The 144,179-nt window shown below is 36.6% G+C and overlaps 2 protein-coding genes across 4 annotated transcripts; one reads left to right on the top strand and one right to left on the bottom strand.

Annotated features, from left to right (window-relative positions):
- Nucleotides 1-12,350: 12,350 nt before the first annotated feature.
- Nucleotides 12,351-14,404, bottom strand: LOC115438989 (histone H2A.Z). Its single transcript, XM_030162884.1, has 5 exons — nt 14,284-14,404; nt 13,928-14,005; nt 13,664-13,777; nt 13,402-13,531; nt 12,351-13,038 (listed from the first exon to the last, which is right to left on the bottom strand). The coding sequence occupies exons 1-5, from the start codon at nt 14,284-14,286 to the stop codon at nt 12,977-12,979; spliced, it is 387 nt and encodes a 128-aa protein (XP_030018744.1). The 5' UTR covers nt 14,287-14,404; the 3' UTR covers nt 12,351-12,976.
- Nucleotides 14,405-43,236: 28,832 nt separating this feature from the next.
- On the top strand, nt 43,237-121,722 carry lrch4 (leucine-rich repeats and calponin homology (CH) domain containing 4). Of its 3 annotated transcripts, none has more exons than XM_030162158.1 (18): nt 43,237-43,648; nt 70,916-71,060; nt 73,491-73,620; nt 73,998-74,103; nt 78,857-79,103; nt 81,034-81,130; nt 83,322-83,433; nt 85,072-85,181; nt 85,276-85,328; nt 87,958-88,104; nt 88,910-88,978; nt 89,147-89,204; nt 89,286-89,346; nt 90,613-90,714; nt 90,800-90,897; nt 90,997-91,134; nt 92,674-92,751; nt 121,417-121,722. In XM_030162158.1, exons 1-18 carry the CDS (start codon nt 43,477-43,479, stop codon nt 121,564-121,566), a joined length of 2,073 nt encoding a protein of 690 aa, XP_030018018.1. In that variant the 5' UTR covers nt 43,237-43,476; the 3' UTR covers nt 121,567-121,722. The 3 variants fall into 3 exon arrangements, with proteins under 3 accessions (XP_030018018.1, XP_030018017.1, XP_030018016.1); XM_030162157.1 differs by lacking the exon at nt 121,417-121,722 and adding an exon at nt 95,870-97,185 and having other exon boundaries at nt 90,806-90,897; XM_030162156.1 differs by lacking the exon at nt 121,417-121,722 and adding an exon at nt 95,870-97,185.
- Nucleotides 121,723-144,179: the final 22,457 nt, after the last annotated feature.

The following is a 144,179-nucleotide window of genomic DNA, read 5'->3' as shown; positions in this document are numbered from 1 at the left end:
TTTCTCAATAACTGCCTTCACACGCTTCCTGAAACTTGCGCAAGTGTTCCTCAAATATTCGGGTGACAACTTCTCCCATTCTTCTTTAATAATATCTTTAAGAAAGTCGACATTGCTGTGTGATGTTCTATTGGTAGCATGTTCTAAAACGCCCCAAATAGCAGAATCCAGAGGGTTTAGATCTGGGCTAGAAGGCGGCCATAAACATGATTCCCAAAAAATTGCTAAAGTTGGATTTGTTGCTGTTGTCAACAAGTGTTTTGGTGTTCTTGTGTAAGATTTTAACTTCAAATCATATTTTACTGCATTTCTAACGGTCTTGTTGTCTACCTCAAGTTCAATTGCCATTTTTCTCATGGATTTGGTTGGATCCTTTAGGATTTTGGATTTGAGAGCTTTAATAAAAGCTTTGGTACGTTTTTTTTGTTGCTTCCCTCCACTTCCAGACTTTCTCGTAATAGTTTTGCTCATAGTCATTTTCTTCTTTACATTATAAACAGTCTTTATGGACACTCCAACTATTTTTGAAATCTCCTTTGGTGTGACGAGTGCATTCAGCAAATCACACACTCCTTGACGTTTGCTTTCCTGATTACTCATATGGGCAAAAGTTTCTGAAAAGGTATGGATAATAGTGTTAGGTATGATTATGACATCAATATATGTTTAGTTTCAAAACAATTGACGTAGTGCCTGCTGAGAAAAAACAACTAAATGTTCATTGTAAATTTTGCTTCCCCACCCTGTAATAATATATAAATAATGCCCACTCCAAACATTTCAATGTGTTTTATAGAGAAAAAAGTAAAATTACATTATGGAAACATTTACATTTATAAACTGTCCTTTTAAAAATGTGAATAACATGAACAACTATGAAAAAACTGAAATTTATTAAGAAAAATAAGTGCAATTTTAACTATATTTTGCCTCTGCTTATCATTTGTAAATGTGCATTACAACTTACAGATCACAATGGATCCGCAAATACCAAAATATTTTAGTAACTGCCAGAAATTAGTAAAATTGCACTTACTTCTCTTAACACATTTCTAGTTTTCATATTTTTTGTGAAAGGCTAGCTTGTAAATTTACACATTTTCATTTAATTTCAATTTTTTACACTAAAAAAGAGGAAAAAAAATTGGAATTGTAATTATTTGTAGGTTTTTATGGTAGTATTTTACTGATCTGACCCACTTGAGACTAAAGTAGGGCTTTTTATGGGCCCTAAAATAAAAGGATTGACTGTTAATATCGTGAGTGTAATTTTTGCATTTCACCAATTCATCCTACGGGCCAGATTGGACCCTTTGGCGGGCCGGATTTGGCCCCCGGGCCACATGTTCGACACCTGTGCAGTATGCAATCCACTATTCACTGTAAAAAAAAAAAAAAAAGGCTGTAATTTAACAGAATGTTCACAGTTTATTTTACAGATTTTTCCTGTATTTTTAAGAAACAGGAAAATATCAATGAAATGACCAAAATAGACTGTGATTTTACATGTTTGAATGAAACAGGCTTTTGTGTTGCTGTAATTTTTTTCTTATGCAGGATGGTTTGGTAACATTTTTTCATTCATTTCTTTGCATAAACAACAAATAATAAGCGCAGATGCAGAAGCACACAGTCAGATTTGACCCATAACATAAAGACTTTCTATCAGCATTTAAAAAGAAACATTATCCAAATGTGTTTTGTCTTTTGTTGTATTTGATAGGTCATTGTTGAAGATGTAAGATGTGATGGTTTTTTTTATTATTATTATTCAAATTTTTATTCAGAACAGTCTCACAACACAGAACATCATTGGAACAAAGTATACTGTTCTCATTATTATTATTATTATTATTATTATTATTATTATTATTATTATTATTATTACCTTTTTTTGTTTTGAAAAAGAAAAAAAAGGTGTCAACATTGCTCACTGGAAGGAAAAAAAAAGGAATTTGTGAATCTTGATACAGGAATAATGTCATATATTCGCAGTACAAAATATAACAGAAGAGTGATTTGTGAAGCTCAGTGGTCTTCATGGTCATCCCACCAGGCTCTCACATTCATCCATGTGCACAAATGACCGCAGACATGTCCATGAAACACACACATGCAAAAAAAAATGGTGTAAGATAAATAAAGTAAACAAGTAAGTAAATGGATAATAATAATGATAATAACAAGCTTGTACATATAGCTAACTATACACACACACACACACACACACACATATATGAAAACTATACACAAATACATATATATTGCAGCGAGCCACACTGTTTGCATTGTTGGACAGTTTGCGGACAGTCATGTGACTCACGTAGTTTGCAGTGTTGCTGAGTCATGTGATGGTGTGCCACTTTGCATGCTGAAATTATGCGTTAAAAGCTAGTTCCTGTTATGTGTTGTATGGTCATGTGACTCATGTTGTGCCTATGGGGGGAGAGCAGCTGAGTTGACTGGGTAGAGGGAACGTTTTAGTTTGACACCATGACTGAACAGTCTGTGCTGTTGCAATAGAATATGTGCTGTACCACACATGTTGTTATAAAAAATAGTAACAAAAATTTGCATTCTCATAGTGTCGTGGTGTATTGTGGCATGAGAAGTGCAACCCAAGTTCCCTCTCCTCTGACTTAATTCTGCTGAGAAGTCACAAAATGTATACACATATAGTAGTATTAATAATCATAATACAAGGAGAAAAACAGAGAGAAAGGGGGTTAAAGGAGTGTAACAGTTTACCTGCGCATTTAGTATTTGGATATGAAGATGTGTTTTGATCAGAATAAAATCTACATTAGTCCAATCTGACCAGAACACATTAGAAAAGTGGGAATAAAAAATAAAAAAAAGTAGTCAGGTTTGAGGCATTTCAATAAAGCTTTGTAGAAACTCTCTTTGACTTGATATAACAAACGCAAATAAAGTAAAACTAAACGGTTTTAGATGTTAAGTTTTAGCTCGTTGTGTTTTTGTATTTGTGTATTTTAGATGTGTTTTTTTTTCATATATTTTCAGAATTTGGCTCATGGTGCAAAGCTGTGCACAAATCCAATAATACTCAACACATTTCGCTTCTATGTCAACATTAAACTCTATACTCGACCTTCTGACCTGTCTCATGCACCACAAAGACCAATGCTTTTGAAAGAATATGGAAACCATTCCTTGACTATATTAATGTGAATATATCTGCTATAATGACAAGAGCATGTGTATAAAAATGATTTTCTTTTTTTTTTTCCTACCCAGCTTCCATTGTATTGAATACTGTACTCTACCTTTCATATGTATAGCCAAGAAGGTATGTATAAGTGCATATGTACATGTGCATTTATGTGTGTATATGCATATATATAATTTTATTTATGTATTTTCTGACCACTCCCAGCCTGTATTTGTTTTATTATTTTGTTTTATGTGTGAGTGTTTAAAAAGGAAAAAAAAACAATAAACACATTTATTAAAAAAAAAAAACAACAACTCTATACTCAACAGTCCTTCTTTGCAACAAAATGGAACATCCACCATCTGAATAACTGTTTCTCAGCAGCAGCTACACACAAAAGACTGGCGTCCTTGGTGTTCTCTACCTCCGTAATTGTCTCATACAGGCGCCCGTGTATGTATGTACTCACATCTCAATCAACTCAAGAATAGAAAGGATTCAGAAAAGTAGAATTACAGTGCAGTCATCTACACATTATACTACTGAAAACTCACACAAAGTACAAAAAAAAAAAAAAAAAAAAAGCAATACAATTACAGTGCTTTGGCAGAACAACAACCATATTATATTGTAAGACTCCACTTAAATATCACAGCGTGCATCTGTTCAGGTATGTTCTGCGTCCTCAATAGTGTATTTGCCCAATGATTAGAACAGCTTTCTGTCTATAAGAAGAAAAATGTGTAGTATTTTGCAATGCGTGTGTTACAGAATGGCAAACGAAGTACAAAGCATAAAATATGTTCTTAATTTGTGTCTTTTTTTTTTTTTTTTTTTTTTTTGCTGTGGTCATAAAAATTAAGGTTTTGCTCTTTTCATATGTGCATTTATTTTCAGTGCATAAAGTGAACTTGTTATGTGATGGATTCCTTGGCGGAGAACATGTTTTTCCCATGAGAGGAAATAAAAGTAACTCGCTTCACTTTAACCTTAACCTTATGCTGCTTTAAACTAATCACATCCTGGCTCTGGTTCTGCTAAAGCCGCTCTAAAGACCTTGTTCTGTACGGAGAAGTGGTAAAACACTGGTGAGATATGCCTGAGATATTTACTTTAAACCCGTTCATGCATGAATTATAAGAGCCTTAATCAAGATTTTTTTTTTCCTGAATGTTTTTATTCCTCTAGGCTTTAAAAAAAAAAAAAAAAAAAAAAAAGAATGCGATTGAAATTGTTTTTATGAACCCATTTTTCATGGAGTTGCAAAAATGTCCACTCAGCTGGTCACCATGCGTTAAATTTTTGAAGCAAAGAAACGTATTTACTGATAAACTGTGTGAAAACTATGAAATGAAAACATTTTTAATGTAGCTAATCTGATGTTTTCTCATATTTTAACATACACTAATACTAGCCATTACTCACTTCATGGAGATAATATTTGATTTGATTTAATTTATTTATTTATTTTGAACATGCAAGGAAAAAAATAAAACAAAACAAAATAAACAACATAAAACATTTAACCTGTTTAACCCTGACCATATTTTCAGGGGAAGAACGCCTAAACAGACATACCCAAAGTAAATGAAGAATGACTTCACAATAATAAGGTTCATATGGATGTTCTTGGTGTCTATGGACATTTACAGACCTCACAGAATCTATTCCCATTGTCTAAAATATTGTATCTATTACTATGTCTGAGTAAACTGTAACAAACTAAAAGAGAAATTAGAATTTTTTATCCTCGCCTGTGTTTTTTTCGGCTGGATTGACGATGATATGCATAAATTAATTGTTCGTGTCCAAGATTTTTAATAGTGTAATATTCACCCCACAAAGATTAAAAATCATGTTTGAACATTAAAGTTTGCACTAAAATACACTTTTGATGTACTTTTATCAACATTAGGGTCTAAACTTTGAGCAAAAGTTGAAAAAAACATCCATTGTCCTGATTTATTATATTTTTATAGTAGATGAATATTAATAAAATTTTTTAGGCCCGCGGGCAGACCGATAGGGCTAAAGGGGTTTATGGACAGAATCTATCTTCAGCACATACAAATCTGAATATTGCATTGTCAAAAAGGAGTAAGAAGAAGTATAAACTTATTTAATCCTACCCTTCAGTGCTTTTATACCTTTATCACTAATTTGATACAAGAATCAAACAATACTATTTTCCTAATTTTGGCATTGAACCACAACAAATACATAAAGCAGTAACTGCATTACACACAGCAATATGATCATAGCAGTACAGTCATACAAACAGACTCAACAATTCAACCATTTTCTTCAATAATTACAGCATATTTATCAGTACAACATCATCCATAAACAAACAGGCCTCATTGTCATTATTAAATATTGTATCTCTCAAGAATCATTTTTTATATCTTTTTTAAACTGAATTATGTTTGATATTTGTGTTATTTCACACATAATTTGTTCCATATTTACTCCACAGATGGTGATACAGAAACTTTTGAACGTAGTGCGTACTTTATGAATCTTTAAATTTAACTTTCCTCTTAAATCATAGTCTCCTTCTCTTTCACAAACATTTCTTGAATATTACCCGGCAGTAAGTTATTTTTTGCTTTCTACATTATTTGAATAGTTTTGAATTCCATGCAAAAAAAAAAAAAAAAAAAGATATTTACAGTTTAATAACAATACAACCAATTGATTTAGACTCAACATGTTAGTGCAGATCAGGTTTATGAAGAACAGTAAAGTTACAGTAATGGTATGAATTGTGGTGTATGGGATGGTGCATTCACTGCAAAAATCTAAATCTGACCTCATGTATTTTTCTCATTTTTATTCAAAATATCTCACCACACTTAAAATAAGACACAATCACCTGAAGAGTATTTTTTTTTTTTAATTCAAGCAGAAAAAATCTGCCAATGGAACAAATGAAAATTATCTTTTTGATTTTCCAGCTCTATTGTCTAAAAATCAGTTCTTATATCTCACTGAAAAGTTACTCGTTAGGTGATTATGTCTTCTTTTAAGTGTGATGAGATATTTGGACTATGAAAAAAGGTAAACACGCACATCTAAAATAAGAGGTGTGCAGGATCCCAAAAAATTAAACCATGAAAAATAAAGGAAGGTCCGCATAACCTATGAGCTCCCAAACCATTTATTCAGTGACGTTTGAGGCCGAGGCCCTTCATCAGACTGAGGACAGACAACTTACACAGGTGTTTTATATGTAGCATCTAATCACACACGTGACCTGCGATATACGTCATTTTGGAATAACAGAAAAAGTCTATTAAAACATTTCAAACATATGATCAATTATAAATGATCAAGAATCAAACATTCCAAGTATCCACAAATACAAAATACACAGGTGTTTTATATGCAGTGTCCGACCACAATAGCACGTGACATGCAATATATGTCATCTTAGAAGAGCAGAAAATAGCTTATTAAACCTTATCTACATACAATCAATCATAAATCGTCAAATGTTTCAAATATTGTGTCAAATTTATAATAAATGTGTCAAATTTGAAGCATTTGACGATTTTCTGCTCTTCTAAGATGACATATATTGCATGTCACGTGCTATTGTGGGTCGGACACTGCATATAAAACACCTGTGTATTTTGTATTTGTGACACTTGGAATGTTTGACTCTTGATCATTTAATAACTGATCATATGTTTGGAAATGTTTTAATAGACTTTTTCTGCTATTCCAAAATGACGTGTATCGCAGGTCACGTGTTGTGATTAGATGCTACATATAAAACACCTGTGTAAGTTTGTCTGTCCTCAGTCTGATGAAGGGCCTCGGCCTGAAACGTCCCTGAATAAATGGTTTGGGAGCTCACAGGTTGTGCGGACCTTCCTTTATTTTTTCATGAGATATTTGGACTAGAAATGAGAAAAATACACTTGGTAAGATTTAGATTTTTGCAGTGTGAGCGTCCACTGTGTTCGCTGATATGGAACTAAAACAATAAAATCCATGAATATACAGAGAACAGCTGTCTACTGTAGTGACCGCTATGCATGAAAGAGTTAATTTATTTGAAAAGCGAAGAAATAGAAGGATCTTTGTATGTTTGTAAGTTTCTGCTGGTGTGGATCACTGAGAGAGTGTGTGTTATGGTGCATGGGATGCAGTTTCCTCCTCATTTTTCCCCCTCATTATTTCCTCATAAATGGAGCAGAATGAAGAGTGAACCCAGGTAGTGTTTGGACTCATTTGTCCAGTTAAGGACCTCAGCTTCTCCTGCATGTTTGATTAGTTTGGACAAGCCAGCGCGACCAGCTCCGGTTTGTGCATGCAAGCCAAGTCTGTGTCACACTGAAAAGTTATTTAATTATTCGAAATGTCAAGTATGATTTCCATTGCACAAAGGGTGAAAAGAAAACAGTTTGATTTGAATTCTTAAGCCTCGTAGCACGACAGTCCTATTTAGTTTAATTAAAGGCTATGTAGTTTTACAGGCTTCCACATTTGAGGCCTGATAGTGTCTGCTTATGATGTAAATAGAGAGAAAGGGGATCAGGAAGTATTTATCGGGCAGAATGTTCAAAATGACACATTGAGAAAGAGGTGAGACTGAAATAAGAACAATTATGTCAATCGTATGTCTGGTTTAAAGTGTAGTCGGCATATAATTCTAGTTTAGCTTCAAGAAACATAAACAAAACCTGATGTGGCTTTGACTAACTCTATAAAAAACAAACAAATAATAAAGTCCCACTAATTAGAAGACTGCATCATGTTGGTGTTATACACCGATCTGCCATAACATTCTGACCACTGACAGAAGGAGAAGTAGGAGGAGGAGGAGGAAGCAGGAGTAGAAAGGAGTAGAAGGAGTAGTAGTAGTAGTAGTAATAGTAAGTAGTATTAGTAATAGAAGTATGAGTAGGGTAGGAGTAGGAGTAGGATAGGAGTAGGAGTAGAAGGAGTAGTAGTAGTAGTAGTAATAGAAGTAGGAGTAGGAGTAGGAGGAGGAGAAGGAGTAGTAGTAGTAGTAGTAGTAGTAGTAGTAGTAGTTAGTAGTATAGTGGTAATAGTAGTAGTAGTAATAGAAGTAGGAGTAGGAGTAGGAGTAGAAGGAGTAGGAGTAGTAGTAGTAGTAGTAGTAGTAGTAATAGAAGTAGGAGTAGGAGTAGGAGTAGGAGTAGGAGGAGTAGAAGGAGTAGTAGTAGTAGTAGTAATAGTAGTAGTAGTAGTAGTAGTAGTAGTAGTAGTAGTAGTAGTAGTGGTAATAGTAGTAGTAGTAATAGAAGTAGGAGTAGGAGTAGAAGGAGTAGTAGTAATAGTAGTAGTAGTAGTAGTAGGAGTAGTAGTAGAAGGAGTAGTAGTAGTAGGAGGAGGAGGAGGAGGAGTAATAGTAGGAGTAGTAGTAGTAGTAGTAGGAGTAGTAGGAGTAGCAGTAGTAGTAGTAGTAGTAGTAGTAGTAGTAGTAGTAGTAGTAGTAGTAGTAGGAGTAGTAGAAGTAGGAGGAGGAGGAGGAGTAATAGTAGTAGGAGTAAGAGTAAGAGTAGTAGTAGTAGTAGGAGTTGGAAGTAGTAGTAGGAGTAGGAGTAGGAGTAGTAGGAGCAGTAGGAGGAGGAGGAGTAGTTGTAGTAGTAGTAGGAGGAGGAGTAATAGTAGTAGTAGTAGTAGTAGTAGTAGTAGTAGTAGAAGTAGGAGGAAGAGGAGTAGTAGTAATAGTAGTAGTAGTGGTAGGAGGAGGAGGAGTAGAAGTAGGAGGAGTAATAGTAGTAATAGTAGTAGTAGTAGTAGAAGTAGTAGAAGTAGTAGTAGTAGTAATAGTAGTAGTAGTAGGAGGAGGAGGAGGAGGAGGAGGAGGAGTAGAAGTAGGAGGAGGAGGAGTAGTAGTAGTAGTAGTTGTAGTAGTAGTAGGAGTAGTAGAAGAAGGAGTAGTAGTAGAATTAGTAGGAGTAATAGTAGTAGTACTAGTAGAAGTAGGAGGAGGAGGAGTAATAGTAGTAGTAGTAGTAGGAGTAGGAGTAGCAGTAGTAGTAGTAGTAGTAGTAGTAGTAGTAGTAGTAGTAGAAGTAGGAGGAGGAGGAGGAGGAGGAGGAGTAGTAGAAGTAGGAGGAGTAATAGTAGTAGTAATAATAGTAGTAGTAGTAGTAGTAGTAGTAGTAGTAGTAGTATAGTAGTAGTAGTAGTAGTAGGAGTAGTAGTAGGAGTAGGAGCAGTATATTTGTTTTAATCGATAATGGAGAGGTCTGCACCTTAATGGAAATGAAAAAGTAAGGTTTGAAAGTAAGTGCTTGACTTAAAGCAGAGGTTATCAATTATATTTGTCAACATGATTATTATTATTATGATTTATTTAGTATTATTATTAGTATTAGTAGTAGTAGTAGGAGTAGTAAGTAGTAGCATAGTAGTAGTAGTGGTAGTAGTAGTAGTAGTAGTAGTAGTAGTAGTAGTGTAGTAGTAGTAGTAGTAGTTTTTTTCTGAGGAGGTGCTGTAGGAGCCAGACATTGAATTATACAGAGCTGTGTAAAAGTCTTAGGCCTCCTTTAGTGTCATTGTTTTTGCAAGGTTATAATAGCATATTTCTATTTTTCTAATCTCTTCATTAAGTAATAAAATGCACAAAACACACTCACTTTATTCAAAACCAACTCAAATCTCACCTCTTCAGATCATCATTCGAAAACTGACTGCCTGTTCCTCATCCACCCTCATCCACCTTCTCTTATGTGTTTTCTTTCTGTATGTGTCTCTCCCTTTTTGCTTCAGTATTTGTTCTTTGTTTGTCCTTTGTATCCACTCTGTATCTGTTTTTCCCCGTTTGTTGTGTGTTTGTCCATTGGCTGCTTATTGTAAAGTGTCTTTGAGTACTTAGAAAAGCACTATATAAAACCGATGTATTATTATTGTTATTGCTATTATTATTATTATTATTATTATTATTATTATTATTATTATACACAAGGAGCTTTAACCAAATGAAACATCTGGCATGTTAGATTAGTGCAGTAAAACACTTATGTCTGCACGTACCAGCTCAAAATATTTGACTTTGACAACTTTGTACGGATCTGCAGAAAAGCAGATTTTAAAATTTATTTTTGTACAATTTTTAATTCATATTTCATGTATATTCAAGCTGTATCTTAATAGAGAGTGAAAAACACATGTATATGACAAGTAGGCCAAGACGTATGCACAGGATTGTATGTGTGAAAAAAATAAATAATATTAAGTTTCTTTGGTCTCATTAGGCTTAACCCTTTCATGCATGAATTATGAGAACATTAATCAAGATCTTTTTTCCCCAAGTGGTTTTTTATTAATCTTCAGATATGAAAAACAAAAACAAAGAAAAAAAACAATGTGACCTATTTTTTTATGAAGTTACAAAACTGTCCATCAACTGGACACCATACATTTAATTTTAGAAAGCAAAGAAAACTGTAGTTACTGATATACTGTGTGAAAAATATGAATTATTCTCATATTTTAACGCCTCTAATACTATTGTTTTACTCACTTCATGGAGATAATATGCGAGAAAAAAAAAAAACTTTTTGTTTAAAACAAAACAAAACAAAATTGACAATTTATTTTACACTCAGACATGTTACTACAGATCAGGTTTATCTTGAACGGCAAAGTTACAGTAATGGTATGAATCGCAGTGTATGGGATGATGCATAAGCGTCCACTGTGTTGGCTGATATGTCCACTGTAGTGACCAGTATGCATGAAAGGGTTCATAGAATTTTCAGTATGAACTTCAATAGGGCAGATTAAAACAGTGCACCGTGGCCAAAGTATGTGCATATTAGATTAGATTTTAGTATTCAATAATTGAAATACTGCAGTAAAACTACTTGAAATTATCAGAGGTACTTGACTGTTGAGGGCATTGGTGTCAAATTTAATCAGGACTGTACCTTATATCCAATGTCAGTTCTGTCCCAGTAGAATGAATGTTCTTTATGGTGAGTTTAACTGACAGTATATCCCACTGGATCATCTGGCACATAGTGAGACTAAAAACTAATAGTTGTAGGTAACAACTAAAATATTTAGCCATGCATATTTACTGTGTTGATAACTATATAACATTTCCAGCTAAAATTCTCTTTTTAATCATATAGAATATCACTGACATGCAGTATTGTAATAGATAAACAGTAAAATATATGTCATATATCTAATTTTGGTGCAGTTCTCTCTATGTGCCATAAACCGCCCATAGTAAGTGAAAAATATGTAGTATTCGGTTCATATAATGTTAATTTACTGTAACTCCTATTGAGTTTGTTACAGTTCAAGTATTACACTATGTTAAACTGTAGTTTAATAAAATCCATTGAAGTAAACAAGTCTAATACTTTATGAAAACAGGTGATTTTATTTGTGTATCTATCAGAATGTCTAAGGCCATGGACGTATTGATGGTGTTATAGTGTCATCTAGTGGCAAGTAATAGTACTGTAAGGTCCTGAGCTAGGGTAAGCAGGGTGTTATTCTAGAAATTAGACAGAAACAAATTAGAAATAAATCAGAAAAATGAAACACAGATTAGTTTACAGTGGGGCTTTTCTGAAGGCTTGTGTCCTTGTTTCATTAAAATAGATGTGGACTTTCTACGGCTGTTTATATTTTAAATGAGAATCAACTCAGATGGGCAGCATTGGGTGGCTCACTGAAGAAACATTGTATTGTAACCATGAAAAGTCCTGAAAATCCTGGAGCCTTTTGTTCATCTTTTGTCAACTTGTTACAGCATATAGATCACTGTCAATGCCAATTCTTGGAGAGCTGACTGCTTTGTAAAGTAAAGACATTTGAGCTTTTTCTTTATGCAATGACAAATGTGTCGTTTCTGGGTTTCTTGTTTTGTGGATGTTGTACGCTGGTTTAGAGTGTAGACATCAGGCCTGTATTTACATTGTGTGTTCTAATTCACACTCTTTCCATGTCTTATTGCAGACATTTGCAAGATTCAGGTATAATAATCTGAACAGTATCAACCCATGTGGTTTGACTCAAATTTCAATAGGTTTAAGTACCAGGTAGGAACACTAATGTCAGGAATGTTTGCTCTGTTTATACCAAATATCATCCTCAATCCTAGTCTCATGGAAACTGGGAATCTGGTTAAATCATCTTTATGTAATGAAGCAAATAACAAGGTTGTCAAGACTACACCAGTCCAGTCTTTATTCAGCAATTCAAAGAAAAAAAAAAAAAAAAAAGAAAAAAAAGACCACAGGTTTCCCAGCTTCTGTTGTTCAGGTGGTTAAATAATGTAAACATGCTTTGCATTTCATGCAACAAGTCTACAGGAGGCTGTAACTGATTAATATCTGCAGAAGAAAAGAAACCGGTTTAAGCAAGTAATACCGCCACATGCAAACTGCCCTTTGCCTTCATGGTGGGTCTTAAAACTGAGTAAATAACTGAAGCCATTAATGCCAAAATACCTTCACACCATCCGGTCACACTTCAGTGCATCAAAATAATGCATAAAACAAGCATATTAAAAATGACTGGAAGAACAAACAAGCAAATGCCCAACAAGAGCTTTATTAAAACGACACTTGAACATGGGAATGCCACAAAAAGCAGGTCAACACAACTGCAGCACCAAAAACAAAAAAGGCAAAAAACACAAAAATGAGCTTCTTTGAAGCCACTTTTAAAAAATACCCCAGGTGAGTAAATGCAAGCTCAACCATACAAATAACCCTAACAGGTGTTCTACACTAAGACATTTAAATCACTTGATGCAGACTTCGTCCTGAGATGGCACAACTTCCAGGGCACTTCAGGTTATACGGTCTTCTGCTGGCCCTTCTTTCCGATCAGAGACTTGTGGATGTGGGGGATCACACCTGAGAAAAAGAGCAATGTGGATGAGTCCAAGTATTCTAGAAAGATTATACAGATGTCAGTAGTCTAAGATTTCATATGTAGGTTTGAGGGTACAGTGAAACACGGGTTTTTTGAACAGGTCATTAGTTAGAAAAGAGTTACAAAATAGTTGACATTTGGACTAAATGGAAAAGTTGCTTATTTGGTGGAAAATGCATCAATCAACATTGGTTTATCCTTTGAATATGCCAAGATAAAGGCTATATTTGCAATGCAATAAAAACCAACAGTAAATCCAGAAAACAAGAAAAAATTAAAATAAAAAATGTACAGTCATCAAGTTTAAAAAATAAAACAAAACATATTACAGAGCTATTTCTTACCTCCACCAGCAATAGTGGCTTTAATAAGTGAATCCAGCTCCTCGTCTCCTCTAATGGCCAGCTGCAAGTGGCGTGGAGTAATACGCTTCACCTTAAGATCCTTTGATGCATTTCCTGCCAACTCCAGAACCTGAAACACCAGAGTCACCGTGTCATTGTTGTCATAGGGGAAGTCATGCGGCAGTTAACCGCAGGCGTTTGTTCTACCGGGGGGGATTTTTTTTCTGCGATAAGACCAATATTACTATGTGATCGTGGTTACCTCGGCAGTGAGGTATTCGAGGATAGCCGCGCTGTATACGGCTGCAGTGGCTCCGACTCTGCCGTGGCTGGTGGTTCTTGATTTCAGATGTCTGTGGATACGGCCCACTGGAAACTGAGGCGATACGAAAGAAAGCGAGCGTGAATGCAAAGACAACAAAGGTTCAGTGGCCTCTCGGTTAAAGACGGCTGCCAGTCGAGTAACCTCTGGTTGTTAGCTTACATTAGCATAACTTAGGAAATGAATGAAACCCTGTAGACAAACCTGCAAGCCTGCTCTCTGCGAGCGCGAAATAGCCTTCGTCTTGGTCTTTCCGGAGTCCTTTCCTGCCTTTCCTCCAGCCTGGAAACATGAACACAGTCAGTTTTGGGCCACAGTTAAAGCCAAAATCCCCCAGATTCACATAACTATAATGTGGTCATTTTATTGCCCCCTTTAACATCCTGTGGCCACTATGACTTTCCCCGGTGTATTCCATAACGACAACTTAGCTAGCATGCTAACAGCTAGCGTTAGCGGCTAAAAGCTAGCCACTCACTCCCGCATATTTAACGCAATAAACTACTTTCCTACATCACATAGCGGCCCCAAAGCTCGATAGAACACGACAAGAACTTTACCATATTTAAAATCCTTTAGTGAGTTGTGACACCGGGGCAAAAATCGATGTTGTTAGTTTGCTGCCGTAGACCGACTGTCGGTTTGAACTACAACCCCCGCCTACACTCATAAATACCCAGCCTTTATCCGGGTATCTGCCGGAAATGCGCCAACCAATAGGACTTCGCCATGACGTTTTTGGGAACGCGTTTACCCAATGAGCAGTTCCTTGCGTCACTTTGCGGGAAAAGTGTTACATTTCCTCTCAAGGCGAACTGGGAAATGTAGTACTTTGGTTTCACATTCAATTCCATTGTGTATAAATTCCATAATAAATGCGTTTTGACAGCGATAACAGCTTCACAACACGGGGGCGTTCTTCACGATTTAGTGGCAGTGATCATTTGATAGTATTAGAAGAATTTAGATCAATTTCTTTGTGAAATTATGACCAACGCTTTTGTACTATTGTTAGTACATAACGTCGGGAAATGCAAAAATAAAACGTAATACAATAGAATATGAAAAGATTAGCCTGTATGACCCACTATTAGCACCACCACTCCTAACACTGGTGTTAATAATGTGCATGTGTGTGTGTATCATACAATATAACTACATGTTGACTGGGGGGCATTTAATGTCATTGTCTGGAAACCTGGTGTTTGACCACATGTCACTTCACTGATTTCCTGAGAAGCCTTTAACCCTTTCATGCATGTATTATGAGAACTTTGATCAAGATTTTTTTTTTTTTTTTTTTACTGTGTGTTTTTATTCCTCTTTAGGCATTAAAAAACGGTGTGCAGACAAATGCCCACAAGACAATTGCCCACAACCTTAATGAAAAAAGAGACAAATGCCCACAATTTGTAGTATTATTCCAATGGGGGAACACTGTTAGTAGGTAAATTAATCTACTTATTTGTAAATAAGCTATTTCAACTACTCAAAGCTGAGTCTTTGTAGAAAGAAAAACTGTAGTATGTATACGTTGTTACTTTAATTTTAATTAATCAATACTAATAAAACACTAAACAAGTTTTTCAAATGTGATGGGTGATTGATCTGAGTATGTACATAATTCTTAGAGGTTTCTTAAAAAAAAAGTCTGAAAAACAAAATCCTACAAACAATTTTCTCTTTGATTTATTATCTATTCATTCATTCATTCATTCATTCATTCATTCATTCATTCATTATCTGAACCCGCTTTATCCACACTAGGGTCATGGGGGTCGCTTGGAGCCTATCCCAGCTACTTATGGGCGCAGGCGGGGTACCCCCTGGACGTTTCACCAGTTCATCACAAGGCTTATTATCTAATAAAGGCTTAATTCAGATCCTGTATCAATAATGTTACAATGACATAACTATTTGGACTATTGTTGCTTAACAACTGAATACTGATTACATATGTAGATATCTGCAGTACATATGTACTTAAAATATCTGCAATATTTGCATGCTTCATATAGTTCCCCCATTGGAATAATGCCATACTACAAATTGTGGGCATTTGTCTCTTTTTTCATTAAGGTTGTGGGCAATTGTCTTGTGGGCATTTGTCATGGAATCAAAAACAAAAAAACAATACAATTGGGAAAAAAAAAATGCTGAACCTATTTTTTATGGAGTTGCAAAAATATCCACTCAGCTGGACACCATGTGTTTAATTTTTGAAGCAAAGAAACATGTATTTGTTGATATACTGTGTGAAAACATTTTTAATGCTGCTAATCTGATGTTTTGTCACATTTTAACATACTCTAATACTAGTTAGGTGTGAATGTGAGTGTGACTGTTTATCTCTATATGTCAGCCCTGCAATGAACTGGCGAAATGTCCAGGGTGTACCCCACCTTCACCCCTATGTAGCTGGGATAGGCTCCAAGTGACCCCCGTGACCCTAGTGAGGATAAAGTGGGTTCAGAAAATGAATGAATGAATAATACTAGTTATTACTCACTTCATGGAGATAATATTTAAAAAAAAAACCACATTTTTGTAAAAAAAAAAAAAAAATCAACTGTTAATTGCACTCTAATAACAATATCAAGGAATTTTTTACACTTAAACATGTCACTGCAGATTAGGTTTATCAAGAACAACACATTTACAATAACGGTATGAACTGCAGTGTATACGATGAGGCATAAGTCTCCACTGTGTTGGCTGATACGGAACTAAAACAACCAAATTAATGAATATACAATAGAACAGCTGCAGAATAGCTGTCCAGTGTGGTGAACACTATGCATGAAAGGGTTAAAGGCTGTAAAATTTCAGAATAATAAAGATGACTTTTAATTTCAGTATCAATTTATTTTATTACTTTCTGGAGAAAACATTCATAGATATTTAGTCTGTCAGTATTTTTGAAAAGATTTTAGTTCAAAGGTGCAAGAAAAAACCAGTATCTGAGCCATAAGACAAAACAAAGCATGTAAAGGTTAAGGTTACACTACACACTTATTTTCTTGAAACACACATGAATCGTTGTAAAGTTAATTGTATCATCAGGTTCTTCTGGTTCATGCTGTACAAAATGAACAATATGAACAAGGCTGATGGAGGAGCAAAGATAAACTGCTGTTCCACTGTCAGTTTGATGGTGTATATACAAAGAGTTCTCCTCACTAATAACATTTCATGCCTGTGTCTGTCCTTGTGTCTGTGTGTATTTGCTTTAAACAGGTATTCAGATTATATGAAATACCAATATGTTCTTCGGTGAGGGTTTTGTCTGTTGAACCTGAGACATCAGACTGAAGGGCGGAGGTGGTGGAGTATCTTTTCTCATATGTTTAGTCACTTTCCTTAAACCAACTGCTCACAATACAACAATGCACTGATGGTGGAGGTACATCATCCCTTGAATTTGTAAAAGAGACTTATGTGACACATTTGTTTAATTCTCATTTCTTACTTAAAAGACTTAAAAAGACCACTTTACTCAGCAGACGCAAAACATTTAACTTCTGATTGATCAAATCACTGTTATATCTATGTTTCTGGTCATATTATTAATAAATGAATGAACCTGGAAGTAGTGATGATGACTTCTTTGCTATAAGATAAGTGCACCTTTAGTTTATTCTTTACTTAACTTCAGATACTTAAATTTCAGATACTTAATTTAAGTGCAAAAAAAATTCTGACTCTTAATTTCAGTGCAAAAAAAAATCAAATACTTAATTTCAGTGCAAAAAAACAACAACAACAAACAAACAGATACTTAATTTCAGTATAAAACAAAATCAGATACTTAATTTCAGTGCAAAAAAAAAAATCCGATACTTAATTTCAGTGCAAAAAATCAGATACTTAATTTCAGTCCAAAAAAACAAACAAACAAAAAAAACAGATACTTAATTTCAGTACAAAACAAAATCAGATAATTTCAGTTAAAAAAAAAAAATCAGATACTTAATTACAGTTTTTAAAAAATCAGATACTTAATTACAGTTAAAAACAAACAAACAAACAAAAGAAACAGATACCTAATTTCAGTACAAAACAAAATCAGATACTTAATTTCAGTGCAAAAAAAACTCAAACAATCAGATACTTAATTTCAGTGCCAAAAAAATCTGTGCTAGAAATTCAATGGCTTTTATTATTCCAAATCTAATTAGACAGATTTACTTCCACAGAGATTACGCATGTCAAATATTTCTGAATCCATTTAAAACAGGGGTGCCCAATCCTGGTCCTCAAGAGCTACTGTCCTGCATGTTTCCCTCTTCCAGCACACCTGACGGTCATTATCAGGCTTCTGCAGAGCTTGATGATAGGCTTATCATGTGAATCCGGTGTGTCGTCAGAGGGATACATCTAAAACATGCAGGATAGTAGCTCTCGAGGACCAGGATTGGGCACCCCCGATTTAAAACATGTGGTAAGTCTGTAGTTTCTCACTTTGGCCACACGAGGGAAGTAAAACCTTTTATACACAGAGATGCAGTCAATTCTAAATGCACTCATGTCTGCTTCATACAAGAGTTTGGCACCAGGTTAAAGAAACAATGAATATGCCTAGCAGTTATTTGATGAATTTCAACTCCAGGTCTTTATTTAAGTCCAAATTTGATTTGCAAGTACATTTGAAAAGTTAAATCTATAGAAAGTGAAAGAAAAAAGTCGTTCACAAGCTAGCTATTTCATGTCGAGACCTATTTTTGGTTATGTAGGGAAAAAAAAATAAATCTTTTTTTTAGATTAGTGACAAAATAATCTTAAATTCAAGTGAAGCCATGCTTAAGCAAAGGGTTAAATGCTTTCTTTCAGAAATTTCCATTGGTTTAGCTCATTTGATCAATTAGTGATTTTTTTTTTAACCTTCTGTTTATTGGTTTTTGTTATTTTTCACATATAGAAAAAAGGGGACATAGTTCCAACATATGGTACAAAAGTACATCACACAGACAAACTACAAGCAGAACAAATCCCCCCCTCCCCTGGCACACATCCCCTCAAATCCCAGGAAAGATAAAAATAAACAAATAAATAAACAGTAAATAAAATGCAAAATAGAAGTACAAAATTTCCACTTTAAATGTTACGGGGAAAAAAACAACAACTGTATATCAAAATACTAAGTCAAGAGAAACATGACAGATTGCACTATTAACATAGATCAGAGAAGGAATTCTTAAAGAACTTTCTGAGGGACTGAATTTAGTTCATATAAAAAGTTCCGTAATTTTCTTGAAAATCCTTTGTTGGCAAAAATTTTAATGGATTTAGAAACTTAAGATGTTATTCTACTGAACTACAAAAAGTTTGAAATCATCATCTCTATTCCAATTTTTTGATTCAAAGTCAATACGTGCGTGACTTGACCCACTTGTTATTTACTTTTTACTTTTTGTTGCATCTTGATTGCTGTCGCCACTGGATCTCTAGGACTAATATTGTACTTTTCACTCTTTTGAATTTGTCACACAAATTTCAGTTACTTGTAGAAATCCTAAATGAATATAAAGATAGCTTTGCAGCACCTGGAGGGTTCAAATTCAAACTTTCTGAACTATTAGGGTCCAAATACACAAATAAATGAACCAAAGACTAATAAAAGTGGGTTTTAGTAAAATATGACCCCTTGAATGTGTTGGACAAAATCTGGATAAAAAGAAATGTAATGTCCACTATATAGACCAAAGTAATGGGACTTATTGAACTCAGTTGTTTCATTGATAACAGTGAGCTGTCAACCATGACAAATATAATTTTCTCTCAGTATTAACCCTTTCATGTATAGTGGTCACTCCAGTGGACAGTTATCCTACAGCTGTTCTCATGTATATTCACAGGTTTTGTTGTTTTAGTTGCATAATCAGCCGACAGTGGACACTATGCACCATCCAATCCACTGACATTCATACCGTTACTGTAACTTTGCTGTTCCTGATAAACCTGATCTGTAGTAATATGTTTGAGTGTAAGTCAATTGTTAATTGTTAGACTGTAATTAACAGTTTGTTTGTTTTTTTTTAAAGTTTTTTGTGTGCACATTATCTCCATGAACTAGGAAGATTATTACTGTTATTAAGTATTTAAGAAGGGGTGGGATTTTATAAGTTATGTGTCTTATATTTAAGTGTTTTGTTTATTTATTTTCTTCTGTTTTGACATTCATATTTGAAATGAATACATCAATCAATCAAATCAATCAATCAAATGAGTCATAACTAGTATTAGAGTATGTTAACCCTTTCATGCATAAATTATGAGAACCTTAATCATGATTCCCCCCCCCCCCCCCTGTTTTTATTCCTCTTTAGGCATGAAAAAAAATGCAATTGATGGCTTTTTATGAACCTGTTTTTCATGGAGCGGCAAAAATGTCCACTCAAATGGATACGATGCATTTAATTTTTGAAGCAAAGAAACATGTATTTACTGATATACAGTGAAAACTATGAAATATAAACACTTTTAATGCAGCTAATCTGATGTTTTCTCATATTTAAACATAGTCTAATACTAGTTCTTACTCACTTCATGCAGATAATATACAAAAAACCCATTTTGTTAAAGAAAAAATGATAATTACAGTCTAATAACAATTGATTTACACTCAAACATGTTACTACAGATCAGGTTTATCAAGAACAGCAAAGTAACATATGCATAAGTGTCCACTGTGTTGGCTCATATGGAACTAAAACAACAAAACCCATGAATATACAAGAGAACAACTGGAGAAGAACTGTCCACTGGAGTGACCACTATGCATGAAAGGGTTCAAATGTGAGAAAACATCAGATTAGCTGCGTTAAAAATGTTTTTGTTTCATTGTTTTCATATCACTTTCTAATATTAGGTTTTAAATACATGTTTCTGTGCTTCAAGGATAAAATGCATGGTGTAGCCATGTGGACATTTTTTGTAAATCCATGAAAAAAAAAAAAACTCAATTGCATTGTTTTTTCATGCCTAATGAGGAATAAAAACACTCAAGAAAAGATCTCAACAAAAGTTCGAATAATTCATGCATGAAAGGGTTAATATTATTGCAATAAATACTTTCATTTCATTTCAGCTTTAGGGTACTTTTGCTATCAACTACAAAGTTTACAAAATGCTCCAGAGTTTGTTTCATTTTTGCTAGATGTTACTCAGTGTCATTATTATTTCTGAAATAATTGTCGTGTTCTAACCAGAAATTGTCACTTTAACCCTTTCATGCATAAATTATGAGAACCTTAGTCGAGATTTTTTTTCCTGAGTGTTTTTATTCCTCTTTAGGCCTGAAAAAAACAGTGCGATTGAATTTTTTTATTGAACCTATTTTTTATGAAGGTAGATTTGTTTCTTTATTGCTCTAACCATAAAAAAAAAAAATTCAATTAAAAAAATTGCAATAAAGAAAACCCTTTTCAATCAAAGAAAAAAAATTGTTGAATGCAAATATATATATATATATATATATATATATATATATATATATATATATATATATATATATATATATATATAGATATATATGTATATATATAATTCCATTTGAACACTTTTTTTCTTTGATTGAAAAGGTGTTTGTTTGGGGTTTTTTTGAGTGAAGTGAATTTTTTTTTTTTTTTTTTTTTCATTGAAAATATTTATTTTTGGTTTGTACTTGTAGCTTGATTCATTCCACTACTAGAAAACAAAGTCAAATAAAGCAAGTTTGGGTGATTTAACTGTTAAAATATTCAATAAAATAATCAGAAATGTAATTAAAAGTAACAAAATAAGACAAATGCAAAAAATATTTATGATCCAAAAAATTGCATTCTAACACTTTTTTTCTTTGATTGAGTAAGGTTTTTTTTTCTTTCTTGAAGTGAAATTCTTTTTCAATTGAATTATTTTTTTTTTAATTGAAAAAAACAAAACAAACAAACAAAAAAACAACTACATATATATATATATGTATATATATATATATATATATATTTACATATATATATATATATATATATATATATATATATATATATATATATATATATATATATATATATATATATATATATATATATATTGGTTAAAGCATTAAAGAAACAAATCTACCTCCATAATTTTTTAATGGAGTTCCAAAAATGTCCATTCCGCTGGACACCATGTGTTTAATATTTGAAGCAAAGAACAGAAATATCAGAAAGTGATCTACTGTGTGAAAACGATCAAAATCAAAACATTTTAATGCAGCTAATCTGATGTTTTTATTATATTTCCAATTTTTATTAGCAATTGATTTACACTCAAACATGTTAGTGCAGATCAGGTTTATCAAGAACAGTAAAGTTACAGTAATGGTCTGAATGTCAGTGTATTATTATGGGATGGTACATAAGTGTCCACTGTGTTGGCTGATATGGAACTAAAACAACAAAACCCATGAATATACAAGAGAACAGCTGGAGAAGAACTGTCCACTGGAGTGACCACTATGCATGAAAGGGTTAAACAATAAGTAACTTTTGCTTCTTAAAATCAGTCTTTAAAAGTATGAAAAAAATGTTTGATTTCATATTTATTGTGATAATTATTGACAACCACTGACATGGGCATTTTTTTCGTGATAATATTTCACATTTAGAAGCTGTAGGTGTGAAGCCTCCCAATATTTTTCCTCCAGTGTATTTGTATAAAAACTGATGTTTCAGAAGATATTAGCGCAACTTTTTAGCGCCACAGTGTCTCAGCTACTACTACTACTACTACTATAATAATAAAGGGTTAAAGGTCGTATTTTGCGCTGATACAAGGCGGTGATTTGTGAAACTGATACTGTGGCTGAGATTTCACCCTCCTCTCTATTTTGCTTTGGTGCAGTGTTAATGTGTAACAGGCTCCAGTTCGTGTGTGTGTGTGTGTGTGTCAGGGCTTGGTAGGGGTCCTGTGTGTGTCTGAGACCACATGCACAGCTGGTGGTGGGCTGGTCACGTCTCTATCACATACCATTCATTCTCAGGCATCCTCCCCTTTCACCAGTCACTCACTCACTCACTGCCCTGACCTCCACTTCCATCTCTCATTCTCTTCTTCCTTTGGTCCTCAGTCGCTGCCAATCACCTGTCTGTGTGTCTTGCTGCTGTTGCTGTTAAAGGTCTATTTCTGAAAGTTTTCAAGGTCTTTTCTTGTTTTGCCCTCCATCTGCCACAGTTAACACCCAGTTAAATTTCAGCTTTAGAGGGGAAATGGACTCAGGAAGTGGTTACTGTGACCTAAACTTTATGCCACAACCTCTATATTTTCCTTTTGAGACAGAGAGCGAGACTTTCTTTCATAAAAATGTAATGATGGGGAATGTAACATAAGTAATCTGACTCAGTTCAAAGTGCCTGGTAAATCTGTGGGAGCTCTTCTAATATGTGGATTCTTTCTCTCTTTGTTTTATATTGTATTTTATCCATTGCCTGTCCCAATTCTAGATGCATATGTGCATAACTCGTCTGTTTAATCTGTCTAAAGTTAAAGCACTTGAAACCCATGAGTGTCTTTTAGTTTTAATTAGACACAAATTTCAATTTGTAGGAAATATTTTAGACACTTCACCCTCCTTGCCTCCAGTGCTGCTACTCACACTGGTGTATGAATGTGTATGAATGTTTGGTGGTGGTTGGAGGGGCCGTAGGCACAGATTGGCAGCCACACTTCCGTCAGTCTGCCCCAGGACAGCTGTGGATACAGATGTAGTTTATCCCCACCAGAGGGAGGATGTGAGAGTGAATGAATAATGGATCCACTGTGTGCGCTTTGAGTATGTTCATTGAAAAAGCGCAATATAAATCTAATCCATTATTATTATTATTATTATTATTATTATTATTATTATTATTATTATTATTATTATTTTGGTTGACCATTTAAAAGCATTTAAAAGTTGTTTTTCCAGAAATATTTCTTACAGTTTCTCAGTTTCAGTTTCTCAGTTTCTCATATATATATATATATAGATAGATAGATAGATAGATAGATAGATAGATAGATAGATAGATAGATAGATAGATAGATAGATAGATAGATAGATATAGATAGATAGATAGATAGATAGATAGATAGATAGATAGATAGATAGATAGATAGATAGATAGAGATATATATAGATATAGATATAGATATATAGATATATAGATATATATATATATAGATAGATAGATAGATAGATAGATAGATAGATAGATAGATAGATAGATAGATAGATAGATAGATAGATAGATAGATAGATAGATAGATAGATAGATAGATAGATAGATAGATAGATAGATAGATAGATAGATAGATAGATAGATAGATAGATAGATAGATAGATAGATAGATAGATATTTAAGTCAAGTTTTTATTCAGAACAGTCTCATAAGACATTATACAGGACATCAATAGTACAAAGTACACTGTTCTCATTTTTGTTGTAAAGAAAAAAGGGTATCAATAATGCTCACTTAAGGGAAGAAAAAGAAAGCAAAAAGAAAAAAAGTAGAATAAATAAAGTCAATAAGCAAAAAAATGGATAATAATAATAATGATATTATACAAGTTTGTACACATAGCCAATCACACTTTTAGGACATGAGACAAAGAAAATTATGCAGAAATACATATATATGTATACACACAAAGTAGTATTTATAATCATAGTACAAAGAAAAAAAAAGGGAGCCAAACAGTGCACATGTACATTTAGTATTTGGATGTTCAAGTATAAAAGGTAACTATGAACATAAGAGCAGCACCCAATATATTTTTTGATCATTATTCTGAGAAAAAAGTCAGAATTCTGACTTTTTTCTCAGAATAATAATCAAAAAAGTGAATTGGACCTTAATTTTTTTTTTTCCAGTGGCCCTAATTCTCTTCCCTAATTTGGGGTCATGGAAGGTGAGGATAAATTACCTACAGAAAAACAAAGCACTTTATCCTTTGCTGTCCTTCTGGCTCGACGAGGATTCCTGCTCAGGTGGAGAGATGCTTTCCCTCCCACTCGTACACAGTGGTTGGAAGACATTATGTCCTGCTTAAACCTGGAGAAAACTAGACACTCACTTCAGCAATCAAATGGGAAATTCCAGAAAGTGTGGGGTCCCTTCCTGAAAACATTCCAGACCCTGTAAATGCTTAATGTTTAGGTGCAGTTTAACAATGCTGCACACTTTGTACTTAATCCTCTGTCGTGATAGTGATCCTTTATTATGTCTAGTACACTGGCAATGACTGAGGAGGGATTATTTTATGTGTAGTCTGTTGTTTGTTCTGCTCTGTTCTTGTTTTTCTGTGGTGCTTGCTGCGATTCATATACACCTATGCTTACTTCAGACCTCTGTAGAGACCATTCAGTGCTGCACTTCTTATCCTGAGAAAACTTTAATAAAAAGACCTTGATAAAAAAAAAAAAGCAGTTTTTCCATAAAACATCTAGCAAATGTGAAGCACAACATTTGCAAAAACTAATGTGAATTAGTTTCATTTCCATGAACTGGGTATGAATTAACTAGACTGCAGTGTGGTCAGAGGGTGGCATGACTACAAGACTAGAAGGTCCACCACAGACCTTTATTTATCAGGAAGATGCAAATATTTGCTATATCAGAATTTATTCAATGACTTAGAACACAGGGGTCAAACATGCGGCCCAGGGGCCAAATCCAGCCCGCCAAAGGGTCCAGTCTGGCCCTTGGGATGAATTTGTGAAATGCAAAAATTACACTAAGATATTAACAATCCTTTTAGTTCAGGTTCCACATTCAGACCAATTCAATCTCAAGCGGGTCAGACCAGTAAAATACTATCATAATAACATATAAATAATGACAACTCCAAATTTTTCTCTTTGTAGATGTAAATATTTTCATTTATTTACACTAAAACAAAGTATAACTTCACAAAAAATGTGAATAACCTGAACAAATATGAAGATTTTGAATAATCTGAAGTGCAACTTTACCAATTTTCGGTCTGTTATTAAATGTTTTGTGTATTTGTAGATCCACTGTGATCTGTAAGTTATAATGTACATGTGGAAATGATAAACTGAGGCAGAATATTGTTAAAGTTACACTTATTTTTTCAGTTTGTTCATGTTATTCACATCTTTTGAAAGGATAGTTTGTAAACCTTTTCATAATGTAATTTGACTTTTTTCACTCTAAAACATAGAGAAAAGTTTGGAGTTGACATTATTTATATATTATTATGTTATCATTTTACTGGTTCGGCCCACTGCAGATCAAATGTGGCTGAATGTGGCCCCTGAACTAAAATGAGTTTGACACCCCTGACTTAGAGCAACTGCAAAGAGTTTTCAGCAAAACTGAAGTTTTTCTTCACTTTTTTTCTTCAAATGTTGGCATTTCCACAGATTTTCTAATGCCAAACATCAAAATGCATACAAACCTATAAAAAAAATAAGTTAATAGAAACACACTTGTTTTTCCGTCTGTGTATTTGTCTAAAACTCTGGTTTCCAGTCACTGAGCAGGTTTGGTTTCACTACAGATTTCTTTGTCAGTGTACCAAACATTACAACATCGTACTTTAACACTTACCTCAGCTGCAGTAAAGGTGTTTATCTTTGTAGTTTTGAAGTTAGGAAAGAAACCAACTTGTGGGTGTTCTTATACTTCTTGTTATACAAACATATGCTGACTACATCTTGATAGTTTCACAGAAGAAAGACATATTCCCAAAATGTGCATGCATTCCTTTTCTTAAATATAAAAATCTGAAATATTAAAAATAAAATGAAAATGAAATGACATGAGTACTTATATTACATCATTTATATACATCAAATATTTCCAACAATGTTGAAATTAAGGGAAATTAAGGAAACTCTGTAATTTTACTCAATGTTCCTTTTTTCATTTGTTCATCTGTCAATGTTGTGTCATCCCTTTTACTAACATTAAAATTTACTCTACCTACCTCTATTTAATGTCAGTATCTCATGTCATGAATATGATTCACTAAATTAAAACTGTAAAGTCATATCAATGAATATTTACACTATAGTTTATGAATTTTAGCACTGACCATAAAACACATCATGTTGTGTAAATCTGACATTTCATTGGTCAGTGATACACATATTCAGAAAGTACACCACTTATGTTGTTACTTCTGTTTTATGACATAAAAAGAGGGTTGCACAGTTGAACCAATAATCAGGTTTTTTGGGGAAGCTACTTTGAAATTCTAACTTTTCACAATAAGAGTTACTTCACACTGGAAGTAGATACAATACAGTAAAACTACCCATCTGTTTAAAGCTAATCTGGTTAACTAACACAACAAATAGAAAAAAGTTCAAACTGATATTGGTGAAAAAAACGATCACACTGATAATATACAGTAGTGTGCAAAAGTATAAGGCCACCTTTAGATTTGTTGTTTTCAGGGTTTGTCTGTATTTCTAAAAAGAAAAATGCAGGAAATATGTGTATAGTATTAAAACACACACAAACACTTGTTTCCACATTTGCTTTATATATCTGTTGTATATACAGGGGTTGGACAAAATAGTGGAAACACCTTAAAAAATCAACAAAATATAATTTAATATGGTGTAGGTCCGCCTTTTGCGGCAATTACAGCCTCAATTCTCCGAGGTATTGATTCATACAACTTGTGAATTGTTTCCAAAGGAATTTTAAGCCATTCTTCAGTTAGAATACCCTCCAACTCTTTTAGAGACGATGGCGGTGGAAATTGACGTCTTACTTGAATCTCTAAAACTGACCATAAATGCTCAATAATGTTGAGGTCTGGGGACTGTGCCGGCCATACGAGATGCTCAACTTCATTAGAATGTTCCTCATGCCATTCTTTAACAATTCTAGCTGTATGGATTGGGGCATTATCATCTTGAGGTGAAGGTGTTTCCATTATTTTGTCCAACCCCTGTATAAAGACACAGAAATGCATGTGTGGTCATGTTTTTCAGAAAAAAAGGAAAATATAACTATTGTAGAAAGTATATGTGTGTGTGTTTCAATACTGTGCACTTATCTCCTGCATATTTCTCATCAAAAATAAAGACACACGTTCATTTCAACCATGTAAAAACAACCAAGCTAAATACTGTCTAAGGCTTTTACATAGTACTGTTCATCAAGGTTCTAATAGTTTTGGATTTTTCATTATAGTTTAGTTTTATTTAGTTTTGACTTTTTTTTCTCTAATTCAGTTAGTTTTAATTAGTTTTTACAGCAGGTTTGCTAGTTTTTATTAGTTTTCATTTTTTTCTAAATGCTAAGTTTTAGTTTAGTTTTAGTATTCATTTGAGTTTTTTCATATCTTTTATCTTCTTTGTCGATGTATTCAAATAAATCCCAGACAACAGGACTCTGCTGCTTTCTCCCAACTTTAGTCTCCATGTTTCCAGGTAGAGTGGGGACTGGAAGACGACTAAACCACAAGTGACGACAAGTGACGGACCGTGAAGTGCCGTATGGGGCCGCTAGCTAAAATTGCTGGAGCAAAATAAATTGCTTTCGTATGAATCCGACATTGACAAAGACAAAAACAAAGAGAATTATATCCATAATTTTTATATGTTGTAGTTAGTTTTGTAAACACACAATACAGTTTGAGTTAGTTATCGTTTTTTCTTTGAATTATAGTTTTTATTTATTTCAGTTAACAAAAATGTTTTTTCAGTTCTAGTTTTCGTCATTGTGTTAGTTTTTGTTAACGATAATAACCTTGCTGTTCTTCTGATGAATTTATAACGGAATATAGATAAGGTACAAGCTGACACTAAAAATCTGAGTTTACTGCAGAAAATTCAGTTCATACATGCCAGCTTTGGTTTTGTATCTACGGCCCATCACAGCTCTAGTCCAGGGTACACTCATGCTTTAAACACTGATGTGAGTGCAGAGAGTTTTTAAGATTTCCACTCTGGAAGGTGGTTTCACTTTTTTGCGTTTTCAACCCCCAAAACTGTGTTGCTGTCTAAACAAAAGGCACATCGGATAAAATATTTTGTCGTTTTCACCCAAGAGCATTGTCGTGTAAACTGGGCTGCAAATAACATGTTCTTGAACTTCTCTGACCTTTGAACTTTTCTTTGCTAACACAAGCTGCTTTTCCATTGACCCTCAAATTGTACGAATGTAACTTGTGCACAAAAATTTACCTAATGGAAAAACAACAATTTCGCCAAAAGTTTCATTTTTTGAAAAAAAGTTTTTGCGCTTGCAAGAGGTGGTTTTTAAGGGCGTAGCGTAAATAGTATATCATGCAAAACTGCAATGGAAAGACTTTTTTTCGCAACTAGAGTCAGGTGAATTAAAAAAACGGATGTTGACGTACATTACAACAAGCGAAGAAGAAGAAGAAACATGTTGCGGTATGTGTGGACACACCAGGACACCCAATCATTTTTTAATTTAGTACGAGATAGAGGGGTAATATATAATAATAATGAATATATCTGTAAATCAACACCATATTTACGTTTGTCGCCATGTTTATGGAATGACTTCTCGTGTCATCATAAATAAACAAATCATCGCATTTTTTATTTAATGTAAAAACCGACATTATGCACTTCTGTTTGTTTGACATTTAGTAAATATCGGTACAGTTTTGTGCAGATGTCCAATGGAAATGCGACTACATATAGAAATAATCAATACTTATGACCAATTTGCACTCAATATATTCATATTTATTCTTAGTTTAAGTACATGAGTAACAGAAAATTAGTGATTTAACTGCTCAAGTCCATCCATCCATCCATCCATCCATCCATCATCTGAACCCACTTTTTCCTCACTAGGGTCGTTGGAACCTATCCCAGCTACCTATGGGCGAAGGTGGGGTACACCCTGGAAGAGTCACCAGTTCATCACAGGGCTGACATATAGAGACGAACAACCCATCGCTCACATTCACACCTATGGGCAATTTAACCCTTTCATGCATTGTGGTCACTACAGTGGACATCTATTCTACATCTGTTCTCTTGTATATTCATGGGTTTTGTTGTTTTAGTTCCATATCAGCCAACACAATGGACGCTCATGCACCATCCCATACACCGACATTCACACCATCACTGTAACTTTGCTGTTCTTGATAAACCTGATCTGCAGTGACATGTTTGAGTGTAAATCAATTGCTAATAAAAATTGGGATTATGATAAAATGTGAGAAAACATCAGATTAGCTGCATTAAAAATGTTTTTATCTTATAGTTTTCACACAGTATATCACTTTCTGAAATTGCATTCTTTGCTTCAAAAATCAAACACATGGTGTCCAGCGGAGTGGAGATTTTTGGAACTCCACAGAAAATTATGAAGGTAGATTTGTTTCTTTATTGCTTTAACCCCCCAAAAATATTTTCATTAAAAAAAAAAAATTCAATTAAAAAAAAAAAAAAATTCACTTCAATCAAAGAAGAAAAAGTGTTCAAATGCAATTTTTTGGATCGTAATTTTTTTTTTTTTTTGCATTCAAACACTTTTTTTTATTGAAATGTTTTGTTTTTTTTACTTAAAGCAATAAAGAAACAAATCTATCTTCATAAAAAACAGGTTTATTAAAAAATTAAATTGCATTGCTTTTTCATGCTTAAAGAGGAATAAAAACACTCAGGAAAAAACTAAGGTTCTCATAATTCACGCATGAAAGGGTTAAATTAACAGATTAACCTATCAGTGCATGTCTTTTGAATGGTAGGACGAAGCCGGAGTACCTGGAAGGAACCCACGTAAACACAGGGAGAACATGCAAACTCCACACAGAAACGGTCCCACCCATCGACTGGTGTTGGAATCGAACCTGCTGAAGTCACTATGAGAATATAAATGTGTTAGAAAACCAGTCAGCTACTGCAGAAGGTAGTTCAGTAGTCCCCGACACTATCCATAATCCATGGTGTCATTGGATGCCTCGGTGGTCCACATGGATGAAAAGGACTGCACCGTAGACAAGTCGATCCGGAAACCAGTAAAGTCTGTACGACCCACATGGGAAAAACCAGGAGGAAGAGAGGGAGCACGCAGAGGAAGAAGGAATGGCCAGGGAGCGTGGGAAACTGTGATGTCACTCTGCCAGCTGGGAATCGTAGGAGTGAGAAGATAAGGACAGATTTGGTGGGAAAAGGGTCTGGAGCTGCTCAAACAGACAGTCGGTTAATGGGTGATGGTTTACTGACATGGTTGGAAAAAAAGCAGGAACATCACTTCTTTGCTAGATCTAAAATAAATACAAAGTAAAGTATGTGTTAGTAATAAAACAATCCAATCTAATGATGTAGTGACCTCGTCCCAAAAGCATGTGGGTCAATGAAGGCCATGAATATTCACACTCATTAACACGAATGTCGCAGACTCTTTTGTTGCCATGACGAACACCTCTGAGCTGCTGAAAAAGGCCCAGCCGAGGCAACACGTCCTGAGGGTGCTGGTGTCCTTCTATCGGTGCTCCATCCTAACGTACTGTAAAAGTGTGTGGTACAGCAGCTGCACAGTAGCTCAGAGGAAGGCACACCACAGGCTCATTAAAACAACTCCGAAGATAGTTGCTACACTGTTCCCGCTGCCTCAAAAAAGCACAGAGCATTATAATAAAGGACAATTCACATCCTGGCAGTGATGAATAAAGTACTGGAAAGTTACACTTGAGTAGAAGTACAGGTACCCTACCAAAAAATGACTTTACACAGGAAAAAATCTAAATCTTACCAAGTGTATTTTTTTCATTTCTTGTCCAAATATCTCATCACACTTAAAATAAGACTAAAGAGTAACTTTTCAGTGAGATATAAGAACTTATTTTTAGACAATAGATCTTATTTCAAGGAATCTTACCAAGATAATTTTCACTTGTTCCATTGGCAGATTTTTTCTTGAATTAAGCAAAAAATTTTGAAATAACCCTCTGGTATACCGTCCAGCAAGGCCCTTACTGAGCACCAAGTGTGCCTTTTTGGCACACTTGTGGAATAATATCACAAATTTTTTCATACAGTTTGCTTTTAATTCTTTTACACTTTTTTCTATTTCATCAACTTGAGCCATAAATAAAAATACCAAATCCTCAATAATTGTCACATTTTTTAACCCTTTAAATGTTGTGTTTGTAATGTAAACAAACCATTTTTTTGGACGCAAAAAACACAACAAATTTATTTTTTTCAATATACTACATAAATAGTGGGTCACATATTATTTGATTTTTGCAGCCTGGCATATGTCAATGATTAACTCAAACATTGGTTAATTTGCATTATTATTTTTGGCGCTAGGTCAAATGTTCAAAAATACTAGCATCTGTCACCAAGTGTGCCAAAATGGCACACCCATAAATCAAACTATTAAATATTATGTATTGATTTATTTTTCTGCTCTAATTTGATTTTATTTTTGTAAATCAAGGTCAGCCCTAATCATGCATATCAAATAATCATTCATTTTAGATTTTTTTAACCTTTTAAACAATCTCTTTTCATCATGATGTCACTACATTTTTTGATGCAAAAAACACAAAATATGTTAATTTCTTTTTCAAAATTCTACATAAAAATTGGATTACATAATATTTGATTTTTGCAGCCTGGCATATGTCAATGATTAACAGCAACATTAACAACGTTAATCAATTAATTTAGACCCTCCCCTCTCAAATGAAGCCCAGATATCAGTAAAACAGGATTTATGCCTTAATGGCTTTCGGATCAAAAACAGAGGTTATAATGGAAGAAATAGTGCGTTTTAGGCACACTTAGGAGACAGATGCTAGTCTTGTAATTTTCTTTTGTTTACAATGTGCAAATTTTAGTTGGTGGCCAGAATTTCAAAGATCATGCACAAATGAACGACTTTTGAATTCTAACCTTATTTAAATTGTGAAAAGTAATATTAAGTTTTTTAACACGAAGTGCAAAATGTGCCTAAAAAGCGCACCCAGATACCGGAGGGTTAAGCAAAAAAATCTGTCAGTGGCTACTACCTCCTTAGGTGGGGTAGAAGATCTTAGAAAAATGGCTCGAGCTAGCTACATTTGAAAATACTCAATTCAAAAGTCCAAACCCCTTTCTTCAACATCTCGAAGGTTCAGGAGCGCTGCACAGCAACAATTTGCCTGACTTCGGCGGCTCCGGCTCCGGCTCCGGCCCCGGCCCCGGCCCCGGCCCCGGCCCCGGCCCCGGCCCCGGCCCCGGCCCCGGCCCCGGCCCCGGCCCCGGCCCCGGCCCCGGCCCCGGCCCCGGCCCCGGCCCCGGCCCCGGCCCCAATCCATACCTCATTCAGTCTCCTCCAACACCCCTGCTCTTACAGAACAGCCCCAGTTCATACCTATCTGACTAACGTTACATTTCCTAGTGATTTATGTTAGTGACAAAACAGTTTGCTGGTGAACTTTCCATCCTAATAGAACTAATATAGCCAAGCTCTGGCTCTGGCTTCGTCTCCTGTACAAGTGCTCCAAGCCTCTGAGAACGCACGATTCATGCATGAAGAGGGGTACGCGCAGAGGGGGGAGGGACAAATGGCAGTTGAGTTTGATAGACATATCACCGTTCAACTACTTTGAGTGGTCGCTCAAAATGATTGGATGGTGTTTTTTCAGTCCTGTCTGTTCCACAGGTGACAAATTTTTTTTATTTTTGTGTTACAGCATTTAATTAATTGGTTGTAATCAGGGTGTGAAAGGAATTTTAAGCAAAATAGTAAAAAATGCTCCAGGTAAATCCGTGAATCATTCATTCATTCGTTTTTCAATTTAAAACCAAAAATGAAAAAAACAAAAAAACGACTTGGTTTTTTATTTTCATTTTCAAAACAAGAATGAAAAACGGATAATGGTTCATTTTTCTATTTCCCAATTTTGTGCTCAAATGAAACATGGAAAAAACGGATAATGACCGTTTCATCCGATTTTGCTATTTTCAATATTGTTCAGTTGTCTGACCCGGAAGTTGTCGTTACTAGGGAAAAAGTAAACAAACGGAGTCATGGCTGGACTGGAGAAATATTTTGCTATAATTAAGCAGCTGTTTGATACGGAAGCATATATCATTCACACAAAAAAACAAATTTGGCTCTTTTTCTGAATGAATGAGATACTGTTTTCTGAAAAAAATTCAATTCGGCTCTGTTTTTCTGAATTAACAGGAAAATTATCTTGTTAATTGAGAAAAACAGAGCCGAATTTTTTTTTTTACGTATCAAACAGCTGCTTAATTATAGCCAAATATTCCTCCAGTCCGGCCATGATTCCATTTGTTTATTTTTTCCCTAGTAACGACTACTTCCAGGTCAGACAACTTAACTATATTGAAAATAGCAAAATCGAATGAAACGGTCGTTATCCGTTTTTTCCATTTTTCATTTGAGCACAAAATCGGGAAATGGAAAAACAAACAGTTATCAGTTTTTCGTTTTGGTTTTGAAAATGAATTTGATTTTTGGTTTTAAATTGAAAAACTAATGAATGAATGATACACGGATTCAGGTAAACATCTCGCACCCCACCTTTAATATGATGGCACAAACCTCAAAAAGTTGTTGCATGAGCTATGCAGTGCTAAGAAAAATCACACAGTGCATCTTACATTTGGATTTGTGAGCAATCGATGCTGTAAATCTGTTGTAACTTCTTTACAATACCTACAGTGGCCATTAACTGTGCTCACTAAATCATAACTATCTCAAACCTGCTGACGACACAGGAAAGATGGAATAGGCTGCGAAGAGCCAGGACATTTACTGTGAACTTATTTTCTTCAATATGTATCACAAAAGTGGATTTTCTGCCTGAGGGTAATAATTTGGCAAAATCAGCTTTTTAAAAAGTAATTTCTGGGGTAATTCTGTCCCTTACGCTGAAGGACAGATGATAGGAAACAAGAATAGGTCGGAGAAATAGAAAAAGTCTTCAGTGTAGGTCTCGAATACGGAGTCAGATTGTCAGTGTGTGTTTTGTGTTTTTACTTTATGTAGCTGTGGGATGAGTATGTATAGTACTTCCTCTAGTAAACACCAACACAGTAGCTCACAATGAGCTCAGTGAAATGCAACTAAGAGGACCTTGAGCTGACATTATTAACCCTTAAAAACCTAGATGTGTTGTCATGGTGACTTTCAAACAAGTTTTTTCCCTACTTTCAACTACTCCTTTATTGCCATTTATTATTATATTATCCTCTTTATTTTGCATTTTTCACTGAAAATCATGGATTTTCCTCTATTTAATTTGTTGATCTTGTACATGTTCATAGAAACTCAGAGTAAATTCAAAGTTTATTACATCAGAACAGAGAAAACTGAAGAAACAGTGACTTTTCAGCAAAATATATCATTAACTGAATGTAAAAAAAAAAGCGTCTACATCCGCTGTCATTTATCAAACTATATGGGTTTTTTTGGTGAATCAATAATTCAGAGATGATGGCGTTTCCATGTTCAATACGAAGCCTCTAAACGTCCAAATGGGTCATATCTGATGACCATGAAAAGATGACAAACTGTATTTTAACTGAAATATTGAAATGTATTGATAGGATTAGTGGTTCAACAGTTATTAAACATTTTATATCAGTAGATGCTATTAGGTTTGTCTGCTTTTTAAGTGAAATTATGCCCGTTTTCAATATTAATTTAATTCACTTCAACATTTGCCAGATCAGAACACATGGCATAAAGCAATTCAATTAATTCAGTGTTAAGACATAACATATTACACGTTAAGATCTGGCTGATGAATATTAAAAAAAAAAACAAAAAAAAACAAGGAGAAGGAGAAGGAGTGATGTTGCCATAGTTTAATATCTTTAAAAAACCGACATAAACCTTTCAAGACATAATAATTTGGAAATGCAAGCTATGAACATCTTGTGTGATAACAAGCTCAGTGTTTTGTCCAGCTGGCCTGTGATAATGGCCTTCCCCGAAGCTTGGACGTACTCCTCCATTTGTGCTGGAAATCAGCTCCTAAATGTTGCATGAAGCCATTGTGATACAAATTGAATCCGGTTTTCTCCCCCCTTTTTTTTTTTTTTTCCACATCCTTCTCTACTCTATTGTTCTTTATTGGTTTTCCGGTTGCAAAAGCAAAACAAAAGGAAATCTCGAAACAGCAGACCCAGCAATATCACAACAGCTTATTGCATGGGGGAGGTATTATACTCTCATCAACATCACATACAGTAGATTATAATCAGATAGAAAAACAGCGGGCAGAATGAGTTAACCAGTGAGAGTTAATGGATTTTACAAGTGCATACAGAGAAAGTTACCCCCCACCCCACCCCACCCCAGCACACACACACACAGTATCCCTGGTCACAGCTGGGCGTCTGGTCCGACAGGACTTTGACAGATGGTCCAATGGGACGCTGGAGACTGAGGGAGGGAGGAAACCAGGGCTAGAGGAATGGATGGATGGAAGATGAGGAGGGGACAATGCTAATGCACGGAGAAGAGTGTGCACATGTGTGTGTGTTTGTGTGTGGGTGGGGGGACGCAGGAGGGGAGTCATCTGCTCCTGACAGAATGGAAGAATAAGAATAAGGGCCATAAACCGAGAGGCGAGCGGGGCAATGAAGTCCTGCTGACGCTGCATTTGCACTTACATGGACTCCAAATGTGTGTATTCATACACACATATACTTATAGTGCTGCTGCTTGCACATTTCATCTTGTGTTTTTATTTTAATGGAGAGTAAAGATCCATAATAACTCAGTAAATCAAATCAACATGGCATTAGATTTCATTCATAAAAAATGGGATAATAATTGGATCACCTGGCTGCTGCCTTTTTATCCACAAAGCTCTGTGGATTAAATTCACAAAGGTGTGTCTATAGCGCTCATTCTAATTCATACAGCATTAGAATTACTATATAATACAACCCATAAACCATAAATGTGCAGCTGTGGACATAAGTATTAGATCACCTGCTCACTGAATGTTTTTTCTATATATTAGCTTCTTATTCCAATATCTATTCTATTTTTTTGTTGTTTAACCCTTTCATGCATGAATTATGAGAATCTTCGTCAATTTTTTTTTTCCTTGAGTGATTTCATTCCTCTTTAGGCATGAAAAAAAACACACAATTGAAATTTTTTAATAAACCTATTTTTCATGGAGTTACAAAAATTAATTTGGAAACCATGTGTTTAATTTCTGAAGCAAAGAAACATGTATTTAAAACCCATCACCAGAAAGTGATATGTGTGAAAACTATGAAATAAAAACATTTTTAATGCCGCTAATCTGATGTTTTCTCACATTTTAGCATACTCTAATGCTAGTTGTTGCTCCACTTCATGGAGAATATTTTCCAAAAAACTTTTTATTCAACCAAACTGTTAATTACAGTCTAATAACAACTAGCAATTGATTTACACTAAAACATATTATACAGCTTTTTTTAAGAACAGCGAAGTTACAGTACTGGTATGGATTGCAGTGTTTGTGATGATGCACAAGTGTCCACTGTGTTAAAATAACAAAACCCATGAATATACAACAGAACAGTTGTAGAATACCTGTCCACTGTAGTGACCACTATGCATGAAAGGGTTAAGATACATTTTGGGACAAATATTGTGGATTATGAGGCAAATAAGTAAGTAATGATGCTTTCCCTGTATTGAATAATAATTTACAAAATATTAAAAAAAGGAAATAACTATTAGACCAACTGTGATTTTTAGTAGAAACATAACATCATAACATAACATCCCCTCTGTGTAACCTTCTGATAGTCTGATCTTGGAATATGAATTGTTTCTAATTTGTTTTTCAATATCAGATGTTTCAAATGTTAATTGCCGCTGAGAAAATACACATTATTTCTTAACATTTTATGTACCCTTTGCTGGATTTTTGCTTTATATAAGCACATAAGAAACACTAATGACTTTGGACCTCACAATTTGCTCCTTTGTCTCAGTCATTTCTAAAGCTTTGTAAAAACAAAAAGAAATAAGGAAAATTATTTTACACTCAATAAAAATAAAGTGAGGAAGACAGTCACTAACAATGTTTAAGTACGATAATTGATCAGCTTTTTTTGTTTCTTATGTAAGGGAATTATATGTAATATTTATAGAATCTAATTAATGAAAAGTTGTGTTTCTATCTAATTATTTACTGTAACTTCTGCTTTTTTAGTCCTCTTCAATGGGCAGTCGGAGGCCCCGCCCCCACGGCTGTCAGTCAAACTCCTGCGGCTGTGGCCCCGCCCCGCGCTCCCTCCGCTGCATGGGCTGCACCCAAACCCCACGCGAACTGCACGTGGAGACACGAGCACTACTTCCGGCAGGGACAACCAAAATAAAATTCCGATTATGAGAAAAAAAAAAAAAAAACTTGGAGAATTTAACAAAAGAAAATAGTTTGGTTTTTACATGTTAATGCATTAATACCACTCTAATAGAATAATAAAAATAGTAATATGCAGATAATAGTATATAGATTGAAAATATTCCACTACAAGGTCTGCATTCAAAACTGTAATAATAATAATAATAATAATAATAATAATAATAATAATAATAATAATAATAATAATAATAATAATAATAATAATAACATAGCCATTGTGCAGTAAAATGGTCTCTGTCTATGTTTTAATTATTATGTCATATGTCTGGATTCATGTGCTGCTGGATGATAATGTAAACTTGCCATTTTACTTACGCAGATGATGAAGAATGAGCTTATTTTAATAATTTTAGACTCAGATTTATATTTTAGTTTTCATATGCAGGTTAACAAACAGTCAACAAAGCAATGAATGTTAAGAACAAGAGAAGCAAATCAATTTACTATTTACAATACTAAAAAAATAATAAATACAAAATATAACAAAAATTATTAAGAATATAAGAAAAAATATACACTTAAAAAGAAATTAGACTATATTATGTGCAGTGTCTGCAGCCAAAAAAAAATTAAAAAAATCAAACATTAGCAAGAATAGTTGTGCAGATGCTAATAATAATAATAATAATAATAATAATAATAATAATAATAATAATAATAATAATAATAATAATAAGTAGATGTGTATAGCCTTCGTGTCTAAAAGTACTGACCCACAGTATTTGATTACACACACTCAATCCTTTTAAGTGTTGGTCAAAGATCAGTCCTGTCCATATATGTGCTTTACTATCTATTATCTACACAAAAACTTCTTCATTAAGACTCATGACACTCAATGGAAGTGTAGGTTTAGAGGTTTCTGAAGCAGATTCATAAAAGAATTGAAGACTGGAATATGTTTCACTGGATATCCCCAGGTTGAGTATGATAGTGTCCAATAAAATAAAATAAAATAAAATGAAATAAAATAAAATAAAATAAAATAAAATAAAATAAAATAAAATAAAATAAAATAAAATTAAATTAAATTAAATTAAATTAAATTAAATTAAATTAAATAAATAGGCACCAACTGAGCAAAGTAGGGAAACACAGGACATAACAATGGTTTGATTGTGGTTTAATATTATTGCGGAATGAGAGGAAGCTTTGTCTTTGCTTTCCAAGGTTGTCTGTGGTTTCAACATGTTCTTCTAAAAGATGTTTTCATTTGTTATACTTAACCATGACCATGAAAACAGTACGGGATTCATTGTTTAATTCTATTTCATGTCTCCTTGGAACCCAACTGACAAAAATACATCATGAATTGCATGTCACAGAGCCTTCGATTGTCAAAATTTGTTAAATTAAATGCATGTTTTTGTTTTGTCTTTTAGCTTTTTCTTGTCTCATTTTGTCTTTTACATTTTTTGTCTGATTTATGTTGTTCATGGTTTGTGTTTGGTTGCGTTCATTAGGATGTTTTCACCTTGTTGTCCCTTTAAAGTTGTTTTTGCCTGTTTTGAACAAGACAAAAAGTGTTTTTTGTCTTTTACATCATTTTTGTCTTGTCTTCTTTTGTCTATATGTCTTGTTTCATTTTTTGCATCATCTCTATCTTTATTGTTTTTCAGGTTGTCTCATCGTTTATGCTTTATCTTGTACATGGTAGTGATTGATGACGTCCATTAGGATGTTTCCACCTCTCTTTTCCACCTGTCTTTTAGGTTGTTTTCATTTTAATTTGTCTTCTGTGCTATTTGCATATTTTTTGTCTGGTTGCATGGCTTGATCTTGTCTTGTTTCGTTTTATTTTGTCTGGCTTTGTCTTTTACATGTTTTGTTTTTGCTTGTGTCTATTTGGATGTTTTCCCTTGTTTTGTCATTTACATCATTTTTGTCTGATTACTTCTTGAAGGTGTGTTTTGTATATATATCAATTTCATCTTGTTTTTTCTTTTACATCATTTTTTCCCTTGTGTCTTTCATGCTGTTTGGCCTCACATGTTAATTGAGACCAACATTTATAAACTCTTCCAACACTCTTCTATTTTTGTTAGAAAACTGAATTCACATATCATATATCATATCATATTTTGTGTGTTTTACTAAATCAATTTTAATTCCTTACCCCTGTGGTTCCCAACCTTTTTGTGCTCGTGACCCCATTTTAACATCACAAATTTCTGGTGACCCCCAACATTCAAAATGGAGACTTTTTTTTTTTTTTTGCTAAAATGAATTTGTTTTTAATCATGTAATAGTTTGCTGTACTATGTTGCAAATAAATGTTAATTTTAGATGACATTTAGTCTATATAATGTATATTATTATGGACGGAGGCAGAAAATCCAGGTGTAGATTACTGCACAAAGTGAGAATTTTCTTTTCCTTGGTCAGGATATGTACAGTCAGTCCATCTTGGAATTACAAGGCTGACAATTAATACTGAACAAATAATAATTTAAACTATGAATTATGAAAGAACTGCAGCCTCTGAAACTGACCACAATGAACATTTGACAGATAAACAGAACCACAGTGCTTCAGTTTCAGCTTCAGAGCTTGTCATGTCTTTTATGTATTGTGATTGTCCCTCTCAACTCACCATATATTTTTTATTAGTACGTTTTTAATTTTGTTTTTATCAATTAATAGAAATTTCAGGCGACCCAACGTGAGGTCCTGGCCCCAAGGTTGAAAAACACTGCCTTAAAGACTTTGAAGCATATTTGTGGCAACTTCCAAATGAATATCTACATTTAACCAGTAATAATGTGAGTGTGACTTGTGACCATTAATTCTAAATTAACCCTTTCATGCACAGTGGTCACTCCAGTGGACAGTTATTCTACAGCTGGTCTCTTGTGAATTCATGGATTTTGTTGTTTTAGTTCCATAACAGTCAACACAGTGGATACTTATGCACCATCCCATAATACACTGACATTCATACCATTACTGTAACTTTGTAGTTCTTGGGAAACCTGATCTGTAGCTACATATTTTAGTGTAAATCAATTGCTAATTGTTAATTAGATTGTAATTAATAGTTTCTTGGTTTTTTTTTTTTAAGTTGTTGTGTTTTGTTTTTTGCATATTATTTGAGTGAGTAATAACTACTATTATAGTATGTTAAAATGTGAGAAAACATCAAATTAATGGCACTGAAACAATTTTTTTTTCATAGTTTTCACACAGTATGACAGTAAATGCATGTTTCTTTGCTTCAAAAATTAAACGCATGGTGTCCAGCTGAGTGGACAATTTTTGTAACGCCATGAAAAATAGGTTCATAAAAAATAATTTCAATCACATTGTTTTTTTTCATGCCTAAAGAGGAATAAAAACACTCAGAAAACAAATCTTGATTTACATGACTAGCCAAAGTACACACATAATATATGAAGTCTGATGATACCCAGCTCTATCTGTCATTCCCACCTGATGACTCCACAGTCTCAGTGCGGATCTCAGATTGTCTCTCTGACATATCTGCATGGATGAAAGCCCATCACCTTCAGCTGAACCTGTCCAAAACTGAACTGCTGGTCTTCCCAGCTAAGCCAACCATACAGCTGGACATCTCCATCACTATTGACTCCATACCTCTGGCTCCTACCAGTGTAGTACGTAACTTGGGAGTCATGATTGATAATCAGTTGACCTTCACGGATCACGTTGCCTCTGTCACCCGATCATGCCGTTTCACTCTGTTCAACCTAAGAAAGATCAGGCCATACCTAACCGAACAGGCTACCCAGCTCCTAGTGCAGACTATGGTTATCTCCCGTCTTGACTACTGCAATGCTCTTCTAACGGGCCTCCCAGCTTGTGTTGTCAAACCACTACAGATGGTCCAGAATGCAGCAGCGCGTCTGGTCTTCAATCAGCCTAAAAGGGCACATGTCACCCCCTTACTCATTGAGTTACACTGGCTACCCATAGCTGCCCGCATCAAATTCAAATCTTTAATCCTAGCCTACAAAATTCTCCGTGGGTCTGCTCCTGTCTACTTAGGTGCACTAATAAAAGCTTATGTCGCCCCACGACCACTCCGCTCGTCTGGGGAACGTAGTCTGGTGGTCCCCAGACCTTGTACAAGACAATCCAGGCTCTTTTCATGGGTCGTTCCACGTTGGTGGAACGCTCTACCAAGTGCTACAAGAACAGAGTCATCCCTGCCTATCTTCAAGAAGCTCCTGAAGACCCAGCTCTTCCGAGAGCACCTCCTGTCCTAGCACTTTCAAACATTCCATTTTAAATATTCTAATAAGGTTTTTCCCAGGACAACCACAGATTCTTTCACGATTATCTCTGGACCTGCTGCGGTGGTCTGGCCTCTTCCCTGCCCTCATCATCACCACTCACTTATCCTCAACCGCCTCCATGTGTCTCCCCCTACTCCCCCCTTCTCCCCCTCTCCCCCAGTCCCTATCTCTATCGCTCTCTCTTTTTCCCCTTCTCTACTCTCTCTCTTTAACCCCAACTGGTCAAGGCAGACGGCCATCCTCCAGGAGTCTGGGTCTGCTCCAGGTTTCTGCTGTTAAAGGGAAGTTTTTCCTCGCCACTGTCACCAGTCACAAGTGTTTGCTCCTGGAGGATTCTGTTGGGTTTCTGTAAATTGACTTAGAGTCTGGTTTTGACCAACTCTATATATAAAATGTCAAGAGATAACTTTCTTGTGATCTGGCGCTATATAAATAAAATTTGATTGATTGAGTGATTTAATTGGTTTTCCCCTGTAAGTCGCTTTGGAAAAAAGCGTCTGCCAAATGCGTAAACATAAACATAAACATAAGTCACCCAAAATATTATACAACATCAATTATTGTGCAAATATAAAACTGATCCCTAGCTAATGTTGACTAGTGTATTATGATTGTCCCTCTCAACTCACCAAATATTTTTTTTTTAATCAGTAATTTTTATTTTTATTTATTTATTTATTTTTTATCAATTACGAGAAATTTCAGGCGACCCCATTTGAATTTCAGGTGACTCCACATAGGTTCCGGACCCCAAGGTTGAAAAACACTGCCTTACCCTGAATTTGGGGAAGCCAGCTGTGTGGGACTTTTACATTGAAGGAAAGTCGTGCTTTTCCTGTTGCGTCGTTACGACACTTTCGAGCTTGATACGACTTCCTGAAAGATTGACAGCTCGCGCATTGGACTCGGTTATTAGTGGGAACGGTCGCTCCCGTTGTGTGAGGGACGCAATCACAACTCACGCTACAACTCAGCGCTTTTTTGTCGGATTTAATTGTGTACTTTTGCGGAAGTTGACCGGGGGGAGCCCTCAGCGTGGAGTTTAATCGGACCTGCGGGGTATGAAAGTGGAGGGGACGCTTCAAACAAAGTAAAAGAGGAGGTAGACCTGTCCGTTTGATGGCTGCTGGGGATGGAGCCCAGCTGCCGGCCACAGTAGCGGCCAGCCGGAGCGTGGAGAAGGCGCTCGAGGAGGCTGCCGCGAGCGGGGCTCTCAACTTATCCAACCGAAAACTGAAGGAGTTTCCCCGAAGCGCCAAGAACTACGACCTGTCCGACATTACACATGCAGGTCAGTTTGCTTTGTACTGTTTTCTTTTTCAACTGGCGAGCTAGCTGTTCCGAGAAGCGCCTTTTGTTTTATCGCCACCTGCTTCTTTCTTCTAACGGTGAAAGCACATCCTCCCTCCGCCCCGACACGTTTCACAACACACTCTGGAAAAAAAAAAAAAAAAAAAAAAATCCCCCAGTTTCAGTCTTCTCATGATGACAGCCACAACTTTAAACATCACACAACAACATTTATCACTTCTGCCACATCTTGTAGAGCTACTTCTCACTGCAGTTGTTTCCAAAGCGTTAAAAGTGGCTTAGCTAGTCCTCTTTCACAACATATGAGCTCCATGTTGTCTTAGCTTTACAACACTTACAAGGGGATTTTCTTTTTTATTTAAGAGTTTATTTTCTGTACTAACCCTATTAAAAAGTCCAAATCCTTTTTAATGGGTCATTTAGTTTTGCATTCAAGCACAACCATATGCAGCTCCAATCTTTGTAAAGTAAGTTTTTGCTCTAGTAAAGTAGACTTAAAAGAAGAAAAAGCTTAAAAAAACATCAGACTAGCATTGAGTTCCTCTTCCTCAACATATACTATTGAGAAAAAAAAAAAAAAAAAAAAACGAGTCAAGATCGCTAGTCTCCTCAAAAGCATAGTCTTGAATCCAAATTGAAGCCCTTTTACTTTGTCATGTGGTGAAGAGGATGTTTATGTTGTTTAATATAGTACTTTTGCTTTGTTTTGGTTGTTTTGAGTTCACAGAGAACAAACATGGCACCCTCCTAAAACCAATCTCCTTGACTGTGTCTGAACATGTGTCACTTCATCTCAATTAGTTCACTTGCACAGGATATAGTAGAAGGCTGTAGATAAAATCAACAGAGAGTTCAGCTGTACAGTGAAGCAGCCAGCGATGACAGTGGGGGATAAAAGGGAGGCTACCTTGGCCTTTCCTTGCTGAAAAGAGGATTACCCCATCCAGGTTGCAGAAATCAATCTGTCCACGCAGCGATTTAAAGCGACACCCCCACTTCTCTACTGCTGCTCTCTGTGCTCTGGTAATTATGACCATCTGCTCATAACAAGCTAGGTGTTGGCCCTATGGGATAAGAAGGCCTTGAACATATATAAGCACAATCACACAGACACCTGCCGTCAGAGTAACCCTACCCTAATGACCATGAATGTGAAGATGCATTTCATACCTGTGCTAATGCCACTTGATTAGGATGTGTTTACCCCAGTGCAGCTTCTTGGATAAATGGCTTATAGAGCTGGGCAAGTCAATTAAATCAGGAGGTGTGGTTTGTAAAGTAAGATTGAGGACATTCACTGAATTTTTATTTGCAGTGCTCCTTTGGAGGAGTATTAAAAATACCAGGGGTACGTGAGAGATTCAGTATTTTATTGGCACTTTTTATACTTAAGGTCCATTGTGTAAGATTTAGATAGATGTAATGACATGCACATAATTATGTTTACATTACTGCATAGTCTTCCAAAATAAGAATAATTGTGTTTTCATGGTATTATCGACATAGGGAGCAGTGCAGCTCTACAGAGTACACCATAGTTCTACAGCGGCACTGAACAGATACACTTTTAAGGTGCATTACCATTGCCATCAGTGATTAGTGTTAACTACAGATAATATCCCCTTAAGTAGAAAAACATAGTGGACAAAACAAGTACCAGCTTTTATGAGGTCCTTTTGCATTTCTTTGTGGCCACCATAAGTGATGGTGGTGGGTATTGAATTTATTGCAGTCTTCAAGTTTTAAATGTCACACACTAAGCCTTAAACTGAGAATACAACATATGATTTTATGTTGTCATGGATGACAGATGACCAGAAAAGTAATATGTTTTGTCTTGGCTCCAAAAATTTTCATAGTGGAGCAATATGCACTGTCCACCATCACCATCGATACTATATACAGTATATACACACACACACACTATTATTCCAACAGTGCAGTACTCAGCTTCAGTGTTTACTACGATGCAAGTAGCATAGAGTGATGACCCATGCTGATGTTTTGTCTACATCGACTTGTATCTTAACTTGCAATTCATAGTGTAGTTGTTTTTGTCATTCTTTTTAGACATGTCAGACTTATGTTGTACCGAATATAAGCTTCTTAGATGCATGTCACCCGGTATGGCTTGCAACATCTAAGTTTGCTGAAGTCTTGCATGCTGTAGATGTCTTTCACGAACTCACTTAAACCACTTACTCAAAGGACATAATTCTAACAGTACTTTAATCAAGTTTTAAAATAACCCATAAAATAATCATAAAAGCTTAAAAGTTGTGTTGAATAAACTCCTTTACGTATTAGAATTGGCAGAGACCTTGCACAATCCACTTAGTAAAGTGTTTTAAGCACTTCTGCCTTATTGCCCTGGTTTTTAAACCTTCCAGTGGCCTCTAGTGCTACTTTAAAAGTGCTAACAAGGCAGACAACTTCAGGATATGTGCTGTTCTGGAACCTGTGTGTTCTGGTCTTAATATTTATTAGCCTTTCATGAGAGGGAAGGAAATTAAAAAGGAAGGGTTGTTAGGTGGGTGAGAGGGGTCCAGGAAACCTGAAGGAAGTCTTTAATGGGTTCCATGAATCTTTGAGTTTCACATCTAGAGGTCTTATAACAGGTGAGCAGGTCTTAAAGAGATCTTCAGAAATACTGGTAATTGTTCATTGATCTAATCTCCATGCTATTACAGATCATTACTCCACAATATAGTCAGTAGAGATGAGTTATTAACCCAGATGTAACTAGTGACATTACTTATAGTCATTAATGTTATTAGTGTGAATTATTAACTTCCTGACTGTAATATGTCTGTGGCAACTACTAGTCTTTGTTGGTTTACCTGCAGGTTTTTTGGGAGTCTGTATTTTTCATCAGTGAAGAGAGCATCCAGATTTCTGTCTGAGAACTAAAGGTTGATTTAAGGTTGTGTGCAAAAGGGCTTGGTTATGTAGTTATGAAGCCAACATATGTAGACCACACGTGCCTCCTCCTGCCTTTGGCACTAACATAACTTTATTTCAGGGCCAAAGGCAGCTACACAGACAACACAAGGCCAACAGGAGCTGTGGTTGGGTAGAATGGGTTGCTTGTGTTTCAGCCATAAGTTTTGATGGTATTGGAGATAGTGGAGGATGACTATGTGCAAACATACTTTATACTTATGGAATATATTGTGCTGCTTTCCCACTGACAATATTAGCTTAACTCACCTTGACCAAGCACAACACTTTTTATGTTTGTGTTACATGACAGCAGATACCATCAGATACTCTTTCTAGTTCCACTTTTGCTGAGGTTCCAAGAAAGCCAAAGTAATCCTACAATCAATTAAAATCAAGCACATCACAGTTTGGTTGAAACAGAATCATTGCTGTGCTAATGTATGACACCAGGCTAGCAGTAAATCTCTCAAAGTGCCTGAGGAAAAATTTTTAAGTTGTCCACATTGTGATTACCCTACCACAGATGTTAGCTCTGATTATATTTGCTCTCACCTGACAAAACCAGGTTTTATATTTTGCATTGGAAATTCTAGTTTACAGTTCTAAGTTTCCTCCTTCATTGTTGCTTTGCATGTAGCTGCAGCTGTGCTGAAGATGGCGTCACAATAGTTCCTGGTAGGGAGTACTATACTTACAGTGGAAATGCAGCACGCTACCAGCTAAAGCCAAGCTGAGCAAAGTTGAGTTGATTCTGTCAGGGGAAAAGCACTAACTTTCAGTTAAGTGTCAAAGTGAAAGAGTAGAACTAAAGGTCGGCCAATGGCGGTTGATATATTGATGATCATTTGGAGCAGGAAGGCAATTAATCAACTAATATTAGCCCCTGAACATCTAAATCAATAAATCTAGAAATGATCATCAAACTAGTGTGGATGTGAGTGACTTTAATCTTTTGAGCTAGTATTTTCCTTCAAAGTCAGTAATTCCACTTGAGAAGGCTATATTCTGCAAAGACTGATAGTTTTTATAATATCCCACTGATTTAATCAGTTTAACACTAAAGAACTAGTTCCATAAGTGTGTAAGCAATCCACAGTAGAGTTACTTTGGAGATTACATTTAGCCTGATCATGCATTATACTATTTATTAAGATAATGGTGTGAACACTGAACTGAATTAAAACCTCCATGGGTATCTGAAACGGTCTAAAACTAGTACTTTTCACTAATTGTAACAAGATATTGAAGTGACCTCTGATAATCTTTGCAAATTAGCTCTGCCAGTATTTCATAAAAATACCTTTAACTGATTGGTCTTGTGTAATCCAAGAACCTGCTTCATGGTTCAAAACTTGTCTCTTATTTTGTTTTTTGCTCAGAGAAATAGTCTGCTATAAATCTCTGTTGTTTTTTTTGGATAACTTACAAAATCTTGGAATTTCAGTTTGTTCCAGTCAAGGTGATAAATCCCAGGGTATTCGCTATGATAAAATGCCCATTTGGGATGTCTGTTTCTGGCCTTGTGTTCACCTTCAGGAGCTGACGTCACCATCTTTCACTCTAGCTCACACTGACTCATTTGTTATTCACTCAACTCTAATTCTAGGGTCAGGCTGGTCTATAGGCTCAATTGTAGACATTTAGTGTTGAATACATGTTTTTCAGCAGTTAGGCTGTCATTGTGCTAATGTCTAGTATTCGAGTAATGAGCTGCTGTCAGTTTCTCTGGCATATCTGGTGGTTATAACTGCACAGACACTTTATTTCAGCCCTGAGATGCACCTTCTGTGTCTGTCTGTCTGTGGGTGGTTACTGTCTTCGCTGATTCACCTAATTGTCAGGATGGTCCTGTGGTATATTTTTACCAGGTTAAATATGGATATAATCCTCAAATTGAAATGGGTCAAACACTGGTTTCCTCTACATAATCAGCACATGCTGATCAAACACAAGTAAACACATTCGTTTTCATGTAGATGTAATGACCTCATACAAAGACTTTCCTCTGCTTACACAAAGGTTAACAGAGCGCTGGAGCAGGAAGGGAACAAAGAGCATTACATCATTCTCATACCTAATAAGCTTTAGCAAGCTGACCTGAAGTAACAAAGAGGATAAGGTTGCTAAAAATACAAAAAAAGAGATGTCTGTTGAAGCAGTGTGTGTTTGTTCTGTGGCAGCAGACAGACTCATATAAAAGAACAGCTGCATTCTGGCTTTAATGGAGAACTTCACTCAGAAAAAGTTATTTAATGGATGCTTTCAGATGATGTAGCGATAGTGTCAGATGGAATTGTTGGATTTTTTTTTGTTTTGCGGCAAATGTGCTGTCATTTATACTATGAGCAGATGTTTAGTCTCCGTTTGTGGCGATATGTGGACTCAACTTTTTGTGCTGTATTACCATGATAAGTATTTTAAGTATCTGAGAGATGACGTGCAAAACTAAATTTCACAGTACTTTCATAGCACTTTTACATTTCATTAGTTGTTTTGACTTTTAGGTACTGGAGCATGATTTAAGAGCTGCATCTAGTTGGTATAAAGATTATCTTTAAAGATTATTATTTAGTTGTCAAAAACTGAACTAGACTCCTCAGTGCCACTGTTTGGTGCTGAAACTCTCACAGCACAAGATTTGTTCTTTGGAAACATTGGTCTTTTTTATCTTTCATTTCTGATGTTGTTACAACAGCAAAAGCACTGTTTACATGTTTGCTCTATACTATTTGCAATAGATGCATTCTGTTTGGTCAGATTTGAACCATGGAAATTTGATGAACCTTGCTTTGTTAAAGGTAGATATGTAGGTCTCTTTTGCCATGAAGGTGTTGGTTGAGGGGAGATGATTTGTGGACAGTGTTTTGGTGGTGCTGGGTCTGGAAGTGGCCTTTCAGAGCTGGACACAAGTGTAATGGACATTCCAGCTTATTTCATGACAAAAATAATTCAGAATTTTTTCAATTATCGTAATAATGTGATTGAAATGGTACTGTGATGCACTTATTTTCCTTTTATTGTATTATTTATGGATGTCTTTTGTTGAATACTGTAACCCTCAACTTGTCTTGCTGTACTGTTTGTTGTATTTTATATCCATGAACATGTGAAAAAGAAATAAAAAATAAATTATGAAAAAGATTTTTTTCAATTAATTTTAAAATAAATTCTAAAATATGTTTTTTATGATTGTGAATTATGTGCATGTTTTAAGGTTGTTTGGGGAATTACAGGGCATTGTTTCCAAGGTATGCATGCATTTAGTAAAGTAAAATGTCAAGGTCAGAGCCAATAAGAGGCAGAGCAGTATGGGTCTTTGCACAGTGAGGCTGGGGACAAAGATTTTGCAACACATGCAGATATATACCTACTAAATATCAAGCGCACTGCTGTGACCAATAAAATGACAGATTTTAATTTGCTGGTATACTATGGATCTCTGTGTAGGTCAGGTGTTCTGCATACAGGGGTTACTTCCGTTACAGGGATTAGAATGAGCACTGAGGCACTCTTATCAACTATGTGTGGGCTAAAAACTGCTCATTGTGGGGGACAGCAGTGGTGGATTAATTTTCACAATGTTTCAAGTTGTTTGCACAACTACAGATGCAGCTCATCTTATCTAGAGTAAACTGCTGTGGGCCTCCTTCAGAAGAATACATTGGTTGAACTGGGATAAGACTGGGCTGTGCAGGCCCAGCAGTCTTTATGATAACATCAGCTCCCCCTTCCTTCCCACTGGAGCAGCTTCCCTAAGGAAGGTCAAAGGTTCACACACACACACACACACACACACACACACACACACACACACACACACACACACACACACACACACACACACACAAAGGAGACTTGGCTTGCCTCTTCCACAGTGTTTCCCGGTAGCTTGGAGCAGTTCAGGGAACAAAGCCTGGCCTTTGTATGTTGTGTGCACCTTTCGGACCCAGTAGTTTGTGTGTTTTGCTGCAGTGTGGCTTTTAATGAATACACATCCTTGGGCAAATGCTTTATAACAAGCAGGCTTTATCTTGTACAAGTTTTCAAGATGGGGTTTTGAAACAAAGCTGTCAAACCAGAAATGCTTTGTGACTGTATTTTGGACTGGATCTTTCTCATGCTAACATGTGCATAGTTTTGTCTGGTTTCCTGGATGTGCAGACAGGCTTACAGGAATGCATCACAATATCAGCACTAGAACTTACTGGGAGCTTTAATCAAATTCCGTGAGCTAATTCAGGATGTAATAATGTCTCCTCTCATCGTGAAGACTCATTAAGGATATAATTCAGTCAAGTGATGCTTGACATTTGTGTGTCAGCCTCTGCCAAGATCTCAATGTGATTGATGCGCTTAAAATGTCTTGTGACTTTACACCTCTTTCACTTCAACTTTGGTCAGTTTTTCATATGAACAACTGAGTGTAAAGTGATTACCATAAACTAGAAACTGCCTGGGTATAAACAGTTCTCTTGTAATGTTTTATTTGCTCTAATAGGTCAGCTGTAAAAATGCCCCCTTGCACTCCATTAAAACACTGAAGCCACAGAGCGCTAGAGCGGAGGTGATTGTAGAGCAGAGAGCAAAATAAAAAGAAAGCAGTTTATCATCCAAATGAAGATGGTATGAAATGAGGATCTCTGCTTGTATTTCTAAGGCTGCACATGCACCACACCATTTTTGCTGCTCTATAAAAGCTATAAATTGTGCTCAAAAGTAGGGAAACATTTGTTAACTCAACCCCTCCTAGGATGACTAGGAACACTGATTTTTGTTTCATAGATGGTGTTGTAGATAATGGTGTGCATAAACCTTCAAAACTCCCAACTTGTTCAAGTTGGAATGCAGAGTCACCAGTTGTATTGAGCCTGGCATTTACTTAAGCTAAAAATTAGGTCCATTAAATGTTATTGTTTATTTTAGTGAAATACTGTCTTTGGTTCTATTCTTATTACTCGCAATATCGTTCTTATCTAAAACATAATGCAGTGACCATATTTATTTTGTTTAACTTATTTATTTAGATGTTGCACCAACAGCGATTAGTTATGTTTTCAGAGTTTACCTCACCTGGACAGGTTGCCAGCTTGAAGTGAACACAGTTTATGTGTGTAGCCTATAATTGAGAAAAAAAAAACAAAACTAACTGAACATGTTCATGCTCTGCTTTCCTTTTGCAGCCAATCTTCCCTGTTCCCTCTCTCCACATGGGGTTGAAATTGCTTTCCTTATTTCATTGTAAGCTGACCTTACACTAAGTTTGAACTCTGCTTCTGTATTACATAGGAAATGACAAATAATAAAGATTTCCTTAATATTAAAATGATTTAATGTGATTGGAGACAGTCCCCATAGTAATAAGCCACATATTGAGTTCACACTTTATTGAAAAGGGCTGCCGGAGACACAAAGGCTGATCTAAGTAATAATTTAGTTCATGTAGTAGCAGAAGCAACCAAAATGTTGTTATGTAGTAAGTTATTAAAGCAGCCTCCATATGACCTCTGGGAATGTGAGAGACAAGAGCTTGCTGTTGAGAGCTGGAGGAGTGTTGGACAGCCTGAAAAACACACTCCACAGCACAACTGAGACGCCAGTCGCTGACTCAGAGAAATAATGAATGAGCAAAGGAGGTGTGTGTGCGAGCATGCGGTGGAGGAGAGATGTTTCCATACCATGTTTCTGTAAAGTGGTTTACAGTGAAGCCTTGTGTTGGCCTGACCCCCTTTGTTTTTCCACATTGTGGATTTAATTAATAAAGGTTTAATGATTTTCCACCAGCGTGCACAGCCAGTGGTCCATTCTCAGACATTTCTGCACATTTCACTGAAATGCTTCACTGGACAAAGTCATTTCTAGTCACTGTGGCCTTTTGTACTTTTTAAGGTCACAAGAGCATTTTATTGTTATTCACACTATTTAACTTCCTCTTCATCGTTCAAACACAAATGCCAGGCAATACACTCTGTTGTACTGTAGATAGCCTTTGTTTTAATATTTTGGTAATTAATCAATCCTTAGCCTTTATTCAAGGAAGAATTAGAGAATTATGCATGTCCAAGTAGTGTTGCTTTTGGCAGCCTGTTTTAATTTTAGTCTTGTCTTTGTGCCAAACTCTCATTTCAGTCTTTATTAGTTTTAGCCATGTTCATAGTTCTTTCGTCTTGTCAAGTTTTAGTGGACTACAACTCTGAGCATTTTAGTTGTATTTTAGTGAAAATAATATGACTATTTTCGTCTTGTTTTAGTCAATGAAAATTGTATTTTACTCTCTTTTTGGTCATGCAATTCTATTTAATGTGGTCAATATAGTCGAGACAAAACTAACATTTTCTTTTAGTTAAACCCATTTTAGTTCAAACAAGGTTATCTTACCATCCTTATGGACTCAGAAATATATGCTGTCAAGTTCGATATCTATATGAATATTCATGAGGGCAAGTCTAGTGAGTCTTTGGTCGGTCACTGTACTGCACAAATAGCCTACGTCTAGAGAAGCCTTATTGGGAGGGGATATCCGTGTGGTAAAGCCCTGCTCGGGCTGCATATTTCTGATCAAACCCTAACTGTGTCTGACACAGTTGCGTCTGAACCCAGCCCGACCCGTCAGGTCCCATCTGGCTCGGTTCGGGTTGTACTACTGTACCATGCGGACCCAGACTGGGAGCAGGTCTTTTTGGACCCTGAACGTTTGGAGCATGAGACGGAAGGTGCGAACTGGAGGAGGCGAACTGCCTGATAACCTGTGTACCTCACAATTTCACGGCACACCTGCAGTAATGCAACTAAAGATTATAACATCAATTCGTCTTGTCTCGTTAATGAAAATGAAGAGACATTTTATCACAGTTTTTGTTTTGTAAACTACAGGTAGTCTTGTTTTTATTAGTCAACAGTATTGCATTACACATTTAATTATAGTTATAATCACAGGACCACCATTTTCATTATGTCTCGTCTTGTTTTCGTCATGCGATAAAGGTTCATTGATGAAGATATTTCGTCATAATTTTCATTGACGAAAGCAACACTAGGTCCAAGCTTCCCAAAAGAGAGGTTTTGATGCTTTTCTTTGTCATATTAGAGTAATCTGATTATGTTTAGCATTTATTTTGTTTAGTCAAGAGACCATTTAAATGCATATCCAATGGAATTATAACAGGTGTCTTTATTGTTTGTTTTTCAGTGTTAATAGATGGGAATAATCTTTACTTGTGTTAGCTGCAGCTCTGAAAAATGAGTAGCTTTCTCTCATCTGCAGCAGCTGTGAGAAGGAATCTTTACAACCTTTTAAATCCAATGATGAATTTGAAATGTGCCAAGTCAGAGTACACATGCTAATATCAACAAAGTGAAATACATTTAAGCGCTCATGTCTGTGCAAGTTGGAGTTGTACATTGACCAAGGTGGAGATAATATTGAAATGTCTCAGGTCTGATGCAAAGAGCACTGGGTGTAAACAAATACATTACACATCATTCAGATGTTAAAGGAAAACAAGTGACGTGCATATGTTTGTTTCTCTCTGTCTTATCTTTATACTAATATATCGTTAGCCTCATAGCATAATTGCCATAGTTATATTTTTTCGGCTCATAACCAATTCTGCAAAATGAAGCTGCAGTGTTAGGAGAGTAAAGTTATTCAGATATCACAATTTGACCAAAAATATAACTTAGGCAGTTATTAGGGGTGTAATGATGCACTCGTTTATACCAACCCGTTTCGGTTCAAGGCCTATGATACAATACAGAGGTGTACCGAACGAATACTTTTAGCTAGGGCTGGGTGATATGGAAAAAAATCATATAACAGTAATTTTTTTCATATCCGACAATATCAATATGTATCATGATAAAAATCAAATCACTATTTTTGTCAAGCTTAAATTTTCTGTTACTCGTAAATTAGTTGTGACGACATCAGAAGATTATTTTTGATTTAAATGATTTATTTTATGTCAGAGGTTGAACATGACAGATGTGCTGAAGAACGTTATACAACTGTTTCAGATTAATAAAATGGGTATGTATATTTAAAACTAAAGTAAACATCTGGCCAGCAGGCAAAAGCTTTAAAAACAGACCATGTTCACAAAACAATACCGGGGGAGCGTCCCGTAACTGCCATAACTGGCGTAAACCAAAAATGAAACTTAACATGCTTTGAATGTCCGACTCCTGGCTTCTATGCAGCACCCTACTTTTCAGTAACCCGGTCGACTGAGTTCTCGGTCACATTTTCTCCCGAGGGAACTCTCGCTACCTCCCGTTGCTATCCAAACATTAGCGTGTGTGCTGCGGCTGCTCTTACGCCTGTGCTGTGTGTGTCAACCTAACTTGCTGTGGCTCTAGTGTGATTGGTTTGGTGTGGCGCTACTTAATTATGATTGGCTGTTCTTATGTCTATCAATACATGGGTGAATGAATTCTATCAAAATTGTTTTGAGCATGTCTCATATTTCTATCGAGGAAAAGTTAATATCGCGATATATATTGTTATCGTTTTATCACCCAGCCCTACATGTAGACTACGTGAAAAATGCAAACACTCAGGAAGCAGGGTGGCCGCAAGCAGAACCCATGTGCAGGGTTTCCCCTGTATACATTCTGCAGCGGCACCGCTGCAGAATTCTCAGTGCCGCTGCAAAAAAAACCCCAACTTTATTCTGAGGCTAGGGCGCCGAGTGGGGGGGTGGGGGTTTAAAATGACAACAGAGAGTATAACAGAGGCACAGAACCCATTGGTCTTCGGTAGTTAAGGAACCCCCCCCCCCTTTCTGGTCTCCTTCACTGTACCGAAAACACATAGAAAATGTGTTGAACCAAAGACCCCTGTACCGAAAACATACCAAACCGAAATTTTTCTGCACCGTGACACCCCTAGCAAGTTTGCTATGAGGCTAACGATATGCTAATATGTTTTTCATGACATTTTGGCAATACACGTAATTCCTCATAGTAATATTATTTTTACTGGAAGTTGGAAAATGCAGAGATAACACATTGCATAATACATTGGTTAAACATACTGAAATAAACTTACTTTACCAGCAGCATCAATGTTGTATAGACAATAATGGGAAAAAAATTATGGGATAAAGTTTTTACAGGCATTAAGTTATAAGGTTCTCACCTCCACTCCATTTAAAAATTTGTTGACTCTTAGAAAAAGAAGTCAACTATCCTTAGTATTTTGACTAATTGAATAATTGATTATTCATGCTCATCCCTAGTTTCCAGAATAGTCAGTGACAGAACATTGTACTTGTTGACAGGTGCATCAGATGTCATCAAAAACTTAGATGCTGCTTAATGACAGAAATGTTTGAGTATGTTGTAGTTGATATTTTGATTCAGTTTGTGTTGGATTGAATTGGTCTTTTTTCTGTATAAAACATAGTCCTTACTATCGGTGGACACCTCAGATAAGGATCTGGTTCTGCAGAAAACTGAAATTGGAACTAAAATAACTCTGCCTCTGCCTACATTCCTAGGAAGAGGCAGAGACCTAAATACTGCCATCCAGTCCCTTTAACAAATGGCTTGGCTGGAGTTGCTGTTGAAAATCTCTCTGCTAAGCTGCTAGAAACTACAATACTGCACTGTACAGAAGGGTTAATGGGGGCTAGTGCGATCCCTGATTTCACTTCAGTGTGTGTGTGTGTGTGTGTGTGTGCGTGCGCGCACAGTTTGAGCTCAACATATGGATGTAGCCTACCCTGTCAGCTGTTTACATCTGTTCTGTGTCATTAAATGTGACTGCCTGCTCGTGTGTCGGCGCAGTATCTTCCTGCATGTATGTGTCTGTGTGCGTTCACCCCCTCTCGTGTTTTATTTCCTCTGTTCTGCGGATGTGGGCTGCCTGTTCACTCAGTCTGCACTTCTGCTTTGTCTGTTGTCTTCTCGGAGTCCTCATTACTTTGTGATTGCCCCACACTGTGTCAGCTGACACGTTTCCATTCAACCGTCAACCCAATTTTTTTCACAAATGTCACTGAAAATAAAATCCTTCACGGATCTCTTCCTATATGCCAGATTGAACTGAACACAAATTCACTCAAAGAAGATATTCACTGGAAAAACTGAGTCTTTCATGAACTGATAAATACTTTACAAGTCATTGGTGTTGGCTTATGAATGCAATGCCTTGTCTGATTCTAGAAAGATGTTCCCTCTTGTAAAAGAGAAGCACATCTTCATGTACTCATGGTGATCGAGACATTTATTTGTTCCAAAGAGGCAAATTAATATACCCATCTCTTTATGTTGCAAGTATTTTTAGTTGCATGTCTAAATGTTTCTCTTTCCAAAGCATGCCACTGGGTTTTCTCTCTCAGAGCACAGCAGCTGGTGGGGAGGGGGGGAATCCCTCCACAGTCCCATGGGAAGTAACCAGAGAAAAGGCACAGACACATTGAGCAAAACTGCAGGACAACACTCCAGTCTGCCAACAAACATATATGCTGCCATACACAGTCAGGAGGCTGGCTGTGTGTGTTGGAGGTTCTCTTAGCTGCTGTTTCTTTGGAAATGTATCATGAGGTGAATATCATGTTGTTTAGCAACAAGATATTGAAGTTATCCTGAAGGTATCATGGGGATTAGAGAGTGTATTGTTGCCAGTCATGAGAAATGACGCAATATCAATTTCTGTGGTGGATTTATTTTGTTGAAAGGACATGTAAAGTACATAAACTCATATCACACAAAGTCAGACAGATGCCAGGTTAAGTTCCTCACATATGTAATTTGTTCAAAGAGGATCCTCATACCTGATGTGGTATTGTATTCTCAGTGCCAGATTGATTCGCAGGTGAAAGTGGAGTAGTATGTGTGTGGTCATAGTAAAGTCTCCATGTTCAATAGTGTTGCTTACCAGTGTATTTTTAATAGTTAATGGTAGAAGGAGATATCAGGCTTGACTACTCACAGGTCTTTTAATTCTAACAAATAAAGGAAGTCTTTCCATTCTATCTCCCTTTTTTGATTCCTCAGAGGAGATGCAGTTTATCACAACAAACACTTGCAAGAGATAATCCTCACCCAGTCACTGAACAGTGTTCAGAAGAAATAGAGCGGCAAAATGATGGGGAGGATGTAGGAGAGCTGACCTTCACCAAATGTTCCCAGGCTTATTGTGAAATCAGAACATCATCTTAGACCATGGATTTCACTGCCATTATTCCTAATGTTTCACCTGCAGAAGATGCTTTTATGCAGCTTCTAAACTTAACTAAATAAAAAAAAAAAAAAAAAAACTTTGCTGAGATTTGCTGGTGTGGATGAGTAGACAGAGGGTTTAGTTTATGAATCAGTGGCAATAGGGCAAATTTTGTGTAGTATTAGGCATCTAAACTGGAAATTCTTACTGTAAGGGACAGTAATCTCTAAGTGATAAACATACTTCCTAGATTTTTTGCGATTTAGTTGTAGGTTGATTGAATAATTCCTGGATAATCAGTAAATCATATTTAACTGTTTTGGTATTTATTATTTTCACTTTGTACCATTCAGTAGTTATTTGTAGGAACAGGGATGGTATTGTCCAATTAGTTGACCGTCAGCTTTTCCCTGCTCCAAAATATCATTATATCGATCTTTAAAAATCCACTATCAATCGACCTTTTAGTGGTTCAAAATTATGCAAAAACTGGTGAGGGCTAACCAATTTCCCCTGATGAGATTCCCCCTTCCCCCATGCCACCACAGCACCTAAAACCTCCAGAATACAGAAAACCCTGCAGTGGTCTCAGCTTTCTCTATATCCTTTTATCTGGGTTTGTTGTAGCACTTGTTTTGTCCTGGCACAGCAGGCAGCCATTAGTTAATAGGTCTCAGTCCCCTTCCTCCTGGCTCTGTGTTCGTCCCATACCACAATGTAACACTATAAGAGTCCGTGTAAATAATGTAATGGTGTGGAGTGGGTCTGCATAGTCAGTAATGAAAGCCGAGGCCCTGCTTGCCTTATGTAACCCAACAGATCCATTTAGTCCCATGTTGTTTGGTGTCCAGATGGCTGTTTCACTGAAGCAGTCAGGACATGTCATGGGGCCTTGTAGGGGTAGAAATGGCAAGGTTTGGGGGCGCCTCTAAAACAGTGTCTGCAGAGTTTTAAGTTTCATAAGTGTACCACGTAAAGGAAGCACTCTCTATTTTTAATGAACTGAAACATATCATCTTGAGTATAAACCTTTCATTTAATACTCATAAATTAAGACCTTGGAGGAACTATGATGGCCACGAATTGAACCATGACACTGCTCCATTAAAAAGGAATGAAAGTCATGTTAACTGTGTAAATTTAAGTATATGCTGCTGTATTAACTTCATGTAAATGTTGTTTAAGTGGTTTGTCTGTATACTCAGAAATTTTTTGTTCATTATCTTGGTCCATTTCTTTCAATAAGGAGTGAGGTGCCCCAAGGCTCTATCCGTGGTTTTTTACCTTTTTTTTTTTTTTTTTTTTTTTTTCTTAAGTCTTCTATTTCTAACTGTATGCAACTTGAGTCACATTCCTCTTAAAACTGCAGTTCATACCATTTTATGTAATTTATGAATTGCCTTAGTGGCATTTAGTGACTGAAGGACCAGACCTTCCTGCAGCTGAAAATGACTTAACAAAAATATTATTCATGATGTGTAATGCTATTTCATCAACATTCCTTGGGTTCCTTATAAAGTTATGTAATACTAGTTTGCAAGGCTGTTGGGTTCTGTTTTAATTTGTGTTCCTAGTTGTCACATAGTTGTTTCAGTTGCAGTTCCTTCAGCTCAGAAATACTCTGTTACTGTTTCCATATAATCTCCTTCCCAAAAACCCGCTGTACTTCGTTATACAGTTAAAATAATACTATTCTATTAATAAGCAGCACCATGTGCTCCTAGCATTTCTACTACTGAAGAAAAAGTAGACTGTGATGTGGTGCCTTTCTGTGTGTTCCAGGGTATGGGTCTAATTGAGGCCATAGATGCTTATTTGCGTGGTGATGGTTCAGGTAGTAAACAGGGATTGTGGTATTTCCCATTTTTTACTGGTACATGTGAACTATAATTAATGTAATTTTCTTTATGATCTTATTTTTTCTTTTGTGCTCTATTTAGGCCCAGCAAGCTCCCAATCCACTGATGATAAGAGTTGGGAAATGGTAAATGAGAGACTGATACAAATATCTAGAATATTATTGTCTTCGGTTTTATTACCATCAAACATACATTTTGTAGATGTGAAGAAATGTGCAAGTAAAAGATTGATTTGGGCATTAGTTCTTATTCATGTTGCTTTAAAACCGCAGGAAATTTTCTTTGGAATTGAACAAGTTGAATATTCTATTTTTGGTCTTTTGGATCATCATAATGGCTATCTTTACCCATGGTCTTTCATTTAGTAGCCTAGCTCCAAATTCACACTTTACTTTCTCTACAGGGTTTTGTGTACTTGTTTGGTTGTAGTACGCTGTATACCCCCTTTTGCATGAACTCACAAAGCTTTGCATACATGAGCTAAAGGAAACCTGCAGCCTGTAGGAGGGAATGAAGAGAGGAGGAGGAGGCGTAAAAAAACAAGGGTGAGACATGGAAAGGGAGAGAGGAGAAATCTGTGTAGGAGGATGGAGATGGACTGAAGAAAAAGCGAGAGAATCAGCTTTGACTTGATTAACAGTACATCAAAAAAGAGAGTTCCTCCCTATTATCTGTTGTAGACTGAGAATGAATATCTCAAGATGTCATCACCATCGTCTGTTCTCAGTCACCCTGAAAACACTATTTTCTCACACTGATCTCTCTCTCACACCAAGGCCTCCTCTTCATGTTCATAGCATGGTTAAAACATGGGGAAATACTCAAATGGGAGACTTTATCATAATAACTGTAATGACTGAACTTGATAACTTGGAAACCTCCATTTTTGGAAATAACCTTTGTGTTCTCAGTGCTTGCAGTGGGGAAACGCTGCTTATTTAGCTGTCTAAAAGACGAAAGCCACAACAATCTCATGTGCATGTTGTATCTTGTTATCTCGCTGAGTCACCTGGGGTTATCTAAGTCACATTAGTGCCTGCAGACCCAGCAGACAAGTTGTCTGAGATGCATCAACAGGGGTCAACTGGTATGTTTTCTTAAGGGCTGATTCGTTAGCTGATTAGTGCACCATTTGCAAAATTCTAGGACAGAAAAGATATTTAGAATGACAATTTGGCTGACAACTGATGCTGATACAAATGATTTCTATTTATTTTGTTACTGTTACTTTATACCCCACTTATGTGCCAAGAAAACACAGATATCATTGTTTCTTGTAGAAAAATAGGCTAAATGTTTAAGAGTGTTTTAGCCCCATTGCATTGTTATTGAGTTGCATTGTCAAGTTGAAAAGTAAAATATACGAAAAAAAAAAAACTTTGATATAACTCAACAGATAAATATCACTCACTGCCATCTGTGAAATCCCATCTTATATGCCAATACTAATACTGGCTGTGAAGAAGCTTTCAGCAAATATCAGCTGATGCCAGTGTTTGGTCGATATATTGGTACAGCCCTATTTGGAACCAACCTACATTTACAGTAAAAATAAAATGTCAGAAAGAGACTCTAAGTCATTATTTTATTGTAGAGCCTTTAAATGTAAATAAAAGAGCACATTTCAGTATTATAAATAGAAAGTGTGGATATCTCCCAATAGCATTTTTTTTATAAAGTTAGCTGAGTATAGTAAACGAAATTGCTCCCAGAGAAAAAATAGGAAGGATGCACTGATGTGTTAATCCTGGGTGGATGCTGATACCAATGTTTCAAGTACCAGTTTGTTCAGCAGCCTTTACCACTGTTTCTTTACTTTGTTTTCATGCTGTCTTGTTGCTAACGCTTAGCATGTTAACTTCTTGCAGTTTAACATTTTACATTAGTGAACTTGAATTAAGTGGAATCAGATCTGACTGGAGTGCGGCTGCATTCCCAGACTCCATGGCTGAGTGGTCACATCATCAGAGAGTGAAGTCACAGATACTGACGTCTGGCTGATAGATTAAAGCATCCCTAGGGTGAGGTAAAAAATAAGTAATACTAGTAAAACTTACATTTTACTAACATTTGAGTCTCAGTTTGTAGTCTCCAGTACAGATAAGAGTGCTGGATAAAAAAATAAATAAATAAAGAAATGCAGCACCAGTTCTGTATTTGATAATCTGTCAGTACTAATAATAGCAAATAATTGATAAACCTGTACTTCATACAGCTGTTACAACAGACGCTAAGTTTGTCACAACGTAAATGCCTAAGATAATTGTTTTCATTTTTGTTGTTGCCTGTGTTAAGTTATTTGTTTATAGTCTTTATGCAGCCAAAGTTCAGTAGCAGTGTACCGCCCTCATTTTCTGAACTCCAGAACATCTTGTAGTGCACTGTTTTGTAACACTCAGGCCCAGTCATGCATCGCCCTCACACACCCACTCTGACAGAGCGCTGGTGTTGGTTTCTCTCTACAGTGCTGCCTCTCAGCTTGCTGTAACTAACACGTAACAGAAATCAACAACGCCACATCCTGTCTCACAACAGCTCTTAGACACAAGTGGCGTTGTCATTGGTAACATTGTGAAATAAACCCCAAACAGCATTAGGGCGAATAACAGGCTCAAATGTATTACAAAATGCCACACATGTGAATAGATGTTAAAACCGAAGCGAATTTGTGTGGTCTAGGGTTTATGTATGAGGAAACTAATGATTAAGAATGAAATAACTAGTACACATTTGGATGAATAGACTCGTCTCGTATAAATGGATAAAAACTAAACTTGTGATTATTGCTAACGTGCTGAACAGATCAGCTTGTACTTTGATGCATAATCTTTTCCAAGTACATTTACTGACAGTATTTTATGGTTTTGTTGTCACCATGATAGGACCTGGTGGAAGATTCATAAAGTCTACAGTGTCTTAGAGGAGGGCCTGTGCTCTTTTGTTTTTGTTTGTTCTTTCATGTACATTGCTTTGCTTTGAAGCTTGAGGCCTCTTTGCAGGCTGCTCCTCTCCTCCTTTGTGCTGGTATTATCTGTCTGTAACTCATTCACTCTTCTTCTCCTGCTGCACCTTTTTCAATGAGTCTCTCCACCCGTCTTCTAAAGGTGATATGAGTAGAGCCATGAACTCGCCTCTGCAGGTACAAGGACCTTCTTTTATTCTATTCTCAGAGTCACACTGAGGGGAATGTGACATTTTTTGGCCCTGTGACATTGCCTAAATGTCAGAGCTTTCTGTTTACAGTTGGTGTTTTGTTTATTTCACAGGGGTGTAATTCTATAGTTCAGTTTCTATGTGGAAAATACTTAAATATTCCTAATTAGCCCTGCACTTTATCAATCTTAATTTTCTGTTCAGTGTACTTGGACTGTATTTGTTGGGAAATTTTATGTTGTGAAAGAACTATTTTTATGAGAAAATAATTGAACAAAAGTCTGATAGATTGGTGGTAGAAATGATGATTTCCAAGTTAACCTCAGCTAATTAATTAACAGCCTTTTTGTCATGTTTCTGTTTGTTGATGGACATCATCAGATGTTTGTTTGTGGATCAGTATGATTTCTTAACACACAGTTCAACTGTTGGCCTGTCATGACTCATTATGTGTCTGTGATACAACATGACTGGTTAGCTGCTGATGCCTCACACCACACCTGGTTGTCACCATAGTTACTAGTGTTTGACTGCTGTGGTTTTGTGTTGGCCAATAACACTGTGACATAAGGTGAGGTGGTATCTAGCTTCCTGTGATACTGTCAGCAGAACAGTAATAAGATTAGTGTGTTAGTGGACATTGACAAGACTGAGCAGTTCATGCTCAGCCCTACTGACCGACACTTCCTCAAAAAACGAAAAAATATGTATAAAAGTATTCAGTATGACATGTTTTTAAGGTGTGTCTGTCTAAGCATGTGTTCAGTATTTGTAGAAGTAGCCTATATTGTTCAGTTCCTTAGTCAGGCCCCTGGTTATGCAATACGATCTGTGGGTCTGTTGTCTGTATTTCCTTGTTTTTGTTTTTGTTTTTTTTCACAGTGACTTTCTTTTGATGTACTGATGTGGCCTCTCATGTGTTGTGAGACTTTCCAGGAGTCTTGTATTCCAGTGCATTGCAGAGGTCAGGGGTCAGTGATGTCAGTGTCTGAAGGAGCTCTACCTGACCTGTAATCAGACTCAGTGTTCTGCTCTGACATGTCAATCCTCCTTGTGATGCTGATCCTTTGAAATCCTCTGACTCTGTGTCAGGCTGCATGATCCAGCCTCAGGGTTCGCACATGCTCTTTTTCAATCATATGCACACTTCACCCACTGTAAATCTACCTGCCTTATTGTGTTTCATGCATTTCAAATGCTGTCACAGATTTAGTCTCATTTTTCATGTTTGCATTAGTTTTGAGTGCAGTTCTCTTATTATTTCCACTCACAACTGCTTAATGACACAATGTAAGCATTTTGGTTCAGTGTTTTTAGTGCTGTACTTGGAACTTTCTAAGCATTTTGCACTTTCTGCTGCACCCAGATCAGTGATTTCATAGCAGGTGTTCTGCATTAGTCTGACGAGCTTTATAAAAACTCTCCACCACAAACTCTTGCCTGCTTGCATCTATCTAACCTCATTTTGTATTTTTAGCTATTTCTCCAAGCTAATGATAGACAACCTTATTCTTAAGCTTGGTAGGAAAGCTGAATGGTTGCCATGGTAACTCTACAGGGGTCAACCTAGGTCAGCAGAGCCCTCAAAGTGGTTGTTGAGTTAATCTGTTCTAATGGGGTGACACATGGCTTATGATGTGTTTGTGCATTTTATTAATCTTAACCTGATAGTTTTACGGTCATGTTTGTATGTATGTCTCTCTGCACCTGTAACTCAAAAACTACAGCACCTTCAAACTTGACAAGGCCAGTCTGTTTCCCATCTTGATTCACTTAGAAGATGATACTGGAATTTCTTCAAAGGATTCTTCACCATTGGAATATTTTTGTGATTTTAAAGAACCTTTTATTGTTGGGCTTTGAAAAAGAAAAATCACACCCATGCTGCATGTTGATATCACGAAAATAATTCAGAGCTAAGAGTATGTTTTAAATTAATTTCTAAATCTGCCATATTTGATGAATGCTCTTGACCTTGGGTTTGAACATAATATTTGGTATCCTTCATTCTGTATTTTCATAGTCAGTTTGATACTAAACTGATAGGATTGACACTGAAATCACACTCCACCACAAAGCAGTGATGGTCAGTATGATGGAGGCAAAAGTCTGCAATCTGTGATTGTCAAAGTCTAAACATAGAATTATTAATTTATTACATGTTCCTACAAATATTCAATCAACGTCTTGGCCTGATTTGAAGCAGCCAGCCTTTGGAGCTTTTTATTTCCCAAATTGGGTGTCCTCTGGCACTTTCTAATGCCCCTCCTCCATCATATACACTGCTGTGAATTACTTTAATATTTAATATCATCATTATATTAATGAGTTTACCCACCTATTTGTAGACATGTAGTGAATTAGTGTGACAGAAAATTAAGCTTTGTGTGCATTGAGCCCAAACAGTCCAGAATTAACAAATAATGCTTAAAACAATTGTTGATTAATCTCAACTGTTGTGCGTTAGAGTTATTACATTTTTTAAAATTTTATTTGTATATGTATTGACACAGTAATGGCAGAATTTATGCCACAATGATAGTTAATATGTACTGTGGAAACACAAATGCATTTTCATTCAATGAAAATAGACAATGTTATTTTAAAGGGACACGTTTAATCCCATGTTTTTAACAAATAAAAACATGTCCTCCAGGAGTCTGGGTCTGCTCGAGGTTTCTGCCTGTTAAAGGGAAGTTTTTCCTCGCCACTGTCACCAGTCACAAGTGTTTGCTCCTGGAGGATTCTGTTGGGTTTCTGTAGAATTGACTTAGAGTCTGGTTTTGACCAACTCTATATATAAAATGTCAAGAGATAACTTTCTTGTGATCTGGCGCTATATAAATAAAATTTGATTGATTGAGTGATTTAATTGGTTTTCCCCTGTAAGTCGCTTTGGAAAAAAGCGTCTGCCAAATGCGTAAACATAAACATAAACATGTTTTATCTTGTCTATATGTTGGTATTCAGTATAATCACTTAGAATATGACAAGTTAGTCTGACAATATTTTTGCTCATTTTACTTTGTGAATGTGTTCTGAAGACGGATAGAGTGCAATTTATGTAAATGCCATTAACTAATCTGAGCCCAAATTGCTCTTAGGTCTGAATGTGAGAATGAACGATTTTGTGTCTGTACTGTATAACGGCCCTGTGATGGATTGGCCCCCTGTCCTGGTTGTAGCCGTTGTCACCCAGTGTCAGCTGGGAAATGCTCCAACTCACCCCACCCCCCATCCATCCTTACTAACACAACCATGCAAAGGATTAAGTGGTTACAGAAAATGAATAAATGAATAATTAATTAATTAATTCAATTATTAAGCCTGTAAATGTCTGTGTGACATATGTGGAAAACGCAGCCTTTCAGTTGACTTTCAAATTCTTACTGCTCAGTCATGATGTTGCTGCCACTAGTGTTTTCGAAGGTTGCCTAATGAGTTTAATGAGGATGTGTGGTTCTTAATGTGTTTCCTCATCAGCTATTTCTCTCTTGGCTTTGTTTGACAGGACAAAATCTGTCAGCTGAGCAGGCACACATATGTGGTGGAGAAACTGATGCAGACAGATTGGCATGTTTCTCTGTCCTCATTCCAACATTTATGTGAAGTGGAGGCAAGTGGTTGCAAAATGTAGTTGCATTATTAATACTATTTTATAACAATTAAAAGATATTAAAATCAATCCATCAAATATATTACAAATATAACTGACTGATTTTGATTTATTATTGTGTGATGTACATAATATGGTAAGCACATAAGAATCTTCGAAGACCTCATTAATCATTAAACGAAAGCAGAGCAAACATACCCAAGTACTAGGGATGTCCCGATCTGATCTACAGATTGGTATTGGCTGTGGATCTGGCTTTTCTTAGAAGATTGGATTGGATTTAGTCATGATATCGGGCCAATCCGGACCCAGTTCTGGGGGGTAAACACACATCCTGCTCCCTCAAATTAAAGTTTCTGAAGGTAGGGAAAAGGAAAATTAGCTGTACAACAGCTTAGTGAAACATCTATAGGTTTTACTTTCACTTTAAGGTCTGGTAGTAATGCCTGAGTCAGGTTTTTTTTCAGTCCGCTGGGCTTTTGTGGAATTATTTGACCCGACCCAACCCACCCTGCAAATAAACTGACATTCTTTTGACCTGCCCCAACCCAACCTGCGAGTAACCCGCTGATGCATCACTAATGTACGGTGCAGAACGCACCCCCATATAATACCTGAACTAGACGCATTACAGCAGTGGCCAAAACCGGCCTGCCAAAGGTTCTAATTTGTCCCACAGTAATAACTTGGAAAGTGTAAAATTATACTAAAGTTATTAAGAGTGAAAGGTGTCATACTTGTTTTAGTTCAGGTTCCACATTCAGCCCAATTGTGATCTCAAGTAACAGTATAATGACCTATAAATAAGGACTCCAAATTTAAAGCAAGATTTTATTGTAAAAAGTCAGTATCGGATTGGTATCAGATCTATATTGGCTAAACTAATCCTAAAGGAAAAAAATTGGATCAGATTAGAAGCAAAAAAAAATCCAGATCGGGACATCACTACCAAGTACCAACATATATTACAAGTACTAAATAAATTAACAATTCTTGTGTTTTTTCTAAGCTTTAGAAACATCAGTGCACCAAAACATCTCTGGCCATTGAACAGACATTTCATTGAATATGGATGTTTTAATACGTTAGGAGAATATTCTTCTGGTATTTGGCATCATTAACATAGCCCGTTATATTAATAAAGAAACTGGCTGGACTTGAATGAATAATCAGGTATTTGTTCCTGGAAAAAACTCTAGATATGAACATGTAACTCTTAATTATTGAAATCCCACATCGTAACAGAACGCCAAACCTTTCAACCACAGCTAATTTGCTTATGACAAATCAACTAGGATGTGTCTGTATCTGAGCAGTGCTAACAAAGGCTAATAAGCGTTATGACATTGGGTTTGGAGTAGCTCCAGTTTCTCACAGATGATCCGAAATGTGAGCCTCCTCCAGTCCCAGCCCGTCATTTAAGACAATTATTACTGACTTCAACACCAGCTGTGAATCACTCTGCCCCATCTGGATCCAGAACAATTACCTAAAGTCAATCTGAATGGCACCAGAGTGAGTCAGCTCTTTAACAGGAAGGATTGAGTTTTTGTCATGAGGGACCCTGTTCCTCCTCCTCCTTCTCCTCCTCCTCATGGGTCTTTGTTGAGCCATGCAGAGCTAACAGGAGTTGGCTCTGGATTGTGTCCGTTTAAAGCCAGCGCCCCGCTGTCTGAATCATGGCAGGCAGTTCAAGACTGGACATTTCACTGCCTTTCTCTGCTCCCATTCCACAGCAGATGCTTTTCCCATGATGCTCATGTTGAGTCAGGCTGGGTTTATCACAACAGCTTCCAGGACGTTTGGGCACCAGTGCCTTGTGGGGAAAAAATGGAGTAGGGCTAGGCTGCCTGAGCTGTTGGCGTATGCGTATTCAAGTATTTTTACACCTAGGATTACAATATAATGACAGAGGTGTTTTACAAGCAGGGTCCAAAATTAACTTTTTGGCTAATCTGCAAGTGACGGTTAAAATGAGAAATTTACCAGCCATAAAATTGCATCATGGATTATTTATAAGTAAAAATTACCTCAGGTCATTAGTATGCACACTCATCATTAGCATCACTTTAAGGAGACAATTAGAAAAAGATTAACATGTAGAAAGTGTCTGATTAGATTTTCTAATGTCATGGTACAGTAGACACCAAAGTCAAAATTTACCTGCATTTGACTCTTGGCAGGTTTTAATTTGTGTGTGTGTTGGTGTTTGTGTTTTTCAGCGTACCCTTTCATTTTTCCTGTTTTATTCCAAACCATCACTTTCTTTTCAGACAATCTGGATATCTGGTTTTCTTTTGCAGAAGCGAATGTAGAGACTAGACAACCTCTCCATCCCCCAGTGCCCACTCTCACTCTTACAGACACACACACACATGCGCTACTATTTCCACCCCCACCTATTGTTCAGACTGCTCCCCTCTAGCTATGGGACAGTGAAAATGGGGAGAGATGAGGCTTTCGAGCTGCTGTACTGGATCACATTTACTGTACTGTAATGTAGAGAAAGCACACACACTGCGAACCACACGGTTGTGTTTATTAAGGCCGTGTGAAATGGGCCTTTTAATGAAATGCTGCTTTTCTTTGTTCACTCTGCTTGGCAGTAAAGTCAGTAGGCTGTCTGCTTTATTAAACCCAGTTGGATATAATTCCTTCTTTCTAATTCTTTGCTTTTTATGGTTGTACAACTATTATTTTGTTTTTCTCAAGAAATGGAAGTAGACTGCAAGATTTTTTTTTATCCCCCACTCCAAGTCATTTATTTTTAGCTTTGTACACAAAACACTAAGTATCCTGCATAGACCTTGATGAAGAAACCTATAATAAAAAAGATTAATCGAAGAGAAAAAAACTTCCAAGATGCTACCAAGTGATGGGAAAAAGAACCAAAAATACAGCTATATAACAAACATGTAATCAATGAAGCTGCACAGTCTTAACCTGTCTTATGGATGACGCTCAGTAGTTTGTATCCCAGTGTCATTAAACCAATGGATTTTTTTAAACCACATTTTATTCCTTTAGGTCCTTTTGCAAAATAAAAGTCCCTAACAAAGAAAGGGCCGTGTCTCCTCCTCCAGCCCTTCTGCTTACAACAGCAATCAATAAACAGCCATTGGGCTGTCTGCCATTGACAGACTGTGTCTCATCCTGCTGCCAGTGAAAGCTTGGTGCTAATGGTGCTTTTTGGAATCATTGCAGTTTTATAGACTATCCATTGATGGTTTATTGTGCCTGCTACATGCTCACAGTGCTTATAGTCATGTGCTTTGGATGCAGGCTTTAAAGGAGTGACATTAGAGTGTAGAGGAGGAAATGTTGATGACAGGGTCAGTATCGAGCAGTTGTCAAGATGGGGGAGGTTTGGGAAAGATAGAAAATGCTTGGAAGGTAGAAATGGAGCAAAGTCCAGAGATACAGGGAGAAGATACAGAAGATACAGAAAACAGGGAAACAGAACGTCAGTGGTGGTTAAAAACAAAGAATTCTGTGGAAGTGTGAGTAAAAAGGAACAACTAGACTTATGGAAATTCCAGAGAGTAGCTGAGGAATTTTCCCTCCGCTCAATGGTGGGAGTGGGAAAGTTCATTTGAATTGTTAATGGGAATCATAATTGACTGTCCGTCAAGGTAGATGAGAATGGCCTACATACAGTTACAGTAACTGTGGAAACAGCAGGAAGCAGCTATTTCTAGACACACTCACCCAGTTTGGTCAGAAGTGGATGATGTTGGCCCTGCCAAGATCCTGTCACTGCAGCGTGGGTTCTGTGCTCCGAGTGGTCTGTTAATTTTAGGGTTTTGGTTTGGAAAGTAGTAGGGATGCTGCCCTGTGGCACAAGGATATAAAAAATAACAAATTGAAGAATGTATTTGATTGAAAGTGCACTGGAATCAGTGTAAGAAACTCAAGAGACTTCAATCATTTTTTTTCTGAAAGTTGCTACAGTCGATGACTGATTTATGCATGTTCTCTAAAGAGTCAGAAATCTAATCATCTGAATTCTAACCATTAAAATGTCTTTAAAAGAAGGTCCACAGTACAACATTGACACTTCTCACATCAGTTAAGTTAAAATAGTTTCAGTTTACTCACATCTGACATGGATTATTACGAGGTCAGCAAGGTCTGATCTGTTGAAAATAATTATGTGAAATCAGATGCAAAAAGTGTAAAAACTGGCCATCACTCTATTGTTCTGTATTCACATCTGGAGCTATAGTTTACTCAGTTCTGTGTAGTCATGCTCAGATGAATGTTCCTCGTCAATATGAAATTTATTTTGCAAGTACTTGTAGGACATCAGTTTTCCTTTCATATCCTTAATCCGTCTTTGTCAGTATGGATGTGTGAACTAGGCCTCAAATGACATTCACTTAAAAATACAAGCTGAAACCTACAGAATCCCTGTCCATGTCTGGTTTGTACAGTACAACTTTGCATTAATGTATACAGAGGATGTGTGTTAATGCTTTATGCATCAGTCTAATGGTTGTTTTGCGTTTTCAGATCTGTCAAAGAACCGTCTGTGTGAGCTGCCCGAGGAGCTCTGTCAGTTCATCTCTCTGGAGACACTGAGCCTGTACCACAATGGGATGCGTTCAATGTCCTCCAGCCTGGGCAACCTCCAGGCCCTCACCTACCTCAATCTCAGGTAATTCCGCACCAACCACATCAGCTCTAATATGAGCCAGTCAGTGTTTGGTTCACTCTGTGCTGCAGTGATCAGCAAGTGTTCTAGTTTAAGTCCTATAAAAACTAATTTGTCTTCTCAGATCTCAGCTTCTATTAAAGAATAATGTTAGGATGTTACAACTCTGGACTGTGTTTTAATTTTGGCTGTCATTACAGTCTGTTATGAGAACAACAAAGCACTCGCCAAATTAACTACTGAGATCTGGAGCTACTGTGAAGCCGCGCATGGTGTGAAACATGAGCTTCCATGTAAACAGACTATAGGAACAAGTTAACATTTTAGTCACATTATTTTTTTACAGGTCAAAACCTTATTTATATTGACCAGATTATTAGAGGTTGAAGGAGTGTATGTGGAAGATAAAAATGTGACAAATGGGCTTTTACTAAATGCAGTCCGATTGAGGTTGAACGTGACTGAATCCAAATGATGAGAGTTAGGTTTAAGAGTGAATCCACTAGTCATTCTATCAGTACTTAAAATATAATGCACAGACTGATGAAAAGAGGATACACGAGACAGAGCATGAAAATTAAACTCTTTAGAACCAGATTTTTTTACTGTTTTGTTCTGTTTCATTGTTGCTTCAATATTAAACCAATATTTCTCAGTAGTGTGTAGTTGTGTCATAACAGATTTCATGCTGTGCTGAAATGTTCTGCACTGTTCAACCACAGGACTTAATGCGGATAGTTATTTATTAGAGGAGGCACTTGCAAAGTTCACAATTACAGGCCACAAAAAAAATATAGTGCGAAAGTGTATGAAATTAGAAAGTTGCCGTTTTTATTGTTGGTTGAATCATAATGTGTTCTGTTTCCTAATCCATGCCTAGTTCTTGTCCCCAGCCTGAGGTTTGGGGATAGATAATCTAAACCAGGGGTCACCAACACTGGTCCTCGGGAGCTACTATCCTGCATGTTTTAGATGTTTTCCTCTTCCAGCACACCTGACGGCCATTATCAGGCTTCTGCAGAGCTTGACGATAGGCTTATCATTTCAATCAGGTGTGTTGGAAGAGGGATATATCAAAAACATGTAGCATAGTAGCTCTCAAGGACCAGGGTTGGTGACTCCTGATCTAAACCAAGTCATTTAAAGGTGAACCTGAAGTCAGTCTGTAAAAGCTCAAATAAATAGATGTGATAAAGAACTTAGATACATTGTCAACACAGCAGAGTTTGCCTCTAGGGGAGTTCATAGTGTGCAGATTGTAGTTTCATCACACACAAGGTGCAAACGGAGGTTCTGTGGGTCCTTAAAAATCTAATAATCAGAATTGTAACTCTACTGTAAAGAAATATTAAAATACCCTTATTGTCCCCACATGATCAAGTTAGACCTATAAATACGAGATGATGAGACTTCAAGATGTTTCACCTTCAGGCCTTCATCAGGAAGTTGAACCTTTTTTTTCTCCCAAATTTAAGCCATTAAATCTCTTAAAGAAAATCCTAAATTGATTGGATCATGATGTAAATGTTAATTTTGTTAAAGTTTTATCAGCTACCCAATATCACTCTGATTTAGATGTACTTAAATTTAAATTTTCTTTTTGCAAACATTTACATTGATTGTGGTGCAACCAAACGAGAGATAAAAAAAAAAATAAAATAAAATAAAAAATGCAACCTCTGATGTCAGTTTCTTAGTGTGTTGCCATGAGGTGCATGGGCTACCAAGTCTCCCAAAAAAATTGATTCTGTTAATGTTACTTTCCTCTGTTGTGGGGTGAAGATGGCACTCGCTGTACTCCCATTTGGAACTTTGTGTTTAAATGAATTAGTCACATGGAAAGTTGGAAAAACATGAAGCCATTGTAAAAATCCACCAGCAAATGTCTGCCATCACCCAGTATTGTTCTGTATTCTCATTACAGTATGATTCACTGGGAGTATCACTAAAATCACTCCCTTGCTTCACATCCTGTACTGTTTTGCCAGTGTAGACATGCACTAGGTCTTGAACTGCATTCATAATGGTCTTAAAAATCCTTCTTGTATAGATACTGAAGAAATCCCAGGAATGAAGAATGACTGTCCAGAGCCTGCCCAAAATCTTTCTCTAGCTAAAAGTACCACACGGGTGCTCCTTTATCCCCAACACTAGAATAGTTCTGTTGCTAGGAGATGAGAAAACTCTCCATCTGGTTGCGAACGCAAGCAGCAAAAGTGTAACCTCAGAGCAAATATACTGTAGAACACAAAATGAGGACTCAACTCGCTGTAAAGTAAGACAATGATTTATGTACTGCATCTACTGTTGTTTTTGTTTTGTTTTTTAACTGAGGTCACAATTGTACTGGAGCATCCTTGCACCAGGCCAAGGTGGATGTTCGTACTGAATAACTGTGTTTATGCGTCTTTTTGTGTGTTCTTGTCTCAACAGTCGTAACCTTCTGTCCAGTTTACCCCCGTCGGTGTTTCAGCTCCCCCTCCTGAGAGTGCTCATCGTCAGCAACAACAAGCTGTCCTCACTGCCCACCTCCATATACTCCCTCACACACCTCCGTCAACTGGTACGGTACACTCACCCACGCACTCGCTGTTTCTCATCAGCTGTATCTTTTTGGCCTCGAACTAAGTGTCTCTCAGCAACAGCAGGCAGTTGAAAGCTCAGTAAAGCAGTGCCAGTAGCAGTAGAGGGGAAATAAGTCAAATTCCAGCAGTGTCAGTCTTTGGGTACACTGTTTTTTTTCTTCCTCCCAGTGAGTCATAGTCAAATGCCCATAAGGGTAATTTAAGAGCCAGAGTGCAAAGCAAATATTTTAGTTCTGGTGTAATGAAAGGAGCTAAAATAATCTGACAATAATTAATCACTTGCTACAGTCATCCGTCTTCTTCTGTCTGTTTCTGCAGATTGTGTCACTGTATTCTTTGTGTCTTTTTCCCTCAGGATGTAAGCTGTAATGAGCTGCAGTGTTTGCCAGCAGAGCTCGGCCAGTTAGAGTGTCTGAGGGACTTAAACCTGAGGAGGAACCAACTTACCACTCTGCCCGAAGGTACGATCTGTCAGCGACGCCTAGCCCAGAATAAACCAGATGAGAACGCCTCAGCAGTTCATGATACGCTTTGATAAACACAGAAACCTCGAGTGACATTTTTGTCAGTCAACATGAATAATTCTGCCCAGTTCATCAGTTCTTGTCAATGAGTGTCAGTGCATCTATTTCTGCAGATATGCCTTTTTCAAACTTAGTGTTGACACCCAAAATGAGTCGCAGAGTAACACACATGGCAGTAGTATGTTATGTGAAATAGAATTCCCAGTCAAAATCTAGGAGTGAAAACATAAGACAGTAAAAGTTGTAACAAAATGAAAGCAGTGTAAAACATGTAAAAGTCAAAAACTATATGAAACACTTAACACGATGAAAATGACATGAATGACGCAGAATGCAACAAAATTCACTTGCCAAGAATGGAAAGAATCGTCTAATAGTAAAAACAAGATAAATACAACATAGAAGAGACTTTCACACACTGTTTTGACAACAGAAGTGAACAATACAATCGTATTTTACCATTTGATTGGTTTGTTTCTTGGGTTTCTTAGTCGAGTGTGGCATGTTGCTGCATAAATAATGTTACACTGGTCTACTAGCAAAATGCTTTTAGAATAAAAGCAGTGACCAAAGAAATATTTTAGTCTGAGCTGCAAGTTTTACCTCAAAACAATGTCTACATATTAGCAGGGATGGGAATCGACAAGAATTTAATGATTACCATTCCATTATAGATTTTGCTAATTGATCCAATTCCTTATCAATTCTCATTGGGTGGGGGATGCAAACGGTTGGGTTTCCATCAACTGTCTTTTATATTTCTATATCTGCACAGAAAATGTAACATATACAGTTTGCACAAATAATAATAACAGATGACGACAAATTCCTCTATGTCTCCTGCTGTTGTGCACCTCATTTTCTTTTTTGCTACCTTCGGAAACTTTTATTTGTGGGGGCAGGACAATTGTTGCCCCCCCCACCCCCAGAACCAGACCCAGATGACGCCCTGGTGTTTGCTCTGCCGCTAGATTCACAAGTGTTGCAAAGTAGCGTATCAAACACGTGACATTCCTGCAAATGTATTGCATTACTGTGTGGACAAATGTTTCAGCGTATTGGAGGTATTTCCCCCCTTTGAAGAAATGGAAGCTTTGACAGTGTTACCAGTGGCCCTGATGTCAGCGTTTCGCGTGAAATATAGTTGTACTTTGGAGTGTTTCTGCCTCGACGCCATGTTGGCTATGTTCTAAACTAAAACAATGCAGCATACGTGTGACATCATCACACATGTGCAATGAAGGCAGAATCGTTGAGCGTAATCGTTAAGCAGGCAGATGAACGATTCCAAGGAATTGAGCTACTGGGATCCGGTTCTAAAAAAAAAAAAACTGGTTCTTGATTCCCATTCCTGTACATTACAATATATTTGCTTTTCAGATTCCATCCAGTGTAAGAGCTATACATCGACCATATAAATGTACATAAACATATGTAATAACATTTAATCATCCATCTTGAAAACATTAGCCAACCAAGTATGTAGGATTTGGCACATTTTGTCTCTGAAGCAGTTAATTTCCTAAAAGCAGCACACTAATGTTACTTGTTTGTGTTAGAAGTCATAGTCAACAATGTCTTGTTATCCCCACTTCTGACATTAAGGTGAAGTGCATTAAATTCATCATTGTTTTGACTGTAGATGAGTCAGTAAATATCTAGACTTTATGGTAATTGATGATTAGCTTTGCTAAGTTGGGAGTTTTGGAGACATTTATTTGAACCACTGCTGTGGACGATACAGGGAACAGTTTGCGATCCATTTAGAAATTTCTCTTAAAGGTTAAAAACAGTACAAACAGATTATTAGATATAAAATGAGTTTCAGTGGAGAAAGAAAACATTATAGAACGATTATGTGCATAAATTTGACCTAAAACATGATCAGAAAGGGTAAACAAAGTTAACCCAGTTAAACAAGACAAAGACATTGAACATGTTTTTATTTTTTTTGTGGAAAATGAAATCTGGGTCTTTACTGTCAGTCTGATGTTGACAGCACACGTTTTCAGAAGTGTGTCATGGATTGAACAAAGAAGATATCTGAAGACCTTAAAAGAAGAGTTTATTTGTAGGATTTTATCTTGATGTATTAATGAAGAGGTTTAATGTTTTTACCTTTTTTAAGTATTTTGATTGTGTTTTAGGTCATATTTATGCAGATAATCGCTCTCAAATGTTTTCTTTCTCCACTAAAGCTCATTTTATATCTAATAATAATCTGCCTACTGTTTCTAGCCTCAAAAGGATAACAGCAGCACTCTAATCAAATGAATACAACTTGTATACCTCATATATTTGTGCTATTGATTAGTTATAAGTGTCAAGTATTGAGCTGATGCTATTTGTTTCCTCTTAATAGATCTAAAGCCATTAGTGCTTTATCCTGTGGCAGGTCACAACCAGAAAATGAGGAATAAATAAGTGCAAATATGACAAACTATTAACTGTCCCAGCTGCAGAAGCTTTTCTAAAGTTGGTGTAAGTTGTGATACGTCTGCTAAAACTTGTTTTATTATTGTTTGAACTGTACAATAAAAGGTGATAAGAATATAGTTTACACACAGTATATGATCTTAAAGCAGTCATTTAATAACAGTATCCAGATAATGTGGTAATATGATATACCAGCAGGAGACAGCATGAACTTCTTTTACCTCTTCTAGTTGAGCTTGCAGTAAAACTCTGTTGAGCTGTCTTTAAAAGCCTTGTCCAGAAGACTCTTACTGTGAAAATGCAAAATGTTAACAAAGCGCTGAAGTCTTTCAAAAGAATAAAAAAAAAAAAATTGTACAGTAAGAGTTCAAGTGGCAGTTATGGGGTTACAGAAAGGACATGTAGCTTTATTGTTAAACTTCTGAATGATGTGACAAATAATGAATGAAGCTGAGGTGTCAGATAAAAGATTCAGACACGGAATAGAGCTGAAATTATGTAAGTGTATTTAAGTACATAGCGTAACATTAGTGGAGGTAGTGAATAGCTCAAGTCATCTTTTCTTAATCCCTGGAGTTGACATTGAACAATTTGTCATTTAATTTTAAGATCTGATTAATTGAAACATTCAACAGATTAATAACAAGATGTTTCTTATGTATAAGAAATGGTCTACTGATATATAACAAACAATAATAATACATTTATTGTCTCATAAAGAGTAACACATTATTCAAGAATATAATCATTACCTATAGGGATCAGCAGTTTTAACACCAGAGGAATACAAATTTTGTCTGTTGTCTGGGTTGAAAGTGAAATGTATTTTTTTGTTTTACAATGCTGTTTATGAGGATGAATAGAGTCTATTTCTATAGTAATATATCTTCCATTTATGAAAAGAAGGAAATTTGTTTGTAGCTAATTTTATTTTCCAAGTTTGAGAAGATTAAATGTTTTATTCAAGAATAAGCTGCAAAGGAAACTTGTGATGAAATATGATCAAAGGGACTTTTTGCAGTTTCTGCACAGTCCCCAGTGTCAGTGTCTTTAGTATTAAATAAACCAGCAAGTTAAGACTTTAATGCCGATACAGATAAACTTTATTGATCTCCAGGGGGGTAATTTACTGTATTAATAATATTCACTAATATTCACTAGTTTTGGGGATAAATATAAAACATTTAACACATGAAAAATATTTTACGGAATGGATGTAGTTTTGTTTACTTCCTGTGGCTGCTGACCCTTAACCTTTGATCACATGAGCAGCCAAACCATGCTATCATGGCTAAAGGACAGTCATAAACACAACACAGCCCAAAGATGGATAAAGAGGATAGAGACAGACTTTTGGACGAAAATGTTCACTTTAAGAAGTTGCAATGGCTTGTTGGAGGAAACGAGGGTAACTTGCTGAATTTTTTTGAGCTAAATTTAGTTACCACAGATGTTTTGCTGCCTGTCATATCACCTGAGAGGAAAACACCTGCCTTTGTGTTGATCCTGGTGTCATAAGCATCTGTGTGGAACAGCAGAACCAGTGTTTATCTGCAGCAAAATTAATGAAATGAAGCTTTGAATCAGGAAAACTGTAACTGGATTTTTAAATTTTTTTAATTGATTCGAATTTATTGATGGTTTCAGCTCTACAAGCATCTTTCTGTGTTCTTTTACAGATTTACACTGACTCTTGTGCACCTTTTTGAAATTCAGCCAACACATGGAGATGGAACACATTTTGCTGTTAATAATGTTTATATTATTGTTACTTCCTTTGACAAATGATCACCCTTAAAGCCGATGTCTTCTTTTAATGGCCTGATGAGTTTGGCTTTCTACCTGCACTTTAAACTATATATGCCTGGGTTTGTTATTATTTCTGTCAGCAGATACAAGAAAGATACCGTTCAAGCTGAGTCACTGTTGATGACCATGATGGTTTTGTTGAACATTTGCGCTTCACAGGAGACAAACTGTGTTCAAGGAAAGAACTTAGAAAAAAGCTGTTGAAATAGTCTTGTAATTTGAATATACATTTTTGTGCTTATTCTGCATCAACTCAATTTTGCATGATTAAATATCCGTTACAAGCTTCAGTCTTAAGTAGAAAAATGTCATTAAACACAGTCAATCTAATGATAAATTAATTATCATTATTTACAGGGAATTGTGTGTTTAATTAGTTTTTTTTAAATTAATTGACAGCCCAAATTACAAATAGAAACTTCCTGTTTTTTTTTTCCCTGTTTAGAAATGTCCGAGCTCCCCCTTGTTCGGCTTGATGTGTCCTGCAACCGCATTTCCCACGTGCCCTTGTGCTTCCGCCACTTGCGACACCTGCAGAGCATCTCTTTGGACAACAACCCACTTCAGATGCCGCCAGCGCAGATCTGCTCCAAAGGCAAATACCACATCTTCAAGTACCTCAACATGGAGGCCTGCAAGAGGAGCCAGGAGGAGCTGGAGAGACATCTGAGGCCCACAGGCTTCAACAGCTGGTGAGGAAGAGGAGGGGGGAGAGGAAGGAGAGAGGCTGCAGGAGACTAGAGAGGAGGAATGAGACAAAACTCTTTAAGAAACTAGATTTAAGGACAGCACAAAACAAAACACTGTAAATTGTGATTGGAGTAATACTATTACAAATTAGAACATTGACATATTAATTAAAGAGAATATGTTCGGTTTTTGTTACCAAAGATCCTCAGGAACAAAGATAATGCAATAATGCATTGGTGTAGATCAGGGGACACCAACCCGGGTCCTCGTGATCTACTATCCTGCATGTTTTTGATGTATCCCTCTTCCAACACACCTGATTCAAATGATTAGTCTATAATCGAGCTCTGCAGAAGCCTGATAACGACTGTCAGGTGTGCTGGAAGAGGCAAACATCTAAAATATGCAGGATAGTGGCTCTCGAAGACCAGGGTTAGTGAGCCCTGGTGTAGAGGTTCAAGATGGTTAAAAAAAATGAGCATTGGATATAATGGGCTTTATGCACAGCCCCACTACTTCCTAAACTTAAGGAAGCTCCTTTATTTCCTGTCTTTCATTATTGGACACACTGATTAATCCAGGTGCGTCTGCTACTACTTGTTGGGACTGCTGTGGTCAGGTACACCTGGATTAATCAGTGTGTCCAATAATGAAAGATAGGAAATAAAGGAGCTGCCTACAGTTCAGGAAGTAGTGGAGCTGTGCGTAGAGCCCATTTGGGATGCGAGATGCATCATTTCTAATGCCTTTGCATTAGTAACAAAATGATTACAATACCCCTTCGGCCAGAAGTTGGCTGAGGGGTAAAAACTGATTAGAAGTGTGAAGGGCCACACCTAATTTTGTTTTGACGATCTTCTTTGACCTAAGAAAAAAGTTTGTGAAATGGCCAAAAGTCACAGAAACTACATAAGTGAGATACTGAGCTTCAGTGGCAGAGAAACCAATATGTGAGGTGAAATTGGAGCCTTTTAAGTTAATTTACTATTTGTTGTCATGTAAATAACAAGACAATTCTAATTATAGTGACTATTGTACTGTACACCACCATGTTCTGTCTGCATTGCATCAAATCACAGTGTTTTGAGTAATATCATGTCGACCGTTATCTGTACTAACTTTAACGTAGTGGATCATTAACCATGCATGAAGATGCAGTTTACATCAGCTTCGCTGATGCACTGCATCCTGCTCTAGTCTAATGGTATGAAACTGTTCACTTCCTTTCTCTTAAATGGGCGTGATCAGAAGGGTGGAGAACATAGTATGGATGAATGAAGGTCTAAATAAAATAAGAATAGAATAATATCATTTTATTGGTTATTATATTATTAATGGTTATGTCCTTTAGATGAAATTTGTGCCTCTCCGTGATACGAGCATATCTGTCACAAAGTCAGTTTTCTGTTGTGTATCTGGAGGATAGAATGTATTTGTATGTGTGCGGGGGGGGGGGGGGGGGGGATGGATGGTCATAATCATGTTTACTCTTCCCATCAGAATAAATAGGACAGGATCCAGGCCTTGTGTCCTAACTGGGTGTGACAGTAGATGAAACAGAAACAGGAAATCGGTCTCCAGTGCACCGTCTGGTTTCTGAAACATCTCTGTTACACACAGTATGTTGAGGTCAGGATGTCTCAGTTTGGGGAAGGAGGTGGGGGTACTGGCTCTAAAGCTACTCTAAAAAGCCCAAACTAACCCTTAAAGTGAAAGGAAAGCAGGGCCTTTAAAATATTTATTCTCTTTTAGTTCCCCTGTCCCAGTGAGTTTGTTCCATAACATAGACAAGACCAAGGTCAGAGATAAGAGCGTATTTGAGGGCAGTGGAGCAGAGGTCTGGAAGGAAAAACAGGAGTCGCTGCCCTGTGGAGCAAAGACCCAGTGTGTGTTTTATTTTTCTAATGTGTGTACTCCATGTTTCCTTTGCAGTCTGTCAGACCAGGAACTGTTTGCGGGTCAGTTTGGTGGGCTGGACTCTGGCTTCAACAGTGTGGACAGCGGCAGCAAAAGATGGTCCGGGAATGAGGTAAAACTACTGGACACACACTCTGTCATGCAGTGTATACAGATGAGTTAATGTGCATAAATGCATAGTGAATTAACAAAGACCTAAACTGAACTCGCACTGCATACAGAGAAAGAAATGTATTTATCCCTGAGGGGGGAATAAAGCAGCCATGTCAGATAAATCACAAAAACGCACTGAGGTATGAAAAAAAACCAAGAAAATACACATGGAAATTATCTACAAAAAGTATGTTAGGCAATGAAGAAAAAGAGGAAACATTTGTTGAAAAATTCTTTATTATATGAGTAATTGAGATGGATTTCCAAACTTTGACCTTTAGTTGTCTATGTGTAATCATTCTGTGCAGTTATAGATTGGAGGGCTTCTTTGGAAGGGTTCATATCTAGAAACGGCTGCATTGACTTCTTTAGAAACCTAACCTCTGGATTTGTCCTATTGAGCAGTTTGGAAGTGTATTCTGCTTTTTAAAATACTATTAATCAAATCTCACTAAAGGTAAAAATATTTATGGAGTTTTGGTTGAGCCACAGTTTGGAGATCTGAGCCGTTCCACAGAACTGAGAATGTCTGTGACTTACAGCTCTTTAAAACCCAGTGTAGTGCCAGAGGGGGAAACATGTGTTGACACTCACTGCAGCCTTACAGTCTAATGCTTCTAATGCTTCTAATGTGTCTGTGCCTGACAGTCTGATGTGTCTGTGATGTGACTGGACAGCTTGTCGTCGTTCTCAAAAGGTTTGACCTCCAACTGTGTCACAGTGCAGACGTATTGGCTTATTTTACTGCATCCATTGTTTTTGTGATGGGGATGATTCAGACCAACAGAACTTGTAGAACATGTAACACGGCCTGGGGCTGGTTAAGTCATGGAAAAGCTAAAACCCTACATCAGTGACACACAACGAATCATGTGATACACAAACACGTTTGGTTCTCTAAAATACTAAAGCCACATTCATGGATCAAATCGAACAGTGGCAGTAAATGTGTGGTTTCATCAGGTCAACTAGATCATGTGGATATAGATGTGGATTGGCCTGAAAACCAGCACACAAGAACTGTGAGCTGTTGTACTGCTAATGTTGAGTGAAAATCAAGACCATAAATGAGAGACGTGTAAGTCTTGCAAGTGACAAATAATTTTGGTCCCTGAAATTGTGCTATTGTTGCTAAAAAATATTACATTCATGGTTCAACTTGCCAAACACGTATGCACAAACATGAATAAAATATTGTTATACCTTGATTGAGGGCATTATGACTTTCCCAATTCCTAAGGACCCCAAGTTCTTTTTGCTGGGACTGCTACCTGGAGATGTATTTGAAAAGAAGACAAATACCTCTGTAAAATTCTTATAATTGTTTCCTACCAGGCCATTAAAAGGAACTGGCACAAAACTGATGCACCCCATTAGGATCAGTGGCTAGCTATTATAGAGGAAATTTACTCTGTGGAAAGATTGACGTATTACCTACGGCTCAAGGATCATATCTCTTCATGAAGTGCAGGAGAAAATGGCTGGAATATAAACAAAACAAAGCATAATTACTACTGTCTGTCATTTAAATATTTTGGGTTCAACCAGTGACCCCTAGTTTCTGTGTTGTATTGTCTGTTGATAAAACAAATAAAAATAAAGTATATAAAAAAATACATATTTATTGTTATACCTTAACTCCTATATTGAATACTTAGTTGTTTCTGTCATCTCTTCCATGGGAGGTGTCATTGCAAATGGTGTACAGTCCAATTATTACAGATTATAAGTACCGTCTTACCCCATACAAACTGAAAAGCATATTTTTTTCCTCCAAACATCAGTGATGCACAATCTAATCTCATGAAACTGGGAAAGTAGGTTGAAGACAAAGCAACACTTATCATCTTTAGATTCACTAAAAACCTTAATCAGAATAACAGTATATTTATTTTATTATTATTTCTTGATCTACAGTCTGTTTGCTGTGACTGAGTAGTAATAGGTGTGCCGTTCATGATATAGAAAAGAAAACTGTGTGGATTCAGTATCATTTTAAAGTTGCAGATCTTCAGCGATGACACGTTGTGTATTGTGTGTAATATTTCAGCCTTGCCCTGGAGCAGTAGGTGGAGGAAACCCCTGATGGCCACAGTCTACCCTCGGTGCTAACATTAGACATTGATCTGTACCCGTCCTTCTTTCTGTAGTCAGCAGATGACTTCTCGGAGCGGTCCCTTCGTCTGGCTGAGGTCAGCAAAGACCAGAGGAACCTGGAGGAGGAGGAAGAGGAGGACGCATCGCATCTGGAGCCGACCAAAGGTGAGGAAGGACACGCCACAGCTCCAGGCCAGGGTTTTTATGCAGACTCTGAATCTCAGCCTCATTTAAATGACAGGTTTTTCCAGATCTGAAACATTGTCAGGGTTCCCGCAGGGTCTTAAAAAGTCCTAAAAGTCATGAATTTACATAAAACTGCTGCAAGTATTTTCCATGCAAAAACCACTATTCTACATTGTTGCCCATAAAGCTGGATTTTTTTTTTTTTTTTTTTTTTTTTTTTGACACATTCCTCTTTTTATTCCTATTTATACACAACAGTCATCACCTCTAACCTGGTGCAATGTTTACATACTGAGTCCTAGTCACACTTTATTTATCAAGAATATCTGACATTGTCACAATCATTTCATGAAATCAGGTATAAATATTTTATTCCAACTTTATGGACAACAGTGTATTGAAAAATCAAACTTATGTAACTGTAGTGGTCTGTACTCGAGCATTGTATTGACTTGAACTGAATGTGCAGCAGAGATGTGAAATGTATGATATTCATTTCGATCACTTCACCTCCATTAATAAATATAGAATACTTAAAAAACGCCTTGAATTTAATACCTTTTAAAGGGGTCATATTTTGCTAAACCCACTTTCATTAGTCTTTGGTTCATTTATTTGTGTATTTGGACCCCAGTAGTTCATAAAGTTTGAATTTGAACCCTCCAGCTGCTGCAAAGCTATCTTTATATTCATTTTGGCAAAAAAATTTGTGGATTTCTACAACCTGTTTTAATTCCTTCTTAATTTGTTACATCTATAACTAGTTATGTCACGACATTTGCACATATAAGGTCAAGACTTTCGACGAACATTTCTCCAAATACCATAATTGTTTGTCAGCAGCAGCGGTTGTAGTTCATACTGAAAATATGTCCAAAGTTTGAGCCGATTACCTAAAATGTTCAGTTGCTGGTTGAATGGGACAGAGCAGCATAACCAACAGCCTGGAGGGGACGGGGCGTGAAGTGGCTCATGTGCATTTAAAGGGCCAGTGCTCAAAACCACCTTTCTGGTGTCATTACTCAGAAATAGGGTTTAAGATGGACCTGTGGAGTTGAATTAATGAAGAATTCAAACCCAAGCATAGCATTTACAGTTTATGTAGACCACAGGGAAATGTTTTAAAATGCATAATTCCATTTAAAAAAGCAAATATTACTCCTTTAAAGGTCTTAAAATTGTATTGAATTTGATACGGTAGGTGTTAAGTTACGTTGCCATAAACTTGTTTGCTGTCCTGTGTTTAAATGTGGCAGGTCATTATTGAACATGAGAATCAGTTGACAACTAACTTACCTGGTTCAATAAATAAATAAATGAATTAATGCATCTGTTAAACGTCCCAGCTGCAAAGAAAGTAACATTGGTCTACTCAGTTCCACCCCTTCCAACCCGACAATTTGTTTTTAAATTAGGAACCAATTATCACTAACTTTGTAGCCCCTGGTGAGAAATGGCTCGGAACGGTGGGAATCAAGGCATTGGAGTAAATAAATACATTTTCCACAATTCAAGGCCGTGAAATGGGCATTAAATTGTGTTCTAAGTAGTCTTAAAAAGTCTTAAATTTAACTTGTAGAAACTTATAGGAACCCTGCTTGTGCTTTGTATTTGCAGTGAACGGAGAGGCAGAGCAGGTCGACTTCATCGACAGCAGTGTGACAGAGGAAGAGGAGGAGGAGATCAGGATGGATGCACCCACTCCCCCTCTGACAGCGCCCACTCTGGTACAGTCAGCAGCTGTGTCATGTCCCCTGGTTGTTCCATGTGGTGGGCTGTTGTGTCTCTGAACAGTGGACTTATTGTTTTGTTGGTTTTTAGGAGCAGAGGGAGCGATCTATATCTTCTCAAAGCAGCGATACAACAACACGCAGGTAAAACATTGAATTAAAACACAAGAAGATATGTTTAAATAAAGGTAGGGAAGGATGAGGAGTGAAAGGGTTTGTGGGAAATGTCTCTGTTTTCTCCAGTCTAAGGGAGCAATGACCTCTGGTAAGTCCTCATTTGTTTACGGGACTTGTGCCCGGGTTTCCAAGCCAATATGAAAACCAGACACGGCTCCTTCACTTCACCTCAGCTTATTTATTGGACAGTTCCCTTTAAAATCCAGGACTTAGTTGGTTTCCCTGGTTAGTCGGTGTGCACACTGTCACTATGAGAGATCTAGATGGACTCGGTTTTATCACTTTTTCTCTCTCACGTCCCTCCCCGCTCTACAAGGTCACTTTCCAGTCTGTTTGAAGAGCTGGGAAAAGTCAACAGACTGCAGTTCTCATTACTTACAGTGTTAGTTGTGACTGACTCACCCAGTGTTTACAGTTACTTCCTGTACCGCATTCCACCTGCAGAAGCTCTTACTATTGCAGATTTCAGTGTCCATGGCTCCAAGTTTTCGGTCTTTATCTCTGGTATCTTTCAGCACACTTTGTGTCTTCATTTTGATAAATGTTTGCAGCTGGAGTCAAAGCAGGGCTGTTGTAGGTAATCATTGGTGCCTCAACCCCTTAGGCCAGATGTCCTGAAGATAATGTTGGAAAAATGTTACAAGAACTGCACAGATGGAGAAAGATGTATAAAACACAGACTGATTTTCTACGGCGATCCACTGAATGTTCTCCATCTGTTATCTCTGTTACTTGTGGCTTCCAGATGCTCCTTTCTCCTCCACCTGTTTACAAGATAATATTTGCAGCCATTAGACCTGAATGATGGTGTGATTTGTGATAAACAAACCTCACTGTCGTCCAAATTGATAATAGTGTAGATGACGACCACTTCATTTCCATTTCAGCTTCTGTTTAGCCTGAATGTTCATATCACAGCACCAGTAAAAAAGGATTCATTGGTCAGCAGTTGTAGCCACCAAAGCCATATTAAAGACCCCCTTGTTTGAGATTGTAATGGGACTGTTGAAAACATAAGTCGCCCACAAAAGGGCTGTTCAACAGACTAATGAAGCTGATGCTTAATTTGCTTCTGCTGATCAAATCTGTGTAAGATGAATGTTATTTCAGCTGCAAACTCGACAGCTGTCAGGAATCAAGAGCCCACTGTTACCAAACTGAATATGTGTTTGTAGTGGCTGCCAGTAAATAAGGGGCAGGGGCCGAGGGAACATAATTGAACATTATTTAGAGGAACTGGTCGTTGGGTGTCTGGGCAAAGACAGACCCTACTCTGAAAACAAACAAATGTGATGCAGATATGTCTTATTTGAATTTTTCGTTAGTTCATTTTAGTGTTAGTTGATATTTTTCAGTTAAAGAGCCCCTATTTCCAATACAACCTGTTTCTACAACATATTTGCATGTTATGTTTATACAAAGCTGTGGGTTGCCTTGTCTGAACTGCAGACGGCTTTTATCACACTGTTCTGTTGTTCCATAATAAGATAACTACATAGTTAAGCTGCTCCATCCCAGTAGCCCCATTGGCCACATTTGAATATGCGACGCAGGGTCATTGTTCTGGGTCTGTGGAGCAGCGAGCAGCGTTGTTCTGAATCACTGTTTTATTAGCTGAACTCGGGACAAATGAGTATCGCCTGGTGCTCAGAGCCTCATTAAGCCAAATATACTGTGAGCGACTCGGAGGAGGGAAGTGAGCTGGCAGCCGGTCCCTTCTGACTGAGGAAGAGTTATTTTTCACTGTCCTGCATCTGCTGCACAGACACAATCCTGCTGCCGCTCGTAGAAACGGATGTTCCACATCTTGGCCTCCGTTGCTTCCTTTGGGAGTTCCAAAAATAGATAAGACTCTTTAAATGGATGCTCAACCGTCATTTTCTAAACAGCAAAAGGCCGTCTTTATCAGATACAAACTATACAAATGAATGTGCACATTTGCGATTGACATGCTTCATAGAAGAAACTGTTTTTGTTGTCATACACGTTCTCACATCCAATCCAGCCCCAGCACTAAAACAGCACCCAAAATAGGATATTTCCATTTCCTTCTGTGTACATGAACTATTTTTTAAAAAAAAATACATCTCAAAATTAGGTATAGGAAGTGATAAGATTTTATTGATTTATTGATGTGTGCAAGAAAAGTATTAATATAGGTTTAACTGAACATAGCATAGAAATAGAGGAGGAGAGAGGATCACACGTGACTCAGCGATGCAAAACCTTTACTGTTTAATTTGGAATGTGTTGACAAGACATTGACATTGTTTTGCAATGTACAACTGTCAGAAAAATATGTGGGTGGTGATAAATGGAATTTATTAACTTGCATTCATATGATTTGTTTTTCTTTTTGTTAATTAAAAAGAAGAGTAGAATAGTAGTCATTACCACAGCAAACACAAAGTATTAGACTCCAACTCCCCCCCCACTAGGACCCAGAGAGGTCATCCCTCCCCCCTGAACCATGTGGTGACTGGTATTCTTTCCTCCCGCTCCACAATAGATTGACATTTCTTAATTAGATTTACGATTCTGGTGGATCAGACCGATTGGAAACGGTTGTCTCTCTGTTTTCTGTCTTTGGTCTCAGGTCCAGTCTCCACGTGGAGGTTGGGGCCCCATCTTCGACCCCCTCGTCCCCCTCCAGTCCGAGTCTGGAGGAGCGTAGGAGGCCGGGTACCCTGCTCATCTGGCAGGAGAGGGAACGGCAGCAGCAGCAGCAAAGAGAGAAGGCCAGGTAAACACTGTACACATAAGAACATCAAAGTGGACCGATTTATGCAACAGTCTTAACACCTTTTTATGTTAGTGTTGCACAGCTTGCATTAGTGCTTTCTGGATGTATGCTGGTTTTTTTACATCATCAATACAAGTTTGTCACCAAAATACATTTAAAGTAAAAGGCAGCTTTGTAAAATGAATGTTGATATGATAATGCAGCCAATTTTGGAATTTTCTCAATAAAATGCTAAAAGATGCAGGCACATAACCATTACATTTTAATTCACTTTATATGTAGTGACAATATTGACATTATTTAATTCTGAAGAAAATACCTTCTGGAACATTAAATGTTAAGGTTATTAAAGGCATTCAGACAACACTGACAGATGACTACATGGAATGGAACCTCTATTGCAGAAGATTGCTGCACAAATGTGTTTTCAGTACACATGCACTTAATCAATTTCCTATATTTTAAAGTGTTAATGTTCCATGTTACAGCTTTCAGACCTGACCAAGTCATATTTAAGTTCTAAAATTGAGATTAATGTATCTTAGACATTTTAATGACTCCAAAACCTTTGAAATCAAACTGAATATGAGCAAGTTGGCCATAAAAGAATAAAGGCCCAGTTTTCTGTCAAAGGGGTGGAAATGATTGAATGGATTAGACACAGATATCACATGACCACCTCCTGTCTGATCTCAGTGTGAGCTCTTCTACCCTGTCATGTGTCCGGCAGTGTGTGCTGTGCAGCGCCCTTCTGTCTGTCGCTCATCTAATTACACGCTTTCCATGTCAAAACTTTATTCTGCAGTTTGCTGAAATCATCCACCAAAACAGGAAGTCATGTGGCCTCTGCACCACAGACAGGAAGTATCTCCGGGTAAGTGAAGGCTCTACAACAGAAAATACACGGCAGTCTAAAAAAACCCACAAATGACATGAAACGACTCTCGCTGCCGTCTGTTATTTGCAAAAACTCAGCAGGGAGTTTGGAAGGGTGTGGAGTGTCGTTTCCTTCAGTCAATAAACAGTGTGTGTCTCCCCCTAGTGGCAGTTCACCAGAGAACAGCAGCAGCTCCCACTCAGGCCTGAGGCAGAGATGTGCAGTGAGTAACATCCTTCATCCACTCTGTCATGTACTTCAGCTGGGTCCAACACTGTCACTGAGCTCCTTTTCTTTTTACCAGAGCGCTGAACAGATGAGGAGTGTGTCTCCAGCTCTGCTTCAACGCTCCAGCAGCAGAACAGGTACACACACAAACACACAAGAGGCAGTCCATGACACATATGAGCGGTTTATGAAACTGGCCAATAGGAGTGTGCATTCTTTACAAAAGTGCATGTGAAAGTATTACATTTTAAGTTGTGTGTAGTTTACTGTATGTAATAGGATCCTAGTCTTACTCATATTAATGGACATGACATTTGTAAGTTAAACAGGTCTCATTTATTTACTTAAAATTGCAGTATTGAACTACAGACAACAGAAAAATATTGAGATCATCAGTGTAACAGACAAATATTAACAAGCAATTGCAAAGTGACTTACAGGTTTATCTAGTGACAGACCAGGAAAAACTTTTTTGAGTATCCGCATTTAGTCCAGGTCATGTTAACATCAGTCCTCAGGTAACAGTCCAGTCCAGGCAGGTGCCCCCCACCCCCCACACTCAGAACCTGGTCTTGTCACAGGTTCCTTCAGTTAAAAGGAGCTTTTCCGTCTCATTGTTGCTTGGTCCTCACTCGGCTTGTTTTATGTTTTATGTTATGCCTTGCCTTGTGATGATTTGGTGTTGTGAAGTGGATCTGAACTGAACTAGGATCTGTTTTGGTTAATGCACATATTTCACTTCTATTTCGACCTAGAGGTTTTCCTTACAGGGTTAACCTGTTAACCGACGGGCCATTTATTTCCAGTAGGAAACATTTTATCGTAACACAAAACAATGGATCAATTGACAGCAGAAGCTTAATTTAAAACTAAGTTATGAGCAGAAAACAGTAAACGTAAAGCACAATTTGTAATCATTGCTTGATAATGTGATCTTTATTTTTCCTTTTCTTCATCTCGGATGAGTTCTAGTGGTAGAGAAATAATACTTGTGCTGTTGGATTTGCTAAGTGTTTGCTTAACACGCCATAGTTTGTCACACTGGTCTTTTGTTAAATTATTCATGACATTAGCTGATCTCAGACTGTTGGTTTGTTTTAGATATTTGCTTATTTAAGTCCTTGTTCTTGAAAACTGGTTTTGTTGAGCTTTTATCTAACGCTTTTCTGGTTACGTGGATGTATTGCATCTGTATATTAACACAAGTGTCACCGAGTGTTACCATGGCAACCCAGATGGACCTATGGTAGGATAACAGTGTCGACATGATGACCTGAGTTTAACTGACTTCTTCTGTACACTTTATTTCTGTTTGCTGCTGTCAACTGTGTCATTTCCCCATGGTTGGATATGTCTAACACATTGTCTGATGTAAGAAAGTCTTTGCGTGTCTGTTCTTTCAGATGTGCCGTCCTCCCCGAAGACGTCCCCTCCGCCTGGTCAGGCTCAGAAACCCAACAGTTTCCTGTTCCGCACCTCGTCCCGCAGCAACGTCAAGCCTGCAGGTTCACAAACAAATCAGAACACACTTTACACACAGATATAATACTGACTGACTTTATACTAATGATAGTTTTTCTTTTGGCGTGGGGGCAGTTTTCACACTCGGTGAGTCTGGCAGAAGTGAGTCTCGTACGACGCTGCGTTCGTCTAAAGAGGAAAGACCAGATGTCACACAACTACGCAAGGTAACCCACCACAGGTTTCCTTTTCCTCCTGGACTCTGTGTAGTCTACATGCCTCATATGGTCAGACAGGAACTTACATGTATGTGTGTCCTTTGTCAGACCCTGGAGTCTCGGCTGAAGCTGACTCTTCCAGAGGATCTGGGTGAAGCCTTATCCAACGGCACCGTCCTCTGTCAGCTCGTCAACCAGATCAGACCACGCTCCGTGTCAATCATCCACATTCCCTCCCCAGCAGTGGTGAGTTCCCATTAACTCTGGAGGCTTAAAGACCATAAGACAAGGTCACATGACACATTAAATACAGGAGCAGTAAAACAGTCACACTCTGGTATGTTTCGCCTGAACTTTTTAAAGCAGCGTATGATGTTTGTCACCAATTTTTTATTAAATCTGTAAAACCTGAGTCATATCCTAAGTATCATGAATCTGTTAGTCTTTCCGTGATTACGCACCTGAATCACTTTGCTCATGGCGAACAACTTCCATGTGTTCTCCATCACAAGCTAGCTGTCTGTTTACATACCAAACAGAAACCAAACTGTCACTTGGGCCTTTTTCAGAATTCCATGCAGCAGCAAGAAGCAATGAAGCTGTTTCGGTGTTTGTTGCTCCTGCAGTCATACTGCGGCTGTGAGGAATTCCCATTCCCACAATGCACTTGGCAAAAAAATTTCTGAAAAGGCCCGCATGACATGGGTTTGGTATGTAACCAAACGGATTGCTTCTGATGGAGTACACTTGGAAGTTGTTCACTGTGAGGGAAGTGATTCAGGTGCGTAATCACGGAAAGACTTCTGGATTAGTGATACTTAGGCTATGACTCAGGTTTTACAGATTTGATGAAAAACTGGTGATGAACATATCATACACAGCTTTAAATTAGGGAACTGAAGGTGTTTTATTGCTCACTTCAAATCCACCAGATGACTTTGACAAAAATGGTACTTTCACCTCAAAGAACATGGGAGTTGTTGGTTCACTCAGCCTTTCTCAGTTTGGATCCATAGTAACCATCACCTTGAGCAGTAACAGCCACTCCTCTATTCTTATACGTCCTCTTTACATCTTTATTATTTTTGCACATTGACTGTTTCCTGTCTCCTACTTAATGTTCTACACATAGTTGTTTTTTTTTTTTTTTTACTTGACTGAGTGTGATCGCTGCTGCTGTAACCCCTGTAATCTCCTGCACAGGATCATTCATGTGTTTATTCTATTTAACATTTTATAGCACAAAAGTCACACAGTAACAAAAACAAGCAAATATTAAGACTGCAACAGAGAAAAACTCCCAGACTGGTAGAGTTAACATTATTATCAAAGATGTCTGGTGGTTTTGGTGATGACAGCTGCAGTTCAGTGAAATGGATGCATACTGAAATTCATCTACTGTAGGAAATACACATTCATCAGACGAACCCACTTTAAAAAAAAAACAAAACTGAACTACCTTTAAAATACCAATAATGAGACACTTACTGTTGGTGTTTCACATTAAAAGTCCATCAGTAGAAGTCCTCTGAGAGGCTTTTACCACAGTGGAAATAATGACATATGTTTGTACTGATGGAATTAAACAGTGGGGGGAAAAAAAACAGAAATAAAGGCATGTCTGTAAAATATGTGAATTAAAGCAGTTTTGTTCGTTGCAGTTAACAAAGGGGGGTGATTTAAAAAAAAAAGTACCATCTTTTAATCCTGATTAATGAAACAGTGGTTGAATCATTTCTGTCTCATGACGTTACCTAAGTGTGGCTTGTCTTGTTTCGTTTTCAGCCAAAACTGAGCTCGGCCAAGTGTCGACTCAATGTGGAAAACTTCATTGGTGCTTGTCGAAAGCTGGGCGTCCCCGAGGTACAGTCCCCGTCTCAGTCTGATTCAATTGTCCTTTCATTATGATTCTATATGCACAGGAAATAGAATGATTCAAATAGCCTGACAGTTGTCCCTTAGATGCAGACAGGAGGACAGACTGTACATACTATACACAGTCTCCACCGTGTCCTCTTTAATGGGACATATACAGAATTGTGCAAAAGGTTTAGCTTGTGATGCTCGTACACATGCATTTTTCGATTTCTTTGACAGTAAGTAGATCCAACAGTAAGAACCTTTGGATGAGCTGAGTCAGATTAGTTCTGTAACAAAACAGTTCAAACACTTGGATCCACAGGTCCCACTAAACACTGACTTTGGCCTTTAGAGTTGGTGAGTTTAATCATGTGTTTTTAAAACTGTGCACATTCTCCCCAACTCTTTTTATAAAGCAACTGAGGAATAATAATGTTCATCACAATCCTGTAAAAATAGCACAGCTGAAGCACTTTTGCACAGAACTGTATGTGAATGTCACAGGTTTGACATAGCCTTATAAAAATGAATGAAATAGTGGTCGGAGTATCTTATTTCTGTCAGAAATTTTGTGAAATGGCTCCAATGTTCAGACAACAGTTGTTAATGGGTCTAGATTGTACAAACAACAAGTGATCTGATCAATCAAGGCTAAATTTTCACATTTTGCACAAGAGTGAGAAATACTCATCCATTCATATGTTAATCATCTGGATTTGGGATTTACAGATACATATAAATAGCTGTACTGACTAACACAGCCCTTTAATCCTCCAATTGAAAATAAATAGCTTTGTATATAATAAACACATGCTGAACCATGATGTTCTGCATAAGTTTACATTTAAGAACTGAAACCTTCTTTTCCTCTCTACCACACTCATACTGATCAGACCCAGAACTAGCCTCTAAGATTTAAAGTTAGTTTTAGACTCTTATAATATAGCAGTTTTTATAGGCGTTATGGATAATTCAGGATTTTACAATTCAGCAGTAATAAAAGCAGCTCCTGCAGGGCTGTCAGTGTACATTTACTAAATAACATCTGAGGAAACATTTAGGGTGAGCAGATTACAGCAGTTTGAATGTTTAACCAAACAAATAATCTCTCTCTATATATATTTAGCATTTCACACTTGGATTAAACAAAAACTTATTTTGTTGATTTAATTCAGTACACAGCTGTTGAAATAATGAGATAATTTGTGATTTCAGTAGAAATTCAAACAGCTCTTCAGCTCTAACAGTTTGTTTGAAATTTACAATAGACATGATAAAACCTAATAGTAACAGTCATTCAATAAAGTCTAAAAGCTACATTAGTGACCAAACTGAAGACAACACAGCTTAGCTTAAGCTATGTACAGTGGTGCTCATTCAAACACCTGCCATTTTTTTGGGGGTAAATTCTTATTTTTGTAATGAAATGAATGAGCTCATAATTATACACGCCACTTTTAATTGGCATGTTATCTGTACACACAAGCTATTGGTGTGTTACGTTCACCCTGCGTCAAATACCACACACTGGCAGGTGGGGTTATGTGAACTGGACATCTTGGTCTAAATTGACGCCATCAAATGATGGTGACTAAAACGCGAAAGGTCAAAAAATCTCAGTTTTGTCAAGTTTGTGCCTTATGTGATAGAAGTGACACTTAAAGCACCGTATGACTTTTGTCACCAATTTTTTATCAAATCTGTAAAACCTGAGTCATAGCCTAAGTATCATGAATCTGGTAGTCTTTCTGTGATTATGCACCTGCATCACTTCCCTCACAATGAACAACTTTGAAGATGGCTCCATCACAGGCTGTCAGTTTGGTTACATACCAAACCGATATCGCACTCGGGCCTTTTCCGAAATTTTATTGCAAAGTGCATTGCAGGAATGAGAATTCCTCACAGCCACAGTATGGCCACAGCACCAACAAACACGAAAACAGCTTCATTGCTTCTTGCTGCTGCGTGGAATTCTGAAAAGGCCCGAGTGACTGTTGTTTCAGTTTGTGATGATGTCAGCTTTGAAGTTGTTCACCGTGAGGGAAGTGATTCAGGTGCATAATCACAGAAAGACTAACGGTTTCGTGATACTTAGGCTATCACTCAGGTTTCACAGATCTGATGAAAAATTGGTGACAAAAGTCATACACAGCTTTAATAAAATATTTTATTTCAGGGGTATTTTATTCATGGTTTTTCTAAAAACACTGTATTTAGTTCAATGTGTGTTCTTAATGATGGTTCCTGTAAGTGTCCACAGGTCTGCTGTGGGGGTTTAGACCCAGGTTGGAACAAGGTGTCTTGAAAATCCAGTAATAAAATACCCCTGAAAAAGTATTTGTTGAAGTTTCACTTGTTATTCTTTCACTTGTGTATCACACATAAGTTACAAACTTGACGAGTCATTCATTTCATCACAAATAAAACTTGACAAAAATGGCAGGGGTATGAATTAAGTACAACTGTACATAACATGAAGGTCCATGATGGATGAGTAAAACACATTCCAACACCACATGACAGTGGTCTAATAATGAGATCTAAACGGTCGTCTTTGTTTCAGTAGGAAAGGCTGATGTTAATTAAAGTTTAGACTTCAGGCTTGAAAATATGCTTGATGTGTGACATTATTAATGTAGTGATTCACTGTGAAATATTGTTACAAACTGAAGGTAAAACAGGGGATTGTTTTGAGTGGCATGAATCTGCCACACAGATGGAACCCTTACATGAGCACCGTTCTCATCTCAAGTTCTGGATCTACAGTCATGGACACGAGCTTTGGGAATGACGAGTTTTGTTTTCACAAAATTTGCACACCTAACCTTTTTTTGTTTTTTTTTTTGGACACATTTCTGAGGAACACTGAAGAACAATTAGAAGCATAAAGATACAAATAAGCAGAATGTCCGGTTGTCATTCCTAAACCTTCTGGCCATCACTGTATGAGTTTGTGCTTTGAGCTGAGTTTTGTTGCTCCATAGACTGTTTGTCTTTAGGGTGGGACTGATGAAGCTTTAACGTCAGTCCTGTCCTAACATGTCTGTGTCTGTCCTGCTGTGTTCGTCACCTTAACATCATGACTGTCTTCTTCTTCTCCTTCTTCTTCCTGGTCCAGATGGACATGTGTGTGTGCTCTGATGTGCTTCTGTGTAAGCTGCCCGCTGTGCTGCGCTGTGTGACGGCCCTGCTGGCCTTGCAGGTGGGGGAGCCGGCGGAGGACCGCTCCCCCCGGCCGTCCCCTCCTCCTCCGTCTTCATCGCCGTCCTCGCTGCTGTCCACAGATTTCCTGCTCTTCTACTGTGTGGCCATGGCGCTGCTCTACGTCCTCTACTGCTACCTGCTCACCTAGAGGACACACAACACACACTGCTCATGTATCCATGTCTGTCCAACCACTCTGAACACACACACACACACACACACACAGTGGTTGGCTGTGTGTGTGTTCAGTGTGTTTAGATAGAGGAGTGTGTGTTCCCACTCCACAGCTGCACTGCCGGGATGTTCCACATGTTGCAGCTGAGCACCTTTTGGAACAAACACACACTACAGGTCTTTGTTAGAGGAGTTTGAGCAGACGAACAGAGACGCCTTAGCCTGTAGCTTAGCCTTCAGCCTAGATCAGACATGTTTGGGGGAGGGGGGACTTTTTAGAGTGTATGAGAGGCAGAGCTGCTCCACAGGTAGAAATGATCTCAGTGGGTGAGACGTCTCTGGTGTTGATGCACAAAACCAAAACGTCCAAAGAGGTGAGGCTGACTTTTTACAGTGGGGTACAATGAATTTTATCCCCTGGAAAATAAAACACACTACTTCAGCTGTACAGTTCAGTTTGTATTTTTACTGCGCCACTAATTCAGGAGCTGCTGGTCTGATTCAGATCAGTCAGTCAGGTTTTTTTTTTTTTTGGTGACAAACTGAATGGAGTTTGATAATTATTTCAGTTCCGCCCCTCTACAGCTGAATGTCAGAGAATCCATTCTTAGATGTTCTGTTTGGTTGGTGCCCCTTGAACACATTGGTTTATTTCTTGGTACACTTACGTTAATCTATTGATTGAAGGTCAATATGTACTTTAGATAAAACACAGACTACGAATAAGTAAACCTTAAAAACAGGGAAGTAACTATTTAGAGACATGAGTGAATAAACAGTAAGATTTAAAGCTGCAGTAAGTCCTGTTTCACCACCAGGTGGCAGGTTATAAACTCCTTATCTCACCACATGAGGGGAACCTGTGACTCAACAGCTGACTGTTCCACATGTAGCAGAAACAGAATATCTGAAGAACCAGTGTCATTGCCTCTGGTTCAGCTGTTAAAGGCTCTTGCTGGTCTAACTGCTGTTTGGTACAGAGCGCTTATCCCTTTAAATTAAACTGATGAGTACACAAAGACTGAGGGGAAACAGTACACTTGGAGGCCAGTAAACTCAAACCCTGACAAACACACTATCAGTCTCCACAGAGTGGAGTGGGACTGCAGAGTTAACCCCTTTCCCTTCAGGGCTGGGTATCGTTTACATGTATGTTCACTACGTGTACCCAGACTTTAGCTTTCAACAAACACAACATAATGTAACAGAACAGAAATACGGTTTGGAATCTGTTCCTGAGTGCACCGGTCTACGATGTTGTAGAAATTCTCTCTCAAAGACCAAATGTACTAAATCTTACCAACTTCAATAAGATGAATTGGAAAACAAAAGGCAGAAGTTCTGTTAGGTGAAGCTCTCAGTGTAGATGATAAAGTGTCATCACACATATATATTGGTTTATGTACATTTATACAATATAGTTTGTAAATCTTCCACTAGAAAGAACCGGTAAAGTGAATGTATTTTAATGCACAAACTGTTTGAGTAGATCTGTCACACAAACAAACATTACTTTTGAATAAAACCCATTATTTCATTAACTCTCAAAATTTCACATTTTAACACAAGATTGTACTTTGGAAACTACATCCAACCAGAATTTTAACTTAATTTTCATTTACTAGTGACTCAAACTTGGTAAAGTTTCTCTACTTCTATTGTGCAGGTATTTTCCTAGTAGAGCAGTGGTATCATGCACTGACACTGGAAACTTTTACCCATAGATATTATGAGTAATTCAGTCAGTGTCGTAAAAGTAATGACGTTTGGTCCCCAGCCCTGGTCCTCCTAATTTAACTGAATTCTTTCATCATCGGTGCAGCTTTAACTTCATTACAGGCCTGGTTTCTGACTGTAGACAGTCGGTAGAACATACACACTAAACTAAAACTGGTCTAAACATTTGGACTTACTGTGAACATTGCTGATAACTGAGGATGAAGCAGCGTTTCATCGTAAACTAACCGTCCCCATTAGTCTGACTGATCTGAAAGACAAAACAAAGGTGAAAGGTCACATGAGTTTAACTAGCAGGCTGGTTAAAACGTCCACTCAGATACTGCTGCGTCTGGACTAGGGCTGAGTATTGGCAAGAATCTGGCGATACACTACAAATCACAATACTAGGATCACAATACGATATATCGCAATATATCATGATACTGTTAAAAAAGCAATTTTTGTCTTTTTTTTTTTTTAAATGATTATTTCCTTGAATTGAATCACGCCAGAAATATGCACAAATACTAAACACATTTTTATCTGATCACAACAGGATCTAATGCTAAAACTAAGCATTAAAACTAAAGTTGTATTTTACAGATTTAAGATTAAGTTTAAGCACTTTAAGATCCTGTTCAAATGTTCATATTCTATTAGTTCAGAACTAACATCAGAACATTATTTTAGTTCAATCTTAACAAAGGAACTAACATTATTGAATAAAACAGTGTTAAATAATAAGAAATAAAATATAAACAAAAAAGAAAAACAAAAAAATGAACCTCCACCATACCTGCATTTGAATAAATACCTAAAAATATCGATACAGTATTGTGAAATGAAATCTCGCGATATATTGCAGAACTGACATTTTCTTCCAGCCCTAGTCTGGACTGAACACATGACTCAGTGTAAAGGTCAGACCGTGGGGTGACTCTTTGTGGTTTCATTGTGCCTGGTTTGTGCTGGACTCACCAGGTCTTCACCTCTGAGATCCTCTGCCTCAGAAGCCGCTCCGTGTGTGTGAAAGGTTTCCACTCCAGCCTCAGTGGCTCAGACTGAACTGTGAATGTCATTTTTAACCTGGGCACACACGCAGGTTTGCTGAATAAGGATTGTTGAAGCTAAATGATGTTGTTTCTCACACCACGCTGCGGTGAGACAAATGATCCAGTGCCTGTCAGTGACCACTAACAGACTGCTTTCCTTTATATTAGCTAAGCAGCAGGGGGCGCTGCTGCTGCGTCAGTCGCCCTGAGGCTCCACTAACGGTACAAAACCCTCCAGGAGGTTGTGTGTGTTTTCCTTCTGTCCTGTCACTGGTCTGTTTGACCGGCTGGCATTATGTCACGTTTGTATAAATGTAAACAGGTTATTAAATTATTGTTTTTTTATTTATTTGTGTTGTATTTTCGGTTCTGTCAGGGCTTCGGGGAAACGGCAGAGGCCCTGGTTAAGCCTGTTGACCAAACAGGAGAAAGCCTCAAAGCTTTGAGAGATCAATGTGTGTGTTTTCCATCACACACAGGTAAATTAAAAGTAATCGATATTCAATTATTCGGAGTTAAAATAACATTGATCCTTTAAAGTTTTCCCCCTGTATTGGATTTATAAGTCATTGATTCCTTGGAGGCTCAGTTGAAGCGGCGGCCTCTGCTGTTTCCACCTCCTGCTGTGTCTGGCTTATTGATCAAAAGGTCAACGTCTGCGTAAACTCAACACTAATCACAGTCCTGATGCAACCGACACGTGTCTCAAAGCTAATGCCAATACACACACTATTGTGGAGTCAAGCCTGGAAAATATGAACTTGGAGTTGTTGGTTTTCTAGATTCTGCTTCTTAAAAAAAGCCTCAGAAATGATCGAGGAGCTCAACTTGAACTAAGCAGGGCACACGCTCGGCTTCAGTCCCACAAACGTTACATGGAGGCCTTCTTCTTCTTACTGACGGTGTACAGTACACTGGGTTTTGTAGTCCGTCCATTTTTCCGTCTCACGTCAAACACTCGCCGCCTGTTTCACCTTTTCTAACTCGCCTGCTGTTCAGATGAACTTTGTACTGTTGGACTCAGATGTATATTTTATAAATGAAACTGGACAAGCATCACACAGTTACTGATCGACTGGCTCAGACCAAGCTATATTCTTAAATATGTTAGTGGAACAGAAATACTGTTGTACTTTATATTTATATAATACCCTTGTATTATTAAGAATCTTTTTTGAGTTTATATAAATCTATATGGAAGTTGTTTTCTGCCGCTGTAAAGAAATTATTAAAAACTTTGACCATGTGCTGTTTGTCTGCTTTGCCTGCGTTTCCTGCTTTTGCTTTAGGAGTCGAACAAATGAACAGCGATCAGGGAACGGGTTATCCGCATTTACCTAAAAACATGGCTACTTTTCATCCAGATATCGTCTAAAAGACAAATAAATGTGATCAGAATATTGTTAAAAGTATTCTCAAACTTCTAAATGGGAAAAAAATGGAGTGATTTCTTAAAGCCAATGAAAAGACCCAAACCAACTGGATGTAATTAAGTGTTTTCACCTTTGACCACAAGAGGGCAGCAATGAGCCTGTTTCCCATCTCAAAACAATCAAACTGAAGATCAGAGAGGAAGTAGAAGTGTTTACAACTGTGGGATCAGCTGGAACTCAAATGGGATCACCTGAAATTTCTAGTCATTGATACAATTTTTTTTAAAAATTACTAATAAAAAATATATGATGAGTTGACAGACAATCCCAAGCCATAAAAGACATGACAAACTGAAGCTGAAACTGAAGCACTGTGGTTCTGTTTATCTGTCAAATGTTCATTGTGGTCAGTTTCAGATGCTGCAGCTCTTTCATAATTCATAGTTTGAGCTCTTGTTTGTTCAGTATTAATTGTCAGCCTTGTAAATCCAAGCTGGACTGACTGTACATATCCTGACCAAGGAAAAGAAAATTCTCACTTTGTGCAGTAATCTACACCTAGCTTTTCTGCCACCGTCCAGAATAATATACATTATATAGCGGCTAAAATTTCCTTAGGGGGTCAAATGAGTGGCCATTTTTGCCAAAAAAAAAAAAAAAAGCAATAAATGCATAGAACTGTGTTGAAATAATGCTAATACATTTGTGCACAGACTACTGATATTATTTGACAGTGGAAGCTCTATTTTCAGAAATATTGGATTTTCAATAGCACGTGTGTGTGAAAACTTTTGCTGGTGGACGGACGTGACATTACCCATGATGATCTGGTCAGTACCAGTACTTTATTAGTAATAAACTTATATACTTACTATTGCTAATTCTCCTCTTATTCATAAATGTTAGTATTGTGGATCTAAAACAATATCAGCTGACACAAAAACACAAAATGTGGCAGTGGACGGATGTGACATGGTTGTTACAGATCCCATCATACTGATGCTCGGCAGCCATGTCACCGTTTCCACAAATGATCCTTGTGCAAAAACTAGGATCATAATTATTTAGTGTATAGTTTATCATCATACTAAAGAGTAAATAACAATATAGAATTGTTATTTCTTTATAAAAATGCTTATTATTAAAAAACTGTTGATTTAAAAAGTGACGTGTGACATTCTTCATGTATGTATTGGTGTAACATAAGCAGGATGGATCAGCACCATACTCCATATTGAACCTGTAAAAATAAAATGGGATATGTAGTATATAATGTTGTAAGAAAAATTGGGGAATCTAAAAGAATAGAATATTTGTTTTTCAGGTAAATTCAGTTCAAATATAACTTGGCCATTTGTGACATGAAAATACAGCATTAATTGTGATGAAATTGGACATTTTTGACCTGAAAACATAGTTCATATGACCATAAACATGTTGCAACAGAATTGAAATCCTGTAAATTTGTATAACTTGCATTTACCAACACAAAGTTCCTTTGGGGATTCACTTATATTGATTTCTTTCGCACAAAGACAGAAATAAGACCTCTAAGCAAATTTTAGCTAATAGACTAAATGTCGTCTAAAATTAACGCTTATTTGCAACTTAGTATAGCAAACTATTACATGATCAAAAACAAATTAATTTTAGTAAAAAAAAAAAAAAAAAAGTCTCCATTTTGAATGTCTGGTGTCGCCAGAAATTTGTCATCAATGGGATCATGAGCCAAAAAAGGTTGGGAACCACTTAATTAAAATGTTTTCAAATGTGTCTGCAAGAGAAAAAGCATCAGAATTTCAGGAAAATAAAACTCCATCTTCTGAAGTTCTGAATCCTCAGTGTCTTTTTAACCTTTGTTAAGGGAAGTTTTTCCTCACCACTGTCACCAGTCATAAGTGTTTGCTCCTGGAGGATTCTGTTGGGTTTCTGTAAATTTGATTTGATTTGATAAAGCACTTTGTGACTGTCTGTGAAAAGTGCTCTATAAAGAAAATTTACTTACTTTGTATAACCACAAAATCCCATCTGAATTGTGGAATAAATGATAATGATAATAATGATAATGATAATGATAAATAATCTGGAGAAAAAGTTTCACCACAAAAAATGGGATGTTTGAGGATTCTGTCAATGTGTTCAGAATCAGACAAAGTCACGTCAAATGCCTGTGAGAGTTTCAGCGGCACGAAGTGGGACGAGGTAAAAGCTAGTTCACGCCATTTTGACTCATAGCAGAAAATGAACCTGATTATTACAGAGCAGCGTGAGAACAAGTGGGAAAAAAACCCAAAATACTGTGAAAAGCTTCGACACTTGATAGAAGGAGAACAAAACATGCTGCGGACTTTTAATCCCCCTGGACCAAATGTAGATTCTGTTGAAAGTTACTGCCCTAAAATTTAGATTAGATTGCAAAAATTCTTACATACAGGGTGGGGAAGCAAAATTTACAATGAACATTTAGTTGTTTTTCTCAGCAGGCATTACGTCAATTGTTTTGAAACCAAACATATACTGATGTCATAATCATACCTAACACTATTATCCATACCTTTTCAGAAACTTTCACCCATATGAGTAATTAGGAAAGCAAACATCAAAGAGTGTGTGATTTGCTGAATGCACTCATCACACCAAAGGAGATTTAAAAAATAGTTGGAGTGTCCATAAAGACTGTTTATAATGGAAAGAAGAGAATGACTATGAGCAAAACTATTACGAGAAAGTCTGGAAGTGGAGGAAGCAACAAAAAATGTACCAAAGCTTTTATTAAAGCTCTCAAATCCAAAATCCTAAAGGATCCAACCAAATCCATGAGAAAAATGGTAATTGAACTTGAGGTAGACAACAAGACCGTTAGAAATGCAGTAAAATATGATTGGAAGTTAAAATCTTACACAAGAACACCAAAACACTTGTTGACAACAGCAACAAATCCAACTTTTTGGGAATCATGTTTATGGCCGCCTTCTAGCCCAGATCTAAACCCTCTGGATTCTGCTATTTGGGGCGTTTTAGAACATGCTACCAATAGAACATCACACAGCAATGTCGACTTTCTTAAAGATACTATTAAAGAAGAATGGGAGAAGTTGTCACCCGAATATTTGAGGAACACTTGCGCAAGTTTCAGGAAGCGTGTGAAGGCAGTTATTGAGAAAGAAGGAGGACACATAGAATAAAAACATTTTCTATTATGTACATTTTCTTGTGGCAAATAAATTCTCATGACTTTCAATAAACTAATTGGTCATACACTGTCTTTCAATCCCTGCCTCAAAATATTGTAAATTTTGCTTCCCCACCCTGTATATATTTATATTTGAAAGTACTCAGATATTATAACTACACAAGGCCATTTGACCTTGAAAAAGTAGGTCAAGGTCACATATTTTCAATAGGCTTCTGCTCCATGTCCAGATGCATTCACAGTATAAATGTGGTGCAGATATCTAAACGCATTCTTCAGATAATGTGTTTATGTCGTTGAATGGACAGACAGACGGACAGACGACAAAATGATTACAATACCGCTTTGGCCAGAAGTTGGCCGAGGGGTAAAACACCCAGACGTGTGAACGCTTGAGATGAAAAAGTTGACGTGTTTGAGGTAAAACGTCAATGTAAAAAGCAATGGAAACATATTTAGTGAGTAATTATGGTGTGTAACGTTTACTGAATTAAAACAAACACAGATCTCATAACAGTGGGTTACAAAAAAATGTTTTTTGCAAGTTGTCTAGGTTTTTTCAACTGAATTCGGACCATTTTGCACCGCTAAATCCAAAAATGACATCTGTTTTTCCCAATCAGGTCAGGTTTTTTTGCCAATTTGATTTTGAAAAATTTGATCTTCTCACAAAATTGATTACATTTTTGTGACTTTATCAGTTGATTTTTTTATATAGTTCTCACCCAAAATAGGTTTTAAGAGAAAAAAAATCATTTTCTAACAGGATTCCTGTTAGGTACAATGGTGTATTCACCACAGATGTAGCAGAATACGTCAGGCTTATTTTTGCAAGATCTTCTAGTCGAAGCCATTTCATTCACCTGTAATATTAAAAAAAATTAATCATAAATTGGCAAAAGTAAAATCTTCAGAACTCGTTTATTGCAAGAAATATGAAAGAATTTTGTATCATATGATGTGAAAATGCCCATAAATGTAAGCAAAAATGTTAAAAAGCCAATATGTAGCATAGTTCAGAAAGTTGACCTGACTGAGCAAAATTAATGTGATTTTTGGATTCAGCACACCAAAATTATCCTAAATCAGCTAAAAAACTTAAAAAATAAATTTATTGTTGACCAGTGTAATCGACAGAGACAGCGATGAAATAACGCTGTTGACCAGGAGCTGCAGAAACTCATATTAGACCACGGCTTTGACAAACCCTTCAGACATCACATGATCCAGACCGGGGGTTTGGAGACTAACATTTACGCAGCTTTGAGTTTTTAACAAACAGGAATCCTCCTAAATCAGCAGCTTCGGCAGAGTTTCACTGAAACTAACAAATCAAATCCAATTTATTTCTATAGTGTCATCACATCCGAACAAACTGATGACTCATGACACTTTACGTTTAGAGCTGGTCTAAACCACACTCTAAAGCACAGGTGTCAAACATGCGGCCCGGGGGCCAAAGGGTCCAGTTCGGCCCTTGGGATGAATTTGTGAAATGCAAAAATTATACTAAGATATTAACAGTCCTTTTAGTTCAGGTTCCACATTCAGTCAATTCAATGTCAAGTGGGCAGGAGCAGTAAAATACTATCCATAATAACATAAAAATAATGACAACTCCAAATTTTTCTCTTTGTAAATATAAATATTTTCATGTATTTATACTAAAACAAAGATTAATTTTGCAAAAAAATGTAAATAACCTGAAAAAATATGAACAACCTGAAATGTCTTAAGAGAAGGAAGTACAATTTTAACAAGATTCTGCCTGTTTTTAAACGTTTTGTGTATCTGTAGATCCGCTGTGATCTGTAAGTTCTAATGTTCATGTGTAAATGATAAACTGAGGCAGAATAGAGTTAAAATTACACTTACTTTTTCAGTTTGTTCATGTTATTCACATCTTTTGAAAGGATAGTTTGTAGATGTAAACCTTTTAAATGTAAATTTGCTCTAAAACACAGAGAAAAGTTTAAAGTTGACATTATTTATATATCATTATGTTATTATTTTACTGGTCCGGCCCACTTCAGGTCAAATTCAGCTGAATGTGGCCCCTGAACTAAAATGAGTTTGACACCCCTGCTCTAAAGCCAATTTACAGAAACCAACAGATCCTCCAGGAGCAAACACTTGGTGACAGTGGAAGGAAAAACTTGAAAAGACAGAAACCTGGAGCAGACCCTGACTCTGGAGGACGGTCATCTGACAGGACCACAGCCTCAGTTCAGTCCAGGAACCGGCTGCTGTAGTATGATGCATGGTTCTAATAGTGTTGGATTTTTCATTATAGTTTAGTTTTTATTTAGTTTTGACTTTTTTTTTTCTCTAATTCGGTTAGTTTTAATTAGTTTTTAGAGCCGGTTTGATAGTTTTTATTAGTTTTCATTATTTCCTAAATGCTTAGTTTTAGTTTAGTTCTAGTTTTTTTTTATATCTTTTCTCTTCTTCACCGTCAGATTCACATAAATCCCAGACAGGACTCTGCTGCTTTCTCCCAACTTTAGTCTCCATGTTGTCAGGTTGAGTGGGGACCAGAAGACGACTAAATGACAAGTGACAAGAAGTGACAGACCGTTAAATATCATGTGGTGCCAGCAGCTAAAATTGCTTGAGGGAAATAAATCGATTTCGTATCAATCCGACATTGACAAAGACGAAAACAAAACGAATTTTAATCCAAAATTTTCATCTGTTTTAGTTAGTTTTGTAAACAGAATAGTTTCAGTTAGTTATAATTTTTTTTTTCTTTTAATTATAGTTTTTATTTATTTCAGTTAACGAAAATGTTTTTACAATTCTAGTTTTCATCAATTCGTTAGTTTTCGTTAACGATAATCACCTTGGTACGATGGACATGTGCACTCATTTTATTTTTTAAGAATCCACAGCGGAAAAAACATTTTCAGACACCCTAAAAATTTTCCACAACCTCAAATATTATGAAATACTTGCTGAAAAATCTTGTTGGCATTTTAAAAGGTGTGGTTGCATCAGACGCACAAATGCAAATGAATATTTAGTCCAGTGGTTCCCAACCTTTTTTGGCTCGTGACATCACAAATTTCTGGCGACTCCAGACCTTTTTCTCTTATAGGTGTCTTAGCGGGGTCGGGCGAGTGAAGAAATCTCTCCATTCTCAGTTTTGACTGTGTCCGGGTAGTAACACATGCGGTCACATGATCGGGTCAATCCAGATACGCCCTCGCTGATATTATGTCCTGCATTTTATCTGAACATGATTTTTAGTAGGAAAAATGTGCGGTGTTTTAATTATAATGAAATATATACTGAATCATTAAAGAATATTTTTATTAGTAATTTGTTTTTAAATTTTTTATCAATTACTAGAAATTTCAGGTGACCCCATATGAACTCCAGGTGACCCAACGTGGGGTCCTGACCCCAAGGTTGAAAAACACTGATTTAGTTTATTGTTAGCAAAAAAAAAAAATGCAATTAATGCAATGTATCACAAATGGATGATGTGTCCAAATAGTTTTTCCCATCACTGTATTTGGATGGAAGTGAAACAGACACACAAGTTAAGAGTTTCTGTTTTAGTTGAACCTTTAACCAGGGTGGGGGTTCATCAGGATTAGACCAGATGGGGTCAGGAGTTACAATAAATCAGCGGTTTCCAACCTTTTTTGGCTCGTGACCCCATTTTAACATCACAAATTATTGGTGACCCCAGACATTCAAAACAGACGTTTTTTTTTGCTAAAGTTAATTTGTTTTTGATCATGTAATAGTTTGCTATAATATGTTGCAAATAAATGTTAATTTTAGATGACTTTTAGGTTATATAATGTACATTTTTATTAGTGAGTTTTAATTTGTTTAATTTTTTATCAATTACTACAAACTTCAGGCGACACCACATGGGGTCCCGACCAAGGTTGTAATAGTTTTGGATTTTTCATTATAGTTTAGTTTTATTTAGTTTAGACTTTTTTTTCTCCTCTAATTCAGTTAGTTTTAATTTGTTTTTAGAGCAGGTTTGCTAGTTTTTGTTATTTTCTAAATGCTTAGTTTTAGTTTAGTTTTTTCATATCTTTTATCTTCTTTGCCGTCGTATTCAAACAAATCCCAGACAGGACTCTGCTGTTTTCTCCCAACTTTAGTCTCCATGTTTCCAGGTAGAGTGGGGACCAGAAGACGACTGGAAACCACAAGTGACGGACCCTGAAGTGTCGTATGGTGCCACTAGCTAAAATTGCTTGAGGGAAATAAATCGATTTCGTATCAATCCGACGTTGACAAAGACGAAAACGAAGGGAATTTTATCCATAATTTTTATATGATTTAGTTAGTTTTGTAAGCACACAGTACAGTTTCAGTTAGTTATCATTTTTTTCTTTTAATTATAGTTTTTATTTATTTCAGTTAACGAAAATGTTTTTTCAATTCTAGTTTTCGTCATTTCGTTAGTTTTCGTTAACGACAGTAACTTTGGTCCCGACCCCAAGGTTGAAAAACGCTGCAGTAAATACAGCATCGTTTAAGTGAAAATTATCAGTAAAATTTAATCAAGGAAAACACCTGCAGCCTTAAGTTTCACCCTATTTGGAGACAAACACATTGTCGGTTTGGGTCTTTTTCTTTGGTCATAAATAAGAAAAATATATATCCACCCTGGCCTTAACCTGTGAATAACCTGGATGATGATGATGATGATGATGAAGGGTAATGTTCAGTAACAGCCCGTGGGTTGAAAATCCCCTCCAGTTGTAAAAGGCTGACATATGCAGCTGTGTGTGGTTGTGCAGATCCCCTGGTCTGAACCCACTGTGCGGTGTGCTTCAGCCTGTTGGTGAAACTCCTGTGAGTTCCCAAACAGCAGGTTTTAACGCCGTCAACTGGAGCCAGTTCTTGTTGAAGCAGGTACATCTGTGTAGCCAAGGTCAGTGAAAAAGCAGAACGACGCCTTTAGCGACAAGGAGGTGACTCGACCAATCATCTGTGGCCTTTCAGAGCCTGCAGTCTGCCTCCAGACAGTGGTGTGTGTTGTTGAGCTCTGGATTATTAGTGTGTGTGTGTTATCAGAGCAGCAGCTGATCAGCTTATGGAGATGTAATCATGTATCAAACGTACCGGTGTGTGGCTGAGGTGGTGTGTCAGATCCTGAAGGGGCTCCAGGGGTCACTGAGGACGAGCTGAGGCAGAGGGTGGCGGTGGGAGGTGGTGGGGGGTCTGCCTGTCTGTAAAATGAAAAAGTGACAATATCAGTGACGCAGAACTGACTCCAAATCCACCCGGTTTCATTTCAGAGGCTTTGGTTCTGGATCCAAACACAATACCAGACGGTGATCGCCGACTGTGGACAAGCGCCGACAAACAACTCTAGCATTCGATTTATCTCACAAGAATGTAGATCTATGTGTATTTTCAGTAAAACTTTTCATTTGAGACTTGTTGACACTTCTGACCGTATCTGATCACATTTATGAGACAAAGGAAAGAGCCAAGGCCTGACAGTCTGTGTGTAAGACATGAACAGAACAGGCTGTGCACTTTTAATCCCTCTGGGTCAAATACAGTGGAAGACTGTTGAAAGTTACTGCGCTTTAATTTAGATGACATTGTCATTGTGTAAAACTTATTACATACCTATTTATATTTGACAGTACTCAGATATTATAACTGCACAAGGCTGTTTGACCTTGAAAAAGTAGGTCGAGGTCACATATTTTCAGTAGGCTTCTGCTCCATGTCAAGATGCATTCACAGTATAAATTTGGTCCAGATATCTTCATTGTATTCTTCAGATAATGCAGTTATATGGTTGAATAGACAGACGACAAAATAGACGCATTAAAATCTGCCTAATGGAAAATTTCACCAAATCTCTCACTTTTCAATTAAAAGTTTTTGTGCTGGCAAGAGGTGGTTTTTCGGGCGTTGCCAAATTGGTATATTACGCAAAACTGCAATGGAAAGACCTTTTTTCACAACAACAGTCACGTGAACAAAACAAAACAAAATAACAAGCATTCTCGACTCGAAACACCAGAGAAACGTGAGCATTTACCAAGACCTAGAGCAGGGATGTCAAACTCATTTTAGTTTAGGGACCACATTCAGCTAAATTTGATCTGCAGTGGGCTGGACAAGTGAAATTATAATATAATAATAAATAAATAATGTCAACTCCAAACTTTTCTCTATGTTTTAGAATGAAAAAAGTAAAATTAAATTATGAAAATGTTTACATCTACAAACTATCCTTTCAAACAATGTCAGTAATATGTACAAACTGAAAAAAAATGTGTAATTTTAACAATATTATGCTTCAGTTTATCGTATCCACAGGTAAATTATAACTTACAGATCACAGTAGATCTACAGATACACTAAATATTTCGTAACAGGTGGAATATTATTAAAATTGTACTTACTTCTCTTAAGACATTTCAGGTTGTTCATATTTGTTCAGGTTATTCAGATATTTTTTGCAATATTATACTTTGTTTTAGTGTAAATACATGAAAACATTTACATTTACAAAGAGAAAAATCTGGAGCTGTGTGTATTTCTAGGTTATCATGACCCACCTGAGATTGAATTGGTTTGAATGTGGAACCTGAACTAAAATGATTGTTAACATCTTAGTGTAATTTTTGCATTTCACAAATTCATCCCAGGGGCCGGACTGGACCGTTTGGCAGACCAGATTTGGCCCCGGGGCCACATGTTTGACACCAGTGACCTAGAGGGTGTTATGAGAGAAAAAGGTTACGTCTGGCAATTTAACCCTTTCATGCATAGTGGTCAGTACAGTGGACAGCTATTCTACAGCTGTTCTCTTGTATATTCATGGATTTTGTTGTTCTTTCATTGTTTTTTTTTTTTTTTTTTTTTTTTACACATAGCTTTATTAAAGTTTTAAGACACTGCATTTCTTTTCTGACATGAATTGGTAACATTATGTAGATCTCTCCTGAGGATAAACCCCCAGAATCACAAGCCCTCCCCACAGTTTTCACACAATTTATCAGTAAATACATGTTTGTGTGTCAAAAATTAAGCGTGTGGTGTCCAGCTGAGTGGATGTTTTTGCAACTTCATGAAAAATAGGTTCATTGTTCAATGTATTTTTAAATTTAAAAAAAAAACATATATACATACATATATATATATATATATATATATATATATATATATATATACACACACATATATACACACATATACATACATATATATATATATATATATATATATATATATATATATATATATATATATATATATACACATATAAAATTTATTTTTTTTATTTATTTTCAGAAGAAAATTTTCTATCACATTGTTTTTTTTCCATGCCTAAAGAGGAATAAAAACACTCAGGAAAAAAATTTTGATTAAGGTTCTCATAATTCGTGCGTGAAAGGGTTAATGACCTGCCTCATCAGTTGTGTGCATATAGCCTGGCACACACCATGCACACACCTGTGAACAGTGGTTGTGCTAACTCCAAAGCTCTCAGCCACTACCCTGTACTCGACACAGACAGCCGGTTTGTAAACAGCCATGGCAACGCGCTTATTGGCAGGAACAGTCTGCCTTGGACACTGCTCAGCAGCTGCTACAAGCAGTCCCTGTGCATCACACAACGCCTTAAAAGTTGCCCGGGTCATCCTGAAATTCTGAATCCATAGCGAGGTTATAAACATTAATGAAAACTAACGAAATGATGAAAACTAGAATTGTAAAAACATTTTTGTTAACTGAAATTAATAAAAACTATAATTAAAAGAAAAAATGATAACTAACTGAAACTGTATTGTGTGTTTACAAAACTAACTAACATGGATGAAAATTATGGATAAAACTCCCTTCGTTTTTGTCTTTGTCAATGTCGGATTGAAATGAAATCAATTTATTTCACTTGAGCAATTTTGACTAGCGGCACCATATGACACTTGACAGTCTGTCACTTGTGGTCACTTGTGGTTTCCAGTCGTCTTCTGGTCCCCACTCTACCTGGAAACATGGAGACTAAAGTTGGGAAAAAGCAGCAAAGTCCTGTCTGGGATTTATTTGAATACGACGGAGTAGAAGAGAAAAGATATGAAAAAACTAAAATTAATAATAAAACTAAACTAAAACTAAGCATTTAGAAGAAAACAAAAACTAATAAAAACTAGCAAACCTGCTCTAAAAACTAATTAAAACTAACTGAATTAGAGACAAAAAAAAAGTCAAAACTAACTAAAACTAAACTATACTGAAAAATCCAAAACTATTAGAACCTTGATCCACACTTCCTCTGTGAAATCTTCAACTATCACTTCCCAAAAACCTCATTCATAGCCGCTCCCAGGTGTAAGGGGCTTGACGCTCCACCGCCTCAGTAAGGCGCCTTGGAAGTCTAATTATGAACGCCAGAACCGTGGTAGAAATATGAATATATCTGTAAATCAACATATTTATGTTTGTCGCCATGTTTGTGGAATGACTTGTTACATCTCGCAATAATAAATGAACAAATGATCGTATTTGTGATTTAATGGAAAAAAACGACATTACGCACTTCTGTTTTTTCGACATTTAGTAAATATCGGTAAAGTTCTCGCATGAGTACAATGGAAAAGTGACTAATGATTACAATACCCGTCTGTCTGAGGGGTAAAAACTGTAGACTGACTCAATAAAACCACTGCATGTTTAGTGGATGTGTGGGACTGACAGGATGTGTGGTTCAATGGGAAACAGTCATGTGGTCTAATGAGTCCAGAGCAAGGTTCTAATAGTTTTGGATTTTTCATTATAGTTTAGTTTTATTTAGTTTTGACTTTTTTTTTTCTCTAATTAAGTTAGTTTTAATTAGTTTTTAGAGCAGGTTTGATAGTTTTTATTAGTTTTTGTTATTTTCTAAATGCTTAGTTTTAGGTTGTTTTTTTTAATATCTTTTTTCTTCTTCGCTGTCGAATTCAAATAAACCCTAGACAGGACTCTGCTGCTTTCTCCAAACATTAGTTTCCATGTTTCCAGGTAGAGTGGGGACGAAAAGACGACTCTAAACCACAAGTGACGAAAAGTGATGGACCATTTAATATCATTTGGTGCCAGCAGCTAAAATTGCTTGAGGGAAATAAATAGATTTCGTATCAATCCGACATAGACAAAGACGAAAACTAAGGGAATTTTATCCATAATTTTTATCCGTTTTAGTTAGTTTTGTAAACACACAATACAGTTTCAGTTTGTTAGCGTTTTTTTTCTTTTAATTATACAGTCTACTCTCGTTATACCGCCAACTTCCGTTCATGGCCAAATTGGCGGTATAGCGAAAATGGCGTTACAACGGGTTGCGTCCATAATGTGCATGTCTTTACTATATGATGTCTATGCTGCCTCCGTTAACCTGTTCTAATTGCGTTTCTAAATAAATCTTGATTCTGTTATGTTGTAAGGGATCATTTAAAGTGGGGAAACATTTTAAGGATTATTATACCGTGTGGGGAAATGACACCCCATCATCTTGAGGCTTTGGCTTAATCCCACGTCCTCTTCCCGACATCCTGACCTACTGAGTGTTCTGCGATAAATGAACGGTGGCCGTTCCGTAGACTTACTCGTAGCTTGTCGCGATCAGCGTCTGGCGCGTTTGTTTCAGTGCATTGTTAAAATTTATGTGTACTCGATGGCAATCACGCTGGCGGTATAACGGTCGGAAAATCAATGGTATAAGTGTTGTTTGTGCATGGAACTGGGCTGGCGGATGGCGATAGGCGGAAATGGCGGTAGCTAATGGAATAATGCATTGGGGATTTTTGTGCAATGGTTTTGGTCGGTGGTGAGCGAAAATGGCGGTATAACGGTGGGTGGTTTAACGAGAGTAGACTGTAGTTTTTATTTATTTCAGTTAACAAAATGTTTTTTCAATTCTAGTTTTCGTCACTTCGTTAGTTTTCGTTAACGATAATAACCTTGGTCCAGAGTGACCCTGTTCCAGACAGATCAGGCCTAGTGGATACAGTACAGGTCTGTGGGGGGGCAGTATTAGGATCTGGGGTTGGTTCAGGTGGTCATGTGTGTCAGCTGAACCTGAATAAACTCAGTGAGCAGGTCTGAACATCAGTGGAGTTTTTAGTTCATATTCGAAGACCAGGACCCTGTTGTTAGTGGGTCAGAATGAGACCTCATTTTCAGAGTCCAGACCTGAACCCCACTGAGAGTCTTCAGGATGTGAAGGTGCAGACTCTACACAGCCCTTCATCAAATACAAGATCTTGTCCAAAAATGTACATGTGACTTTTTTCTGTCCTGGTAGTGAACATAACCATTTGACACCTAAGGGTGACCTGAGGCAGCACCCATTATTACCTTAGTGAGTTTATCTTTATCAGTTTAGAAACACTTATGTCTACGTCAGAACATCTTGGAACATGGGGTGTAGATGAACCAATTCACTGCTGAAGTTCAAGGTTGAAAAAAACCTTACAAACATGATGATTTTTCCCACAGAGCAATTACTAATGGTACTGAATTCATCAAAAACAGCTTAGAAAGAAATGAAACGCTCCACACGGACCCTTTTCAAAGAACCATATTCAGCTCAACTACATCCCTATCAGAGGCCGTTGGCCATCAAAGCTTTAGAAAAACCTGAATCACCTGGAACACTTGAAACTCAGCATTTATATTTTATATCTATATTATTTTACAAGGATAAATATAGTACACACCAAGGCTTACTGCTCAATCACCTGAAAAAACCTTCTTGAGTTTCACTTGAGTTTCAAAACAAAACACTAGTAAACGACCTTGGAACCAAGCAAAACTGCAAACTTCGACAAAACCCTGAGGCAGATGGTGAACGGTCTGCAGAACCTCCACAAGGAGCATTTACTGATGCTTTAGCGTCCATCTGAAACAGTCTTTCTGGAACCTGGTTACTGCCAGAGGTAACTGAAACAATCTGAAGAATCCAGATCCTAAACCTGTGGGAAACCACTGGAAGAAGCCTCACACACTACTTCAATCTTTTCAGAAAGACCTTTATAACCACTTAAAGGGCTCATATTTTGCTAAACCCACTTTTATTAGTCTTTGGTTCATGTATTTGTGTATTTGGACCCTAATAGTTCACAAAGTTTGAATTTGAACCCTCCAGGTGCTGCAAAACTATCTTTATATTAATTTTGGCAAAAATCCAGTGGATTTCTACAACCTGTTTTAGATCCTTCTTAATTTTTTACGTTTATAATTAGTTACGTCACGACATTTGCACATATAAGGTCGAGACTTCAGACAAACATTTCTCGGAGTACGACATAATTGTTTGTCAGCAGCGGTGGTTGTAGTAAAAACTGAAAATATGTCCCAACCAAGGTTCTAATAGTTTTGGATTTTTCATTATAGTTTAGTTTTATTTAGTTTTGACTTTTTTTTCTATAATTCAGTTAGTTTTAATTAGTTTTTTGAGCAGGTTTGATAGTTTTTATTAGTTTTTGGGGTTTTTTTCTAAATGCTTAGTTTTGGTTTAGTTGTTGTTTTTTAATATCTTTTATCTTCTTCGTCATTGTATTCAAATAAATCCCAGACAGGACTCTGCTGTTTTCTTCCAACTTTAGTCTCCATGTTTCCAGGTAGAGTGGGGACCAGAAGATGACTCTAAACCACAAGTGACGAGAAATGACGGACCATGAAGTACCGTATGGTGCCACTAGCTAAAATTGCTCAATTTCGTATCGATCTGACATTGACAAAAATGAAAATGAAGGGAATTTTAACCATCACTTTTATACATTTTAGTTAGTTTTGTAAGCACACAATACAGTTTCAGTTAGTTATCGTTTTTTCTTTTATAGTTTTTATTTATTTCAGTTAACAAAAATGTTTTTTCTATTCTAATTTTCATAATTTCGTTAGTTTTCGTTAACGATAATAACCTTGGTCCCAATTTCGAGCCGATTACCTAAACTGTTCAGTTGTTGGTTATATTAACGAACACAAGTGACTGAAGGGGACAGAGCAGCACAGCCAATAACCTGGAGGGGGCGGGATGTTAAGTGGCTCATTTGCATTTAAAGGGCCAACGCTCAAAACAACCTTTCTGGTGTCATTGGCCTTTTCTCAGCATGTGTTCTTGTCAGTTCTTCCGTTCTCGTGTTCTTTTGACACATCATCAGTCACGGCCAAAGTACTGTTCCAATTGCAAGTTCGCATAAACCAAGAACACATGGAATACCCGGATGTTGTTCTTGTCAGCTAGCTTAAACCAAGGATGAACCAGTTGGTGACTTGTGTAGACTTGGCTGGGAAATAATTCCCAAGATGCAGTTCGTGCCAGCTCGAGCGGGATCCAGGCGGCTGTGAGCCCGCCGGCTTGACCCGGACCCAAGTGGCTGAGCCTGGCTGAACCGACGACATGTATCACAGTTTTGAAAAATATACAAAATGTATAAATGACATGTAAATACTAGAACAAATGTATTGAAACCAAATCGAGTGACATTGTGGTGATTTGATGGAAATACATTCTGGAGAACATGGTGGAAATACAACAGAGACAGGGAGGAAAGTTCACAAGTATGCAGCCCTTCCAATTACAGAGAGACTTGCGTTCTTGGGAAGTACGTTCTCTGGGACCGTTCTTACCAAGACCGTACTCTGCATTCCTGGTTTTGAGAAACTCAGAAATAGGGTTGAATGGGTCTATGGAATTGTATTAATGAAGAATTCAGACCCAAACATAGCATTTACAGTTTATGTAGACCACAGGGAAATGATTTAAAATGCATAATTCCATTTAAAAAAGCAAAATATCACTCCTTTAAAACAGGGCCGTCAAATGTATCCTGGGATGACATGAAACAATTACACTAAAGACATTAACAGCCAAGGGTTAAAATCATTTTAGTTCAGGTTCCACATTCAGACCAATTCAATGTCAAGAAGATCAAACTAGTAAAATACCTTCATAATAACCTAGAAATAATGACAACTCCAAAACTATCTGTTTGTTTTAGTGTTAAAAAAAAAAAAAAAAGGAAAATTACATGGAAATGTTTACATTTACAAACTATCCTTTCACAAAAAATGTGAATAATCTGAACAAATATGAACATGAAATGTCTTCAGAAAAATAGGTGGATTTTTTTTAAAATTTGTTTTAACTTATTTTTTATTAAAGTTTTCTTGAACTGTTACAGTGGAAAGGTGAAACACATACACTGTTGAGTATTCAACCTTGCGATGAATCATCATGTCCTTGATGTCTGGTAGTAGAAGAAATGGTAGTGGCGTCCTCTTCCTGCCTTCTATAATTTGTCCATTTTTCCCACTTGTTCTCAAATTGTGACTCTTGCAGTCTCAGTTTGTGTGTCAGTCTCTCCATAACATAGACCTCCTCCACAGTGCACGCCCACTGGTCCATGGTCGGGGGTGTTAGTTTGTACCACAATCTTGTGATGGACTTTTTACTTGCAGATAATATTTTAATTAGGTACTGATCCTCTTTTTGTACTACCTCACCCATCAAAAGTCCCAAGTACCTTACAAGATTTGGGTATTTCATATCCTATTTTTTTTTTTAAGGTCTGCCACATTTTGTCACAGTACGGTTTTATCTTTTGGCAAGTCCAAAATATATGCGTATGGTCTACATAAGTAGGTGGAATTTTAACAATATTCTGCCTGGAAGTAAATGTTTTGTGTCTTTGTAGATCCACTGTGATCTGTAAGATGCAATGCTCATGTGTAAATAATAAACGTAGGCACAGTATTTTAAAAATTGCACTTATTTTTCATAAGAATTTAATTGTAATTTTACTTTTTTTTTTTTTACTCTAAAACAGAGAAAACTAAAATGAGCCTGACGCCTCTGCAGGGTTCCTACAGGTTTCTACAAGTTAAATTCAAGACTTTTTAAGACCTTTCTAAGACTACTGAGAACAGAAGTTAAGGCCTATTTCACAGCTATGGTGGCAACATTTCGTGACTCCTAGAATTTAGGAAAACATATTTATTAACTCCAACGCCTTAATTCCCACTGTATCGAGTCATTTGTCACCAGGGGCTGCAAAGTTAACGATAACTGGTTCCTAATTTCACTATAAGTTATCGGGTTGGAACGGGTAGAACTGAGTCGACTAACGTTACTTTCTTTGCAGTTTGGACGTTTAACAGGCGCATTTAAAGACAATACAGTGAACAAGTTTATGACAACAGAACTTAAGACCTCCCATATCAAATTTAATACCTTTTGAAGATTCTTTTAGGGTATTAAAGGTGGGGTAGGAGACCTTGGAAAAACGGTTCGAGCAAACTACATTTTGAAAATACACAATTCAAAAGTCCAAACCCCTTTTTTCAGACATCCCCCTGAGTACTGGCATGTGCAATGCTTGTTCTTGAGGGTTCACGAGCGCTGAACAGCAACAGTTCGCTCCGGCCCCGATCCATGCATACCTCATTCAGTCTCCTCCAACACCCCTGCTGTCAAAGAACAGCCCCAGTTCATACCTATCTGACTAACGTTACATTTCCTACTGATTTATGTTAGTGACTAAACAGTTTGTCGGTGAACTTTCCATCCTAATATAGCTAATATAGCCAAGCTCTGGCTTCGTCTCCTGTACAAGTGCTCCAAGCCTCTGAGAACGCATGATTCATGTATGAAGAGGGGTACGCACAGAGGGGGGAGGGACAAATGACAGTTGAGTTTGATAGACATATCACCGTTCAATCATTTCAACAGGCCGGTTAAAATGATTGGATGGTGTTTTTTCAGTCCTGTCCATTCCACAGGTGACTATATTTTTTTAATCTTTGTGTTAGAGCATTTAATCAATTGGCTGTAATCGGGGAGTGAAGGGGATTTTAAGCAATATAGTAAAAAATGCTCCAGGAAAACATCTCCTACCCCACCTTTAAAAGCAGATTTGTAAATTCTGGACTTGAAGACCACGCAGGAACCCTGGGTTAGAAGAACTCGATGAATGCAGCTCTTAAACAGATAAATATAAGGAGGCATGGTCCACACCAGGGTTATAATAGTTTTGGATTTTTCATTCTAGTTTAGTATTATTTAGTTTTGACTTTTTTTCTCTAATTCAGTTAGTTTTAATTCATTTTTAGAGCAGGTTTGCTAGTTTTTGTTAGTTTTCATTTTTTTCTAAATGCTTAGTTTTACTTTTTTTCATATCTTTTATCTTCCTCGCTGTCATATTCAAATAAATCCCATACAGGACTCTGCTGCTTTGTCCCAACTTTAGTCTCCATGTTTCCAGGTAGAGTGGGGACCAGAAGACGACTCTAAACGACAAGTGATGAGAAGTGTCGGACCGTGAAGTGACGTATGGTGCCGTTAACTAAAATTGCTCAAGCGAAATAAATCGATTTCATATCAATCCGACATTGACAAAGACAAAAACAAAGGGAATTTTATCCATAATTTTTATGTTTCTGTTAATTTTGTACGCACGCGGTACAGTTTCAGTTAGTCATCATTTTGTCTTTAATTGTTGTTTTTAATTTATTTCAGTTAAAGAAAATGCTTTTTTCATTCAAATTTTTGTCATTTTGTTAGTTTTCCTTAACGATAATAGCCTTGGTCCACACATGATAGAACTAACTGTGACCTTTATAAAAAGTATCGTTTCTAGCTGTTGATGATTGGTTTTTACGTTAAAGGTGAATAAACCCCTCAGTTGTTCCACCAACTCTAGTTTAATATGTCATTGCACATGGGTTCACATACTTCTGCCACTCGCAATTTCAAGACCGGATCATTTTCCACCATATACAAATGAGTAATCTTTCATGTTTTTGCCCGCTGTGATTTGGATCTGCTGCTTGCTTGTTGCAAAGCAAAGTGGCGGTAAGTCTCATTTAATAGGTTTTCATCTCAGGCTTGGAGGCAATAAACACTTCACCATATGAGACGCTGTGTGGATGTTTGTGATATCCACTGTATATGAGACTCAAACGAAAAGCTTTGCCACAGAATGAGCCGCTCTTACAAATGTGTTAACCATTTCACCACCTCTGTAACCTTGTTATTCAGATATTCAGCTCACATTAACCCTTTCATGCATGAATTATGGGAACCTTAGTCAAAAGTGTTTTTATTCCTCTTTAGGCAGGAAAAAAAAACAATGAAACTGAAATTTTTTTTATGAACCTATTTTTCCTGGAAGTACAAAAATGTCCACTCAGCTGGACACCATGCGTTTAATTTTGAAGCAAAGAAACATGTATTTAAAACCCATCATCAGAAAGTGATATACTGTGTGAAAACTATGAAATAAAATTTTTCATGCAGCTAATCTGACGTTTTCTCTCATTTTATCATACTCTAATACTAGTTATTACTAACTTCATGGAGATATATGCAAAAAAAAAAAAAATTTGACTAAGAAAACTGTTAATTACCATCTAATAACAATTAGCAATTGATTTAAAACATATTAGTGCAGATCAGGTTCATCAATAACAGCAAAGTTACAGTAATGGTATGAATGGCAGTGTATGGGATGGTGCATTAGCGTCCACTGTGTTGACTGATATGCAACTAAAACAACAAAACTCATGAATATACAAGAGAACAGCTGTAGAATAACTGTTCACTGTAGTGACTAGTATGCATGAAAGGGTTCAAAACACAAAAACGCTATAGAAAACTATTCATATACGCTCAGACCAGAGAAGGTTCAAGAAAACCACTGACTGTAGCATCACCTTACCCTGGGCTAGTGATGTACTGGACTAAAATCTGCTCAAATGTGCACAGATGAGCCACAACACTCTGACACCGACAGGAAAAGTGGTATTAACATATGTCCTCTCATTCCAATGGGACCTGTCTGTGGGTTGGATATATTAGGCAGCATATGAACATTTAACCCTCGATGCTGACGTGTTAAAAAACAGCAAAATGGTCCGGAGTTGGGATCTGGGTACATTTGACAAGGGAGACGTTGTGATGGTCAAATCACTGAGTTAGAACATCTCTAGATCTTGTTCATTCCTAGTGTAAAGTGTTTAGTATTGACCAAAAGTATCTATACTGAACAACTTCTCCTTTGTCTTTTGCTGAGATAATCCATCCACTTCACAGGTGTGGCAGATCCAGATGCTGATTAGACAGCAGGATTACTGCACAGGTGTGACTTAGGCTGGCCACAGTAAAAGACCACTCTAAAATGTGCACTTTTACTGCATTGGGTGGTCCAGGGGGGGTCAGAATACCAGTCAGTATTTGGTGTGACCACCATTTTCCTCGCACAGTCTTCTTCATGAATTCTCTGAAACACCTTTGGAGATGGTTTATGGTAGAGAAATGAACATTCAGTTCACAGGCAAAAGCTCTGGTGGAGATTCCTGAAGTCAGCATGCCAATTGCATATTCCCTCAAAACTTGTGACATCTGTGGCATTGTGCTGTGTGATAAAACTACACATTTTAGAGTGGCCTTTTATTGTGGCCAGCCTAAGTCACACCTGTGCAATAATCATGCTGTCTAATCAGCATCTTGATATGCCACACCTGTGAGGTGGATGGATTATCTCAGCAAAGGAGAAGTGTTCACTAACACAAATTTAGACAGATTTATGAACAATATTTGAGAGAAATAAACCTTGTGTGTACACAGAAAAAGTTTTAGATGTTTGAGTTCAGCTCATGAAAAATGGAAGAAAAAATAAAAGTGCTGCGTTTATATTTTTGTTCAGTGTAAGTATCTATCTTGGATGTTACAGTTGTTCTATTCAAGTATAATAATAAGAAGCAGGAAAGAAATTATAAATAAAGCAGAAAAAGAAATTATATAAATATATAAGGTCCAATCAGATCTGTTCTGTTCAGGAGGTTTGGTTCCAACACTGTAGCCCATTCAATTAGTCCTAAATGGGTGCAGATCCTGGAGCTGTGAATAGCTCCATTCTGAGTATTATCAGAGTGCTCATTTTCTCACCTGATCTCCCTGCCTTCCCAGGACTCCTTGTGTTCCCCTCAACTCATCACGGAGGACGAGGGTCTGGCTCGGCTGGCCCAGACCGTCCAGGTGCTGCTGGACCACGCAGACGGCTCTCACCGGGGCCTCAAACCAGACACATCTGAGGCTGCAGGCTCCACCCAGTGTTAGCGTCACATATCTGCGATGGTGCAAAAGAATGATCTCAGGGCCGGTTTTCACTTCTGTCAGACTACATATCATTCCATTCAGATTTACAGATGCACTGATTTTAATCCTCCAAACATCAACAGTATCATATTAATAAAGCCATGTCTGTAAATGACCTGCTGTGTCTGTTTTTTTTATGGATCATTTACAGAAACATGTACATTTCTGGGAAAAAACCTGACATCAGTGCACAAAGACAGAAAGTGACAGTTTTAATGGAGTATGAATCATCCAGATATGCTCTAGAAACAATGTAAATGTAACTTTTTTTTAACAAGTTATTAAACTTTTGAGCATTAGTATCTTTTAGAACATGACTAACAGTCTTTAAGGTTAACTCTCTAAAGCAGGGATGTCAAACTCAATTTCTTTCAGGGGCCTCATTCAGCCCAATTTGAACTCAAGTGAGCTGAACCACTAAAATAATAAAATAATAGCCTATAAATAATGATAACTCTAAATTTGTCTTTGACTTAGTGTAAAAAAATTATGAACGTATTAACATTTACAAGCTATCCAAACCAAAAACATGTGAATAACTTGAAAAAATGTAAATTTACTAAGAAAAATAAGTGCAATTTTGACAATATTATGCCTCAACTTATCATTTATACATCGGCTAAAATTTGTTTAGAGGTCTTATTTCTGTCTTTGTGCATAAGAAATCAATATAAGTGAATCCCCAAAGGAACTTTGTGTTGGTAAATGCAAGTTATCCAAATTTACAGGATTTCAGTTCTGTTGCAACATGTTGATGGTCATATGAACTATGTTTTCAGGTCAGAAATGTCCAATTTCATCACAATTAATACTAGATTTTCATGTCACAAATGACCAAGTTATATTTGAACTGAATTTACCTGAAAAACAAATATTCTATTCTTTTACACTCCCCAATTTTTCTTACAAGATTCTATACTACATTTCACAAGTTTTATTTTTACAGGTTGCAGTATGGAGTATGGTGCTGATCCATCCTGCTTATGTTACGCCAATACATACATTAAGAATGTCACACGTCACTTCTTAAATCAACAGTTTTCTAATAATAATCATTTTTATGAAGAAATAACAGTTCTATATTGTTATTTACTCTTTAGTATGATGATAAACTATACAATAAATAATTCTGATCCTAGTTTTTGCACAGGGATCATTTGTGGAAACGGTGACATGGCTGCCGAGCATCAGTATGATGGGATCTGTAACAACCATGTCACATCCGTCCACTGCCATATTTTGTGTTTTTGTGTCAGCTGTTATTGTTTTAGATCCACAATACTAACATTTATGAATAAGAGGAGAATTAGCAATAGTAAGTATATAAGTTTATTACTAATAAAGTACTGGTACTGACCAGATCATCATGGGTAATGTCACGTCCGTCCACCAGCAAAAGTTTTCACATACACGTGCTATTCAAAATCCAATATTTCTGAAAATAGAGCTTCCACTGTCAAATAATATCAGTAGTCTGTGCACAAATGTATTAGCATTATTTCAACACAGTTCTATGCATTTATTACAACTTTTTTTTTTTTTTTTGGCAAAAATGGCCACTCATTTGACCCCCTAAGTAAATTTTAGCTGACATGTGCATTACAGATCAGGTCTACAAAGGTACAAAACATTTAGTAACGGGCAGAATATTGCTAAAATTGAACTTAAAACAGAGAAACATTTAAAGTTGTCATTATTTATAGACATAGTGTATGTAATATGACTTTTTTCCACATTAAACCAAGAAGAAAATCAATCATGACCTGGCCTGGCATTGGATTTCTATTTTAAAGATGACCTATTCTACTTTTCCCACTTTCCCTTTTCCATTAGTGTGTTCCACAGCTTTTCGTGCATGTGTAAGGTCAGTGAAGTTTCATAGATGATGCCAGAGGGAGTAATCCTTCCCCACAGGAGGCGATGCTGTGAAAACACCATGTTGGTAACAGGTCTACGTTGTAGGGACTGGGAATTCCACCTAGAAAATCCTTTAAGTGAAATAAAGCTTCTAGGTGGAACCCACTGTGAGAGCAAGACTTGGAACATTTTGGGTGGAAAAGGGTTTAACCAAAGGGTAAAGGAACCCCCCAGCGAGGGCTCAGACAGCCTTTCATATTGTGGAATTTCAAGGCTGCGCTTCAATATCTTAAATCTATAATAATCCGAGTCCAAAATACTGTAAGCTCCTCGGAAACTAAAGAACCACATTAAACAAAGTACATTTTGTTACTGTTTCTCACATGGCCATTACAGTATAAAATCATACATTCTCAGCAATGCTGGAGAGGATGTGGTCACATGAATGCCTACCACTCACATATCTTTTGGACGTGTAAAACTGCAAATGTTGTGGAATCATGTTGCTCAGACAATGGAGAACATTTTAAATTATAAAATTCCAATGGACCCCCAGACTATCTACCTTGGTCTAATACCTGATGATGTAATTAAAAGAGAAGACATATTTAAAATTTTAATTCTTGCCTGCAAAAAGGTAGTCACAAGGAACTGGTTAAAAAGTGACCCTCTTCGACCACAACAATGGCTAGAGATTACAGAGGAAATATATACCATGGAAAAATTAACATTTCAACTGAGGATTAAGATGGGAACTTTTATGCGAAGATGGGAGAAATGGATCATATATTTAAGGACACTAATTCTTGATATCAGATCAAGTACGGAAAAGCAGTCGAATGTATAAGAAACAGCATCCCCCCTTAATGTATTGTGTTTTTTTTGTTTTGTTTTGTGACTGCACTATAAAAGCGATTTAAAACATTAAAATAAAAAGTAAAAAAAAAATTTAAAAAATCATACATTCTGTTTTATCAGGATTTTAATCTCCAGAACTGACCTTAAGGCACTGTGTTCTACTGTGTGTTATATTCATTCATTTTCTGAAGCACTTAGTCCTGGTGAGGGTCATGGTTTTGGGGTCCACCCTGCATGTAGCACCAGTTCATCACATATAGATAAATTCATCATTCACTAGTGCAGTATTTTTCAACCTTGGGGTCGGGACTCCACGTGGGGTCGCCTGGAATTCAAATGGAGCCGCCTGAAATTTCTAGTAATTGATAAAAAAAAAAAAAAACAAAACAACTTGCTAATAAAAAATATATGGTGAGTTGACAGAGACAATCATAATACATAAAAGACTGGACTGAAGCACTGTGGTACTGTTTATGTCAAATGTTCATTGTGGTCAGTTTCAGATGCTGCAGCTCTTTCATAATTCATAGTTTGAGTTCTTGTTTGTTCAGTATTAATTGTCAGCCTTGTAAATCCAAGCTGGACTGACTGTACATATCCTGACCAAGGAAAATAAAATTCTCACTTTGTGCAGTAATCTACACCTGGCTTTTCTGCTTCCGTCCATAATAATATACATTATATAGACTAAATATCATCTAAAATTAACCTTTATTTGCAACGTAGTATAGCAAACTAGCACATGATCAAAAACAAATTAATTTTAGCAAAAAAAAAAAAAAAAAAAGTCTCAGTTTTGAAGGTCTGGGGTCACCAGAAATGGGGTCATGAGCCAATAAAGGTTGGGAACCACTGTTCTAGTGTCTTCATGCTGGAGGGGTTGCGGGGACAGAGACAAACCACCCACATTTTTAGTCCTGGTGAAAATTACAACTTTTTGGAAAGAAGTTGGAATAAAAATAGAGCAGATTTAGGGTTTTAAATTACACCAACCCACTTTGTCACGACTGTTAGGAGATGTTCCTGATAAATTGACAATAAATGATAAATACCTGCTAAAAATCTTTGTGCTGCAGCAAAAAAAAAACAACCCAAAAATAATCACTCGTAAATGGATTCAACTTGATCCACTGGTCCTGGAGGACTGGTTGAAAACTGTTGATGAAATTCACAAAATGGAGACATTAACATTTATGATGAAATTACAAGATGAATTTTACATAATAAGATGGGGAAGATGGATTAGTTTCTTTAAAAATAATTAAAAAAATTAATGTGTGGTTTGTCTCATAGTCCTGTGAAATGTTATATAAACTGCTGCTCAAAAACTTGACTGCCATTTCATAACTGTCACCTAAATTATCATTACTATTGGACTGTGACTATTATCTGTTGCTGATTGTTGTTTGTTATGTTCTGTATAACAAAATGATAAATAACAAATAAAAACTGTGTCAATAAATAAATGAATAAAATTAACCACTCACTCTGACAGTAACACTTATGGGTGATGTAGACTGACCAGTTAACCCAGGGGTGTCAAACTCATTTTAGTTCAGGGCCCACATTAAACCAAATTAGATCTGAAGTGGGCCGGACCAGTGAAATAATAACAAAATAATATATAAATAATGTCAACTCCAAACTTTCCTCTATGTTTTAGAGCGAAAAAAGTAAAATTATGTGATGAAAATATTTACATCTACCAACTATCCTTTAAAACAATGTGAATAACATGAACAAACTGAAACTTCTTGAGAAAACTATGCAATTTTAACAATATTACGTCTAAGTTTATTATTACCTCCGCCAAGGAGGTTATGTTTTTGCCAGGGTTTGTTTGTTTGTTTGTCTGTCTGTCCGTTAAGTGTGCAACATAACTCAAAAAGTTATGGACAGATTTGGATGAAATTTTCAGGGTTTGTTGGAAATGGGATGAGGAAGAAATGATTAAATTTTGGTGGTGATCAGGGGTGGGGGGGCCACTGATCAGCCTTGGCGGAGGTCTGCGCTCTCCGAGTGCTTCTAGTTTACGCATGTAAATTACAACTTCCAGATCACAGTAGCTCTACAAATACACAGCACATTTAATAACAGGGAGAATACTGGTAAACTTGCACTTCAGACATTTCAAAATGTTCATATTTGTTCAGGTTATTCGGATTTTTGTGAAATGATAGTTTGTTTTAGGGTAAATACAGTAAAATGAACTGAACATGTTTACAATTACAAGGAGAAAAATTTGGAGTTGTAAGTATTTATAAGTCATTATGATAGGATTCCACTGATCCGACCCACTTGAGGTTAAATTGGTCCGTATGTGGAACCTGAACTAAAATGATTAATATCTTCAGTGTAATTTTTGCATTTCACAAATTCATCCCAAAGGCCAGACTGGACCGTTTGGTGGGACGGATCTTGCCCCCGGTCTGCATGTTTGAAACCTCCAAGTTAAGGTGCAGGTCTTTGGAGAAAGAACTGGAATCAAACCCAGGACCTTCTTGCTGTGAAACAACACTGTAGACCAGGGGTGTCAAACTCATTTTAGTTCAGGGGTCATATTCAGCTAAATTTAATCTGAAGTGGGCCGGACCAGAAAAATAATAACATAATAACCTATAAATAATGACAACTCCAAATTTTTGTCTTAGTTTTAGTGTAAAAAAAACATTAAATTATAAAAATACTTACTTTTATAAACTAGCCAAAAAAAACCTGAAAAAACTGAAATTTAAATAAAAAAAAAAAGTAAGAAAATTTAGTGCAATTTTAAAAAATATTATTCCTCAACTTATCATTTCTCCATGTGCATTATGGATCAGATCTACAAAGACACTAAACGCTGAGGAACAGGCAGAAAAACTGTTAAAATTGTGCTTCATTTTCTTTTAGACATTTCAGGTTGTTCATATTTGTTCAGGTTATTCACATTTTATTGTTACAGGATAGTTTGTAAACGTAAAAATTTTCATAATTTAATGTTATTTTTTGCACTAAAACAAAGAAAAAAATTAGATTGTTAATTCTAGATTTTTTTTGGCTTAATTCAAGATTTTTTTTACTTAATTGAAGATTTTTTTTGCTTAATTGAAGATTTTTTTTTACTTAATTGAAGATATTTTTTGGCTTAATTCAAGATTTTTTTTTACTTAATTGAAGATTTTTTTGGGCTTAATTGAAGATTTTTTGGTTTAATTAAAGATTTGTTGCTAAATTTGAGATTTTTTTTGGCTTAATTCAAGAATTTTTTTACTTAATTGAAGATTTTTTTGGCTTAATTCAAGATTTTTTGCTAAATTTGAGATTTTTTTTGGCTTAACTGAATTTTTTTTTTTACTTAATTGAAGATTTTTTTTTGCTTAATTCAACATTTTTTCCTTAATTCAAGCTACTTTTTTTTTTTTTTTGCTTAGTTCAATTCAAGACTCTGGAATTTTTGCACTTTGCAAAAACATCCCAGGGGCCGAACTGGACCCTTTGGCAGGCTGTATTTGGCCCCTGGGCCGCATGTTTGACACCCCTGCTGTAGACCACCATAAAACTCAGATTAGATACTTTTCAAATGCATAAATGTTGTTTCATACTCGATTCGTTTTAGGATTTTACTGCACTTTCAGAGTAAAAGACGAAGCTTGAGTAAAGGGACCTCAGTGCTGGGGTAGACGAGGAGGATGTGAATGAGAGAGACTGATAAGAGGACATTCAAGACACTGAAATGAAAATAGAAACACCAAAACAGGTCTGGAGTAAAAACCGTATGTGCAGACATTTTCTGAACAGTGTGTCGAATTGCAGGTTCAGCAGCAGCAGGTGAAAAGGCAAATGAAACACAGGTGTTGTGTTGTGGACGGAGTGAAGAGCCAAACACAGGCTTATTTTGGAAACGGTGACAGAAACCGGCTTTCATGCCTTTCACCTGTGTACGACTCCCAACAGAAACCAGGGTCAGGTTTGTCACCGCCACTGAACCGGAGCGAAACGCCTCAAAAGAAAAGGCGGCGGATTGAACATCCTGCGTGCAAAGTGCTGCTTCCTTTCGTTACTACACCAGTGCACGGATGTGGATGAGTGAGTCTTCAGCGCTGACAGAGGGTTTAATTAAAGGTGGGGAACGCTCCGATCTGAGGGGCGTCGATGTGTGCGTTGGTTTACGGCTTTCACTTTACACTCAGCAGTAAACAGCACGGTTAGAAAGGATGAAACACCCCGTCGTACTCATATGCTAAAATAAATAAAACGACTGACATAACACGCCAAGAATCTGCCACGTAAAGGCTCCATTTACCCCAAATATGTTTTCTAACGTCGCTTTAATGACAAGAAAACACATATTTTCTCTCATATTTACCACAGTTTTGATATCTGTATGAAAAAAAAGTTCCCTAAAAGGTCTGGATTTGAGAAAGTAATCAGAGTTCTACTCGTCAAAGGCATCTGAAGGTTATTTATGAGGCTGCACGGTGTTAATCAGCTGCATGGATGGGGATTCACTTCACTGATGGTTTAGAAAACACTCAGGACTCTGAAAACAAGAATTAGATTGAAAAAACAGACGGCGCCCTAATATTCTGATGGTGGTATTGTCATGATTAACTCTAAAAGACCCTCATTTACTGATTGCACTCAACATCTATTTGCGTCGTCTGATGTAGCAAAGTCAAGCTGGAAGTAAGATACAGATGTTTCTTAATGACAGTGGCCTTTTTATAGATGAGATATGCTGTAGAACAGGGGTGTCAAACTCATTTTAGTCAGGGGCCACATTCAGCCCAATATGATCTCAAGAGGGCCGGACTAGTAAAATACAAACAGTGAAAACACTAAAATGAAATTATGATAATGTTTACATCTACAAAAATCTGAATATTATGAACAACTGGAAACATCTTAAGAAAAACAAGTGCAATTTTAACAATATTATGCCTCAGATTATTTGTTTATCCTTTACACATGTGCCTTACAACTTACATTACAATTAAAAATGCACAAAACATTTCATAACAGGCAGAATATTGGTAAAATTGCATTTACTTATCTTAAGACATTTCAGATTATTCACATTTTTTGTAAAAGAATAGTTTAATATAAACATTCTCATGTAAATGTACTTTTTTACACTAAAACAAAGAGAAAATTGGCTGTTTTCATTATTTGTAGGTTTAATATGATAGTGTTTTACTGGTCTGACCCACTTGAGATCTAATTGGACTGTATGTAGAATCTGAATTAAAATCATTTAGACATCCTTGATTGTTAATTTCTTCAGTGTAATTTTTGCATTTCACAAATTCATCCAACGGGCCGGATCGGACCCTTTGGCGGGCTGGATTTGGCCCCCGGGCCGCATGTTTGACACCTGTGCTTTAGAAGATATTATGCCAGGGGCGTAGAACTGGGTAGGGACACGTCCTTACCAATATCCAACCACTAGTGTGTAGTCACTATTAATACAATAAAAGACACTATTTAATGCCAAACAGATACACTTATTAAAAGTTATTTTTACTTATTATTTTCATGTATTTCTAAGGAAGAGAACAACTGTTTAAAAAACACAAATAAAGAAAATTTAAAGGGAAAATACAATAAAACCTCAGATTCTAAATGTGATTCTAGACGTGATTTTATCCATATTTTTGGGGAATAAATTACATGTAATAATTGAAAGTAAAAGCCTTTTTTGCTTAGGCAATAACTGTACCATCAGATTTTATGATCATTGTATTTATAATCTGTTCATATGTTATGCATCAACATATTTATGTCAGGTGACAGACAGTAGAGAGGAAGGAAGAGGCAGAGGAGGAGGCAGAGGAGGAGGCAGAGGAGGAGAAGCTGGAGGGTAGGTTGTAAATTCCCAGGTGAGGTTAAATAATGATGGATGTGTTAGTCATGACAATAAAATTGCAGAATGCATTAAATTCTTGTATTGTCTTTAGATATTCAGATATGCATTATAAACATGTCAGATGCTGAATTGTTTTTTCTTACTATGATTGTTTGCTCGTTTGATCAGCTCTACATGATGTGAAATTATGATTGCAAATGTAAACAAGAAAAGCAGTCAGAGAGCACAGAGAGACCTCCGCCAAGACAGATCTGCCCCCCCCCATTTTTGTTTGGTTTTTTTTGTAAGATAACTCAAAAAGTTATGGACGGATTTTCAGGAAATTTTCAGGAAATGTTGATACTGGCACAAGGAAGAAATGATTAAATTTTGGTGGCGATCGGGGGTGGGGGGGCCCCACTGATCGGCCTTGGTGGAGGTCTGCGCTGTCTTTTCTAGAAAAGCACTCTGAGAGCACAGACCTCCGCCAAGGCCGATCAGTGGGGCCCCCCCACCCCCGATCGCCACCAAAATTTAATCATTTCTTCCTTGTGCCAGTATCAACATTTCCTGAAAATTTCATGAAAATCCATCTGTAACTTTTTGAGTTATCTTGCTAACAAACAAACACACACGCACGCAAACACACAAAGCAAAGCGATCACAATACCTCCTGGCGGAGGTAAAAAAACCCATCAACTTTCAGGAGTGCTGCCTTGGAGCACTTTTGTGTCCCCACCAATGTCAAATTCAAACCTACTCCCTTGTATTATGCATCGAAGTGTTGAATGAAGAACAAAAAAGATAAACGGATAATCAATGTCAATGAAAGTAAGGATGAAAAAGTATAAAAGCGCATAAAGATCAAACAATATTAAGACATAGTTAAGTTATTTTTAAACAAATATTACATTTTGATAAGATTTCAAAAAGCTGTAGCTTGGAAGTGGTTTAAGATAAAGTCATACTGTAAATGACAAAAATATTAGGTATGACCCGAAGTTTATGACGGGAGTAAATGTACTCATCTAATTTGCATACTGTGACATCACAGGGCGGCAGCTATATTGGATTGGCACTTTTAGTAAAACTGAACTTTGAATATATTTACATGGAAGGTTTTTTTTGTTTTTTTCTCATCTTATCCTTAAAATAAATGAAGCCAAGCAGAGCAGCCAAATCTGTCCCTATCTATCAAATCTAAAACTAAATAAACTTTACTTAAAGGAGTGATATTTTACTTTTTTTAAAATGGAATTATGCATTTTAAAACATTTCCCTGTGGTCTACATAAACTGTAAATGCTATGCTTGGGTCTGAATTCTTCATTGATTCAACTCCACAGGTCCATCTTCAACCCTATTTCTGAGTAATGACACCAGAAAGGTCAATTTGAGTACTGGCCCTTTAAATGCAAATGAGCCACTTCATGCCCCACCCCCTCCAGGTTGTTGACCGTGCTGCTCTGTCCAGTTCAACCAACAACTGAACATTTTAGGTGATTGGCTCAAAGTTTGGACATATTTTCAGTTTTTACTACAACCGCTGCTGCTGACAAACAATTATGTTGTACTCTGAGAAATGTTTGTTGGAAGTCTTGACCTTATATGTGCAAATGTTGGGACTAGTTGTAGACGCAACAAATCAAGCAGGAATTAAAACAGGTTGGAGAAATCCAAGATAGCTTTGCAGCACCTGAAGGGTTCAAATTCTAACTTTTTGAACTATTAGGGTCCAAATACACAAATAAACGAACCAAAGACTAATTAAAGTGGGTTTAGCAAAATATGACCCCTTTAAATACATAAACTTTATTTACTTACTAAACCAGTTCTGGACCACGCCTTTCAAACTGGATTTTATTCTTCACTTTGAATAGAAACATGCTCTGAAATGGTGTTAGGATTGAAGTTGCACAGGTCCACCATTTATTGGTGAGAGGTGGTAACAATATCTGGTAACTATCTGGAGCTATGGTCTGTTTCATTTAGTTACGCTGCTTGTTTCAATACTGTGACTTTGGTGCTTAAAGGGTTAAAATGAAGTAGGGTATGATCAAGTATCGCTTTATTGGACCTGAAACTGAAAATTTGACAACGATCAAAAAGCATTTCAGTGTATACAGGTCAAATTTATCCAGAAACCATCTCAAACTACAAGGATTTTGATTTAATTTTTGAATTCAGGCTACATCTGTCCCATTGAGGGTGTTTAAATTATGTCAAATCATGTCGAACGTATTAAAAAAATTAACTAGAAAAGCACTCGGAGAGCGCAGACCTCTGCCAAGGCAGATAAGTGCCCCCCCCCCCCCGATCACCACCAAATTTTCATCATTTGTTCTTTGTGCCAGTATCAACATTCCCTGAAATTTTCATCCAAATCAGTCCATAACTTTTTGAGTTATCTTGCACACAGACAGACAGACAGACAGACAGACAGACAGACCGACCAATGCCGGCAAAAACATAACCTCCTTGGCGGAGGTAAAAAAAAAAAAAAAAAAAAAAAAAAAAGCAGTTGTCTGTCAGTACGGAGCGGCAGCACTAGGCCTGGTAATGGTGCACTGCTGGACTCAGGGTATAATTACTGGCTTTCATTGAACTCTGTAGGTGAGCAGCACAAGTGCAGCATCAGTACATCTCCAATCATAAACTTTGGCCTCCACAAGTGGTACATCTGAGTAAGTAATCAATAATTTAGAACAAGTCAACAGTATTCAGACCTTTAGATGCTGTATGTTGTATACATTAGCCACCCTGCACTGAGGGACTTCACCTTTAATTAGATCTGACTCTCAATTTGGACTTTTGAACCTCGGAATAGAAAAAATGGAAACAGACAAATGGAAAACGGCAGTTTCATTGCTGCACTCCACTATGTTTTAGTGCTGACGCATCCAGCTGCTGAACACACAGACCCAGCTCCTCTTTGTTTCTCTCCATCACACCTCCTCTGTAAAAAGACTGAGAACAGCACTGCCTGGACTGTATTAACTCGCTCTGCTTTAATCACAAGTCAATTAGCACCGTGGCCTAATTGACTATCCTCTTAATTGCTCCATCACGCCCCGCCTTAGCGGACCGTCTGCTGCCGACTTATCGTCTCACTTCGAGATTCCTAATGAAAGCTCACGCTTATGCATGGAAATGCCGCTGGTCCGACTCCAGTCACGTCTGGACGGATGCCCCCATGAGGCCTACAGCTAACACAGGCAGGGGCTGAAGAGGCAGCCTGACATTTATGGGATGTAATTGAAGATGGGTATGAACCCCCATGCTCAGACTTAGATGGATATCCGCCAGCAGAGGATCCGCGGTCCTGCTTCATCAGCCTGCAGCAATACGAGACTGGGGAGAGGTGAAGGGGGAGACTGCTGTTGGGGAAGCTGCTGATAAAACGGCAGCTCAAACGCCGGCCTCTCAATCTGTTTTCAGGCTGTGATCCTGTCAGTCTAAATGTCAGGCAGCTCTGACTCACTGCGGGCCTGGCCACTGGTTCCATCGGTCACATCCAGACCACAACGGTTAACTACTTCAAATGACCCTATGAAAACGACCGCTGAAAATACAAGCAACAGTGAACTGAAATAAACCACACAATTATTTGAAGTGCAACATTGTTTGCATACTCCAGTGGTTCCCAACCTTTTTTTGGCTCATGACCCCATTTTAATGTCACAAATTTCTGGCAAACACTGGACATTCAAAACTGAGACATTTTTACCTTCGCTAAGGAGGTTATGTTTTTGCCGGCATTGGTTTGTTTGTTTGTTTGTCTGTCTGTCTGTCCGTGTGCAAGATAACTGAAAAAGTTATGGACGGATTTGGATGAAAATTTCAGGAAATGTTGATACTGGCACAAGGAACAAATGATTAAATTTTAGTGGTGACCGGGGGGGGACTGATCTGCCTTGGCAGAGGTCTGTGCTCTCTGAGAGCTTTTCTAGTTTTTACTAAAATTAATTTGTTTTTGATCATGTAATACTTTACTATACTATGCTGCAAATTAATGTTAATTTTAGTCAACATTTAGTCAATATAATGTATATTATTATGGACGGAAGCAGAAAAGCCAGCCTTTCCAAAAAGTTGTAATTTTCACCGGGACTAAAAAATGTGGGCGGTTTGCCTCTGTCTCCCCGCAACCCCTCCAGCATGTAGATGCTAGAACAGTGGTTCTCAACCTTTTTTGGCTCATGACCCCATTTTAACATCACAAATTTCTGGTGACCCCAGACCTTCAAAACAGAGACTTTTTTTTGTTTGTTTTGCTGAAATTAATTTGTTTTTGATCTTGTAATAGTTTGCTATACTATGCTGCAAATAAATGTTAATTTTAGACGACATTTAGTCTATATAATGTCTATTATTATGGATGGAAGCAGAAAATCCAGGTGTAGACTACTGCACAAAGTGAGAATTTTATTTCCTTGGTCAGGATATGTACAGTCAGTTCAGCTTGTATTTACAAGGCTGACAATTAATACTGAACAAACAAGAACTCAAACTATGAATTATGAAAGAGCTGCAGCATCTGAAACTGACCACAATGAACATTTGAAAGATAAACAGTACCACAGTGCTTCAGTTTCAGCCTCAGTTTTTCATGTCTTTTATGTTTTGGGATTGTCTCTGTCAACCCACCATATATTTTTTATTAGCAAGTTTTTATTTTGATCAATTACTAGAAATTCCAGGCGACCCCATTTGAATTCCAGGAGACCCCACATGGGGTCCTGACCCCAAGGTTGGAAAAACACTGGCATACACCCTGATGTTACTGTAATATTACACTTTTTTTATACATTACATATGGCGCCTTATTGACCAACTTTATTGTTTTAATGTTCATATCTTGAATTATTGTCTTTATTATTATTATTGTTCTTCAGGTTTTTATGCCTGAATTTCATTATATCATTGTCTGACCATTAATATAATGACAGTAAAGCTACTACTACTGAATAAATATCAAACGGAAAGCATTCATGAACACAAAAACTGAACAAAAACACAAAGGGCAATGTAACACAAATTTAAATTAAACACAACTGCAGATAAAATCAATCATTTTTCCAAGTGCAACTGCCCTCCCTCACTTTGACTGCAAACAACTGAACACTGTTCCTATCCTGCCTTAAGCATAAGTTACTTGCTATAGATATTGTTTTGTCTGTTTTGGGCTTTTTATTTACAAGGATAATGACTCTGATGACAGTAATGCACCTTAACATTTGAATTATGAAAAGGAGAAGACGAGAAGATGTTTGTTCAGAGCTACTGTAGAAATATGGACATAGAACACGGCAGACATTATTATTATTATTATTATTATTATTATTATTATTATTATTATTATTATTATTATTATTATTATTATTATAGGTGTAAATGACTCATTCTAAGATAGTGAAAATACAACAGGTGATTATAAACTAAACAAAACAATTAAGAAAATCATATTCAATTTCAGCAGTCATCCTAAATTCTTTTGAATTTAACACAACAGACCTATAAATACACTTTCCTATCTTTCCTATCTGTTCTTCCTTTTTCTACCTGCATTTTAACATAATTACCTGTACTTTCTACTAGTTACATTTTTACATTTGCGTTGAATTACTGATTATTATTGTTGTGCATCTTTATACACCTTCCAATATTACGACCAACTTCAAGTGGGACAATAACACACTGTAAAGACAATAAATCCATCAGTATATCGAATATCTGACAAATGTGACAATGTAAAGATACAACAGAAAAAACAGGAAATGGAGTTTATACTGCAGAGAAAACTGATATATACTGGTTATAGTAGTTTATGGTTTTCATACATTAATGTTCAGTTACCTTTGCACAGAAACTGAGGTTAGAAATGTTCTTCAAAGGCCCATTTTAATTATTATTATTATTATTTTTTTACTTTGAGTACATGGTAGAGTCTGTATGTTTTCACTTTTATCCACTAAAGACATTGAAACAATACATTTGTCATGTTTTACCCACATATTTGTATTTTTACTTAGGTAAAAAATGTACAGCCTGTTATTATTTCTATTCATGGTGTATAGAAAAACAACAACCTGTACAGCATATTTGATGTGATGTATTCTTTCACTCGATGTTTTTGAGTTTAAAAAACAAGACTTTCCACAAAGTATTTGGAAAAACTGAAAATAAGTAAAAACGAAACAATTCACTCCAACTGAAAAAAAATCTTAATTCATGAAACAAAAAGACTAGCCGTATTCTTGTGTCAGATAAATATCAACTAGGATGAAAGGCAGAGAGACAGCTATATAAAAAATATGAGCTGCATACAACCCAGTAAATGTGAAAAACACTGAAGACCACCTGCTGAGCCCCTAACAACATCTCATTTATGGAAAACTACAGCCTACATTCATAAATCACCCTGTGTGATGAAGGAAAACCGATAATTTACCTTGAAAACGAGGAGTGGGGCTGAATTATTCCATTTTACTCTGCAAACAAGCTGGAAAAGACAAAAACAACCCAGAGAAGTTGTTCAATCCATTTGTTTCCTGAATTACAAACATAGCATGTTAAACTAACTGTATGTTGAATCTGTATCAAATACAGTGATCCCTTGCCAATTCGCACTTTAAGTTCCACGGTTTTAGTTATTCGCGGATTTTTTGTAAGTGTTATTTTATATAAAAATGTTAAAAGAGAGAGAGAGAGAGAGAGAGAGAAAATGTAGAAATGTCAGTTCATGCATGCCCATGTACGTGTGTTTGTGTGTGTTGATGCTCGAGACCAAAGAGAGAGAGAGAGAGAGAGAGAGAGAGAGAGAGAGAGAGAGAACTGATTCGTTTCTTGTGCGTATGAGAGGAAAAGAGAGCTGAGAGTAGATTTGCGTGTGTTCGTGTGTACGTATACGATGGATAAGCGTCACGAACGAAGAGAGGAGAGTACATATCAGCTGTTAGTACGTATGCATGTGTGTGTGTTTTGTTTACTTATTCATAAAATATATTTATATGTAATTTCTTTTAAGTAATTTATACATGCAGTACGTATTATCATTTGTATACATGTACATTAAATTTATGCATATATTTTTGTGCATGTACATGTATATGTCCGACTGACATTTTCTTGTGTTATTAATCCTTCTTTTCTTTCAGATGTTTTACAGTACGTACATGTATCTGATCTATATATATGCATGTATACATGTACTAATCATTGTTTTCTTTTATATATATCTCATTTATTTCATAATTATTACATTTGCAGTACTTATATACTATTTATAGATACATACATACATGTACCTAGGTCTAGGATAGGCTCGGGGGGCTCCGGCTCCAGTTCGCGGATTTTCGATTCTCGCGGGGGGCACCGGTCCACATTAACCGCGAAAAATAAGGGATCACTGTACTTCAAAAAAATAAAATAATAAAAAAAATGATAAAAATCAATCCAACCAAAGACTACCTATGATTTGACATGAGCTCTTCTGAAAATGATTTGTGAAGTTGTGGAGGTCTTCACACTATCAACATGATATATATTCTATTGTTCTGCATCTTCAACATCTTCATGTTTAAAATTTGACAGATGTATAAATTACGCATGATTTGAATATTTCAGAAATGGCAATGAAAGCAAAGAAAACACATTCAAAAGCTAGTCTTTGTTTTCATGTTCAGAACCTGCAGATACATTAATTTAAAAAAAAAAAGCTCAAGTCTCCTTCTAGGCTTTGTAAATCATTAAATATTATTTACTGAACATACTTTCTATTACCAATGTCGTGAACTTTGATCTTTACTGAAATAAAAAGCTGCTCCCTCTCTCTCTGTAGTTCTAAAAGACAAAAAGCAGCTGCTACTTTTCATCGGTTTTATTATTGTTCACATTCTTAATAAAAATAGTGATGCATAAAAGTTCAGTCAAGTGTTTTATAAATGTTGAATCTGTCCTCTGACCACGAACAAGCAATATAGATATTTACAGCAGGCATTAACCACTTGAACATCTAAATTAGAAATATGTAGTATTTCTACTGTCAAATACTGAAAAATTATTATTAGTGTTTAGAATAAAAACCTCTGAAGACCTGTCAAAACTGCCAATGTATTGGAATGTAGAAATATGACCACTAGAGGGAGCAGTGAGTCACTGTCAGTAACCTGTGGTGACAAAAACTAAAACCATGGGGCCCTGACCAGATGACACGAGAACCATTAAGAAACAACTTTTAGAGTCAAAGAAAGTGAGAAAGTGACCAAAGCTAGATGCACCGGTGTCATTTTCACCACTGACACAGCTGTAAATGAAAAGAATGGAGTTTGATGATGAAATCCTAGCATTTCTACTACACAGGTTTGATTATGAGGCTTATGAAGGTCTAAAGTTGTGACCTTGATTGGATGATCCCAAAGAATTCTGTAGTGCAGCTTTGGACAACACAGGCTGTACACAAAAATGCAGATTTGTCGTTTTACTGTGGCTGTTTTCTGTCTAAAAACTAAGCTAACAGAGCTATAATGTAAACTATCAGCTGATGTGATGTACTGTATTTGTGTAACTTGTCTGATGAAAGTGTAGTACTCTGTGTAAAAAAATAAAAAAAAAGAAAAAAGAAAAAAAGAAAAAACGGTTGTATTCCGGCAGCTTGGGTGCCAAAATAATACGATAAAATAATGGAAAATAATCATCTCATAAAAATACGGTAATTTTCCATGATTAAAATACAGTTTTTTGCCCTAACTTTACATGAGATTTTGCATATATTTTTGACTTTTTAATGTTTAATAAAGAATATTTTCATGTATTAAAACAATCAAATTACCTATATATATATATATATATATATATATATATAAATAATTTTCAGTGAGACTAACTTGTACAATCCACTGATAAAAAACTTATTTTGACAGTTTATCAGTGCTTATACATGTTATACATTCACAAAAATACATTTATTCAACATTTTTGTTGTGAAACCTCCCATAATTACACAAGATATTTGTCAATTAACACACAAGTCTTGTTAAACTTGCAGAACAAATACTTATTTTACGGTTAATTGTCAGTAATTTTATCTTGTTTTATTTTTTTTTTTACAGCATTAAACTTTAAATGAACAGTTTAATCTCATAAACAGAAAAGAAATATTTGTGAAATTATGATACATTTGCAAATGTATTTTAACTGTATTTTTCTGTGAAAAAAGAAAAACATTTCTTTTAAAAAATTTAAATTTTTTGGTTATTCATAGTTACAGTTTTTTCATGTTATTTTACATTTGACATGTAAAATCACAGTCTGTTTTTGTCATTTCATTGACATTTTCCTGTATCTTGAAAATACAGGAAAAATCTGTAAAATAAACAGAGAAAATTCTGTTAAATTACAGATTTTTTTTTTTTTTACAGTGTAGGAAATTACATATACTTGGTGAATATACTTTTAGTTGCTTGCAAAAAAGCTATTACAAGGAACTGGGGAAAGACAGAACCGCCAACAAAGGACCAATGGACTGCAATTATTGATGGAATATATACAATGGAAAAAATAACTCACAACCTGAGACTAAGAAGCACAAATGGAAATAAAAATAGAATAAATAGACTGATTATAGAAACTGGAATGGCAGAAGGAATGTATAATGTGAATGCAGTGTTGCTACTAGGGATGTAAACAATTAACTGACTATCAATCTCCGCTGAAATCTCACTCCATCATGTCAGTGATGCAAAGTCAGAAATGCTCATTTCTTCTAAACTGCCTCTCTTCATATCCATTTATTTCATTCTCTGCAGAATTCATTTAGTTCTACTCCATAAATGTCATTGTCTGTACTGTATACAACGGTACAATAAATCAGTCATTAAGGAATATGACATGCTTTTTTCATGAAGCATATAAACAATATTTAGCTTTTGTTCTTATAGACCCTATCAAAAGAAAAATTCAGGTTCTCAGGAAAATCGCCGCTTATCAATTAATCGTTAATCGATGGATAAGGTCAGCCAACTAATGATTAATGGATTAATCAATAATTTGCATCCCTAGTTGCTACCCAAGCAAGGTTTGTTTGTTTTTTGTTTTGTTTTTTTGTGACTATGTTTATGAAATTTCAATAAAAACTTAAATGAAAAAAAAATCCAATCAGCTGATGAAGCAGGTAAAAATTATAAGACAGTGATATTTATTTTGATAGTTGTTACAATAAGTGTCTGAGAAAACTTGATACCATAATTAAGATATTTGCATGCAATGAGCTTTATGCTTTGTCACGTACTAGAACACACTTGCAGTTACTAAAACCACCAACAAATCATCACTATGTATCCACAGACTGAATACCTTGTAATATGAACACTACATATAACCCCTATAAAAAAAAAAAACCAGAAGAAACGTACAGTTCTGAGTTAGAAAAACAAAGTCGGTACCTACCAGTGAGTACAACAATGTATGCACATGTTCTTCAAACTCAGAGCGGGTTCACGTTGCACCAACTGAGAATAAGCGAAGTCAAGGGCTGAAATCTTTTACACTCGTCAGAAGTCTTCTAAAGCGCCTGTCGGGTGAAAAGCCTGTTGACCACCTGCATGTCAGTGAACTTTCCAGGTCAAGCTCCGTCTATCCGACAGTTGCACAGTGTGAAGGCAGTGCACCTGCGGGTGGCCGACTGCCCGAGGCTGCAGATCAAGGCTTCGAATGAGGAGAGCAGAGGATTAGATTTGGAAGACCTGAGCCCCTCTGTACAAACCATCAGATAAAAAGATGTGGGGGATGGAGTGGAGGAAAGAGAAGCTTTACACAAATATTTTGACTGCAATGTAAAACTCAGAGAAGGAAGGGCAGAAACATGTTCAATATCACCAACAAAGTCATCATCTAAAATCTGGAATACAAACAGTGACCAGTGGGAATAATACATGAGACTTTGGTTCAAACCAGTACTAATCTGCCATCAACATCTAGAAACACACTGTTACTTACAATTCACCTTAAGTCCTTCCCTTTATCTGCCCTATTTCTTTAGCATGTTTCCTGGAACCTGGTGGTGACTCATCCTTGGATTTTTCTTTTTTTTTTTTAAATAAATCATTCTCTTATTAACAAACCCGGGCTCTGTGTCTCCTTCTATAATGAGTTTCTGTGTGTGCAGCTCACCATCCATACGTAGGGCGTCACCTACAGAGGAGCACGGGGGTACGGGTGAGTCCTGATGTTCTGCCTCCTCCTCACATAGTGTTCACCTGGACTAGCACCAAAATCTGGATGAGACCGATAACACAGCTCCAGTTAACTTTGGTTATTTGATTATTTACACTAACCTTCGTAGAGCGGGCTAGAGGTCAGACATATAATCCAGATGAGGCTGTGCGTGGTTCATCTTTAAGATTTTACCATTAACTTCATTTATTATGATGCTAATATTACACTAATAAACCTAATTAGAATTAAAATGCTGTGTATGACCATCTAAATTAAAAAGACTGAGATAAAGAATTCTTAAAGATAGAATAGAATAGAATAGAATAGAATAGAATAGAATAGAATAGAATAGAATAGAATAGACTTTATCACTGTGCTACTCCAGTCAGTGCAACAAGCCACATATTGCTTATGTAAAAAAATATTTCTGTATTGGGTAAAGCAAAATATGTACTGGATTATAAAGCAATGAGAATTTTATACTGTTCACTTATTATGGCATATTTGAGTATATATATATGTACGAGTAACACAAAGCCATTGTTTTTATCACAGAAAAGAGCAAAAGAATAATGTACAATGTTAATATCAGGGAACACACAAATGAATTGTTTATTAAATCAGGATTGTTTCTGTTTAAAGAGTTAGCTGAATTAAGGACATTGTTGGTTGTGTTTAGAGCGAGAAACAGACTTTTACCTGCAAATTTGCAGAGATTATTTGTTTTAGTTTCACGGGATGAAAAACAGAAGGTGGTTTAATTTTGTAAAGCAAATGCGTATTTCTGTTGTGGGTGTCAGGATGTGGAATTCTTTGGCAATGGAAGAGAAGAGCTGTAGAAATATATTTCAGTTTAAGAGGTTATATAAGTAGAGACTAGAGAAGCTTTATAAAAGCATGTAATGAAATAGTTTCACTTATGGATTTTGGATGTGTTTAATTTTCATTAACTATCATGTAAACTGTTTACTGTAATAGCTGTAACGGCAACTTATCTGATGCAAGCAGATGTTTCAAGAAAGGGGCAGGTATTATAAGTTTTCTTCATCCTGCTCTTTTCCAATCATTTAGATTGGAATAAATAAATAAATGAAATGAAACAATATTAACAAATACCAGTGCTAGAGAAATAAGACTAGAGTGAATATAAAATTACAAAAAATAAGATAAGAAAATAGAATAAAAATTTACAATCAACAAAGTAACATAAGAATAGAGCTTAGTAGAATAAAAAAATAAAACTGGATAAAACAGTAGCAGTATGTACAGTATATCTATGAACAATATTAACAGATAATGGGGGGAAAGAAGATTATTATTATTTATCAGTTACGTAAGTTTAGAAAAGTCTATAAAACCAGTGGAAGGTGTTGGAATGAAATCAGTGTTTCCAAAGCCAAAGATAAAGTCCACAAATGTCTACAATCCAATGATATTCAGTTAATTATCATAAAGAAACCAGAGAATATTCACATTCAACAAGCTGGAATAAAAAAAAAAATAGATTTGATATAGTCGCAGAAAAAATTATTAGACCATCAGAAGTCATCAAAAACAGTGGTTATGCAATCAAGTACTAACTCCTGTGTGTATCATGTGACTAAAACAGACAGAAAAGAAAACATTAAATGCCTAAAAGCACTGTTTTTATCAGTACAATGCCATTGATATTGATGTAAGAACTGAAGTGATTTTGGTTATTATCAAGAAAACATGGAAAATGGATAGATATCAGCTCTGAAATTAAACTCTTATGAGCTATTTTTGTTATCATTATATTTGTCCAAACAAGTGTAGCTTTAGTTGAACCAGGCATTAAAATGAACAAGAAATTGAAGAAAACAAGGGTGGTCTAATACTTTTTTCCACAACTATGATAGACTGCCTGAAGAAAAATGAACAACATAAAATAAAACAATCCAAATTATTGATGATTAATTTAATGGTTGACAAATAACCACTGCAGCGCCACAAAATATTAGCACCTAATTAACATAATCCAATACTTTATCTCAGGTTGGAATAAAACTTTGCAGACATCCTATTGGTCAGCGTGGAGATGTACAGTATTTAATGATAATAATAGCTTTATTTATATAGCACCTTTAAAAACAAAGTTTACATAGCGCTTTGGCAGACAAAGCAGAAGGGCACAACAGCAGGATACAAGATGCAAGTAAAGACACTTAAACAGAGACAACACAATAAAAGAGATATGTACAGCAAACGCAAAAACATGACACTTGGAATAAATGAAGTGAATCGGAGTAAAGAGGGTAAAGATAACATAACATGATGCTGTCAAATCAAAGCAAAAATGAAGGAGTGAGCTAAAACAACCTCATGTATGAGAATATAAATTAATAACCAAACAAGATAAAATTAAAATAAAAAAATAAATAAAAAGGGACAGACATCACATAAAGGCAAGTCTATAAAAATGTGTTTAAAGAAGTGATTTAAAAGATTTCACCGATTCCACAAGCCTTATCTCCTCGGGCATTTGTCATTTCCTTTTTTAAAATATTTTACTTAAATATAGGTGTTTATATATTTCCTGATGGCCCTTACGGAGGTCACTTTCCTACACACACTGATCTACATTTCCAGTGAAATGAAGTTCTTCTATTCAACAAATGGTGCTGGAGTTCAGCACCTGCAGTTTCTTCTTCTCTTTCTCTGTGCACCTTGGAAGTCGGTGAAGTTAAGTTAAAGCCCTACATTTAGATTTACTTCAGATTTGATCCCTCACCATGGGTTGCATCTATTTCCACAGGTTAAAAAAAGGTATACTCTGATTAAATGTTTTGGGGTGTGTA

This window comes from Sphaeramia orbicularis, chromosome 18 (genome assembly GCF_902148855.1).
Source record: "Sphaeramia orbicularis chromosome 18, fSphaOr1.1, whole genome shotgun sequence".
NCBI classification, from domain to species: Eukaryota; Metazoa; Chordata; class Actinopteri; order Kurtiformes; family Apogonidae; genus Sphaeramia; species Sphaeramia orbicularis.
The sequence above is the reverse complement of the archived record's forward strand: the minus strand, read 5'-3'. Positions and strand labels throughout refer to the sequence as shown.

What these genes read in the sequence shown, in the direction of transcription:
- LOC115438989 (XM_030162884.1), bottom strand. An exon ending in CGCAGAGAGCAGGCTTGCAG is followed by an intron (nt 13,778 to 13,927) that starts GTTTGTCTACAG and finishes GTATCGCCTCAG; the next exon opens with TTTCCAGTGGGCCGTATCCA. An exon ending in TCGAATACCTCACTGCCGAG is followed by an intron (nt 13,532 to 13,663) that starts GTAACCACGATC and finishes CTGGTGTTTCAG; the next exon opens with GTTCTGGAGTTGGCAGGAAA.
- lrch4 (XM_030162156.1), top strand. Translation starts at nt 43,477, where the DNA reads ATGGCTGCTGGGGATGGAGCCCAGCTGCCGGCCACAGTAGCGGCCAGC. An exon ending in CCCACAGGCTTCAACAGCTG is followed by an intron (nt 79,104 to 81,033) that starts GTGAGGAAGAGG and finishes TTTCCTTTGCAG; the next exon opens with TCTGTCAGACCAGGAACTGT. An exon ending in CTCTGACAGCGCCCACTCTG is followed by an intron (nt 85,182 to 85,275) that starts GTACAGTCAGCA and finishes GTTGGTTTTTAG; the next exon opens with GAGCAGAGGGAGCGATCTAT.